At 53.5% G+C, this 136,894-nt stretch overlaps 9 protein-coding genes across 16 annotated transcripts; 7 read left to right on the top strand and 2 right to left on the bottom strand.

The window, feature by feature from the left end:
• The first annotated feature begins 2,793 nt into the window (after positions 1–2,793).
• LOC127054499 (RNA-binding protein 4-like) lies at positions 2,794–7,940 on the top strand. 3 transcript variants are annotated; one of them, XR_007775269.1, is made up of 3 exons: positions 2,794–3,058; positions 5,491–6,760; positions 7,842–7,916. XR_007775269.1 is itself a non-coding variant. In XM_050960722.1 (3 exons), exon 2 carries the CDS (start codon positions 5,549–5,551, stop codon positions 6,485–6,487), a length of 939 nt encoding a protein of 312 aa, XP_050816679.1. In that variant the 5' UTR covers positions 2,794–3,058; positions 5,491–5,548; the 3' UTR covers positions 6,488–6,506; positions 7,842–7,940. The 3 variants fall into 3 exon arrangements, 2 of the variants coding, with proteins under 2 accessions (XP_050816679.1, XP_050816678.1); XM_050960722.1 differs by having other exon boundaries at positions 5,491–6,506; positions 7,842–7,940; XM_050960721.1 differs by having other exon boundaries at positions 5,491–7,934.
• A 7,495-nt stretch (positions 7,941–15,435) lies between these two features.
• On the top strand, positions 15,436–20,219 carry ARL2 (ADP ribosylation factor like GTPase 2). The gene is made up of 5 exons (XM_050960723.1): positions 15,436–17,093; positions 17,708–17,818; positions 18,563–18,725; positions 19,241–19,321; positions 19,671–20,219. The coding sequence occupies exons 1-5, from the start codon at positions 16,924–16,926 to the stop codon at positions 19,803–19,805; spliced, it is 660 nt and encodes a 219-aa protein (XP_050816680.1). The 5' UTR covers positions 15,436–16,923; the 3' UTR covers positions 19,806–20,219.
• Positions 20,220–22,021: 1,802 nt separating this feature from the next.
• On the top strand, positions 22,022–37,059 carry SNX15 (sorting nexin 15). Of its 2 annotated transcripts, XM_050960872.1 has the most exons (8): positions 22,022–22,228; positions 29,654–29,689; positions 30,183–30,303; positions 30,739–30,854; positions 31,384–31,651; positions 33,834–33,977; positions 34,270–34,548; positions 36,677–37,059. In XM_050960872.1, the coding sequence occupies exons 1-8, from the start codon at positions 22,130–22,132 to the stop codon at positions 36,775–36,777; spliced, it is 1,164 nt and encodes a 387-aa protein (XP_050816829.1). In that variant the 5' UTR covers positions 22,022–22,129; the 3' UTR covers positions 36,778–37,059. The 2 variants fall into 2 exon arrangements, with proteins under 2 accessions (XP_050816829.1, XP_050816830.1); XM_050960873.1 differs by lacking the exon at positions 34,270–34,548.
• Positions 37,060–41,008: 3,949 nt separating this feature from the next.
• SAC3D1 (SAC3 domain containing 1) lies at positions 41,009–43,696 on the top strand. 2 transcript variants are annotated; one of them, XM_050960871.1, is made up of 3 exons: positions 41,009–41,138; positions 41,477–42,043; positions 43,207–43,696. In XM_050960871.1, exons 2-3 carry the CDS (start codon positions 41,488–41,490, stop codon positions 43,668–43,670), a joined length of 1,020 nt encoding a protein of 339 aa, XP_050816828.1. In that variant the 5' UTR covers positions 41,009–41,138; positions 41,477–41,487; the 3' UTR covers positions 43,671–43,696. The 2 variants fall into 2 exon arrangements, with proteins under 2 accessions (XP_050816828.1, XP_050816827.1); XM_050960870.1 differs by lacking the exon at positions 41,009–41,138 and having other exon boundaries at positions 41,155–42,043.
• A 5,320-nt stretch (positions 43,697–49,016) lies between these two features.
• Positions 49,017–54,639, top strand: LOC127053836 (prospero homeobox protein 1-like). The gene is made up of 5 exons (XM_050959154.1): positions 49,017–49,066; positions 50,702–51,734; positions 53,371–53,472; positions 53,877–54,071; positions 54,382–54,639. Exons 2-5 carry the CDS (start codon positions 50,715–50,717, stop codon positions 54,565–54,567), a joined length of 1,503 nt encoding a protein of 500 aa, XP_050815111.1. The 5' UTR covers positions 49,017–49,066; positions 50,702–50,714; the 3' UTR covers positions 54,568–54,639.
• Positions 54,640–60,888: 6,249 nt separating this feature from the next.
• Positions 60,889–73,079, bottom strand: NAALADL1 (N-acetylated alpha-linked acidic dipeptidase like 1). Its single transcript, XM_050960745.1, has 19 exons — positions 72,871–73,079; positions 72,293–72,479; positions 71,729–71,842; positions 70,370–70,492; positions 69,538–69,727; positions 68,769–68,862; positions 67,124–67,228; positions 66,262–66,347; positions 65,701–65,820; positions 65,432–65,517; positions 65,087–65,150; positions 64,513–64,580; positions 64,332–64,423; positions 63,775–63,865; positions 63,363–63,444; positions 63,093–63,269; positions 62,014–62,104; positions 61,490–61,582; positions 60,889–61,057 (listed from the first exon to the last, which is right to left on the bottom strand). The coding sequence occupies exons 1-19, from the start codon at positions 73,077–73,079 to the stop codon at positions 60,889–60,891; spliced, it is 2,241 nt and encodes a 746-aa protein (XP_050816702.1).
• Positions 73,080–95,732: 22,653 nt separating this feature from the next.
• On the bottom strand, positions 95,733–127,336 carry LOC127054456 (sororin-B-like). Of its 2 annotated transcripts, XM_050960661.1 has the most exons (8): positions 126,193–127,336; positions 125,654–125,753; positions 115,370–115,479; positions 103,538–103,600; positions 97,384–97,422; positions 96,911–96,949; positions 96,138–96,626; positions 95,733–95,953 (listed from the first exon to the last, which is right to left on the bottom strand). In XM_050960661.1, the coding sequence occupies exons 1-8, from the start codon at positions 126,424–126,426 to the stop codon at positions 95,873–95,875; spliced, it is 1,155 nt and encodes a 384-aa protein (XP_050816618.1). In that variant the 5' UTR covers positions 126,427–127,336; the 3' UTR covers positions 95,733–95,872. The 2 variants fall into 2 exon arrangements, with proteins under 2 accessions (XP_050816618.1, XP_050816617.1); XM_050960660.1 differs by lacking the exons at positions 125,654–125,753; positions 126,193–127,336 and adding an exon at positions 117,043–117,174.
• Positions 117,255–124,647, top strand: ZFPL1 (zinc finger protein like 1). 2 transcript variants are annotated; one of them, XM_050960659.1, is made up of 8 exons: positions 117,255–117,343; positions 117,730–117,840; positions 118,514–118,625; positions 119,073–119,266; positions 119,550–119,625; positions 121,072–121,257; positions 121,636–121,768; positions 122,000–124,647. In XM_050960659.1, the coding sequence occupies exons 2-8, from the start codon at positions 117,739–117,741 to the stop codon at positions 122,187–122,189; spliced, it is 993 nt and encodes a 330-aa protein (XP_050816616.1). In that variant the 5' UTR covers positions 117,255–117,343; positions 117,730–117,738; the 3' UTR covers positions 122,190–124,647. The 2 variants fall into 2 exon arrangements, with proteins under 2 accessions (XP_050816616.1, XP_050816614.1); XM_050960657.1 differs by having other exon boundaries at positions 121,633–121,768.
• Positions 127,337–127,402: 66 nt separating the features above from the next.
• Positions 127,403–136,206, top strand: VPS51 (VPS51 subunit of GARP complex). Of its 2 annotated transcripts, XM_050960652.1 has the most exons (10): positions 127,403–127,682; positions 128,454–128,583; positions 128,683–128,829; positions 129,481–129,700; positions 130,137–130,878; positions 133,278–133,493; positions 134,262–134,480; positions 134,566–134,687; positions 135,094–135,181; positions 135,689–136,206. In XM_050960652.1, the coding sequence occupies exons 1-10, from the start codon at positions 127,479–127,481 to the stop codon at positions 135,947–135,949; spliced, it is 2,349 nt and encodes a 782-aa protein (XP_050816609.1). In that variant the 5' UTR covers positions 127,403–127,478; the 3' UTR covers positions 135,950–136,206. The 2 variants fall into 2 exon arrangements, with proteins under 2 accessions (XP_050816609.1, XP_050816610.1); XM_050960653.1 differs by lacking the exon at positions 128,454–128,583 and having other exon boundaries at positions 127,587–127,682.
• Positions 136,207–136,894: the final 688 nt, after the last annotated feature.

Below are 136,894 nucleotides of genomic sequence, written 5' to 3'. Positions count from 1 at the left end.
TGACCCAGTATGGCTGTTCTTATATTCTTGTTTTACACTGAGGTTGTCAGCTCTCTGGAGCAGGAACTGTCTCTTAGGGCTTGGCTACACTGGAGAGTTGCAGCGCTGGTGGTGGGTTTACAGCACTGCAACTTAGTAACCATCCACACCTGCAAGGCACATCCAGCGCTGCAACTCCCTGGCTGCAGCGCTGGCTGTACACCTGGTCTGCTTGGGGTATAACGATTGCAGCATTGGTGATGCAGCACTGCTCGTCAAGTGTGGCCACCAAAAGCGCTGTTATTGGCCTCCAGAGTATTCGGAGGTATCCCAGAATGCCTGCTCAGCCACTCTGCTCATCAGTTCGAACTCTACTGCCCTGGCCTCAGGTGACCCGCCCTTTAAATGCCCCGGGGAATTTTAAAAATCCCCTTCTTGTTTGCTCAGCCAGGTGTGGAGTGCTTATCTAAAAAAGAAACACAGCACTTGTTTGCCCAAGCAGAGGCAGGCAGGGAATGTCTACAACTGCTAGTGTTTGCTTGAGGAGAGAAACAGGGGGAGGGAGTCCATCGGAGAAGCTACTTATCTGGTCTGAAGCCTTTTTGCATTTAAGAGTGATTGAGAGAGGGGTGGGAGAAATGGCCGGAATTTGCAAGGCAGGGAGCTGTCACAGTGTCTGCTCCAAAAATCCACTCTCGCTCTCTCTCTCTCTCTCCCCCACGCTTCCTGTCACACTCTACCCCACTCCTCTCTTTTGAAAAGCACGTTGCAGCCACTTGAACGCTGGGATAGCTGCCCATAATGCACCACTCCCAACAGCGCTGCAAATGCTGCAAATGTGGCCACACTGCAGTGCTGGTAGCTGTCAGTGTGGCCACACTCCAGCGCTTTCCCTACACAGCTGTATGAAGATAGCTGTAACTCCCAGCGCTGCACACCTGCAAGTGTAGCCAAGCCCTTAGTTCTGAGTTTTTACAGTGCCTAGCACAGGTCCTGGTCCATGATTGGACCTCCTTGGTGCTACAATACTACTACTAATAATAATAATTAATAATTAATAGGCAGAGATGCCTTAGCCTTGATTCAGCAGGACTGTGGTGTAACTGGGTGCACAGCTATATCATTAGCTTCTGGGAGTGGTGATGATGTGTGGATGATTTGCAGTGAAGGATTTGTGTGATAGGGACACCTGTCCTGCTGGGAACTGGGCTGAGGCCCAGCAACTGTAATATATTTAACACCCGTTGCCATGGATCGGTGACTCAGCTCAGGCTGCTGTTGAGTGGTGACATATTTCACACCACCCTGACTCTGTGTGGTGACATATTTCACACGGTGCACAGAGAAGTGGTGACATTCAAACTCCCGGTCTCGTTTTCCCCAGCTTTCCCCATATTTTGCACTGTCGCGCTATGAGCCAATGACTTATTTCATGTCATGTGGGCAACATGTGCTGATATATTTCATACTGTGGTGCCACAGATCAGTGACTTATTTACACACCCCTGATGCTGTGTAGTGACATATTTCATACTGTGGCACCATGGGCCAGTGATTTATTTTACACCATGTTGATGCTGCAAGACACATAGTCTGTGTTGCAGGTCTGTGGGCCAGTGACTTATTTCATCCCAGGTGGGCACCATGCCAACAGGATGTTATGACATATTTCGCTCCACATTATCACCAACAGCTCCTCCTCCACCCTAAAACTCCATTGTGTAGGGACAGGGAGGCGGACTAAAGTGTGTGTTCTTGAGAGACAGAGAGAGAGAGAAATAGTTCTCTGATCACATCACCCAGGTTACATAGCGCTACCCTGGTAGGGCTCAGGCACCAGTGGTCAAGGCGGAAAAGTGCCAGACTTCCGGTATGGAGCGGAAGTAGCTGGTGGGGCGTGTCCCACCGTCAGGAGGCAGCTTTCCTCGCTTTTCTCCTTGGCCCTTGAACTGAGGCTGCTAATACAAGTGGTGTGGTTTTGTGGCTGTCTGTCCAGTGGGAGTGGGGCCACTGACTGTCAGATGGAAAACAATTTGACAGTGACCACTGCCAGAGACAGGATACTGGACTAGATGGAGCTTGGATCTGGTCCAGTCTGGCAGTAACTGTATTCCTATATTCAGCCACTCCTGACCTGGGTCATATTTGAAAGCAGAGTGCTAAAGGTGGAATAATCTGAGACACATTTGTTTCTCTCCCTCTGCCTCTCCCCCTTGCTCCTAGAGACAGATTGGCGGTTGTAAACTAAAGGTAAAAGGCATCATTCCCCATTCCTGCTCTTCTGAGCCATCCTTGCTTCACCACTCTATTGTGTTTCTTACATTGGAAACTATCCCTGTTGTATGCAAGCATCTGCAACCAGACAGTGATATCTCCCTTGCTTCTAGCAATGCAGTCTGATCTGCCCTCTTCCTGGAGTAGAGAGAGGCTAAACCCCTCATCCTTGCTTGTTTGTGCTGTTTCTCGCTGGAAGAATTGCATCCTCAAGCACCTCCTGAGCCTAGTCTGCTACTGGCCAATGAGCAAGGAGATGTGCTGTGACCCCTCCAGCCACAGGGCATGTTATGCCTTGGTAACTTTTCCTAACACCTGAAGCCACCTGCCTTGCCAAACTCTTCAGCAACTGTGGCTAGGCTGGGACAGTGAGCTGGGCGGAGTAAGGAGGGTAGCCCCAGCAGCTGAGCCCGGTCTCCTTGGGGCAGGGGATCTGCCTGGCACAAAACGTGGCCCCAACCTCTGTCCTAGTCTTGGAGGGGGATGGACTCTTTCTTGCTGCTTCCTGATCATATGCGGCTTCAGCAGGAATGGAAGGAGACCACCATCAAATGATTGCGCGATGCTCCCGCCGTCACTGGAGCAGCGTTTTTCTCTCCTCCACCCCTTAGTTTTCTGCAAGAGCGATGGTTATCACGTGTCCCAAATATGGCGGCGCCCTAATCGCTTCTACCCCTGGTGGTGGACTTCCGGGGGTGGCCGGAAGTGAGCGCCGCCATCTTGTTTCTGTGGTTTTGGAGAACAGTTGGCTTCCACGGGGAGCTGTGCTGTTTTGTTCCTCCTGGCCCGTCCGCCCTCCTCCGCGGTGAGTCCCGGGCGGGAAGGAGCCAGAGGGCTCATGGTCCCGCCGCAGCTCGCGCGTGCCGGATGGGTGGGCTGGTTTGTGCTCAGTGCGCATGCGGGGACGGTATCATCGGGAAACACGGGGGGCGATACCGCTGAGGTGGGGCGGTACCATTGGGTGACGTTGGGGAGCACGGTGGAGTGAGGGGAGGCAGAGGCCCTTGGCCCTACGGAGACCCCGAGGGGCTTGGTCACAAGGCGAAGCGTTTCCTGCCTGCCCCTCAGGATCACCGTCCCCTGTTCCGAGCCACGCCCCCTTCCCTGCCCAGGGCACCAGGCTCCTCCCCGTAGCCCCGTTCCTGTCCCGCTGGAGGTGGCGCAGCGTGAGACCCTGCCTGCCCTGTCCGTTTCTCTAGCACCCGTCCCAGTGCCGAGCTTTCCCCAGTGGAGGAGGTGCAGATTGTGTGTCTGGGCTGCGTGCTGCCAAAGCTGAGCAGCTACGGTTTCACTACGGGTTTCACTCTAGTTCCTAACCCGCATAGGCCATCCACTTCCATACCCAAGTGTGAAAATAGCCGCAGGATTCCTAGTCCAGCTTTGTTCTGTCCACCCCCTGGAGAGCTTGGTATTAGGGCTATTGAGCAATTAAAAAAATTAATTGTGACTAATTGCACGATTAATCGTTCTGTTAAACAATAGAATACCATTTATTTTAAATATTTTGGATGTTTACTACATTTTAAAATACATTTCAATTATAACACAATGCAAGGTGTACGGTGCTCACTGTATATTTTTACAAATGTTTACACTGTAAAAAAACAAAAAATATATTTTTCAATTCACGTCATATAAGGACTGTGGTGTAATCTCTATCATGAAAGCTGAATTTATAAACATAGAATGATGTAAAAAACTACATTCTAAAACAAAACAGTGTAAAACTTTAGAGACCATAAGTCCAATCAGTCCCACTTCTTTTGTTCAGCCAATCACTCAGACAAACAAGGTTGGTTACAATTTGCAGGAGATAATGCTGCCTGCTTCTTATTTACAGTGTTACCTGAAAGTGAGAACAGGCATTCGTATGGCACTGTTGTAGCTGGCGTTGCAAGATATTTATGTGCCTGATGCGCTAAAGATTCATATGTCCCTTCATGTTTCAACCAACATTGCAGAGGACATGCTTCCATGCTGATGATTGGTTCTGCTTGATAACAGTCTGAAGCAGTGTGGACTGATGCATGTTCATTTCATCATCTGAGTCAGATGCCACCAGCAGAAGGTTGATTTTTGGTGGTTTGGGTTCTGTAGTTTCCGCATCAGAGTGTTCATAGACTATCAGAATGGGAAGGGACCTCAGGAGGTCATCTAATCCAACCCCCTGCTCAAAGCAGGACAAATCTCCAGACAGATGTTTGCCCCCGATTCCTAAATGCCCTCCCCCGGATTGAACTCACAAACTTGGGTTTAGCAAGCCAATGCTCAAACCACTAGTCTGTCCCTGTGCTCTTTAAGACTGCTAAAAGCATGCTCCACACCTCATCCCTCTCAGATTTTGGATGACACTTCAGATTCGTAAACCTTGGGTTGAGTGCTGTAGCTATTTTTCGAACTCTCACTTCCATACCTTCTTTGCATTTTGTCAAATCCAGTGTGCAAGTGTTCTTAAAATGAACATGTGCTGGGTCATCATCCAAGACTGCTATAACATAAAATATATGCAGAATGTAGGTAAAACAGAGCAGGAGATATACACTTTTCCTCCCAGGGAGTACAGTCACAAATTTAATTCATTATTTTTTTTTAAGAGCATGGAAGCATGTCCTCTGGAATGGTGGCCGAAGCATGGAAGGGGCATACCTGGCATGTAAATACCTTGCAATGCCGGCTACAAAAGTGCCATGCGAACGCCTGTTCTCACTTTCAGGTGACATTGTAAATAAGCAGGAAGCATTATCTCCCGTCAATGTAAACAAACTTGTTTTTATTGGCGATGGGCAGAATAAGAAGTCGGACTGAGTGGACTTGTAGGCTCTAAAGTTTTACTCTGTTTTGTTTTAGAGTGCAGTTATGTAACCAAAAGAATTTGCATTTGTAAGTTACGCTTTCACAATAAAGAGATTGCACTTCAGTACTTGTATGAGGTGAATTGAAAAATACTATTCCTTTTATCATTTTTACAGTGCATATATTTGTAACCAAAAATACTATAAAGTGAGCACTGTGCACTTTGTATTCTGTGTTGTAATTGAAATCAATATTGAAAATGTAAAAAAATCCAAAAATATTTAATACATTTAATTTGGTATTCTATTGGTATAAGTGCAATTAATCACAATTAATTTTTTGGCGTTAATTGCATGAGTTAACTGCGATTGACAGCCCTACTTGATATCACTATGATAGCTTGAACGTAAGCCAGAAGTAACTCTTCTCCCCTCTGTCTCTCAGTTGAGTTTGCGTGGGTGATTCCCGAGAGCATTGCAGGCTGGAAGTGCAACCTCCTGCCATGGTGAAGATCTTTGTGGGAGGGGTCTCCCCTTCTGTCACAGTGGATGAACTGAAGAAGCTCTTCGAGCAGTATGGACAGGTGAACGAGTGTGACATCCTGAAGAACTTCGCCTTTGTGCACATGGAGAAGGAGGACGAGGCCCACAAGGCCATCAGCGAGCTGCACAAGCAGGAGTTCTACGGGGCCAACCTGACGGTAGAGTACGCCACCTCCAAGATCCGTAACGCCACCAAGATCTATGTGGGCAATGTCTCCAGCAAGGCCACCACAGCCCAGATCAAGGAGCTCTTTGAGAAGTTTGGCAAGGTGGTGGAGTGTGACATTGTCAAGAACTATGCCTTTGTCCACATGGCCAAGGAGAGGGAAGCCATGGACGCTATCTTGAACCTCAACGACATGCCTCTGGAGGACCAGAAGATCTTTGTAACACTGTCCAAGAGCAACAACTCGCTCAAGACAACCAAGGGGACTTCTGTGCCACCTCCACCACCTGCACTGCCCAGTTACTACTTCCCTAGGGGACGCATCCCTCCACCACCATCTCCTTATACCTCATATGCAACCCGATCTTGGTATGACCGGGAATATTACGACCGCTTTGCTTATGAGCTCTATGACCGGGCGATGACTGCCAGGACAGCATACGAGAGGGCCTTGCCACATGCACCCTCTACCCCCACCGCCTACAGAGAGAGGAGCCCTGTGGGCAGGCGGACGACTGCTGCGGTGGCCCAGTATACTGATCCCTACGCTGCTGCGGCTGCCGCCCAGACATACAGCCAAGTGTACAACCAGACAGGTTATGCAGCAGTGGCGGCTGCAGCCGCAGCAGCAGCTACCTACTCCCAGTACAGCATGGGTGCCACCTACAGTGCAGGGGAGTACTATGAGAAATACAGCAATGGCTATGCCACTCAATATGCCCAGACGTACTAATCTCACTGTGCTCATAGTAGTAAGTGACCAGAGATCTTAGCTTCGGTGGGAGGCTGAGGCATGGAGTGGAGAGTAACTAGCCCTAGAACTCCTTACTGGCACAGTTTTTTATGGGGTAAGGGAGTGCCACTCCTCCCTAAAGTAGCTCTCTGATGCCATCCACAGTGGATGGAGGTTACCATGCCTCCTGAAATAGGCTCATATGAACTAGACAACCTTTTATGTATGTGTTAGCCTAGATTTCCTTTGAAGGTCAAGAAGCTCTGGCGAGAAGTGAGTTTGCCTCCCTCCCTCCCTCCCGTTAAGAAATTAACCTTTGTTTTCCTTCAGTCTTCTCATGCTCCCACTTTCCAAGCTTTGTTAGGATGCATCTTTTCTATACCTTCCTCCCTCATCCCCTTTCCCTCCTGGTTTCCTTTCCTCATGTTCTCTTTTGTTTTGGTTCAATCACTAAGAAAATAATTCCAGTTTGGAAGATGAGTCACCCACCACGACGAACTGGCCCCCTGCAAGCCTGCACTGAAAGCCACGGCAATTCTGCTCATAATTCAGAGCTGATCCTTTCTTGATTCCCCTCCCCTCTCATCAGTTTTAACTGTTGTAACTTGCAGTGCTCCTTTTTTCCCTCTTTTGCTGGCTAATTCCTTGGCGCGGTCTTCCCGTGTTGTGCATGCGGAGCGGAGTTTTGAAATGTGTCTCTCTAGATCCATAGCTAGGACCAGAGGGTATGGGGAGGGGTGCCTTGTTCTTTTTCTGTACCTCAGTATTACAAAAGGAAGTGGATTTTTTTGGTGCATCCAAAGTCCGTCCATGTCACGGCTTTTTTTTCCCTTTTCGTTTTTTACATTGATGATTAAACAGCTTGTACAGAACTTCCCGGCGTCTCGTTGTCAAATCAGCTGCTGCGTCGCTTTAACTGTGCCCAAACCTCTGTGTGGCTCTTCTTTCTCTGCCTCTCTCCTCTGTGCCTAGCGAACGGCAAAACTGACACCCCGATTTCGCTTGACTGTATCGCGCTGCCTGTTCCACCGCAGTTGCCTCGGTTAACGGAGCAACCCTCTTCCCTTCCCGTCTCCCTGTGCCCTCCCCACGGCGAGCGCCTTGTTAGCAACCCCACAGCTGCCCAGGTTTCCCTCCTGCCTTCTGGTTGCAGCATTCCTCTGCTCCAACTCAGCCAGGGCATCTGTAACTCTGACCTGTTGCAAGCCCCTTATCTGCTATTCCTGTTGTTGAGGCCAACTCCCCCCCCCCCCCCTTCCCCCTCATACTCGTTTGTTTAGACCTCACTTGTCAGGTATCTAACATTATAACCCTTTCTTCCCCCCCCCCATTGATTTTTTTTCTCCATACACAGCCCGGTGCTCGGAGGCGTAAGGGGGAAAGGGATCTCGGCTGCAAAGGTGCAGGCAGAGCTGATTCAAGACAGTGCAATGCCTTTAACCACCACCCCGCTGAAGGAAGCGTGAAGCCTCCACTACAAGCTTGAGTGAATATACCACTCCCTTTGTCCCCTGCCTGTGCTTCTTCCTCTTCTGGTGCTCTCAGGTTAGCTATTTGGCAGTCCAGAGGGCACCCTCTGGTGAGAGCGCAAGGCTAGCAGGACTTATGGGTTCTATTCCAGCAACTCCTTTCACCTCCCTGTGCCTTGGTTTCCCCACAGCAGAGATTGCGTTGAAATCTTTGGGTAAGCACTGTACGTGCAAAAAGATCTTGGCTTCTTGCTGGGGATGCTGCCTCCACCCATCTAAAGCGCTCCACCTTATCCCTCCTCCCCCCTTTGTGATGTCCTCTGGCTAGCTCATGTTCCTGCCCTTACTGGGTTTGAAGTTCTAGGGACAGACCCTCTCCTTAGCACATGTATGTCTCAGCCTGGGGATCGCTTTGGTCGTTCCAGATCCTCCTGCATGCATCCGCTTAGGGCTAGCACACCCAATCTCCATTTGCTTTTTAGTACCTGTCTTCAGTTGCCAGAGACAATGGCATAAGAATCCATTGTGCTGCTGAATAGTCAGCTTGAGCTGCTTTCTCTCCTAGGAGCAGACTCGAGGCAGAACGTGCTCAGCGGCTGGGGCCAGGAATTGCACCCCCCATTGGTACAGCATTGGGTAATGCCTTCTGTTGATGTGGGATACAGAACTAGGTGGACCACTGGTGTGTGAGAGAAGTGATAGAGAGACCCTTTCATTCCCCCAGCAGCACGTCTGGGAGGTGAAGGGGGAGCATCAGAAAAAAACAGCCGACAGGGTAACCGTCTCCCTCTGGCATCTGTCCATGGCAGATTGAGGTAAGGCAGAAAGACCTCCCCGCTGAGTGTTTGAGCCTGTGTTTGTTGGAGACGATGCCGCGAGCAGGGGAGTGGGGTGTTGGGGGGAATGGTGCAGTGGTTAGAGCAGGGAGAGTCTACCCCTATGAGCTCGTAGACAGATCACTTCCCCTGCCTGTTTCAGTTTCCCCATGTGTGACTGAGGGAGCCTTTCAGTGCCTGGAGAGCCTCTGATGTAAAAGGCTGTAGAAACACCGTTTCCACTCAGAGGTCAGACTCCTTCCATCCCCTGACCAAGGGGTTGCGGCATGATGTGCCCCAGGAACAGAATTTGGAAGAGCCTGGCAGCTCAGGGGAAGCCGCTCTGAGCGTCCAATCAGAATAGTCTGGATCTGGCTGTGGGGGAGCATTAGGGGACAAGCCTTAGTTCCATAAGCATCCAAAGAGGGGGCGTGGTATCTGCTTTCAGCACAGTTCATGGACAGACATTTGTCAGCCTGACTTCTGAGGCATCCTTTTGAGACTGTCGAGTCTGCTGACTCCACGGAGTCCTTGGAGCTGGCAGCCGTGTGCCATCCGAGCTCTGTGTTTAAATCTGTTCATTTTATACTGAAGGCCAGCTATTAACCCAAGCTCCTCCAGGCCAAGGGGAAACCAAAGGGCAGGATGCAAAGCCCCTAGATCCTTTTAGAAACTCAGGCAGGAGGGGCTAGTGAATCTAACTCGCCCATCTATTCTAGATTGACCCTATCCCAAAGAGACCTTACATCAAGGTAACCCCCAGACCAGGAACTCTTTTGGCCTCAGCTGACATGTCAGGGGAAGAGCAGGATTTCTGGAGGACCCACCAAGCATCCTGCTAGCAGAGGTGAAAGTGACTTGAAGGTTCCCCGAAGATCTCCCAGTCTCTCCTCTAACCACTGTGAGCCTTAAACACCCCTGGGGAATCCAGCCTGAGATGAAGCAGGAGGTAAGCGCTATTGTCCCTCCTTCCCTTTCACTTGCGCTCCAAGAGGAAGGAACCAGTGGTGTGCTTCTGTCACAGACAGCAGAAGATCTGGGTTCTGTTCCCTGGTTCTGGCACTGACCTCAGGGCAAGTCTGTGGATCTCATCTATAAAAGGGGCAAGGGTTGATTCATGTTTGGTTAAGATCTCCACTGGCTGGTGCTGAGTCAAGTAGTAGTAGAAATCCCTGCAACAGAGAGGTTGCGTTCTGGAAGCACATGCCTCCTGCCTTATTGGGCTAATCTAGTTTAGGTCTTTGTATGGTTCCCATAGTGACTTGATCACTGTCTGCAGCTGCGGTGGAGATTTGAGAATAGAGCAGTCTTTAATCTCACAGACAAAGGCAGAACAAGAGCCAATCAGTGGATGTTGAAGCGAGACAAATTCAGACTGGAAATAAGGCAAATTTTTAACCCCAAGAGGAATTAGCCAGTGGACATAGGGACATTGTGGATTCTCCATTGCTTGGAGTCTTTTAAGTCAAGACTGGCTGTCTTTCCTAAATCTGCACTGTAGCTCACACAAATTACAGGTGTGATGCAGGAAAAGGGATTCTCTGACGTATAGTATGCAGGAGTGAGCATAGATGATCAGAATGGGCCCTTCTGGTCTTAAAAGCAATTAATCATTTCCACAGTATGTGAGCACCTCGGTTTTGAATGGATTTATCTTCCCAACACCTCTGTGAGGCGGGGTGGCGCTGTTCTCCCCATTTTACAGATGGGGAAACTGAGGCACAAAGCAACTAAGTGACTTGACCAAGTTCACACAGGCAGACTGGCAGAGCAGGGACTCAAACCCAGGTCTCCTGACTCCCGGTCCAGCACTTGAGCCTTAAGATCATTCTTCATCTTCTAAGTTATGTAACATTAGGGTTGCCTGCCTGAAGAAATACAGGCCCTTGGCTGTGGTTAGGTGGCCCTACTAGTGCCATGAGCCCAGGCTGAGTATAGGGTGAATGCGCCCTAAGGTGAACATACAGATCTAGGGCAGCCAACAGTTCCCAGCTTCAGTTCTTTGGCGCTACTGCATCAAAATGTGTGCGCTCTCCTCTTCCTCATCAACCTGAACAGGAAGGGGCAGATTGAGGTAAACCCAGACCTTTGGCACAACAGCCCACCCACAACGTGATCCGTGTGTGGAGTGGCCTGGTTGCGACAAGGACTGAAAGGAAGCCTGGAGCTGGGGAGCCTTCAGCTGAAAGTCTCTTCTCTTCTTACTCTCTCCTAGAGCAGAGTGATTGGGCCTTGTCTCTGTCTCTCTCTCTCTCTCTCCCTCCCTCCCAGCCCAACTCCATCATCCCTTGTTCTGCGAAAGCAGCGAGCTCCGTCCCCACCACAGTGCTCTGGATGCTGTCGGAAGGCTCCCTGCTCGGTGAGATTCTCCACACCTCCTGGCTGCTGGGTAACGGGTGACGGGAGCAAACAGCCTAGGCCCTGCTCTGCCCTCTGGCTGGGGAGAGCTGCATGGAGCTAGGAGCTGGGAGAGGTCTTTCCCTGCAATCATGATTGGTGCTTGGAGTGGGATTGACCTTTCAAGGTGTTGAGAACTCATCCCCTGGTGGGTGGGATGCTGGCTTGAAGGGCTGGCTTGATTTGCATCACGGGCAGCTTTCTCCATATAGGGGTGTTTGGGACAGGAAGGAATTCTCTGGTGTAAAGACCAAGGTTGTCCTCATTTCCTCCTGGGTGATCCGACTCGTCCTGCAGTCTTTGGTTTGGGTGTGACTGGTGGGGGCAGCTTTACATCTTCGCTCTGTACCGAGGCAGTGCAGATTTGGCTGGGCCTCTTCTCTGCCTCAGAAAGATCTCTGAACCGCTGCTTCTGGTTGGGAGTCACCTTGCTTCCTTGTCTAGCCCGGGGCCTTGACCGACACCACACCTTCCACAGCTTCCCTCCTTGATCCCTGCCGTAGAGGGTCCCACCAACCACAGAGATGGGGCCAGCAGAGCTCGTGTGCGGGACGAGAGCCACCATGTCTCTACCACCGGGTACCTCCAACAATAGTCTCGACTCCCTGTTAATTGCAATTGGCTCCAGCAGAGAAGGATGGAGTGTGGGGACTGCAGGCTTCTCTGCATTGGATGAGCATGGCAAGCTGCTCCTGGTAGGTGTGTGTGTGGAGGCCAAGGGCAGGGGTAGAAGCCTAGGGCTCGGTGCTTTGTTGATTGGAGCAGTGGAATACATTACCTTTCTAGGGGTTCCTGAGCAGAAATAACTATAAAGCCTCTCTCAATCAGAAATCTGGGTTAAACTTGACCACAGGAGCTACATGAGATGGGTTGTGTTTGTTTTGTGGTTCCCCAGTGGACTAAACCACCCCTAAGCGGGCCAGATTGGCAGTGTCAGTTCAGGAGAAGCCCAGGAATGGACTAGTGGAGGTGGAGAGTGTTGCTGGAGAACATAATTGGAGGTCATTGGCTGCTGTGTGTGAGAGGAGTCTGGGTTGGGTACCAGGGGGCTGTGGTGGGTATTGAGGGGGATCAGCAGAGTTGGAAGAGGAAGCCAGGGGACTATGGGTCAGGATTGAGAGGGACTTTGACAGAACTGTGTAGCGGGGCAGTCGGGTTGGGATTAAGGAGCATTGGCAGAGCTGAGTGGGTGGGGGTTGTGTCTGAAGCAGAGCCCAGCCTGGGTTAGCATGAGGGCTGTGGGCCAGGATTGAGGGGCATCAGCAGAACTGTGTGTGTACCCAGAACTGGATTGCCTTCTAGTTCTGTGCAGCTGGTGCTAAGCTGCCGTGACATTTTGCATTGGAACTCCGTCAGCACTACGGGCAGCCCCCTCTGCAGAACCCTGGCATCTCTGAGAGCAGTTGGCTTCTGTTGTATCAGTGACTGTTGGCTACCTGGCTCCCGCCCTTATCCGAGGCCCAAACTGCGCTTGAGTGAAATGTGCCGCCCTAGCATAGGGCTCTGGGATTGGTAGGTGGCACCTAGTACAGCATCACAAGGGTAGGGGCTGTAGGGGCGAGGCTTGGGACTAATAAACATCCTTGTTTAAATAGCATTTGGGCTGGTGGCTGATTATTTCTTGTCTGCCTTGGTCTGTGGTTCCTGCGAGTCCCTGAAGAGGGCCTACTGGCTTTGCTAATGGGCTCCTCTTTGAGCAGTCACAGACCCTGAAATGTTCCTCCCAGCTGATCTCATGCTGCAGGACATGCCATCCCTCACCTTCCTCTCTTCTCCGTCCACAGAGCGGCTTTTAGAGTGGGACAATGGCCCAGTGGTGAGGGAGCTTGGGAGACCTGGATTTAATTCCCAGCTCTGCCACAGACTTCCTGTGTGACCTTGGGCAGACCATTCAGTCTCGGTTTTCACCATCTGTACAATGGGGATAATAGCTCAGCACTGCCTCATGATAGGGAGGGAGGAAAAGAGTTGAGGCTTCAAGGTGCCCAGATGATAGCAATCTCTGTCTCTTATCAGCAGATCTCAGAGCACTTTACAAAGGAGGTGAATGGGGGACTCTGAAGCACAGAGAGGAAATGTGACTTGCCCAAGGTCACCCAGCAGGTCAGTGGCAGAGCCCCACTCTCCTGAGTCCTAGTCCAGTGTATGATCCCCTAGGCCACACCGGCTCTCCTAATGGGGACCAGATAAGTACCTTAGATGGTCAGAAGTACAGAACAGCTGGTGTTACAGGGCCACCTACTCTGGAGCAAGGAGAAGGGGAATGCTATGTAATGGAAAAGGCTACTTCTATAGCTGGACTGAACCCGCCTTCCACTTCCTCCAGTAGCCTTTGCTTCCTTCCCCTGGAAACACGGAGCACCTCCCAGGCTATGGGCATGGTCATAGGATGGGGATCTTCCTCTAATTACCTTCCCTACTCCTCATTTTGTCTTCAGGAGACCTCCAGCTCCTTAGTAGAGCCCGACAGCAGGACATCTTCCCAGCACTGAGCTGAGATGTATGTACTGTTTAGGGGAGAAGACAGGATAGCCCTGGTGGAATAAAACCAGCCATAGGAAGGGGTGTTCTCACATCAAACCGCTACAACCAGGTTCTCACACCATGGCTGCTTTGCCCACCTCTAGTAATGGGACCATGTAGTGGGTGTAAATTACACCGCTAAAGCAGAGTAGAAAGGGGCCTTAGGCCCAAGTCCTCAAAGGTATTTCAGCTCCTAACATGCATTGAAAGTAAGGGAAAGAACCTAAATACCTGGGAGGATTGGGCCTTGGACAGGGCCTAGCCTGAAACTTGGCGTACACCTCAGACTCTCAGTACGGGGGAGATCTGATTTGGGGGTAGAGGAGTGGCATATCTGGGACCTGTTGCTTTGCAAAGAGCTGTAAATCTCCAGTGCTTGTTTGAGTGTGTCTGTGGCTAAGAACTTCCTTTGCTGAGCCTATGGTCCTTTCACGTTGCCCTTTAAACTAGAAGCCAGAGGCCTCTGCAGCAGGGGATGGGGGGGGCGTAAGCAGCTGATTTGTTTGGGATAGCTGAGGCACTGCTTTTGGGGCCTAGGGTGGCCGGGCTGCAGTGCCCCACAACCTACCAAAGGGCTCGGACAAGAGGTCTGCACCTGGGTGGCCACCCTAGAGACCCAGAAACAGGGACTAGACCCTACCCAGACCCAGGGGGACCCAGGATTGGGTCCACTTCCACAAACTACAGAAAACTGGGCTTGGTCTAATTAAAGCAGTACAACACCCCACCGCTCCAGCTGGACATTGTGATAGGGATATAAAGGTGCTGAGCTATTCCCCTACAGGAAGGGGAACAAGCTATAGCAGTCTAAGGGTATGTCTACACTACCCTCTGGATTGGCGGGTAGCGATCGATCTATCGGGGATCGATTTATCACGTGTAGTGTAGATGCGATAAATCGATCCCCGATCGCTCTCCAGTCAACTGCTGAACTCCAGCTCAGAGAGGCAGAAGAAAAGTCGACGGGGGAACTGCATCCGTCGATCGAGCGCCGTGAGGACGCAAAGTAAGTAATTTTAATTCGATCTAAGATACATTGAATTCAGCTACGCTATTCTCATAGCTGAAGTTGCGTATCTTAGATCGATCTCCCCCCTAGTGTAGACCAGGCCTAAGGCACCTTTCTACCACTATAACTGCCCACAGTAGGGCTTGTGTTGTATATCTGTCAGTTAACCTCCCCCTCCCTCAGCTGACAGTCCTATCGGAACCAACTCTGAAGCCAACAAAGAAAAGGTGCTTTGGCTTTTGAGGAGTGCAATCTGATCTCTTTACTCAGCTAGACAGTAACGAGAAATAGCTTCTCTCAAATGATTAATAGTGATTAATAAAGTCAGTGCCCTCCTAGGTACTATTTCCTAGAACAGGGGTAGGCAACCTATGGCACGTGTGCCGAAGGCAGCACGTGAGCTGATTTTCAGTGGCAGTAGCACTGCCTGGGTCCTGACCACTGGTCCAGGGGCTCTGCATTTTAATTTAATTTTAAATGAAGTTTCTTAAACATTTTGAAACCTTATTTACGTAATAATATATAATTTAACTATTGTTCTGTGTAGACTTATAGAAAGATCTTCTAAAAACATTAAAATGTATTACTGGCACGCGGAAGCTTAAATCAGAGTGAATAAATGAAGACTCGACACACCACTTCTGAAAGGTTGCTGACCCCTGCCCTAGAACATTGGTTACTCTGCTTGCTAGTAGCCTTGCTCCCCTTAGGAAAGTGAAAGTCTCGCTTTTTTTTTTTCTCAAACTTTCCATTGACTGGCATTCAGCCTTTCAGTCCTATATCAGTGCCAGCGGTGCTGAGAACCTCCGGCTCCTGTACTTCATACAAGTGGGGGGCTGCTCTGCACTTGTGAAAAACAGGTCACTTCCCCTCTCTGGCTACTCACTCCTGTGGAGTGTTGAAGGGCTGGGTCATCTCCAACTCCTGAAGGTTGGACCCCATGTAGGTACGAGGGAGGACATTTGCTCTTTTGCTGAGGTAGAGGGGACTTCACTCTTCAGAACTCGTACTCCACCATCACGTGCCAGTATGAAATTCTATCCCAGAATGGGAGAGGGTACCAATTTTCAAATTTTCACTGATCAAATAGCTGAATTAGTTTCTCCAGCCTGGCTCCTGAAGGGCTTCAGTGGATGAGGGAGTGAAGTGAAGAACCAGTGAAGTGAAGAACGGCTGCAAATTTCCCTGCTACTGGTCATTTGTGATGCTGCTGTTTCTCTATGCTTACCAGCTTGTCTAGCTGGTTGTGCTGCAGCACCTCCTTCCAGTACAGGGACGCAGAGGCGTTTGTACTCATTGCATAGCACCAGCTAGGTGCTCTGTAGCTGTTGCAGCACCCTCTCCTTTCAGACAGTGAGATGTGTAAACATAGTATATCATTCACCAGCTATGCAAGTGATGGGTGCTTTACAGAATAAGCACCCCCACAATGGTCCTTACCCCCAATCTAATGCACATAGAAGCTCTGAGTTGTTGAGAAAGGGTGATCTCCAGTGTCTTGGGAGGAGTTAATAGCAGTGAAAGCAGAGGCGCCATTGCCCTCTCTTAAGGGATCTGGTGCATGGGAATCCCTGGCCTTGATAAGGATGGCCTGTTTGCTCTTAGTGCTAACCCTAGCAACAGAAGAAGATTCAGAGACCTGTGATGACACAAACTGGGTTCAGACATGGCCAAGCCACCAGTGCAACTTCCCTTCTGCATTGGGATTCGTGCCACCAGCAGGGATGGCAGGAGCCTAGCTGGTGGGGTCAGGGCCAGTAGTAGCCAGCTTGGCTGTTGGAGTGCACTGCTGCTGGGCTAATCCCCCCACCCCATCTAGAGTGGGGCCAGTGACTCACTGTCCCCACTGTGGCTCATTTTCCCCTGGCATGTGTGAGCATCTTGCTTTCCCTTGGGCTTGGCTGGTCACCTGGCTTAGATGGGGTCCCAGCCAGCTATCCCATTTCGGGTTTGGCTAGCTTTCCCCATGTGACTTGTAAATGAACCTCTTTGAGGGGCTGTAATACCAGTCTCCATCCCCAGGTGACGCTGTGGGTTCCTTTTAAGGATTCTTCTAGCCGACGGCCCTCCCCCTCTGAATCCTTGGGGTGGGACCTGTAATTTCACACCCTTCGCCTAGGTGGCGATGTGGGAAAATTTAGCGCTGTGAGGGATCTCTCCTGGCGACGCGGCCCGTCCTCCTTGGTTTTCGGTAAGGGGCGGACCTTGGAGTGAGTGCACCCAATGGAAATCAACGCTGTGGTGATTGGCGGCGACGGGACCCAATGGGCGCTGGTCCGTGGAAAGCGGGTGGCGGGCGGGGCGGAAGAGGCGGCTGGACTGGTGGTGATGGGGCTGCTGACTATTCTGAAGAAGATGCGACAGAAGGAGCGGGAGCTGCGGCTCCTCATGCTGTATCCTTTTGCAGGGGGAGAGGATGGGCAGTACCAAGTATCGCGTGGTAAAGGGGGCTTCTATCATTTAGAGGTGGGAGCTGACGGCCGTACCAAGGAGCTGGGCGGGGAGATGTATCCTGTGTGTCTGGGGTTTGGGCTGTACCATCAGTTCTAGGGTGTATCCCGTGGGTCTGGGCTGTACCGGGGAGGTGTATCCCGTGGGTCTGGGTCTGAGCTGTACCAACAGTTCTGGGGGGAGGGGGTGTATCCTGTGGGTTTGGGCTGTGCCAAGGGCTTTGGGGGCAGGGATGTATCCTGTGGCTATGGGATCTGGGCTCTACCAAGTGGCCTGGAGGATGCTATATTTTGTGGGTATGCGGGTGAGGGGGACGAAATGTCCCGGGGTGGGGGCTGTGTCCAGTGAACAGAGGGGTAAATAGGGTTGTACCAAGCGCTGTGAGGGGCTGATGGAAGAGGAAGGGGCTGCGCTGGTCCCAAATGGGAGTTTCCTTTTTATGGGCTGATCCGTCATCCAGCTGTGACACTAACATCCCATTCCCCCCACCCACCCCCACACGCTCATGTGGCTTTCCATGTTCTGAGCTGCCATCTCCTTGACCTGCCTCCCACAGTGGCTTAGACAATGCTGGCAAAACCACCATTCTGAAGAAGTTCAATGGGGAGGATATCGACACCATCTCACCCACACTGGGCTTCAACATCAAAACCCTGGAGCACCGAGGGTGAGCGCCCAACGGAGTGTCTGATCTATCCACAGGCCCCAAAACCTGCCCTGTCCAGCCCAGCCCATCCATCCCCTGGAGAGATTTGTCCCTCCAAAGTCTGATCCCCATCCCCTCCAGGGCAGGATTATCCACCCCGCCCCACAGTACAAACCCTCTGCCTCTGTTCAGCCCTGGTTTCAAACCCCCTTAAGCCATAGGTGGTAGCACTGTGGAAAAGGATCTTGAGGTTTCAGTGGATCACAAATTGAGTATCATGGTCTAGGTTTGCTTGGTCCTGCCACAGTGCAGGGGCTGGACTTGATGACTTCTCAAGGTCTTTTCCAGCCCTACATTTCTGTGATTCTGTAGTGCGCCCTTGGAGATTCCCCTGCCTAATAGATCTCAATAACCTTGGTTCTTTACTGCAAGTTCTGTACAGATCCCTCACCCCATTCCCCTAACTGTTCCAGCTCCCCCTTGAGCTTAACCCCCTTCAGATCATGGGGGTGATTCTTCCGTCCTCAGAGGCTTAACCAAAGCAAGATGAGGCTTTATTGACAAATCCCCTGTCCCAATCTCAGCTCAGCCCCTTGCTCACTTTCTGTCACTCTTAAGGGATTTGGAGAAGGTTTGGTCTCCCCAGAGCCAGATGCAGAGGGAACGTCCCCTCCTTGCTCCAGGGTGCCTGTTTCCCATTGCATGCTGGGATCTTGCCTGACTGCCCCTTTACCTCCACACTCTGTGTCTTTTTCTACTGCTCAGGTTCAAGCTGAACATCTGGGATGTGGGCGGACAGACATCCCTGCGCTCCTACTGGCGCAACTACTTTGAGAGCACGGATGGTCTCATCTGGGTGGTGGACAGCGCTGACCAGCAGCGCCTGCAGGTCTGCAAGCAGGAGTTGCAGAGCCTCCTGGTGGAAGAGGTGGGAACTGCATCTATCTGGGGGGCAGAGAGGGTCTATATTGGGGGATGGGGGGAGCTGTACCAATTCTCTTTGAGGGTGGGGGGGGCTGTATCCTGCCGGGAAAAGAGTGATATGTATGGGATGGGTTGTATCAAATGTCTTGGGAAAGGCAGTGTATCTTTTGGGCATGGGGGAGTGGGCTGTACAAAGTGTCCTTCGGGAGGGCTGTATGCTCTGGGTAGGTGGGACAACTTCTGGCTGAACTAGGCTGGAGGTAGCTGGGATTTGGGTTGGGATCCCTGAGGGTCCTAGTTTGGTGTTGACCTGCTGGAGGCAGCAGTTGCCTCTGCTGCAGAGAGGACCCCAGTCCCCTTGCTGCCAGGTCCCTCAGGACTGAGAAACAGACCCCTGTCTGGGACAGAGGAGGAGGGAGTAGGCTGCTGACTGGGTAGGAGGGTGCTTGATGGGCTAACAGGCATGGGGGACCAAGACAACAGGGCCATGCAACTCACCCTGTGCTTCCTTCGCCACAGCGCCTGGCCGGAGCCACTCTGCTCATCTTCGCCAACAAACAGGACCTGCCGGGAGCATTGTCCTCCAATGCCATCCGGGAGGTGAGAGCCACTGGCCTGAAGCAAACCAGGGATATTGACTGAGGGGAGTGAGGTCTGTTGGGTAGAGTATGGGGGGGCAGGGACTGGGAGTCAGGTCTTCTGTTCCCAGCTCTGGAAGGGGAGTCAGGTAGAAGAGTTACACCAGATGAATGGCAGCCAGGACTTCTGACTCACTGTATGATCTTTCCCCTCTCTGTGCCTCAGTTTTACCAGGTTGTGAGTAAGGGACTAATCCTTCCCTCCCCAAAGCAGGGACAGGAGGGTGTGCTACTGCTGAGAGATGTGAGCTGAGGACAGGTTTGGTCTCAGCACACTCAGGTAAGTCAGCGTCGTCTTGTCTTCCCTTCAGGCCTTGGAACTAGACAGCATCAAAAGCCACCACTGGTGCATCCAGGCCTGCAGTGCCTTCACTGGGGAGAACCTGCTGACGGGGATCGACTGGCTCCTGGATGATATTTCCAGCCGGATCTTCACCACGGACTGACCATGCCCCAGACATGGCCCCCTCCTTTGTGGGGGGGCTGCAAGAGTAGGGGTGGGGCTGCATCCCAGCTTTGAACAGAGTTCCCAGGACCATGTGGCTGTTTCCATGGACCCTCCCATCATGCTTTCCTCCAACAGTCAATCACCGGGACAGCAACTCCCCTTGGATTCGGCCTAGATCCCAGCTGCCCCCTGGATTGACGCATGGCTTAGTGCCCCTGGCCTGGGTCTCGTGCATGCGTTTCAGGGTTTGAGCCTTTAATGCTGGCAATCAGTTTGGGGGAAGCTGGGGAGGCAGCGGGACCAGGCCATTTATAGTTGTGGGGGCTGAGACCCCATCACTGGAGCACAAGGCCTGTTGAACTGTGAGTGTGAGTGGGACTGGTAGAGATGAACTCTTCCCCCCTGCACCCCCCCCCAAAAAAACCGAAAAAACAAACCCACCTCTGTATCAAACATTCACTCACATTTTTCATCTCCTGCGCTAATAAAATCAGTGGCCTATGTCCTGGCTATGCCTGGATTCCTTGACCCTGCGTGGGTTGCCTTGCGGTTTTGACTTATTGTGCCAGCTTCCCCTGAGAGATGGACTTCCCCTAGGGGTGGCTCTAGATGCCCAGGTATGGCATCTGTTTCTCACATGGGCTTAGTGATGCCTGTATTTTTTTTTTCCTGCCTCAGCTGAGTTGCAGATGGGGAAGGGGCACTCAAGAGGCTGGGGCGGGGGGGGGGGGAGTTCTGCAAGAATCTCCCTCACCCTCCCACTCTATCCTGAGCCCACTGTGATTTTAAGCAGAGAGAGATTCACTTCCTGTTCTTAACTCTTACTATGAGCTATTAAACAGCCCCCTCTGTCCCAGTCAGTGGTGGCCGCATCTCAGAGCAAAGCAAGGGATCACTGAATAAACAGCCCCTGCTCCCCACCTCAGAGGGGGCTATATCTCAGCACTGGATAGAAACAGCTCTTGTGTCCCACCCCAGAGGCAACTGCATTTTAGTGATTGAGAAAGTTAATCTCTGTCAAATACATTAATAATTCACCTCTTTCCAGTGCATTTAATCTCATTTTGCTCTGCAAACTCTGCACGCACCCTCATTGTGCTGCAGCAACCTCTGGGATGGAGAAGGGATAGCAGAGCCATGAGAGGTGCTGTTTTGGCCAAGGTCCCTGAGGCAGTGGGAAGCCCTGGGCTGCTGCAGACATGCCCTCTGGTCAGCTGTATCCATACAGCGAGGGCAAGACCTCGACTTTAAGGATGTACCTCAAAGATGCCCCCCAATGTTGAACTGTGAGGGCTGGAGCAGCCTAGCTGGGGTTGGAATGGGACATGGGGATTGAGGTTCCAGAGAGCAAACCTTATTCCTAGCCCTTTGCTCTGCTTGTAAAGCCCATCAGCGTTAGAAGGGAGACACCATTTTTCTCCCTTCTCTCTATTTACCTCCCTTGTCACATAGCCTCCCCTGGCCCTACCCCGTTACCTTCCACCTTCTATCCTATAATATTAGACCCTTTATATTTTACTCTGTAATTCAGTGGCTCTCAACCTTTCCAGACAACTTTGCCCCTTTCAGGAGTCTTTGTCTTGTGTACCCCAAGTTTCACTTCACTTGACTACTTGCCTTCAAAATCAGACAAATGTACAAGTGTCCCAGAACAGTTACTGAGAAATTGCTCGCTCTCATTTGTACCATGTAATTTCAAAATAAATCAATTGGAACATAAATATTGTCGTTACATTTCAGTGTGTAGTATATAGAGCAGTATAAACAAGTCAGTGTTTGACAGTTTGGTTTGTGCTGACTTCGGGAGTGCTTTTTGTGTAGCCTGTTGTAAAACTAGGCAAATAACTAAATGAGTTGATGTACCTGCCTGAAGACCTTGGCATACTCCTAGGGCTATTCATACCCCTGGTTAAGAACCACTGCTGTAACCTGCTTTCTTTACCGCAGCTCAGTCCCAATTACCCCTTTGTCCCTGCCACTTTTCTCCGCTGTACTGTTTTCCCCATTCCAAGCTCAACTCCCCGGTTACCCTGCCTGTAACATGTGGGCACTTTCCAGAGGAGCCCTTGACTCTTCAGCTCGCCTGAAGCCTTGCACTTTACACACGCTCCCTGAGCTGGGGCGGGGAAAGGAGGTCCGGTCGCGTGTGCGCAGTGAATGTATGGGTGAGGCGGCACCTGCATTGCTTGCGCATGCGTAGTGACTGTTCGGCAAACCCACGCTCACAGGCGGCAGTCGCTGCTTCTGGGAGGCTGGCTGCTGATTGGGGGAGAGGGTGGGCTCAGGATTTAAAGGGGCCGCAGCCCCAGGGGGAGGAGGGTGATGGCCTGCACGGTGAAGGATGAGTACCAGCGGCATTACACTGTCACAGAGCCGAGGAGCCACCCCAAGGGCCACACCGAGTATAAAGTGACAGCCAAGGTGAGGGGCAGCTCCTGGGACCCTGCCTAGGGGCTGCGCGTGGCCCCTTTAAGGCGAAGGGCCCTTCCTGCTGGGCAGCAGGGGCTGCTGATACCCCCATGAGAGGGGGGCACCTCACTTGGTCTCCCTAAGGAGGGAGCATCATGCGGCGCAGGTGGGACGAGACTTATCCCTGGTACTTTTGCGGGGGCAGGAGACTGTGTGTAGTTGCTTTAAGAGGTGGGGAGCTGCGTGTGGGCCCCGTCGGGTCTCCGTTTTGGGGTGTCGTGGGTGTGGCCCCTTTAAGATGGAAGCTTCCTGCAGGGGGAGCCTTGTGTTCCTGGGGCCCGTGAGACCCGCACGTGGGACGTGGCTAGCACCTGCCACAGCTTTCCACGCCCCAGGCAGGGGTGGCAGGTTTGTATAATTTTTGGTGGTGCCTAGAACAGGACCAAGCACCCCGCCCCCCTTGTAAGCCAGTATATATATATTTTTTAAAAAATGTAAAACTGTGGGGGTGGGGATGGGGGGGTTTAGGGTGGGGGCTCAGGGCTAGGGCAGAGGGGTGGGATGTGGATGAGGGGTTTATGATGCAGGAGGGGGCTCAGGGGTGGGGCAGAAGGTTGGGGTGTGGGGGCGTGAGGACTCCGGCTGGGGTTGCAGGCTCTGGGGTGGGGCAGGGCTGGAGATGAGGAGTTTAGAGTACAGGCAGGCTGCCCCAGGGCTGGGGCCAGAGAGGAGGACTCCCCCCAGCCCTCTCCCCACCTACAGTAGCAAGCTCTGTGGGAGGGGCCTTCCCCTCCCCGCAGCACACTTGCCTCGCACCATTGTCACTGTGCATGCTCCTATGGCCCCTCTCAGGTCCAGGAAGCCCTCTCGCCTCCCCTGTGGTCGGTGCCAGGGGGGCTGCCATCATATGTGCACTTCCTCCCCTGCTGCTGCTGCCACTCACTGGGGGTGGGGCTGTGTCACGGAGCGTGGGGGAGTCCGGTCCTGCACCCCTCTTCCTGGGACCCACAGTGACTCTCAGCCAGCCAGTAAAACAGAAGGTTTATTGGACAACAGGAACACAGGTTACAGCAGAGCTTGCAGGCACAGTCAGGACCCCTCCACCGAGTCCTTCTGGGCTTTCAGGGTGCTTGGATCCTAGCTAGGATACCCTGAATTCCACCCACACAGCCCCAAGCCCAAACTCCAACTGCTTCCCTCCTGCCACTCCCTTCCTTTGTTCCCCTTCCCGGGCCAAGGTGTTTGACCTTTCCCCTCCCTTACCTAGCTCAGGTTACAGGCCCTGGCATCGTCCATCCCTTAAAGTCCTCCCCTGCTCTCCCACTCCCCACACAGACAGTCCCTACTGCATCACATCTCTCCCCCCTTCGAGACTGAACTGAGCGGGGTCACTCTGCCCAGTGACCTGGGGAAGTTCAGGGTCCCCTCTCCGGGACAACGCATCCGCTGTCAGGTTGGCACTTCCCTTCACATGGACCACGTCCATGTCATAGTCCTGGAGGAGCAGGCTCCACCTCAGGAGCTTGGCGTTGGCTCCTTTCATCTGGTGCAGCCAGGTCAGGGGAGAGTGGTCGGTGTACACGGTGAAGTGTCGCCCAAAGAGATATGGCTCTAGCTTCTTAAGGGCCCACACCATGGCCAGGCATTCCTTCTCGATGGCCGCGTAGCTTTGTTCCCGGGGTAGCAGCTTCTTACTCAGGTACACGATGGGGTGTCTCTCCCCCTTTTCATCCTCCTGCATTAACACTGCCCCCAGTCCCGTATCTGAGGCATCAGTGAACACCATAAAGGGTTTGTCAAAATTTGGGTTTGCTAGAACTGGGCCACTAACCAGAGCCTCCTTCAGCGCCTGGAAAGCCTCCTGGCACTGCTCAGTCCAGATCACCTTGTCTGGCTTCCCCTTTTTGCACAGCTCAGTGATGGGGCCGGCTATGGCACTAAAGTGGGGCACGAACCTTCGATAGTACCCCGCCATCCCAATAAAGGCCTGGACCTGCTTTTTGGTTTGGGGAGCAGGCCAGTCTCTGATCACCTCCATCTTGGCTGGTTCCGGCTTCAGGCAGCCGCTCCCCACCCGATGGCCCAGGTAAGATACTTCAGCCATCCCCACCTTGCACTTCTCAGCCTTTACTGTTAACCCAGCCTTTCGGAGTCGGTCCAGGACTTGTTTAACCTGGGACACGTGGTCCTCCCAGGTCTGGCTGAAGACGCAGATGTCGTCAATATACGCCATGGCAAAACTCTCCATCCCCCTCAGTAACTGATCCACCAGGCGCTGGAAGGTGGCCGGCGCTCCCTTGAGGCCGAAGGGCAGGGTCAAAAACTCATAGAGCCCCAGAGGGGTGATAAAGGCCGATTTCAGCCTGGCATCTGCGTCCAGCGGCACTTGCCAGTAGCCTTTGGTAAGATCCATAGTGGTGAGGTACCGAGCACCTCCCAGCTTGTCTAGGAGCTCATCAGGCCTGGGCATAGGGTAGGCATCAGATACGGTGATGGCATTGAGCTTTCGATAGTCCACACAGAACCGGATTGACCCATCCTTCTTGGGAACCAGCACTACTGGCGAGGCCCAAGGGCTGGAAGACGGCTGGATCACCCCCAAAGCCAGCATGTCCCTGACCTCTCTTTCAAGATCCTGGGCAGTTTTACCAGTGACCCGAAAAGGGGAGCATCTTATAGGGGGGTGTGACCCGGTCTCCACCCGGTGGACAGTCAAATTAGTGCGTCCAGGCTGGTTGGAAAACAGCTGTCGGTATAGATGCAGCACCCCTCTGATCTCAGCGTGCTGGCCCGGGGTCAGTTGCTCAGAGAGGGGAATCGCCTCCAGGGGGGAACCAGTTTTTGTCCCAGGGAATAGATCCACTAAGGGGTCATCTCCCTGCCCCTCCCAATGTCCACACACGGCCAACACCACATTCCCCCTGTCATAGTATGGTTTCATCATGTTCACATGGTACACCCGACGGTGATGTGCCCGGTTTGACAGCTCCACCACATAGTTTACCTCATTCAGTTGCTTGATAACCTTGAAGGGCCCTTCCCAGGCGGCCTGGAGTTTGTTTCTCCTCACGGGGATGAGAACCATCACCTGATCCCCTGTGGCGAAGGCACGGGCTCGTGCTGTGCGGTCATACCAGACCTTCTGCCTCCTCTGGGCTCGGGCCAGATTCTCCCTGGCCAGGCCCATGAGCTCGGCCAGTCTTTCCCGGAAGGTCAGGACATACTCCACCACTGACTCTCCCTCGGGAGCGGCCTTCCCCTCCCATTCGTCCCTCATCAGGTCTAGGGGCCCCCTCACCCGCCTTCCATACAACAGTTCGAAAGGTGAAAACCCGGTAGATTCCTGGGGTACCTCCCTGTACGCAAACAGCAGGTGAGGTAAGTACTTGTCCCAATCTTGCGGATGCTGGTTCATAAATGTTTTTAGCATCATCTTCAGCGTCCCGTTGAACCTTTCTACCAGCCCGTTGGACTGGGGGTGATACGCTGAGGCCCAGTTGTGCTGGACCCCACATTTCTGCCATAAGGACCGGAGCAGGGCCGACATGAAGTTGGACCCCTGGTCCGTTAAGACCTCCTTGGGGAACCCCACCCGGCTGAAAATTGTCAGCAGCGCATCTGCCACTGTGTCTGCTTCGATAGAGGACAAGGCCACCGCCTCGGGGTAGCGAGTGGCAAAATCCACCACCACCAGGATGTATTTCTTCCCTGACCGGGTCGTCTTACTGAGGGGTCCCACTATGTCCATGGCCACCTTCTGGAAAGGTTCTTCTATGATGGGTAAAGGCCTCAAAGCCGCTTTCCCCTTGTCCCGGGCCTTCCCCACCCTCTGGCAGGGGTCACAGGATTGGCAGTACTGTCGGACATGGGTAAAGACCCCAGGCCAGTAAAAGTTCTGTAGCAGCCTCTGCCTGGTGCGCCGGATTCCCTGGTGCCCTGCGAGAGGGATGTCATGGGCCAGGTACAACAGCTTGTGACGGAACTTCTGGGGAACCACCAGCTGCCTCCTGATCCCCCATGACTCTACTTCCCCTGGGGGAGCCCATTCTCGGTACAGGAACCCCTTCTCCCACAGGAACCTCTCCTTGCAACCTCTCCTCATGGTCTGTACCGCACTAAGGTCAGCCCGGTCCCTGTGCTTCCGCAAGGAGGGATCTTTCTGCAACTCGGCCTGGAACTCAGCAGCTGGGACAGGAATGGGGACCGGCTCTCTCTTGCTGGCTGGGTCTGAGGCCGCAGCCTCTCTGCACCGTGCCCCTGGGCGTTCCCCGCTCCCTGAGTTAGGGTCCTGCACCTCAGGTCGAGTACCTTCCCCGTTGTCGGGGAGCAGTGCCATTTGCCGACTCTGACTACGAGTCACGACCAGGGCACTCTGGGTGTTACTAGGCCAGTCCTCAAGGTCCCCTCCCATTAACACGTCAGTGGGCAAATATTGGTGTACCCCCACATCCTTGGGGCCCTCCTTGGCCCCCCATTTCAGGTGTACCCTTGCCACGGGTACCTTGAATGGGGTCCCGCCCACGCCCATCAGGGTCAGGTAGGTGTCGGGCACCATCCGATCTGAGGCCACCACCTCGGGCCGGGCCAGCGTCACCTCTGCGCCCGTGTCCCAGTACCCAGTGACCTTCCTCCCATCCACTTCCAGGGAAACAATGCACTCCTTCCGGAGGGGTAGCCCCGCGCCCACCCGGTAAACCAAAAACCCGGAACCGGGAGCATCCACAGGTGGTATGTTGCCAGCCCCCCTTTCCTGGGAATGTAGCCCCTCCTCCGATTGGGTTTTTACCCAGTCCACCCTCTGCGGGTTGGGTCTGCTTGGTCTGTCCCTGAGCTTGGGGCACTGGGCCCGTATGTGACCTCGTTGGCCACAGCGATAGCAGCCCATATCTCGTGGGTCCCCTTGAGTGGGTCGGAGGGACCTGCCGCTGGATGTTCCCCTTTTGGCGGGGTTCTCCATAGGCCCCCTTTGGGAGGTCCCATGATGACTCTCTCTCTGCGTTGAGGCAGGCCTGCTCCTTCGAGACTCCTCCCTGCCATCCCCTGCCCGACTGTCCACAAATTGGTCGGCCAGCTGGCCTGCGTGCTGCGGGTTCTCCGGCTTCTGGTCCATCAACCACAGCCTCAGGTCGGACGGGCACTGCTCGTACAGGTGCTCCAGTATGAATAGGTCAAGCAGGTCCTCTTTAGTTTGGGCCCCAGCTGTCCACTTGCGAGCATACCCCTGCGCCCGGTTGACCAGTTGTAGGTATGTGACCTCACGGGTTTTACGCTGGCTCCGGAACTTTTTCCGGTACATCTCAGGAGTCAGCCCAAACTCGCGGAGCAGGGCCTGTTTGAACAGTTCGTAGTCCCCTGCCTCCACCCCTTTCAGTCGGCTGTACACCTCCACGGCTGTGGAGTCCAGTAAGGGGGTGAGAACTGCGATCCTGTCTGCAGGGTCAACCCTGTGCAGCTCGCAGGCATTCTCAAAGGCCGTCAGGAAGGTATCTATGTCCTCCCCCTCCTTACGCCGGGGCAGCAAGTGCTTATCAAAGCTCTTTGTAGGCTTGGGTCCCCCCTCACTCACTGCAGCCGGAGCCTCACTGCTCCTCAGCCGGGCCAGGTCCAGCTCATGTTTACGCTGTTTCTCCTTCTCCTCCCACTCTCGCTGGCGCTGGTTCTCCTCATGTGTACGCTGGTTCTCCTCATGTTTACGCTGGTTCTCCTCATGTTTACGCTGGTTCTCCTCATGTTCACGCTGTTTCGCCTTCTCCTCCAGCTCTCGCCTCTTTAACTCGAGCTCTTCCCGTCTCAGCTCCCTTTCATATTCCAGCCGCATCCGCTCCACGGATGCCGAGCGTTGCCGGGAGGATCCCCTGCTGGCCGGGGGGGTCACGGTGCCCTCGGTATACACTGGGCTCCTCCCCGCCCTTCCTCTACGCCTAGGAAGGGGGGGTCTCGGGAAGCCCTCGTCTGCCGGCTGACCACTCCCAGCAGGGACAGTCACTGGTGCCTGCGCTGCATCTGCTCGGCTGCTTCCCTCAGAGACAGGGCTCCGTTCATTCATGCGGTCTCCCTGCTCCAGCTGGGCAATCAGCTGGTCCTTGGTGCGTCTCCCCGGGTGCAGCCCCCTCTGCTTACACAGCTCCAGCAGGTCACACTTGCGCCGCTTGGCATACATCTTCCTGCTGACCACTCACAGGCCGGGGTGCTCGCCGCTCCCCGGGTTTCCAGGGGGACCCCTAGTGCACCAGCCCTTCTTGAGGTCACCACCTCTCTGCCAGGGTCGAGCTGCAGACTCCTCCGCCCCTGGGACCGCTCGCTGCAATCCCCCGGGGGACCCTGTTACTGCAAAGTCCTTCTCACTGGGCACACACTCCCAGGGGTTAACCACCCCTTCGTTTTACTGCTCCCCGGTCACTTACTGCAGGAAGCGCCGTCCACGGGGTGCAGTATCTCCCGCCGCTGCCACCAGTTGTCACGGAGCGTGGGGGAGTCCGGTCCTGCACCCCTCTTCCTGGGACCCACAGTGACTCTCAGCCAGCCAGTAAAACAGAAGGTTTATTGGACAACAGGAACACAGGTTACAGCAGAGCTTGCAGGCACAGTCAGGACCCCTCCACCGAGTCCTTCTGGGCTTTCAGGGTGCTTGGATCCTAGCTAGGATACCCTGAATTCCACCCACACAGCCCCAAGCCCAAACTCCAACTGCTTCCCTCCTGCCACTCCCTTCCTTTGTTCCCCTTCCCGGGCCAAGGTGTTTGACCTTTCCCCTCCCTTACCTAGCTCAGGTTACAGGCCCTGGCATCGTCCATCCCTTAAAGTCCTCCCCTGCTCTCCCACTCCCCACACAGACAGTCCCTACTGCATCACAGGCTGCCCCTTGCCCAGTGTGGGGCAGGAGCAGTGACTGTGGGCAGGGGGGCCTGTGCTGGTGGAGGGGTCCTGCCGGAAAAGGGAAAGGTCAGCCTGCCCTGGCACTAGTGCATGGGGGCTCAAGGACTCTGCAGCCACAGTTGATGCCGGGAGCCAGCAGATTGGAGGCAGCGGAGAGCTGCAGGGGAGAGACCCAGCCCCAAACATTGGTGGAGCTGGGCCCCTGGGCCCTGAGTATTGCTGGAGCCTGGGCACCATGGGCCCATATAACTCACTGCCCCTGATCCCCAGGGGCTTCCCAGGTGGGAGACCCTGCTACAAGCCCTAGGCACTGCGAATGTCGCAGGTCAAAGACCTGTCCCACATTGACCATGTCCCAGGGATGTCCCAGGTTAAAGGTAACTCCCATGCCCTGGGGGTGTGTCCTGGGGGGTGACCCCTACCCTACCACACCACACCCCGCGGCTGTCACATTTCCCACATCCTAGACTGATGGCCCCTAGGCTGCTGGTCCCTTCATTAGCTCTGAATCTCTGCCTCCTGGCTCGGAAATTACTGACTCCTTGTCTCTTCCCTCCATAGTTTGTTTCGAAGATGAACCCGGAGGATGTCAAGGAGGTGACTCTTTTAAACCCATCTGCTCATGCAGGGGAGGGGTGCAAAGAGAGGGTGGGAAGGAATCCATATCCGTCTGTCTGTGTCCTCAAAGAGAGGGAGCAAAGAATTCTGGGGGGGTCTCCACTCCAGGGTAGCCTGCATGCACAGCTGCTCAGCAGTGATAGGCAAAGTCCCAAAATTTGAGGTCTGGTGGAGCTGAGTTTTGGGGATGGTTTTGTCTTGGGGCTTTGAGGCTTATGGCAAAGGTGGTGAGGCAAGGGCAGAGTGACCAAGGTCTGGGGGTGAAAATCAGGAGGGCTTTGGGGGAAATCCAGGAGTTTTGACATCAAAGTTCAGCTTGGAAGGAGCTGGGTCCATAGATTTGTATGTGGGGGTTTGAGTGGAAGGGTTGCAGTTTGGGTAATAAGGGAAGGGTCCCTGGGACTGTGGGAGCTGTGGGGTAATGCACATCTGGCTAGTTAACTGGGGTGCCTGGGGGGCTCGTGTCCTTCAGATCACGGTCTGGAAACGGTACAGTGACTTCAAGAAGCTGCATGGGGACCTGTCCTACATCCACCGCAACCTCTTCCGGCGCATGGAGGAGTTCCCCACCTTCCCCAAAGCCCAGGTCTTCGGTAAGGGGCTTCCCAGGGGGCAAGGGGCGCAGCAGCCCCTGGAGCCTGATTCATCTGGGTGCCCCCAGAGCAGGGGCAGTGGCAGAGAGAGCTCCCCCCATATAAACAGATGCACTCCGCTCCCCCAATTCCTCCACCTTTGCCCCCCCCACAGCTCACTCTCTCATGCCTAGCTCCCCTCATCCCCACAGCACAGCCCCCTACCCCACGTAGCTCCCTTATCCTCCCACACAGCTCCTTCCTGCCCACAGTGCTCCACAACAGGGGCACACAGTGGATCATACCATGTGAAGTGAATTGAGGTGGGATGCCCACCAGACAGAGGCAGGGGTGGGTGGGCTAGAATGTACCACAGGGTTAGAGGTGGAGTGGATAGTCTGTCTGGGGAGGGGGTTGTGCTGGAGGACATATCCTAATAGGAGCTCTGTCTTGCAGGCCGCTTTGAGCCCGAGGTGATCGAGGAGCGCAGGAAAGCGGCTGAGGCCATGCTGAGGTTCACAGTGCACATTCCTGCACTGAACAACAGCCCCCAGCTCAAGGAGTTCTTCAGGGTACGTGGGGTAGGGCTGGTCTGGGCTGAGGGATCCCGGGGTGGTCAAAGTCCATTGCTGATACATCAGGCTGCTCACACATGGCAGTACCAATGGCCCACCCAGTTGCTCTACACCTCCCTTGAAAAGCTTGGGCTGAGGAGATTCTCCTCATCCCAACGTACAGCAGAGACTCCTCTGAAAGATGATAGTCAGGACTGATTGGATCTAGTGCGTTAGAACAGCGGGAGCCGGGAATCAGGATTCCTGGGTTCTATTCCCAGCCCTGGGAGGAATGTGGGATCTGGTGGGTTATGGGGGGAGCTGGTATGTGGACACCTGGGTTCCCTTCCCAGTTCCGTCACTGACCTGCTATGTAGTTCTGGGCAGGTCACTTCCCCGCTTTGTGCCCATCTTCCCCGCTGCGCATGTCAAAATGTGTCTGCTGCCAGTGGAGAAGTATGAGGCTAATTCCCCATCCCTGCCCCCATGGCCACACTAGCACCCCAATCCCCAGCTCCTCCTTTACCATGCTGCTTCCTTCCTCCAGGGAGGGGAGGTAAAGAGGCCCCTGGAAGCCTGTGACCTACGCATCCTGCCACCCCCTCTGATCCCAGTACCACAGGAGGGCACAGATGCCGGGGACGATGCTCGGGGATCTGTGGCAGAGCTGGGACGGCAGAGCCTGGAGCCTGAGGGGGAGCCAGAGCCACACCCACATCAAAGGGAGCGGGCAGAACTGCAGAGCCCAGTGCCCCTGGGAGCTGTGGGAGTAGCGGGGGAGGAGCATAACAGGGGAGACAAAGGAGAGGAGACAGGTACAAGATTCCTGCTATTGATTTTGTGGGTTACAGCAGGGCGACCGGGAGTCAGGACTCCTGGGTTCTATCCCCAGCTCTGGGAGGGCAGTGGGATCATGTGGTTTAGAGCAGAGGGGCTCGGAGTCAGGACTCTTGGGTTCTATCCCCAGCTCTGGGAGTCTGACTGAGTGACAAGAGCTGGGTTTTCTGGGTTCAGTTCCAGACCCTGCCACAGATTCCCGGTGTGACCTTGGACAAATTGCTTCCCCTGTCTGTGCTGCTCTTCCTCAGTCTGCAAAATGGGGATAATTATACTGAGCAGCCTCTCAGCAGGGCTGCAAAGGGTTAATTAATTGCTCTGGGCAAAGCCCTTGGCTTCTCAGAGGAAAGGCACAAAAGAGGGGCAAAAATATTATTGTGCCGTTAAATGTCATGGTGTTGATCTATGACGTTCAGGAACCTTTTCCCCATTTAAACCTGACCCTGGCTACCCAAACAGACCAACCTTGTGCTTACGGCAGGGGGAGAAGGAAGGGAAACTTGCCAGCTGAGTTTCAGAGCAGAGATTTGAGCAACTCTTATTTATATTGTGGGAGTATGAAGGGACCCTATTATGGGGTGCACCTTAGCAGGAGTATTAAGGTTGTACCTGGAGGACCCCTCTGTATTAGAGCCCCACTATGATGTGCACATTATCACCAGTATTGTGGTGCACCTACAGCTGAACTCAGGGCTCATTGTGTTACATGGTCTCGGCCCAGAAGAGCTCATAACCTAAATAGACAAAGGGTGGGAAACAGAGGCACAGAGAGGTGAAGGAACTTGTCGAAGGTCACTCAGCAGGTCGGTGGCAGAGCTGGGAATAGAACCCAGGAGTCCTGAGGCCCAGCCTTGTGCCTTAGCTATTGGACCATGCTGCATCTTGGTATATGTGAAACTGACCAGCCTGGTGATCAGCTGTCTAAAGCGGCATTGCTAAGAGCCATTCCCTAGTAGGGAGGATTGGAGGCTGCGATTGGGAATTAGGTCCCCAACTCCCAGAGGATATTGACACTTAACACCTTCACAAATCCCAGCCTTGATCTCCATGAAGGACGTTGCCCTTGCCGAGGGTTTGGTTTCCAAAGGCAGTGACTATCCGTGGCTCTGATCGGGGGCAGCAGGTGCTTCAGAATCCCAGGCCTCCTCTTCTCTGCAGGCCAGGGAGCAGGATTAGGGGACAATGCACCATGAGCACATGACAGGGGATGATGCATCATGTGGTTTGTAGGTGGGGGAGTGAGGGAGGATTCTGCTGCTACAGCAGGCAAGTCCAGAGCAGGGAAACAAAGAGCTGTAGTCACAGCCCGGCACCAGGAAGGGACTGGACAAGAGGCAGCTCAAGGGCCTGAGCCTATAATGAAAGGCATCACTTTCAGTGTTCGCCAGTGAAGACTGTCCGATCCCAGGCTCTATCCTGCCTCAGGCAGAGGCTCTTCAGCTGGCCCAGCCTAGATGCACTTAGCAGCACTGTTCATATGATGGTGGTACCTAGAGGCGCTGTACACCATAGAGTACGGTACACACAGGCTCTGACCAAGATGGGGATCCCTCTGAGGTACACAGCAGTAGTAGAATAGCATCTAGAGCCCCCAGCTGTGATCTGGGCCCCATTACGGGTGTGCATTATTAGTAATATTATGGTAACATCTACAGGCTCCATCCAATACTGGGGCCTTATTGTAGTGTGTGCATTAGTAGTATGGTCACAGCCAGAGGCCCCAGCTCAGATCAGGGCCTCATTAGGGTGTGTATTATTAGTAGCATTACAGTAGCACCTAGAAACCAGCTGAGATTTGCACCCCGTTATAGCATGCACACTAGTAGTAATATCGTAGTGCCCACAGGCCCCATTATGGTGTGTGCTTTATTATTAAACATACAGTAGCATCTAGAGGCCCCAACCAAGCCTGTGGTCCCATTTTGGTGGATGCATTAGTAGCAGTATTACATTAGCGCCTACAAACCCAGCGAGAGACTGTCCCTGCCCCAAAGAGCTCACAGACAAGCAGTGACTCTCCCAGTTGTACAGATGGGGAAACTTAAGCCTTGAGCGCCAGATCCTCAGCTGATGGTGGGGCGGGTAGGCAGGCTGGCTCCTCAGAGTAGGGTTCAGTTCAGACACCCACACTTTCTCCTGTGCTTCGTGCCTGGCTCACAGGGGACCCCGCACTGTCTGCTAAATCCGAGGAGGATCTGGATCTGCTATTTGCCTCAGTAGAGGAGGAGAAGGAGAGCGGGTCACCTCTCCGCGGCCCCCTGTCTAACCAGGACCTGGCTCTCTTTGACCCTTTCATCAAGGAAGGTAGGTGGGGGTTAGATGGGTCTGGGTCACCTCTAGGGGATGCCAGCCCTGATCCAGTTCCAGGGTGGGGGCACTGGCTGGCTCAGGGGAGTGGGACATGGCAGCTTTCTCCTCAAGATGCTGGGCAGGCTCAGGCCACTTGGAGGGTGCAGGGGTGGGAATCTTGCCTGATGCTCCCCATAGTGGGAGAAGGGAATGGAGGAGAACGGAGGGTTTCAGTCTCATGAAGCTGGCGTGGGGTCCCCGCTCCCTTCTAACATGCCTCCCCCACCCACGCACTTTGTGCTTTCAGAGCAATGCTCAGCCAGCCCTTCCCAGGGGGCCATGTTGGCCGTGGGATCAGAACTCCTCCCCAGCCAGGACATTGAGCTGGCAGCTGATGCCCTGTGGGACCTGCAGATCTCTCAGCCTGCGGAGCAGGAGGCAATACAGGGACTGGACCCGGGAGGGTACCTGGCAGTGGCCACTGAGGAGATCACACTGGCCTTGAAGAGAGAAGCAGCCAAAGACTACGCAGGGGCCCTCTGTTGCTACCGCAGTGGGGTGGACATCCTGCTGAAGGGGGTGCAAGGTACTTGGAGGGGTGGGGGAAATCTCTTGGTCTGACCTCATTGATAAACCAGCACCCTCCATAGCATAGAGGGGAAAATGAGGCACAGAGAAGGTTAGGTGACGTCCCCCACAAGGCATGGCATGAAGTCTGCAGCACAGCCAGAGCAGAACGCAGAAGTCCTGGCCCCCAGCTTCAACCACTGGACTCCACTCATCTCCCAGAGCCTGGCATCGTACCCAGGAGTCCTGACTCCCAGCTCCCTCCCCTACTCTCCCAGAGATGTCTGTGTCATGGCAGCTATTAGCCCCCTGGCCATTAGTGTCAGCGGTGTTGTACCTCCATTTATTCCCCTCCTTCCCCCCCCCCCCCCCGCCCTCCCGAGAGCAGAGTCACAGGCCTTGATTCCATCAGGCTGCACTTGGCCCCCTCTCAGGGGGGCGGGTGGCTGTGTCCCCTAAATCACCCCAAGCAGGGACTTGGGGCAGCTCTCACAAGCTGCAGTGGAACAACCCTCCCCACGTTGCAGCCAACCCACTTGCTCGCAGGGATGTGAGAGGGGATCCAGGGACTGGCCTGGGCCAGTGCTTTTATTACCAGAGCATTGCACTCTTCATGGCATAGGTAGGCCAAACTGTATAGCCAGCAGCCCCTCCCCATTGCTGGCCAGCCCCTTGTTTGCCCCCACTGTATCCAGCCCCCTGCCCGAACAGAGCCTTTGACCCTTACCCCCCTCATGCCCAGCCAGCCCCTCCTCCCCCAGCACGATCCTCCATTAGCACTGAAGAAGTTGGGTAACACCAGGAGCTTGGCCTGTGTGAGCAATGAAGTGTATGGCCCTCTGGTGAGCTGCTGCCTGTGAAGTGTGTAGGCTGCAGCAAAGGGCACCAGGGAGCCTCAGTAGATCAATTTCTAGTGAGAATCAGGGTTTGCTCATTGTGCCCAGTTCCGCAGGGTGCCAGCACCTTGACCATTCCTAGCGATTCTGGAAGTGGTCAGTTTTCATAAGTTCTCACATTCCAGCCAGACAAAGAGAGGCCTCAGAGTTCAGCATGGCCCTCCCTTCTCCTGCCCTGTAACAGCTAATGAGGCTGCATCTGGTCGCCCCAGTCCTGGAGCAGGACCCCAGTGTGCTAGGTGCTGCACAAACATGGAACAGGCAATCCCTACCCCAAAGAGCTCCTCAGCTGCAGCTAGGTATTGCCAATGAGCCACCCACCCTCAGCCTGCTGTCAGGAGGGAGGAAGATCCAATATTAAGGTTACCCAGGGTGTGAGATTGATCCTATGTCCCTTGCCAGGGCTGCCACTTCCTCTTTGGCTTAAGCACAGATTTTGCTGTGGTTTTTTTGACTGTCTTTTCCCTTCCTTGATCCTTGGGGGCCTTTTGTTTCCCCAGGGGGTTGCAAATTAACTCAGGCTACCTACCAGCAGCGTGGATCCTCCCACATTTAGTCTGGGCTGTTGTGGCCAAACAGGCCAGCATAAAGAACAAACCCACAGCTGCTTTCTCTAGATGTCACTGAGTTTGGAGGTGTGGGTCTTGGTCCTGAAATCCCTGGTCCTCAGCCCAGACATGCACCAGTCTATTGGGACCAGCTGGCAGCATGCTGAGACAGTGTCTCCAGGCCCCCGTTCTCCAAGAGCAGGTCTTCCCTGCAGAGTTAACTCTGTGATTGCATGCGAAGTATTAGCCTTGCTGCAGTTGATGTGTCTGCCCTGCTCCTGGGAGGTGCTAAGATTTCAGGGGGGCATCCTGGGCATCCCATAGCCATTACCACAGCAAGCTGAGTGGCTGTGATCCTTTTCTAGTGAATGTGGGGAGAACCCATCTGTCCTTTACAGGCACCTGGATGGGGAGGAATTGGGGGAAGACACTGAAGAATTAGCTGCCCTCAAGCAGCACTAGCTTGCGGTCACCCTGCACTGTTGTGCTAGCAGCTGGAGAGATTCACTCACTTGAGTTTTAGCCTAAACCCCCTCCGGGGACGGCCAGCTTGAGTTCAGACACACACACACCCCCCCCCCCCGCCCATTAATTCTGCAGCTGAAGAAAAGGCTTAAGTGTCATACGTTTCTCTGCAGGGAGGAGTCAGCACATTGCTTACAGTCATGGGCACATCTTTTGCATTTCTCCTCTCCCTGCCCAGGAGACCCTGATCCCACCCGCCGGGAAGCAGTGAAGAAGAAGACAGCTGAGTATCTACAACGGGCCGAAGAGCTGGTCCAGTTGACTCATCTCCAGCCATGAGCCAGGATCTAAGTCCCCTCCCTGCCCCCAGGGCATGGGGCTGAGCTGAGATCTGAACCCCAAACTGCCTTTCCAAAGGGATCTAGGGCCAACACTTTCACATGCCAGTGTCTTAGCTAAAGCCCTTCCCTCATGTCCCCCCTGGGCTCAAAAGCAGGGCTACAGGCCCTGGCTAGAAACACACAACTCACACAGCCTCCGTGGTTTGCTTTAACACGGCTGTATGGTGAAGGGGGGAATCTCTGCACTACTAAAGATGTTTGTGTCTATAGCACCTCTCCAGACAGTGGGTGATTCTTCTTCTGCCCCTGGGCTTGTGTTTGAATAATCAGTCAGGACGCTCCAGCTCTTTGCAAAGGTGAATGAGCTCTGGCGCCCCTACAACCAAAGAGGGAGAGGTCAGCACCCCCGCTTTGCAGAAGCTGAGGCACAGAGAGCTATGACTTCCCCAAAGTCATATAGGAAACTGGTGGCAAAGCTGGAAATTGAATCCAGCAGTCCTGGCTTCCTCTTGTTCTAGTTCTCTAGACCTCATTCCCCTCCCAGAGCATAGAATAGAAGCCAGGTGTCCTGACTCCCAGTTCCCCTCTCTAGGCCTGTAGGCCCCCTTCCCCTCTCAGAGCTGGGTATAGACCACAGGAGTCCTGGGACTTGAACATGGGAATGTAATAGTCAAAGGGCTGGGCTTCTCCCACATGAGCTTAGCTGTCCTCCTTCAGACAGCAGCAGGTCTTTTATCCTCTGTGGTGCAGGCACTAGTGGGTGACAAGGCCAACACACTGGAGGGGTGGAGGAACCTATAGAAGGAAAAGGGAATGGAATACAGTTGAATTCCTATGGCCCTGCTTTCCTGCCACATGTGGGCATGACTCGCACCACCTGTCCACCCCCATTCACTCAGCCGCATGGGGTGAAAGCTGCTGACTCATTCTCACAGCAGCACTGGAGCCCCCAGGGGACTATTGGCAGAGACTAGCATGTGGCCAGGGCTCTGTCCTTAGCAGGGGGCCCTGCATCAATCCTGTGGGGCTGGGACCCTCTAATCTTTCCCCTGAAAGCAGGGTCCAGATTTAACCCTCAAGCTTTCTCCTAGAGGCACAATCAGTCAGGGCAGTGATTGCAAGAGACCCTACAATAACAACCCAGCATCTATAACCACATGGCTTGCAGGACATTCTGTAGCGGGCTTTTGCCAATAACAAACTGATGTGGACATGAGTCTGCTTGGGTAACAGGGACTAGTGGAGAGGGGCTTACGTTATGTAGCTTGTGTCGGCCAAGCGCATTGCACACACCAGGGGTTCTTTGCCCTCCATTCCCCCCACAGCTCCCTGTGTGCTCCCCTCAGGATGCCTTCCAAGGGTGCCAGGGCTGCAAGGCACCTCACTGCCACCTGCCCTTCGCCTGAGAGGGTCTTGTCTGCACCTGCTGTGAAGCAGCCCCCCGCCTCTGGCAACACAAGCCTGGCCTTCCAGTCGGCCCTCAGCACACATTAACCTCCAGCTCCTACACCTGTCGCCCTGGAGTGCCCAGCCACGACCAATTGGGCACACTCAGCTTTGCCATGCCTGCAAGAGCAGCACACAGCAACTTCCAAAAATCACCCACCTAACATCCAGCAGTTAGCCAGTCAGAGTGAAAACAAGCCACCTTTACTACTTCTCCTGGGACACACACAATGGCCCACCAGGGAGATAGGTGCCTCCCACATGGCTTTGAGTGCTCTGCCTTTAACTACAAGGCCTAGACAACACAATTTTCAGCATAGCCACAACTCCTCACATTTTCCATACATCCATCTCATAATTATTTTGGTGACCAGTGTGATGCAGGTTTCTAGTAGAGCCTTGCATGACCTTTTAGGCGAACTGAGGGGATCCTTGTGCCCTATGTATCACTGTACCCTCTGCCAGTTAGCATTGAGGGGTCTTTGGGTCACAGCCCACTATTTTGAGGACTCATGGTGACTCCTCCCCACCCCTCTCCCCATACCAAGTGCTCTGTGTGCCCCCCCTTTTCCTTTCCTCAAGGCCAGAATATGTGCATGCTCTCCATTCTCCTCTCCCCTATGCCAGGGATTCTATGTGCCTTCCATTTCCCACAAACCAGGGCCTTTATGTGCCCTCTTTGCTCCTCCTGCCATACCAGGCTTCACTATTTCCTCCTATGCCAGGAACTCTTTGTATCCCCACACACCAAGGTCATATAGATTTGCCACCTAACTAGCTCCACTCTCCTTACTCAGTTAATCTAGAACTAGCCTAGTGGTTCTCATCTATATATAAAGATCTCAGCCCCACCCTCCCAGGTAAATCCTGCCTATGGGTGGGACTTAATCTATAAATACACCATCCTCCATCTTGAATCCCTTTAGCTACCCATCAAACAGCTTTTGGTTCAGAGAAGCAGGTGAGCCTCACTCAGATATGGGGAATGTTGGGTGGGGCGATGTCTTGTTTTGGGAGAGAAAGAGAAGAGGGTGAATTATTTACCCCAGGGGGCATTTTTAATTTGTAATCTTAACTGTTGGGGGAATCCTTAGGGTTTTCTGTCTCTCACAGCCTTGCTTGGGTAATGCCCAGATTCTCTTGTGTTTTAGCTGGTCCAAACAATGGATGAGGGCTTATTACTGCTGCCACCAGCCAATGGCATTTCTCTTGTGGCCTGAGTTCAGTCCTCCTCCTGATGACTCTCAACTGTGACTACCATAGAGAAGGATTAGATGGAGCCTTTCCATGCGGTCTTGTGGTTAAGGCCCCAGGACTGGGACTCCAGAGACCTGGATTTGATTCCTGGTGCAGTCACAGACTTGGGGTCTGACCTTGGGCAAGTCACCCCATCTCTGTGCCTCAGTTTCAGAGTACTGTCAGGGTACATCCTTTAATGTTTCTGAAGCTTGTAACTACTCTGATGGGCTCCTCAGAGCCAGGGAGAGCTGACAGTTCTGGAGAGTTGCTGTCTTTTGGATTCTCTTAAAATGGAATAAAAAACTCAGGAGTCTTGTCTCCTCCTCCCACCCCTGCTCCCAGAGCTGGGACTAAAACCCAGGAGACCTGATTCTCTGGCCTCCTCCCAACCCGTTAGATCCCACTCTATTCCCAAACCTGGAAAAAGAACCCAGGAAGCCTGACTCCCAGCCCCTTTTAGACCACACAGCTCCCAAAGCTGGAAATAGAACCCAGGAGTCCTGACTGTTATTCTAACTACTAGTCCCCAGTCCCCTCCCAAAGCCAGGAGTAGAATCCAGGAGTCATGATTTTTGGTGTTAAATGTATTTTACCTGTACATTTCCCACCCCTCATGTGTCTGAGAAAGTTGGGCTGTGGAAGGTGTGGGTCAGTGGAGAGAAACCTCCCTGGTTCTTCAGTGTCCTGGTGTGTGGCTGGAACCTGGATTTATGGCTTTCTTGGGGGCTGAAATTGTGGGTGAATTCTGGTCAGAGTGAGGGAGCGTGAGTCTGATCGTATAATGTCTCCACACTGTTAGCCTGTGGGACTCATTACCACAGGGCCTCATTGAAACCAAGTTAGAGGGATTCATACCAGAATTGGATGTTGATCTGAATAACTAACATCCAGAGCAAAGATTAAAATGTCACCTAGGCTTTGGGAAAGAGCAGAAACCCTCATGCTTCAAGGCAAGAGCTCACTCCTGACTAATGGGGGTCAGGAGGAACCTGCCCTTGTGATCCACTTATGTCATTACCAAAGGGCTCCTTCACCTGCCTTTCGAGCAGCTGGGCCAGACTGCTTTGGGAGATAGGATACCAGGCTAAATGGGCCCCCTGGCATGGTACGTCCTAGGTTCCTCTTCTAGAGGGGATGTGGTCCCCTTGCCCTGATGGCTGGGGCAGGAGATCCAGGAGTTCCCTTCCCTGCTCACCACTGCAAAGCATTTTGCAAGCAGCAAGGAAACAAAGCACACAGCTGCCAGCTTGGGTGGGAACAACTGAGGCACAAAGATGGCAAAATAACTCCCTCCCAATGGCCTGAGGGGAGAGCTGGGAATAGAACCCAGGAGTCCTGGCTCACAGCTGCCCTGTTCTAAGTCACTAGACCCCTCCTAGAGCCAGGGATAGAACCCAGGTGTCGGGAGCGCGCGCCCGCTTCTAACGGACCAGCCAGCAGCATTCCCCGCCCCGGCCCTACACAGCTGGGATTGGATGGTGAGATCACATGATGATGACGGGCTGTTTGCCTGTGCAAGGAGGAAGCAGCCTCTGGCGCAGTGCATTGTGGGGGAATTGCGAAGGGGGGGGGGTCGAGGCTGTAGAGCATTGTGGGTCCCAGGGAAGGATCCCGGGTTGGGGCAGGAGCGACTGGGCTCTGTCCTCAGGGCTGGGAGGAGAGTGGGGTCTAGTGGTGAGAGCGGGGGGGGGGGCGTGTCAGCACTCCGGATTTTATCCCTAGCATTGGGCAGGTCGTGGGGGGAGGAGGCTATAATTTGGGGGGCTGCTGGATTGGTCCAGTTCTCCCACAGGGACAGCCCTGACTCCAGGTCTCCTCCTAGGACCCACCAGAGGCGTAGTTCAGATCACCCACCTACCAGGCCCCACAAGGAGGGGCCCTTCCCTCAGACCTGCCCCTCCTCAGAGTCCCCATGGGGAGGACCTGATTCTCCTCATCTTGCCCCACATGCTGTGGGAACCCCCTGCCCCCCCCCCACGCCCGGATCCTCACACTCTCTGTCTCTGCTGCAGGCGCCTGGCCAATGGGGGGTGCAGATGAGTTCCCAGTGGGCACATGCCCTGGGATGTGCCCACTGGGTGAACTGGTGCAGCGGGAGCGCCAGGGCCGCCTGCACCGGCTGGAGCTGCGGGAGGGGACGCGGCAGGGTGACCCTGCCCGCGTGGTGAAGGAGTATTCCCGTCCAGCTGCTGGCAAGGAGCTGCCCCAGCCCCAGGAGCTGCGCCCTGCCCCAGTGCTGCTGGCCACTGTGCGCTACCTGCTGGGCCAGGTGGCGCAGCAAGCTGACCTGCCCCCAGCTGAGGTCCATGCTTTCATCTCTGACCGGTTGCGTGCTGTGCGCCAGGATGCCACGCTGCAGCGGCTGCAGGGGGCTTCATGTGTGGCCCTGCTGGAGCGATCACTGGGCTACCTGCTCCATGCCGGCTACCAGCTGTGCCAGGAACCTCCTGCCCGCTTCGACCCCCACCTCCATCGCACCCAGCTCCAAGAGTGCTTCAGCTGGCTGCGGCGCTGCTACCGGGACAGTTGTCATCACAGGGAGCCGGCCTTCCAGGCTCTTTTCCTCCTCTACAATCTGGGTGAGCAGCACTAGGGGATGCTGTGCTGCAGGACCAGGAGGGAGTCAGTAGGGATTGTTGTGCTGCAGGAAGAATTTGGGGGAGGTCTTGGGAGGTGTGTGCTGGGCTGCAGGGAGTAGGAGAGGGTCAGAAGGGGGCGTTGTGCTGCATAGGGCAAGGTGAGTTGCTCAGTAGGGCACGCTGTGCTGCATGCATTGCTCAGTAGGAGGGGCTGTGCTGCAGAGGCCTGGTCTACACTACGCTGTTAAACCGATTTTAACAGCGTTAAATCGATTTAACGCTGCACTCGTCCACACTACACTGCTCTTTATATCGATTTAAAGGGCTCTTTAAATCGATTTCTGTACTCCTACAAAACGAGAGGAGTAACGCTAAAATCGATATTACTATATCGGATTAGGGTTAGTGTGGACGCAAATCGAAGTTATTGGCCTCCTTATTTTACAGTAGCTGCCCACAGTGCACCGCTCCAGAAATCGACGCTAGCGTCGGATCATGGACGCACACCACCGAATTAATGTGTCTAGTGTGGACGCGCACAATCGACTTTATAATATTTGTTTTATAAAATCGGGTTAAGCTAATTCGAATTTATCCTGTAGTGTAGATGTAGCCAGAGAGTGGGCCGTGTTGCTCAGCAGGGGGTACTGTGACCCAGGGAATAGCGTGGTGGCTCAGTAGAGGGCACTGTGCCACAGAGACCAGGGTCAGGGGCTCAGTAGGAGGCACTCTCCCCTGGCAGTCAGTGCTGACCCCAGTGCGGTGCTAGGAGGTACTGTGCTGCAGGAAGCAATGTGGGTAGATCAGTGGCTGACGCTGGGCTGCAGAGAGGGGGCAGGGGCTCAGTAGGGGGTGCTGTGCTGCAAGGAGAAGTAGAGGCTCAGAAGAGGGCATTGTGCTGCATGGGGTGGCACAGAGGGCTCAGTAGGGGTTGCTGGAGTTTAGAGAATGGTGCAGGGGCTGGGAGGGAACCAGATGACAGGGAGAGGGGAATGTAGTCAGGGAAGGGCACTGTGCTGCAGGGAGCAGGATGGGGGATCTCAGTAGGGGTCCTGTGCTGCAGGGAGTTGTGGGGAGTTCCGCAGGGGGGTGCTGTGCGCAAGGAGCAGTGGTGGGGGGCTCAGCAGGGGGCGCTGCTCTGATTTACCCCTTTTCCACCCTAGGCTTCCCAGAAGCCCTGCACCAGGTCCTGCAGCTCCCAGACCCTGTCCGGGCCTCCCCTGAACTCCGCACGGCGCTAGCTGTCAACTGGGCTTACCTGGAGCGCAACTGGGCACGATTTTTCCGCCTGGTGCAGGCCCTGCCCTACCTGCCGATTTGCGCCCTCCATCGGCACCTGGGCCCTGCCCGGCACCTGGCACTGCTCACCTTTAGCCACGGCTTCAGTGCCAGGAACTGTCGCTGCCCTCTGACCTGGCTTGCCCGGCTACTGGCAGTGGACAGCCCTGAGGAGATGGCAGAGCTGTGCCGCCATCATGGGCTCACGGTGCTGGATGGAGCCGTGGTCTTCCAGAAAACAGCTTTCAGGGACCCAGGCATGCTGGTCCACGGCCCCTCACAGCTGCTAGTGGACAGTAAACGAGGGGAGGCCCCCCTGCTGGAGGTCATCGAAGATGCCTGTAGCTAATGGTCTGGAGAGACTTGGGGGTGAGGATGGGAGCCAGGACTCCTGAGTTCCCATCCCTGCCTCTGGGAGAGGAGTGAGGTCTAGTTGGCTGGATTGGGAGTCAGGATTTATGGGTTTTATTGCTGGCTTTGAGGAGGGCTCCTGGTTCTGCTCCTTGCAATGAAAGAGGAATCAGGTTTAGAACAAGAGACTGGGAGCCAGGACTGCTGGGTTCTCTTAGTGACTCGGTCACTGATTCTCTGTGTGTCACCTCCGCCAAGCCACTCCCTTTGCCTGATTTCCCCCCTGCATAAAAGGGGGCTAAAGGAAGTAACTTACTTGTGCCTAATGCAACTGGATGGCTCTGGGCGATCGTGTGTGTTGATGGGCTCGGCTTCCTGCATTTGACCCCTTGTGCTGGATAATTTGCCTCCCCTCCCCCCCCCCTCCGCCCTGTGGTTTTGCGATTCAGGAAGCTGGCTCAGATCTTGGAGTTTGTGGGAGTTTGTTTGGGTCTGAGCTTTGGTGTGATGGTTTGGGGTCCCCGATCCACATGGCGGGGAGCTGTATGGAATGGCAGCCAGTGTCCCCTGCCCCAGGTGGGAGGTAAGGGGAGATGTAGGACACAGCCCAAAGCGCCCCTAGAATTTTGGGGTGTCTGGAGGTAATAGAAGTCAGTTTCACAATAAATGTTGACTTGTAAGAGGTGGTGGGTCTGTGCAGTGGTTGATTAGCCAATGGGCCCATGGGTCCCGGCCAATTGAGGAGTCCCACTCCCAGAAGACAAACACCGGGATGGGGCAGAGGGAGTCTCTGCGTCCCAACCCAGCTCTCTGGCAGCAGGGCAGGGCAGGAGAAGACCCAGCTTCCTGGCCCTGGCTGCAGCCCCTGGACTGGAGGAGTTCTCGCTCCCTCTGCGGCCTCAGGGCTGGGAGAGCCCTCACTTCCTGCTGTGGTCCCAGGGCCCTGGCAGGGATGGGGGTGGGGGGAAGAGACACAGGTTACAGGGGTTGGGCTACGGGGAAGAGGCACAAGGTTTGAGGCTGTGGGAGGGGCCACAGACAGAACAGGGGTGGGACCACAGGCGGAAGGTGTGGGGAGGGGGCAGCCTATTTGCTTTGGCCCAGGGCCCCACGAAACCTTAATCCACCTCTGTGTGGTGTGGGTCTGCCATGCTGGAGCATTGTGTTAATGTCATGGGGAGCTGAGTATGCAGTGTTGTGAGGTGGTGCATGAGGGGAAGTGAATGAATCATTGGGAATAAATGGGAGTTTGCATTTGTCTAGGGGGAGTGTGTGTGGTTGCATTGTGTGTATGTGGAGAGTCATATGGTGTTGCTGGGGGATGGGTTGTCTGTGAGGTTTCACAAGTGGGGGCTTTGTGAGGCAGGGGGTGTGTGTGTGTGTGTGTGAGAGAATTTGACTGTGGAATGGGGGTTGTGTGTGTGGTGTCTGAGGGTTGGGATACACACAGGTCCTTGCCAGAGGATCTCAGAGAGTAGAGTAGAGACTAATGGTTTAGAGTGAGGGGAGGGCTGGGGTGGGAGCCAGGACTCCTGGGTTCTATCCCCAGCTCTGGGAGCAGGGTGGGAATCTCAAGTCTTGGGAAGGTTTAAAGAGACCCAGGTTTTTGAGACTGAAGCCTGAGGCCTGCTTGTGTGGAGGTGTGGGGGGCAGTGTGCCCTGCCAGGATGCCCACCAGAAGCATGATTAGACGCCAGGAAAGAGAGCCACAGCCACGCGCCTAGGCTGTTGGTTGGGATAGAATGTTTTCCTTTGTGCTTTGTTCCTGTGGTTCAGTCATCAATACCTGGGTTTGACAAAGGCTCTTTGGGGTGGCTGTAACCCACTAGTCACAGGCTCCCAGAGGGAAGATCTGCCAATGCTTGAACCCAGCAGGCCCAGGATGGGCCCAGCTGTAGCCCGGCACCCAGGCCAAGAGTAGAAGAATCACAAGATTCTTCCCCAAGAGAGGCGAAGGCTGAAGGCTGGAGACCTGAGGAGGGTGTGCTCAGACAGAAAAGGGATTTCCCACTGTTTCCTGTTTCCCACTCCCCGCCTCCTGGAGCCCGCTGGTCTCCCTGGTCTGGGGCCAGATCAGAGCCGGTTCTCCTTGGAGAGGAAAGGCCCTTTGTGCCATTTGCCACCCCCATGAGCCAGCGAGTCCCCCTGCCCTGGGGCTGGATCAGAGCCACCGCCCCGTAATGGGGATGGGGAAGGCTTGTGTCCCATTCCCCACCCCCCTGAACCAGCCAGTCTATCTGCCGTAAGGCCACATCTGAGCTAGGGCCCCCTATAGGGGAAAGGCTCCATATCCTATCTCCAAGCCCCTCTGAGCTAGCCAGGCCTGCTGTTCTGGGACTGGATTGGAGCTGGTGCCTCTTAGAGGGGAAAGGCCCCATATTCCATTTCCTGCCTTGTGGCTGGATCCAAGCTGACGTCCCCTGAAGAGGAAAGGACCCATACCCCATTCCCAACCCCTCTGAGCTAGCCAGTCCCCCTCAGCTGGGGCTGGATGGAAGCCAGCGCCCCCTAGAGGTGAAAGGTGCTGTATCCTATTCCCAGGCCTCCTGAGCCAGCCAGTCTCCCACTCTGGGGCCAGACTGGAGCTAGCTAGCACCGTCTAGATAGGAAAAACCCCATGTCCCATTCCCAGGCACCCTTGTGTATCCCCAGGATGGGTGGGGGGTGTCTATAACTCAGAATCCGACAGCCTGAGAATCCGGGCTTTGTTTATTTCCCTCCAAGGTGCCTCTCCCTCCCTCCCCTTTATGATGTCCAATTAAATCTTAAAACAACTCAGGCAAACACGCAGCAGCCTCTCAAGAGGAACTGGAGGCCCATGTTCTCACGGGGCCCAGCTGGGACTGATAAGCTGGGACCTTCCAGCCCCTGGGAAACTCCTGCCTGTGATGTGTGTGACAGGGTAAGTGACAGATCCTCAGGTAATGGATGAGGGACTTGTCTCTCCCAGGAGATTTATGCATCTGCTTATCTGAAGCTTTATTAGTCTGGGGAATTTCGCCATCATCAGAGCAGGTGACTCTGTTCCGCAATGATCCAGATGGGTCACATCTGCCCCTTTAAGTGGTGCTCCAGGGGCTAGGCTGCTGGCCTGAAACTCAGGACAGCTGGGTTCAATTTCTGGCTCTGCTGCAATTCCATTGGTGGTAATCCACTCGGTGACTCAAGTTGCCTGTCTGACAAATGGGAAGAATAATCCTGCCTTTTGCCATGACTGAAAACTCTTCAGGGCAGGAGACTGTCTCTCACTCTGTGTCTGTGCAGTGCCTGTCCAGCTGGGAATTGTGCAGCACTCAGAATCACAGGGGCCTCAGTCTCAGTCATGGGTCTGCAGCACTCAGCATGACAGGGGTTCGGATCCCCATTGTGGGTCAGTGCCTGGCTCAATGGGTACCATGTGTTCACACGTGAAAGGACCTGGCAGGTCTCTGGTCCCATGGGCCATCTATGGCACTGGTCACAGAGAACCAGGAGGATCTGTATGCCAGTGTGCAAGGGAGCTTGCCACCCTGTGCACCTTCCAGAATTGCCCCAGGTAGGGAACAGATATAAGGCGGATGTGTGGGTTGGGGGGACTAGATGCTTAAAGACCTTATGGGCAGGAGAGTGGAGTTTAGTGATCACAGCTGGGCTGCTGGGAGTCAGGACTTCTATTCCCAGATCCATGGGAGGAGAGGGACTGGGAAGACCCGAGACTTCCCCTCCTTTCCCCCAGGGGAACAGCTCCCTCCACTGGGGCATGCAACTCTGTGCAAAGACCCTGTGGGTCCCTGGAACTCTGGCTGTGTCAAAGGGGCATGAAAACAGGCCCTGATAATGCCAGCAAGCAGAAAACAAGAGGCACAGGGTGGGGGCTGGAGATTAAGGGCTGAATGGAGGCAGTGAATGGGCCAGGCGGTGCGGGGGGGCACAAATCCTTTGGACGCATCGAGACGTGAATATAGGAGCAGACACAGCACTTGTGCCTAAGCCCTGGCCTGCCACCCACCGTATGGGGCTGGGTGGCTATTGTGGTGACCTCAGGCCCAGACTAATCCCACCCGCATTCCTGATGGGTTGGCTAAAGTCTTCTTCCAGGGTTAGCTTATTACACCAGCCCTGGGGAGCAGGTCTAGGGTGAGAGGGGAACAGACCCTTAAAGACCCAGGGAGCAGGGTGGAGCATTGAGGGTTGGGGATATGGAAGTCATAACTCCAGGGTTCTCTCCCCACCACAGGGGTGGGAGTGATGTCTTTAGTTGGAACAGCAGGGCTTGGGAGGCAGGAAGCCTGGTTCTGTCCCCATTCAGGGAGGGGAGTGGGGGCAGCTGGATAGTGGGCCCTATGTGAGGCAGTGTGGGTACGCCTCCGTGAGCACTGGGTGTGGTTGTGCATGAGGAGGGTGTCTGAATGCAAGTGGGTACATGTGTTTAGGGGAGGTGGTTGTCTGTTTGAACAACTGCCCCATAAATGTCAGTTTTAGGTTGCAATTCTCTCTGTCCCCTTCCCTCCCCTAGGGACTCCACAGATCCCAACCATCTAGGACCCCCCAGACCCTGTTGATTCCCTCTCCCTCACCCCACCTGGGTCTCATTGATCCTGACCCCTTACCCTACACATACAGACACACTGACTCTGTGGCCCCTTGGATTCTGGCACGTCCCTTCCTGCTCCGAGGCTGCCCCGGCTGCCAGCTGCCCCAGGGGAAGTACCGTTGTATTTATGGTGTGATTTACAGCACCCCAGAGTGGCAGCTGGGAGGCGAGGGTTGTAGCCACCTGACTTAGCCAAGGATCTGGAGATGGGGGCAGCTGGGAGTCAGGATTCTTGGGTTCTATCCGAGCTCTGGAAGTGCAGTGGGCTCTGGTGGGACAGGGTCAGAGGTGGGAGCTTGGAGTTAGGACTCTGGGTTCTCCCTCCAGCTCTGGGAAGGAAGTGGGGTGCAATGGGTTAGAGCAGGGGGGCTGGGAGTCAGGATACCTGGGTTCTATCCTCAGCTCTGGGAGGGGAGCAAGGTGTAATGGGTTAGAGTGGAGGGCTGAGTCAGGACTCCTGAGTTCTCTCCTCAGTTCTGGGAGGGGAGTGGGTTCCTGTGTTCACTTGTTTCCTAGCATTTCCTTCCCCCTTTCTGGTCTCCAGGACTTGGCTCTTCCTTTTGGCATCTGGGTCCAGCTTGTCCCTCCTCCCACTCTGGCCCAGGATTGACATGGGGATAACCCTCTGCCCAATCATGATTCAGCTCCTCCCATGCCACTGGCATTCCCCTCCCCCCACGTGGGGCTGTGTCCCCGTGGTGTGATGTCACCAGAGGAATGACCCAGGTCCTTCCAGGCTCTGTCAATCAGTGTGGCAGAGACTAGCTGGCATCAGGGATCGGGGCTCAGGGGCTCTCCCGAGGGTGGGCAGCTACCAAGCGGTGAGTCAGAATACCATCTGCCCCTGGCACCTGCCTTCAGGTGCCAGCATGAGCAAAAGGGGCAGAGTCAACTGGGGACTTCCAGGGCACCCCAGAGATGCTGGGGAGAGGTGGAACAGAGGGCATGGGGGTTCAGGAGCAGGGTGAGGGAGTTGAGGGGAGGCAGGGTCTGGGTGAGGAGAAGCTGGAATTGGAATATAAGGGTTGGCGAGCAGGGGAAGGCTGGGAGTTGGGGGCAGAGTCTGGGTCAGGTAATGCTCAGGGTTTGGGGCCAGGGAAGGTCTGGGGGGGGGTGCAGGGGATGAAGCAGGGTTGCAAAGGGCTGGGGGATTGGGGTGATTAGGGGAGCCAGAGGGGATGCAGCGCTGTGGGGTAGGAAGGTCTGGGTGGAGGTCTGTGGGGGGGTGCAGGAAGAGGCTTGGAGGCAGGGGGTTAGGGGAGAGCTCGGGTGGGAAATGCAAGGTAGCAGGGAAGGTCTGGGTGGAGGATGTAGGAAGGCTGAAAGGAAGCAGGGTCTGGGTGGGAGGATGCAGGGGTTGGCTTGGGGGAGACAGGTGGAGGATGCTGAGGGAGGCAGGGTCTGGTTTGGGGGATGCAGGGGGGTGTGGCAGAAGGGAGGCAGGAGAGTTGTCTGTTTACTATAAAGTTCAGAAGGGGGGGTTGCACTCTTGTGTCAGGGTAACAAAATGGGGAGCAGCCTCCTGGCCATGTAGGAGTCGGGGAGGGGGGTCTGAGGCAAGGGCTGCCTAGTCCAGGCCTAGGGAATCACTGGGGAACAGGGATCTCAACCGGAGGGGTTGGAGGGGTCAAGGTCGGGTTGTCATAGCCCAGGCATGGGGGGCAGAATGGCCTGCCACAGCCTAGGGCAGCGAGGGGATCTCAGCAGAGGCGAGGCTGGAGCGGGGCTGCTGGAAGGGGAACAGAGCTCTCTCAGGGAACTAGGAGATCTGCCATAGCTCAGGCCTGGGTGGATGTGGGGACAGAGATCTCAGCAGGGGATGTGGGAGTTGTGGAGATTTGGGGGCACTGTGTGTGGTGCAGAATAGGGAGCTGTTAGGTTTGCATCAGGCCTACACGTGTCTCCCAGTTGCCTTCTCAGGGAGCAGCCAGGGATCTGTTTGTTTTAGCCAGGGACCATGAGGGGGGAGAGTTTGCTTGGGGGGGGAAGGGAACCTTTGCCCCACTGGCACCTCTGCCTACAGCCCTTAAATGGCCCTGTACCCTCCCCCAACCTGACAGCCCAAAGTCCACCAGCTGGGATTTCTGCACAAGCCAGCTGTATTAACCCCTTCCCTGCTTCTGCCCCACGCTTAGGTTGGGGTTGAAACAGACCTCCACCACCACCACCACCAATGCAGAGCAGGGTCCACTGAGAAAAGCCAAAGAAGGAGCAGGTTGGGGGAGTCAGTAGGGGGTGCTCTCCCTTTGCCATCAGTGCTGATCCCAATGCCCTAGTGTGGTGCCAGGGGGCACTGTGCTGCAAGTAGTGGGGCAGGTTCTCAGTAGGGGGCGCTCTCCACTTGTATTCAATGTTGACCCTATTGCCCCAGAGCGGTACTGGGTGCGCCGTGCTGCAGGAAGGAGCACGGTGCACGACAGACTTCCCAACTCCCATGCGTCCGATCTTTTTTGCAGACTCCCAACAACGATGTCCTTCTCTGGCACCAATCTCAAGCTGGAGCGGCTAGAAGAGCAGCAGTTGGAGGGCCCCGCCTACCAGCTAAGCCAACCTAGGGGCTGCGGTGACATGGCGGGCCCTTACCCTGACAGTGATCTCATTTCCCAATGGCTGCGCAGGAGTGTGAAGGCCAAGCTGGCAGAGGCCTGTGACTCGGGCGAGTCTTCCCAGGGAGACAGGGAGGTCCCAGCGAAGAGGGGTCTTGATCCAGAAGGTGCCAAGGACTTTGCCTGGGCCAAGCGGGCCCGGGTAGAGAACATTGTGTGCAGCATCAGCAGCTCGTACCGTGATGGGAGCCTGGAAGAAGGGGGCACCGGGTACGGCCGTTCCCGCCGGGCCCAGGAGCGGAGCCAGCTCAAGCAGCAGCTGGAGAAGATGCGTGAGCAAGTGTTCCAGCTGCAGGAGAAACTGTGCCAGATCTACAGCGGGGTGGCTAGAGAGGAAGGAAGCAATGTGGGAGCAGCCTGGTCCCAGGAGCCAGGCAGAGTTGGAGCCAGCACCCAGCGTCCTGGGGGAGGGAGTAGGCACCCTGGCACCCTGGCTGAAGCCCTGAAGGAGGAGCTTGGGGCAGCCATGACCCAGGTGGTGGACACAGTCGTGCAGGTGTTTTCCCGCCAGCAACCCCCACTGGAGGAGCCACCCTGCAGTTACCCAAGTGACCAGACAGAGGCACTGCCCCTAGTGGTGAGGAAGAGCCTGCCCCATGCCTGCCCTGAGCTGGTGGCCGGCACCTTCCCCCAGCCCATGGCTGTGTCCCCATACCTGTCGGCCTTCAAGGACAGAGCAGCGGGAGAGGCCTACTGGGAGGGTGTGAGCCTGCGCACCAAGCTGTCCTCCCGCCACCTGCTGCAGCCGCACTGTGCCCTCTTCCAGCTGACAGGGCCGACTGACCACCAGCTCCCCAAGAGCCAGGCCACAGAGACGCACTATGGCCTGGAGCCAACCCTCTACAAGCCCTCAATATCCTTTAGTAGCCAGCCAGGAAACAGGGTAGAGTGGGGAGAGGGTCTGATCCCTGCCCCCCACTTCCCCCACACACATCCTGCCCCCAAGTAACCCACATACCTCACACACACACACATCCTGTTCCCCACTGACCCATACACACACCCTGCCCACAACTAACCCACACACATTCACCCCCTCATACGTGCCCTGCCCCCCATATTCTGCCCCAAACTAACCCACACACATTCACCCCATGCACATCCTGACCCACTCACACAGTCTGACCTCCACTCACTGCCCCTACACACTGCCCCAAACTAACCCACACACATTCACTCCCCATGCACACACTGACCCACACACTGTGCCCTCCAACCCACACATACACACTGCCCCCCCCAACCCCTGCTCCCAACTAACCCACACATATTCATCCCCCACACACAACCTATCCTCTACTGACCCCCCACCCCACACCCTGCCCCAAACCAACCAACGCACATTCACCATCTAGGCACGCACTGTTTCCCATAGACCCACACATGGGCATCCCCCTGCTGAAATCCCACATACTGGCCCCTGCCTCATATACACTTACTGACCTGAACATCCCCACACAGCCTCTTCCATCTCCCTCCCCCAGCCCATATGCTGCATACACCACCCCCCATACACACATTCCTGTCCCCCCACCTCCCGCACACCCTATACACTGACTGAGCCCTGCCATTAGCTCAGCCAGCCCCCCTCCCCTGGCCCTGCCCTGCTCCACTCCACATCTTGCTGCCACCTGTGAGGCGCTGGCAGGGCAGGTGTTAGAATCACCTGCTCCCCCAACACCACCCACCCACTGCTAGTCCCCTGAGGCCTGGGGTAGGTTTAATGGTTAACCAGGCTGAGCTGGACCCTAAGCTGATTGCACCAGCTCGGAAACAGCTTCCTCCTGAAACCCACTAGGCACCTGCTGGGAATAATCCTCAGGATTAGTGGGGGTGGGCTGGCAAAGACACTCCCGCTGCCCCCTCCCCGCTGCCTCCCACCCTACATGCTGCCCCCTCCCCTGCTGTCCCCTGCTCTACCCACTGCCCCCTCCCCCTGCTGTATATGCTGCCCGCTGCCCCATGGTCTACACACTGCCCTTCCCCCAACTGCCTCATGCCCTACACATTGCCTCCTCTCTCAACCTCTTCCCTCCCTACACGCTGCCCCCTGCCCAACACACGCCTCCTCCCCTGCTGTCCCCTGCCATTCATGCTGCCCCCTCTCCTGACTGCCTCCTGCCCTACATGCTGCACCCTCCCTCAACTATCCCCCACCCTACACACTGCCCGTCCCTGACTGCCTCCCCCATGCCGCCCCCTCCCCTGAAACCCCCCCATACACACTGCTCCACACATATTCAGCCCACACACACAACCTGCCCTCCACTGACCCCCCTCTCCCTTGACTGCCTGAGCCGAGCTGCCAGGGCAGGGATAAGAGATCGAGAGATGAAATTCGTGGGGTACAATAGGGAAGAGGGGCTGGGAGTCAGGACTCTCCTGGGTTCTATTCTCAGCTTGTGGGCAGCGGTCACTGCTTTCTTTGAGGGGGAGGTGTCTGCTCTCTGGAGGGCCTTTGACTGAGGTGCTCCCATTATAGCCTTCCCCTGGTTGCTCCTTAACCTCGTCATTCCCAGGAGGGCCTCACCCCTGTGCACTTGAAGAAGGCCAAGCTGATGTTCTTCTACACTCGCTATCCCAGCTCCGGGACGCTCAAGACCTATTTCTCCGATGTTAAGGTGGGTCCCTCAGAACCTCCCAAACTCTGGGACAGTTTGACCATGGACCCTCCCCATGGATTATGGCCCATGCAGGTCCTCTAGCAGCATCCATCTGTGGAGGGAGGGTCCCTTGCCCCTTCCCCGCCTCTGACCCTATTGCCAGAAACAGACACTTAGGTAGATCATGTGATGAAAGATGCAGGTGGATCACAACCCCTCCTTGCCAGGGAATGGGCAGAACAGGAATCAGCCTCCTCTTTTCCCAGAGTCATAGGGGACAGCACAGGGGGATTGGACCTCCCTTTTCCCAGAGAGTTGGAGGGCAGGGAAGGTGGGTTACTTCTCCGTTTTCAGTGAACTAGGGGACTGAGGCCCAGGGCTGTGTTGATGACAGTGTCTCTCTCCTCTTGCCGTCCCGCTAGTTCAATCGCTGCATCACATCCCAGCTCATCAAGTGGTTCAGCAACTTCCGGGAGTTCTTCTACATCCAGATGGAGAAGTTCTCACGCCAGGCATTGAGCGATGGGGTGCTCAGCGCTGAGACACTGACTGTCACCCGGGACTCGGAGCTGGCACGTGTCCTCAACCAGCACTACAACAAAGCCAATGACTACGAGGTGGGCAGCGGACCCGGCAGCAGGGAGGCAGGCAACGTGGGGTGCACAGACCGGGTGGAGATTTGGGAGGGGCCCCGTCAGTGAGGCAAGTGGATGGGAAGTGGAGCACAGGCCAAGGTGGGGATTGGGGAGGGATTCCAGCTGAGGTGAGGAGTGCAGGTCTGGAGTGATCTTGGCAGCATGGGAGCAATTGACAAGAGGAAACTGACCTTGGGGGAAGAATAAAAGAGCCCAAATAAAACCCCTCCTGCGCCAAGCTTCACCATTCCTGATGGGGTGATGCCCTTGTGTCTTTTTTCCCCCCACCCAGATCCCCAGCAAGTTCCTGGAGGTCTCCCAGATCACCCTGCGTGAGTTCTTTAGTGCCATCTCCCAGGGCTGTGATGCTGACCCCTCCTGGAAGAAATCCATCTACAAGGTTATCTGCAAACTGGAGTGCGACATCCCCGATGCCTTCAAATCCCCCCACGGCCTGCCGGACACTGTGCATGAGTGACTGGGGGAGGGGTGCTCCAGAGTTGAGGTCCTTGGCGGGGGGCAGGGGAGGAGGGCTCTGGTAATTTATTTCTGATGTGATCCACTATGTCGCTAAGTTGCTGGCTGAGGTAGGGGTGGCCTTGACACCACCCATGTTTCAAAATTATCCTCCCCACACATATCAGAGGTGGTTTAATTGGGAGAGTGTGGGGAGTGCAGGCCAGGGAGGGATCCCAGCAGTGGGGGAGGCAGGTGGCGTGGGGAGCACAGGAAAGGATGGGGGAGGGATCCCAGCAGTAGGGGAGGGAGGTGGCAGCATGGGAGGTGCAGCATGGTGGAGGCAAGCTTGTGGGAGCACAGGTGGGGGATGGGGATGGAGGAGGGATCCCAGCAATTTTGGGGGGAGGTGGTGTGGGGAGCACAGGCTGTGGGTGGGGCCAGAAGAGAGATCTCAGCAGTGTGCGGTGGGGCGTGGAGCCCAGGAGGGATCCCAGCAGTGAGGGAGGCAGGTGGCATCGGGAGCTCAGACCAGGTGCAGGTGAAAGTTTCTTCTTGGGGTGGGATCTGCAGCTAGGAATAGTACCCACATGGGGCCCATCCACAGCCTGAGCAGCGGGCAGGGCCGGCTTTAGGAAGTGCGAGGCCCAATTCGAACAGTTTCGACAGGGCCCCGGCAGGGAAGACAAAAAAAAAAAGAAACACGTTAAAAAAATGTGGGGCTTGTACTCACCGGGCGGTGTTCCAAATCTTCAGCAGCGCTTCGGTGGTGGGTCCTTCACTCGCTCCAAATCTTCAGCAGCACTGAAGGACCCGCTGCCAAAGTACTGCCGAAGACCCAGAACAAGCGAAGGACCCACCACAGAAGTGCTGCTGAAGACCCGGAGCGCCGCCAGGTGAGTAAAAATTAAAAAGGCGCCTCTAGCCAGGGAAGAGATTCTCACTGGGCGCAGGGCCCGATTTGGGGGAATTGGTGGAATTGGCCTAAAGCCGGCCATGGCAGCGGGTGGTTTGTGTTAGTGGCTGCCCTTGCCCACATCCAGGGATCTGAGGCCTGTGGAAGGAGGGAGAGGGGTGGGATGGGTGGGGAGAGGGGCTTGTGCTTCCCAGTGTATGTGTTGCTGAGACTTCACGCTCCCTCTGGACCCTGCCAATAAAGACACATTGAAAAGCTGCTGTGTCTGTCTCCTGGGGCTGGGCTGGGACTGGGGTTCAATTCCAGTGAGTGCATGTGCTGGATCGACCTCCCCGGAGGCCTGCATGTGAGCCCAAAACATCACCAATTCATACTCCCCTGGTGTGGGGTTCTGGCTCTAGAGGAATTTGAAGGCAGTATTGTGCAGTGGTTAGGGCACTACCTTGGGAGTCAGGACACCTGGCTCTGCCAGACTTCGTGTGACCTCAGGCATATCACGTAACCTTTCGATACCTTGGCTTCCCCATCAAATGGGGAAAATTATCCTACCCCTTGTCTGCTTAGGTTCTTTGGGGAAGGGACTGTCTCTTGCTGTGTGCTTGTGCAATGCTGGGTAAAATGGGACCCCCATCTCATTTGGGGTCTGTACAGCGCCTGGCATGATGGGATCCCCAGTCTCAGTTGTGAGTCTGTGCAGTGCCTGGCACGCTGGACCCCCAATCTCTGGGGGTCTCTAAACACTATTGTACACAAACAGTACCAGGCCTGAGACTGGAGTCAGGTCTCCAGTGATCTGATACTGCCTTTGAGGGAGGGGCAGTGGGATGATGATTTGCTGATGCCCCTGAGGATGAGACACTGCCAACTTGTGGGGGGTTAGGAAGTGTGGAGAAAAAGAGAGAGAGACAGAGTGACTGCGGTGGACAATTCCCTCACCCCATCTGGATCCCCATTAATTAAATGGCTGCCGTGCTCAGATGGCTGAACAGCTGGTGGTGCATTATAAAATCACAAATCTCCCCGCCTGGCCCAGCTGCAAATGGCCAGATTAATACCCCCGATTAACCATAGGGGGAGGGAGGGCTGTTGTTAGCGTGATGGCCTCAAAGCCCAAGGTGCTGCAAACCTCTCTTTCTCTGCTGGCAGCCCCACAAGCCTGAAGCCACCCCCATGCTCTGGAATCCTGTCCCCTAGCTCCTGCGGGGGAGGATTTCTCAGCAGAAGCTAAAGGTGACCTCGACCTGCTGGATTTTTCCAAAGCTTTCTGCTTAAGGACGCCGGATGGAACTAGGGGACATAAAGAGTTTTTGGGGAGGGGCTAGTTTGAATTAGATGGGGTGAAGGAGTGACCTGAGGGATGAGGTTTGTGCCCCAGAGGGTCTCAGGGCCCAGGAGTCTCCTGTTTTGATTCAGAGAGGGGGTGGAATTTGACAAGGACTCTTAAAATGCAATAACTGGTGGCCACCGCGCAGGGAGGGAGGGTGGAATGAGATATTGGGTTATCAGCTCTGGGTACCAATCTCTATCCAATCTCAGGTCAAAGGGAGCTAGGGGAATGGGCGATGGCTGCTCCTTATACAGGGATCCCTCAGGTAGCACCAAGATGCTGCCGCTATTTATACAGGGATCCTTAGCCTGGCACTGAGATGTAGCTGCTGCTGGGATAGGCACAGCAGCGTTAATACAGGGCTCCCTCCCTCATCAGTGCTGAGATGCAGCTGCCTCTGGGGCAGGGCATGGGAACTGTTTATACAGAGCACTCTCGCTCAATGCTGAGAGGCAGCCACCTCTGGGGAGAGGCGTGGGAGCCATTTACATGGGGATTTCTTGCCCGGTGCTGAGATTCAGCTGTTTCTGGGGCAGGGAAAGCACAGAAACGCTACCCAACAGCTGGGACAGCAGAAGTAGTGCACTCCTGTAACCAACTAGTATGGTCGGAGGTAAAATTGAATTGGCCATGTTGGAATTTGGCCAGATAGTGAGGGCTCTTGGGAAAAGTGCTAGGCAAGTTTAGTAAGCAGGAGGTGTCAGTGAGCCTCATTTTGAAATCTCATGTTAAGGTCAGCAGCACAGCACCCCTTAGCTGGGGAACTGGGGTCAGCACTGATTGTGATGGGAGAGTGCTCCCTACTGAGCCCCTGTCCCACTCCCTGAACAGCATTGACTCAGCCTGCCCCTGTTTAGCAGCGCTTAGCTAGGGAATTATACCCCCGCTCTTAGCCACTGGCCACGGGTGAGAGGGGGGATGGCAACCCATAGCTACTGTGCTGCAGTGACCAGGAGGAACTGAGGCCAGCAATCGGGGGTGGAGTAGAGAAGAGGCTGCCTACCCAAATCCAGGGGTGGCTGTAGATGGGTCTCATTTCAAAGTGGCTGGAACTAACTTTTCTTCCTTTGGCTTTCCCAGCCCTGATCCCTGCAGGAAAGAGTGGGAGACACCTAGGACCCGCAAGCTGGGAGCTGCCATCACTACGAGGCTGCTTCTACTCCACTGGGGCTGGTAGCTGCCACTGTAGTTTCGGGACAGAGACCACAGGGTACGTGAGAGCTGTCGGTTTGGGACAGAACCCTCGTTATGTGCGACTGCTCTTTCAGTCTGTGCCAGCATGTGGGGCTTGCTGGGCTGGAGGGTCTCCCCCTCCCCACTGGCGCTCCTGCCTGTAGCTGTGTCCGGCACCTTAAAGCCAAGGGCAAGAGGCTTCCTTGCAAATTGAGTCTTGTGAAAGTCATGCAGGCCAAGATGGCCGCTGTGCCTTGGTAGCTGGGCCTGACAAGTATGGCCTAAGATGGCCGCTGAGCCATGGTACAGGACCTGACCCGTGTGGCCCAAGATGGGCGCTGTGCCCTGGTAGCAGGGCCCAGTTCATGTGATCGAAGATGGCCACCGTGCCATAGTAGCCGTGATGGCCACTTGTCCAGGTTTTCCCAGGATTGTCCCTGCCCTGGGATGTCTGTCCAGGTGCTCAGTACACACTGCAAGCTGTCTGGTTTTATGGGCTCAGGATCATCCTGGTGTGGCAGGCTGACAATTTCCTGCAGTGTCCTGACTGAATGTTACTGAATTAAGTTCAAACATATTGAATTCGTTTTAACATCTTTGCACTCCATGTATTGAAAATGCGATGGTATCTGTGTTTCTGCGGAATTGCATGAATTTCCACGGGATGGGTCAATAGGAGAACAGCAGGAGGTGATTAAGGAAATTCACCCAGGGCAGCCTGTAACATCTCCAGAGGAGACACCCCTTGGAGAGCTGCGCATATTCGAGATCAAACTGGATTCTCCAGGGCCCAACAGACAAAGAAAGGGTTCTTGGATAAATAGCCTGGTTTTAACCTGACTCAAGGCCTTCTTCCTGATCAAGCAAACAGACAGGACCCTAGTGCACGGAGGGCCCCAATCCTTAGAGTAGGGTTGGAAGGACGGAGCCAACTGAGGGCTTGTTCTGAGCTAAAGCTGTGATGATCTTGTAACCACAAGGAGACTCCTTGGGTGGGGCAGGGATGGAAGAACGGTTCCTTCCAGAATCCATGTTCGGTTTGGGGTTCCTGGTAAGCAAATTAGCATGCGGGTGGATTCTTGTATTGTTTTGAATATGTTTTCTCTGTAGTGCTTTTTACCTTAAGAATAATGCAGGCCTACCTAGGAAGTGCTGGGGGATACCTCATAACTGCGCAATGATAGGTGTTAACTGTCTCTAAAGAGAAAGCAAGCAGGTTTGGCTTGGGCAAGGTGTCTTTGCTGCAGAGGTGCCATGTCAGCAGAGAACATGATGCAGGCAGGGACCTGTGCAGCTTGCAAATCTCCTGGTTAGAAGGGAGAGAGCTGTGGAACTCCAACAGGAGAGTAAAGAGCTGGGGAGTGGAAAGCTTGTGGGTGGGGACACTTGCTAGGCTATTGAGGGGAAATATAGGCGCAGTTGCCCTGGACTGTGACGTCTGGACATCCTGATTTTTGTATCTCAGAGGTAGCAGCCCCTAGTAGTGGGGCCCACACGGTTCAGCATGGCTGCCATGCCACAGTAGCAGGGCCTGTGTGTGCTGAGAGGTGGGGGTACATTGTTATTGCTGTTTTGGAGACAAGGAAAATGAGATGCCGAGAGGGAATGGGACTTAGATTTGAGGCAGTGGCTGAGATGGAGACAGAGCCCAGGAGCTCTGACTCCCAGTACCCACATTGGGCTAATTACAAGACCTCATGCCCTTCCCAGAGATGGAGATAGAACCCAGAAATCCCAACCCCCTCCCCTCCCCCTCCGTGTTGTGGTTGTGGGGCCTTTAATGGCCCCAATGCTGTGGTAGCAGGGCTCACTGGGCCCAGGATGATCACCCTGTGCCATGAACAGTGTTCCCAACTCACAGTATTGGTGAGAGTGACAGGATGGATTTCTGGAGCCCATCTGGTAATGATATGAGAAGTTCCAGCCTCCACATGGCTGGAAGCCAGCAAAGTCCTCCTCCAGGAGGGAGGGAGAAAAGATCCCAGCAGCTCAGCATGGCTCCACTCCCTCCTCACCCTGAGATTGATCCCCATCTGGCTTGGGAAGGGAGGGGTAAAGAGCCCCTGGAGTTGCCCCTCCCAGCCTGGAAGGGGGAGGGGGACCACGCTACAGCCCCAATGCCTGGGAGAGGGGTCTGAAGAACCCCAGGAGGAGCAGAGTTCAGGCTGGGGGTGCTGAACTGAGGAAGGGGCTGGGGGGGCAAGGGATAGGCAGATGTTGGGGTGAGAGCTCCGGCAGCAGGGGCCAAAATCACCATACCTGTTAAATTTGGTAGAGTGGGTGACACCACTTGTCCCCCCTCCCCCACTGGGGATGGGCTGAAGGAGTTTCAATACTGACAGACTGAAAACTGCAATCTAGTCTTTTAAAGCAACAAAAACCCCTTGGTGTATGGGCCAGTCCCATGGGATCAGAGTCGTGAGTTTTGATCTCGTGGGGTGGGCAATATTGTGGGTGTGAGTGAGGCCCAGGGCCGCACCATGGCTGCCCTACCCATGGTGGCAGCAGTGCCTGTGGGTCCAAGATAGCCACTGCACTGTGGTAGCAGAGCTCCTGCGGGCCATGATGGCCTCCCTACACCATTATGAGCTTCACCTTCCACTCTTCCCACCAACCACATGAACAAACAGAAGCACCCACTGCTGTCATCTGTTGCTTTAATAGTCCAGGCTGGGTTAGGGAGTGGGGTGCAGGTAATGAGTCAGGGGTCCCAAGGAGAGCAGGTGACCCCAGTTCACTGGGATTTGGGGATGTCATGCTCTTCCTCCCAATGCCCACACTAGCGGATGCCATCAGCTCAGCACAGGGCACGGAGGGGGCGTTTGGCATTGATGGGGTGCCAGGACTGCCCCCTGGGTAGGATAGTTGAGCTGTGTAGGCTGCTGGGTTTTGAGTGACAGGGTGGGACTGGGGTGGACCCCAAGATTTTAGGCCACGGCTTCCAAGGTGGAGGCAGCGCTCTCCACAGCCTGCACGACGATGGTGAGGTGCTTCCGGACTTGGTCCCAGTCCCCTGTCTCCAGGGCACTGGTGTAGGCGTCGGCCAGTCCTGGGAAGGTGGCCTGGTCAGAGGATTTGGACGCCCAGATCACATGGCTGAGGGGTTGGAAAGAGAATGGGAGGGGTCAGTATCATGTTAGCACTGTGATGCACACGGGGAAACTGAGGCATGGGGAGGTGGAGGGGCTTCCCCAGGGTTAAGCAGGGAGTCAACAGCAGAGCTGGGAATAGATCCCAGGTGTCCTGAATGTCAGCCCGCCCCCAGGCCTGAACCACTCGACACCACTCCCCTTCCAGAGCCGGGGATAAAACCCAGGAGTCAACTCCTAGCCCCCTGGCTGTAAGCCCTAATCCCCACTCCAGACCCCTCTTCTTTAACCACTAGACCCCGTGCCTCTCCTACACTTCATTCTCTTGCTGAGGCCCTTTCACCCAGCACATTTCAATCAGGATGCACCAGGGATTGGTGAGGATAGGCCCTTGGGAATGGAACCCAGGTGTCCTCCCCAGCCCCCCCGATGGCATTACCTGTAATAGTACTGGTTGGGGAAGGCCTGAGGGTTGAGGAAGGCCCTTTCCAGCAGCATAATTTGGTCATTCACCATCCGGATCTGGAGAGGACTGGGGTGGGTGGGAAGCAGAGACCAGAATACGATTAGGGACCCCCTTACATCAGATGCCCTGTGGGGGGCGCCATCATCTCATCCAGCCTTGCCTACTGCTCTCCAGGCCTGTGACCTTGTCCCAACCTTTCCCTCTCTAGAGGACTGAAGGAGATCCCCATCCAAGTACCATTGCCAGAGGGGTCTCCACTAAGGACAACAGACCCCTTCTTCTCTGGGTCCAAGGTTCACATGCTCTTTGTAGATAGGGGAGACTCCCCAACCCCCACAGGTGGCATGTTTGCACAAGCATGTGTATGTAAACATGCTAATACGTGTGACCACTCCCTGCAGGACCGTGCCTCCAGGCTGTGCACCCATGCTGTTGTATGGAGGCAGGCATGGACACCCACCAGTGCAATTGCACATGGAGTCAGGGACAGGTCTCACCTGGGAGACTCCTCCTCCTCCAGCTTCGTTATCCGCTGGTTGAAGTTAGCAGCCACTGATTTGAACCGACCAATCGCAGCCTTCAAAGGGTCTGAAAGGCAGGCAGGACCAAGTGTAAGGAAGCAGGTCTGCAGCCCCAACACCCTATGGTCCCCATCAGCACCTTCCCCACACTAATCTGGGCTCTCCAGAGAAGCCAGGCTATGGGCCCCCTAGGGCAGGGGTTAGCATTGACTGAGAGCGGAGAGCGCCTCTTGCTGAGCCCACCCATCTTGCAGCACAGCGAGAGAGAGATTGTTGGGGATAGCACCCAGGAGTCCCGCCCGCCCTGAGAGAGAGATTGTTGGGGATAGCACCCAGGAGTCCCACCCCGAGAGAGAGATTGTTGGGGATAGCACCCAGGAGTCCTGCCTATCCACACCGAGAGAGAGATTGTTGGGGATATATACCTGTCTCCTAGAGCTGGAAGGGACCTTGAAGGTCATCAAGTCCAGCCCCCTGCCTTCACTCGCAGGACCAAGTATTGATTTTTGCCCCAGATCCCTAAGTGGGCCCCCTCAAGGATTGAGCTCACAACCCTGGGTTTAGCAAGCCAATGCTCAAACCACTGAGCTATTCTTCCCCCCCCCCCCCAAGCACCTAGGAGTCCTGCCCGCACCAAGAGAGAGATTGTTGGGGATAGCACTCAGGATTCCGCCTGCCCACACTGAGAGAGAGATTGTTGGGGATAGCACCCGGGAGTCCCGCCCGCACTGAGAGAGAGATTGTTGGGGATAGCACCTAGAAGTCCTGCCCGTACCGAGAGAGAGATTGTTGGGGATAGCACCCGGGAGTCCCGCCCGCACTGAGAGAGAGATTGTTGGGGATAGCACCTAGAAGTCCTGCCTGTACCGAGAGAGAGATTGTTGGGGATAGCACCCAGGAGTCCTGCCTGTACCGAGAGAGAGATTGTTGGGGATAGCACCCAGGAGTCCCGCCCGCACTGAGAGAGAGATTGTTGGGGATAGCACCTAGGAGTCCCTCCCACCCGCACCGAGAGAGAGATTGTTGGGGATAGCACCTAGGAGTCCCGCCCGCACCGAGAGAGAGATTGTTGGCATTGAGGTTGGCCAGGAAGTCCCCCTGGGCAGCTGCGCTGTACAGCTCATCTAGCTTCTCTCCATAGTCGCTCACGTTGAGGGGGAGGACGAGGCTGTCGGCCAGCCGCAGCAGCACATTGCCGACTGTCCGGGCCACAGCCTGGTGGCTGGTGAACCCTGTGGGGATAAAGGGATTAGATGCATCCTAAACCTTCCCCGGCACTACCCAGGCCCCCATGCCTGCCCAGAGTGAATGCCACACCCCTTTACCTGGGTCAATGAACCTGTCAGCATAGTCGAAGGTATCGAAGGCCGTGTGGTAGGTGGGGTAGATCCGAGCAGATGTCTTGTTCTAAGGGAGGGAAGGGGTAAAGCAGCTGAAAACAAAAGGGGCACAGATCCCAAGGCCCCCTCTTTCCCCTAGTGCACTGAGATCCCCAGCAAACCCTCCCCTTGACTCACCTGCCCTGCTCCCTGGCCTCACACTGGGGTCAGCACTGTGAGGGAGAGCGCCCCCTACTGAGCAGAGGATAGCAGCAAGATAGCCCAGTGCTGCGTTCCCCCTGCCTCTTTTCCAGCGTCCAATAAATGCCTCGTGTGGGCAGGGATCTGGGATTGAGGCCGTGTCTGTCGGGAGGAGGTGGTTCAGGCAGGCTCATCCCAGAGCAGCAGGTGACCTTACCCTGTCATAGGTGTAGGCGATGTCCATGGAGGTGATGCCCAGGTAATGGATGAAGGAGGCATAGTCGCTCCCGGCACCCAGGGACCCTAAGCTGTGTGGGAGATGGAGAGGAGTGAGTGACTCAGGGCTGGGGAGGGGTGGGAAGGGGAAACATCCCTGGGTGGAGAGCAGAGTTTGCCATCTCCTGCTGTGCTGAGATCCTCTGGGGGCAGATCCCCATGCCCCCGTTCTTTGGTATGTTCTATGGCTGGGGTCATGGTTCAGAGTTGCTCAGGCTCCTGGTATTCTCCCTCTCTGCCACCCCAGATCAGACCAATGGGCCTGTTTTGCTCAGTGTCCGCTGCCGTGGATCAGAACAGAGGGCCCATCCAGCCCAGTATCGCCTCCACATCTGCTACTCCCCCAACAATGAAGCTTTCTCTTCAATCTGAGCCACAGAAGGAGGTGGGGAGGAGATGATCTTGGCCCCTTTCCTGTCCCTCCCTCTCCTCTATAATCCACCCTTGGAGTTGGGGGGGAGGGGCTGGATGGTGGATCCCACTGACTTGGGGACTCACTTGGGAATTACGCCATAGCTGGGGCTGATGCGGTTGAAGTGGTTTCTCCAGTTGTCATAGACGGACACGGAGGAGCTGGCCGGGTTTTGGACCTAGAAAAGGTGCACATGAGTCAGGCTCCCCTGCAGCAGGAGAGGGGATGGACACACACACCTTCCCCACCACAGGTCCACCCTGGTACCTGCTTGGCAGCTGCAAAGATGACGCTCTGGGCAGGTGGCGTCCCCTGGGCTCTCAGGGTGGCGTTGGCTGTGGAAAGCATGGGTGAGGCAATGTTAGGGGCTGTGCTGGATCATACAGGGCGACCCGCCGCTCCCCGGGGCTCTGGGGCACCAGCTGACCCACAGCACAGCCAGACCGGCATCCCCTGCACTCTCGGCCACCCGCTTACATTTGGGGGGAGAGTGCCCTCTTGTGAGCACCTTCGCACACTTGCACTAGTGGGTGCTCCTGGCTCTCATTTGCGCTTGTGTCAGTTGCACACATGCTCTGCTTTTCATGGCTGTTCAGTTGCACCCTCTGGCACGTGTCCTCTTGCACACCCTCTCGGACACGTATTCAGTTGCATGCTGGCTCTTGCCCTTGTACCCGTCTGATTGCACGTGCACTCTCGCACACGCGCTCCCTTTCCTCCCTTCCTCCCCACAAATACCCCGGCCCGCCTGAGCCCAGTGTCGCAGCCCTTCTACACAACGCAGAGAAGGGGATGGTGCAGCAAGAGCAGAGGAGGGAAGGCAGGACAGACGGATGCTCACCGAAGACGGAGATGTCCACGTTGATATAGGCCACACTCCGCTCCCGCAGTTTGCTGTAGAATTCCTGGGCAAAGGAGAGACCCAGCAGTTAGTGCAATGGGACCGGATGAGCTACATGGGTCTGATCTGGGCTGGCTGGGCCCATGGGTCTGGTGCAGAGAGGAGGGTTCCCAAGAGTGACAGTCCCATTGTAACTATCCTGATCAGCTACAGTACATTCAGGACATGCCTGGGTGCAAGTCTGCTTGGATTGAGCAGGGGGCAGCAGCCACGTCCACCCATCCTCCCATCTTATTCCCTCCAAAGGGGAGCTGCCGTCAATCCCCCTCTCTCTTGGGTTTTTACCTCCGTGTACTCAGTGGAGCCGATCAGACCAAACTCCTCAGCCCCCCAACTGCCAAAGATAATGGATCTTCTGGGGCGCCACTTCCCTGTGGAGAAACACACACCTTGGAGAGTCAGACATAGTGGTTAGAGCAGGGCAGTTCTGGGAGTCAGGACTCTTGGGTTCTGCCACTGATGGCTGACCAAGAGCAAGGCCACTCTGTGCCTCAGTTTCCCTAGCTTTGCACTGGGGATAGTTGCACCCTGTGCACCCCCCCAGACCCTCATACCTTCTTTCAGCATCTTGCCCAGCACGCGGGTGATCTCCAGCATGACAGCTGTCCCACTGCTCGGGTCGATGGCTCCATGCACCCAGCTGTCCCGGTGATTGCCGTACAGGACGTACCTGTCTGGGGGGGCAAGGAGAGAGACAGAGCCCTGCTGCTGATCGGGGTGTGGGAGGGAGTGCACGGGTGTGGGGAGGACTGCTCAGGATGGAGTGTGGTGGGGGGAGCTTGCTGGCTGTGAGCCCAGGTGGTAAAGGAGCAGTGTTGGAGTGGGGTGGGGAGCTCAGTAAGGTGGGGCTGAGGGTCACTGGGGAGCACTCTTGGGCATGGTGGGAAGAGGAGCCCACTGAGGGGTGCTCCAGGGCATGGAGGGAGGAGAGAATGAGAGGTTGGGGGAATGGGCGTGGAGAGAGGTGGATCCCAGTATGGTGAATGGGGCAGGGTGGAGGACACTCCTGGCTTGTGGGGTGGGAGAGAGGGGGCTGGGGAAATGGGATTTGGGCGGGTGGGAGTGGTGGTAGGTGTGGGGGTGCTTGGTGGTTGTTCGGGGTGAGGGACACTCACCAGGTTCCTCGCTGCCCCGGATGAAGCCCATCACGTTGGAAGAGTTCCTGATGACTCTCTGGTTGTGGACGTTTACCTGGACGTCGCTGTAGGGAGAGCGGGAGGAGCTGGGGTCAGCCCAGTGGGGGTTGGGATGTGTGTGTCAGGGTCAGTGCAGTTGCGGGTTGACATGATGGGGGCTAGAGAGGGGAACGGGGCTAGAGAGGGGAACAGGGCATGGGGGAATTGGGGCCAGCATGGGAAGAGCCTAGGGGATGTTGGGGGTCAGGGTCATTGCAGTGGGGGTCAGGGAGGGGAAACTGGTATCAATGCAGTTGGGTCCAGGGCAAGTTGGTGCAGTTGGCGGGGTCTGGAGAGGGGAGCTGGTGCAGGAGGAGTTGGAGTCAGTGCAAGGGGAGTGGAGAAGAGAGGATTTGAGGTCAGCTAGGGTCTTGATGTGGTGTCTTCAAACCTGTTCAGATTGTGATAACTTTAAATTCACAGGGATTTTTCTTGTCCTGCTTGCAGGCAGGGGGCTCAGCAGTGACGCGTGGATCTGGGCCTAGCAGCAGTCAGTCTGCAGAAATCCAGCCTGGCGTAAGGTGGGTGAGCTGTGCCTCTGGGCTTTAGGAGCAGCCTGCTTTGTCTCTCTCTGAGTTTGAGTTCTTGTTCTGACTCCTGAGACCTAAAGTAGTGGACTGTATGATTTGATCTAACTTCTCTGTATCTGCTGGGAACACACCACTAGGGAGTGCAGGGTCTGGGGGGCTGGATCAGCACAGGGAGTGTTGGGGAAGGAGGGGGAAGTCGAAATTCCCAGGTGACTTTTGGTGGGAGCTGTGGGGGTGGGATGCAATCCTGGACCAAGTGTATCCATCCATACCTGGTGTTGGGAAACAGTCCCCCTGTGCGGAATCCTGGCCCCACATGGTAGGAGCAGCCCAGAGAGCCCTGCCAGGACGCGGGTGCCACAGGGCCAGACAGGTTACTAGAAGACATAGAGCCAGAGATATATGGGGTTATTAGAGTCTCTGCCCTGCCCCAAACCTCTGCTGCCCCACAAAACCACCAAGCCTCCTCTGTCAGTCTCCTCAGCAGCTCTGCCCTGGCCACGAAGGCTGTATTCCCACTCCTGATGATAACATTCCTTTGTTTATTCGCAGCATCTTTCCCCCGGGACACTCCAAGTACTTTACACCCATGAACAGATCAAACACTGGGGACCCCCACACTCCCCAGGAGGTGCATGGTGGGAGTCTTTATTTTATAGATGGAGAAACCGAGGCACAAGGTGGAGAAGTGAGTGGTCCAAGGGGCATGCAGGGAGTCAGACCTGGGAAAAGAACCCAGGAATCCTGACTCCCAGCCCCCTCTCCCCCAAGGCACTGGGCCCTATGCCCTTCCCAGATCTGGGGACAGACCTAGGAATCCTTACTCCCAGCCTACCCTCCACCACAGTCTAACCGTGGCTCTCAGGTCTGCTGTTCTGACCACTAGACCCCCAATTCCCCCCCAGACCTGGAAAGAGAACCCAGAGTGCTGACTTCCAGCTCCTCCTGCTCTCCCCATTGAACCTCACCCCCTTCATGTATACATTACACTGTAAACCTAACTGTGTTGTGGTATGAAATATGTGCTATTAGGCTGTTCAATCCACTTCTCATGAAATCTACATGGCCCTCTATGGAGCGGCTATGGCATGTACAATACTGTGGATGTACAATGGTGTAGTCGGACTGTGAGAGAATGAGGCATTTCCCGTTGCCTTGGGGGTTATATATGATCTTATTGTGGTAGCACCCAGACGCCCCAGGTATTCAGAGATTTCTCCCCACTACTGAGATGCAGCCGTTTCTGGGGTATGGCGCGGGGGCCATTTATACCGGGATCTCTTGCCTGGGGCTGAGATGCAGCTGCCTCTGGGCTGGGGTCCTTGCCCCAAATTGCTGACGATCGAAGTAATTCAGTTCAGGTGAATTTCCTGACCTCAGTAGTGCATCAGTGCCAGAATCGGAAGGGGAGGGGCGGTGGTCTGGCTGCATTTAATTTTTTGCACTCTTTCCCTGCATTTAATAATGATTGTGTTTTTAACAAATCGACTTGGGGCCTGAGCTGTTGTCGCCACCTAGTGGCTAAAGCTGATGGTGCACATGTGTATCCCTCTTTCAAACGATTTCATGATTAGTAATATTCCCTAGCTCTTACCTAGTGCTTTTCAGTCAATGCCATTATCTCCAGTCTAGAGATGGGGAAACCGAGGCACAAAGAGGGTGAAAGTGTCTTGTCCAAGGTCACCTAGAAGGCTAGTGGCTGAGCCAGGAATAGAACCCAAGGGTCTTGAGTCCCAGTCCAGTGCACCAGCCAGCAGCCATTCTCACCAGCTGTGTCCTGCTACAGGACAATGCCAGGGCCAGGGAAGATGATTGTGAGTCTAATGGGTAGTAGGGCACTGAAATGCATTGTGAGGTGGGTTCAGCCCCTAGATTTCACAGCTCCTTTGCCCTAGCTCCACCTAATTAGTCACCCACCAGATTAGCGTCTGGGCATCTTCAAAACCAATTGGCTGGGTTGGGATCGGCGGAATCCCCTGGATCTCTGACTCCTTGATTCTGTAGGTGAATTCTATGAGGGAGAGGCAGGTGAATCAGAAGGAGGCTCATTTTCCCCCTTTTCCCAGTACCCTGTTTTGGATAGGGGGGTCATTTGCTGCAAAGATGGTGGGTAAGCCAGACTTGGATCTGATGGGGTGGGGGGACATACCCCAGATGGTGATTCAACATAAGGAGAACCAGAGGGCCTGGGGAGTCAGGACTCCTGGGTTCTACCCCAGCTCTGAGAGAGGAACGGAGTCTAGTGGTTAGAGCAGAGGGGGCTGGGAGTCAGGACTCCTAGGTTCTATTCCTGGCTCTGAAAGGGGAGTGGTGTCTCGTGGTTAGAACCACAGAACTCAGAGACAAGACTTTTGGGTTCTGTGCAGATGGTTGAGGAGGGAGAGGATTTCGGGTGAATGGGGTGGAGGAGGCCAGGTGGGGTCCTATAGTCCAGAGAATAGGGGGCACTTCAGGGCAGCAATTCCCCACATGGATTTGGTTAAACTGCAGAATTCCCCACTACAGGATATAGTGGGGGGCAGGGGATGGGGTGTCAGCTGGATGAATGAGAGCAGGGGTGGGGGGTGAATTCAAGGAGGCTGTTGGCCTCATCAGCAAGGGGTTGGGACAGGTGCCCCACCTCTTCATGGGAGGGAACAGCAAAAGGCATCATGGGTCAAAGCCCTGCCCTGCCCAGGCATGTTACCTTTGGCAGGATAGTAGGGGGTGAGCAGGTCCCCGAAGTACCTGCTGTAAGAGCCCCGCTCCACACCAGAGGGGGGCAGGTACCAGGAGTTGGGGTAGGTCTCCTCCTCGGATGCCCGCCCATCATTGATATCCGCAGGGTCTGTATACACCACCACACCAGCCACACCAAACTCTGCCCCGTTCACTGCCTAGAGAGTTAGGATCAATCAGATTATCCATTCCACCATCACCACCATTGCCAGGGAGAGCGGGAAGGGCAGCCAGAAAGTCCCCCACATACACTGTCCCAGACTGGAATACGTGTGAGGAGCTGTTCTCTTATTCCTGCCTCAGTTCCCCCTCTTCTAGCTGGACTTCCCCTGCCCCCACCCCCCAGGGGTGCAGCAATGGTATTCCAAGACTGTTTCATCCAGCCCCTGACCTTGAGGTGGGCCACTCTTCTGGTATCCCCCACCCCTGGATCTGGGCAGTGCCCCGTCTGGGGCTGACCTGGCTTTGGGGGGACAGGCCTTGGGCAGGAAGTGCATGGGCTAAGGGAACTGGGGGAGTGGAAACAGGGGTGATTGGACTTGGGGGGAAGAGGTCTTCAGTCAGATGTTGGGGGGAGGGATTGGAGGAATGGGGAGGGGATGATAGGATGGGGGCAGGGAGAGAAGTGATGGATGAGAAACGAGGGACAAAGGATGGGGGTGATTAGGATGGGGGGGCAGAGAGGGAGCAACTGGATGAGGGGGAAGGGATGGGGAAAGGAGCCCAGAGGCCCCTTCTCCAGTGCCACATGAGGAGGAAGCCCTGGTGTCCGTGGCCAGTAGGCCCTGAGTACCCCTCACCTTGTCGGCACGGCCGGCCCCCCCGTAGCGGGTGATGGCAATGGTGCCATTCAGGTTGATGCCCATGTTGACCAGCTCCAGGTAATCACTGCGCTTGCCCTGGTTGGCATAGACCAGCCTCCCCTGAGGGGAGAAGAGAGGGGTCAGCCCCAGGGCGCTGTGGGAGAGAGGATCAGAGGGGCTGCTGGGGGCAGGGGGGATAAAGTTGCCATGGGGACAGGGCCCACTTGGGTCCTTGATGTGAGAGCAGCTGTTTATCTCCATGGGTACATGGCTGTCAGCTTGGTGATGGGGGCCAAGGTGAGGCTGTTTGTCTCCAGGGATACGTGGCTGTTGGCACAGCAATGTGTTAGGGGTGTTTATCCCTCAGGATATGTGGCTGTTGGCATGATGAGGTGTGGGGGTAGCTGTTTATCTCTGGGGGTACGTGGCTGTTGGCAGGATGATGTGTGGTGCTCGCTGTTTGTCTCGGAATACGTGGCTGTCCCGTGGTGACATTTGGGATGACTGTCTCTTTGGACACATGGCTGTTGGCAAGGCAACCTGACTGGGTGGCTGTTTGTCTGGAGATATGTGTCTGTTGCCTGAATGACGTGTGGTACTTGCTGTTTATTTCTGGGATTGCGTGGCTGTCAACATGGCAATGTGTCTGCCTGGCTCCGTGGCCATGTGGTCATCAGCATGGGGAGCAGCTGTCTGTCTCGGGATACACGGCTGTTGCCACCACAGCCTGAGGGCAGCCATTCAGAATACCCCACCTGTTGGAGTGACATCTTGTGTGGTGCTCGCTGTTTGTCTCGGGATATGTGGCTGTCTTGTGGTGAAATTTGGGGTGACTATCTCCATGAACACGTGGCTGTTGGCAAGGCGACCTGTCTGGGTGGCTGTTTATATCTGGGGATAGAGGCTGTTTGGCAGGATGATGTGTGGTGCTCACTGTTTGTCTCTGGGGATACATGGCTGTCTTGTGGTAACATTTGGGGTGATTGTCTCTTTGGACACATGGCTGTTGACAGGGCGACCTATCTGGGTGGCTGTTTGTCTGGAGAGATGTGAAGTGACAACCTGTGTGGCTGGCTGGGGATAAGTGGCTGTTGGCTCGGTGACAGCTGTTTGTAGATACATGAGGACCTGGGCAGGGCGAGGGATTGTCTGTCTCCATAGATAATGCAGTGGTTGGCATGTCTCCCTAGGGACAGAGATCCCCAAGCAGCCTTGATGGGCTCATAAAAGAAGGGACATGGTCCTGATTGGGAGAGGAGATAAGATAAGTCGCTGACAGCCACTGGGTGCAGAGGGAGGGCCTGAGCTGAGATCTTGAGGTGATCGCGAGGGGTTATACCCAGCCCTGCTACATACCCTGGGGTTCCCAGGGGGGGCGTAGGCAGCATAGGGCTGAACCACATCTGCATGGGCCTGGTCTGCTGTCACGTTCTTCTCGCTGCGCCGAGTTGAGAAGATCTGGCTGCTGTTCTCCACTGGGGGCGGAGGCAGATCTTGTCAGCTGTGGGGTGCCTGCCGTGGGACATCCCGTTCTGACCTTTGCCCCCATCTGCCTCATCTCTCCCTGCTCCCCTCTGCCCTTGTCTGTTTCCAATCCTGTCCTTCCAGCTTCCTGTCCTCAGCTGCTTTAATTCCACTCCCCGGCCTGTCCCCTGCCCCATTCTCCCCCTTAGACCTGCCCCTGTCCATGCTGCCTGTCCCTTCTCTAGCCGCAGCTGTCTCAGGGCCTATCTAGCACCCCACAAGCTCTGTGCCCAGCTGCCCCAGTGTCCCCCTCACCCCTGCATCCATTTGCCCTGCCTCCCAGTTTCCCCTGCCCTCCTTCCACCACCCCTTCCAGCCCCCTGCCCAGCTCTCCCTCCAGTACCCTGATCCCACCACTACAGCCCTGTGCCCTGCACACACACCCCCAGCCCTCACTTGCCCACACACACCCACGGCCACGCTGTTGGGTCTCTGTGGGTCAGGGAAGGACAGGAAAGCGCCGTACACGTCCTCGCTGGCACTGTCCAGACCGATCTGTGGGTCCAGCCAGCGCCTCAGCAGCAGCTTCACAAGCTCCTCATCCCCCTTCGTTGTAGCCATGTGCGGCTGGGAGGCCAGGGCCCTGGTGAGGGGGTACAGGGGAGTGCCTGAGATCACAGCTCCCCCAGGACTGCAGGTTCTGGTGGGGGATAGAACCCAGGAGTCCTAGCTCCTCCTCCCACCCCCGCTGTAGCCACTAAACACCACACTTCTCCCAGAACTGGGGCTACAAGCTTGGGATACAGGGCCCCTCCCTCAATGGGGCACTGGTTCCTATCTGGCCACAGGTTGAGAGGAGGCTATCCTGTCCCCAGGTGGAGGGAGAGAGGGGAGAGATTGTAGGGGATGATCCCGTCCCCTTGTGAGGGAATAGGCTGTAAGGGATGATCCTGCCTTGCAGAGCCCAGGAATCCTGGATCTCCTGAATGTGGGTGAATTCAATGGGGCTTTTCCATCTCTCCTCCCCTCCTTACTTCAGATTCTCCCGGATCTTCCCACTGTCCACCTGATCCATGAAGCTCTGCAGCAGAGATTCATTCAGATCCCGGCCCACGGTCTGCACCCAGCTGGGCGCTCCCGGGCCATTCCCCCCTTTGGGGATGGCAAAGTGGCCCAACAGAATTCCAACCGTCAGCAGCAGGGCCCCCACGATCACGGCCCCTAGGATCTTCAGCCAGCTCATCCCACTGCCTGCCAAGGGCTCCAGCCTTTTCCTGGGGGTGAGGTGGGTGTGATGGGCCCTTTATAAAAGCAGATGGGGCCCCACACCTTCTGGATCAGCCAATGCCTCAGTGCCTCTGATCCTATCACTAGGGCTCATGGGGTTACTCATTAGCTCCCAGATCTGGCCTAGCTGCCTTATCTCCCTCCCCATGCAATACTCCCAATTCATGGCACTGAGGGATGCCCTTTGGACACCAGGAACAGGCCCATAAAGCCGATGTTCCATAAAGGGGAATCAGGAAACAGATGGAAGGGCGGTTGGTGGTTCCATTCCTCACCTCCATTAGGAAGGGCACGGGTGAGGTGAGAGCTTCTCAAGAGGAGACAGGGCTCCTGGGTTCTAGACTCAGCTCTGAGAAGGGTGTGGGGTCAGGTTGGGGGGGCAGGTGCTGGGTGTCAGGACTCTGGGTCCTACATGTGGCCCTGGGGAAGAAGTGGACCATGTTGGCTAGAGCAGGGAGTTGGGGCTGGACTCCTGAGTTCTATCCCTGGCTCTGGGAAGGGAGACATTGGATGGTTAGAGCAGGGAGACTGGCAGATAGATAGAGCTCCTCTTTCAGATGGACAAATGGAACCCAGGCATCCTGGCTCCCAGCCTCCTCCCCCAACCCACTAGACTCCACACCCCTCCCAGAGCTGGGGATAGAACCTGTATCTCAGCCATAGCTGAGGGAATCTCTCTATAAACAGCCCTATGTCCCACCCCAGAGACGGCTTCATCTCAGCACCGGGTGACTCTTCCGCATGTGCTGGCCCAGCTCCGCAGGCTGAAATCAAACACCCGTTGGCCTGAGGAGTTTATTCCTTTAACGTTGGTGTCTGAAATGCTAATTAAAAGGGCTCGGATCATGCTGGCGGCTCAGTCCAGGTGCCAGTGTACAGGAGGTTGGGGAAGTGGGGGCGGAGCAGATCACAGTTAGCAAGGTAAATGCAAATATATACAGGTGGCGCTGGTGGGGAGAGCAGCAGGGTGGGGTGGAGCCATAGGGGTCAGCCCAGGATTGGTGCTTCTGGCCCCATATGGAGCTGTGGGATCTCCCTCCTTTCTATTTGGGTTTGTCTATCTGTCTCCACCCCCTTCCCACACCATTTTTGGTTCTGTCTGTCCATCCTCCAACCCAATCCTCTGGATCTCTTTCTCTAGCTGTTTCCTCTCATTTCTCTGGCCTGTCTGTCTGTCTGTCCTCTCCCCACAGATCTCTCTGGGTCAACGTGTCCCCTCCAACCCCTCTCTCTGGTTCTGTCTGTCCCCCAGGCAGTCTGTAGCAAACCCAGACTACAGTTCCCTATGCTCAGTGGGGCACTCTGATCCCCTGGGCTCCTTGCTGTGGTGAGGGGTAGACAGTGAAGTGGTAAAGGGCAGCAGGGGGTAGACAGTTAAGTGGCTGTGGGGTAGGGGTCTCATCTACCTAAGGGCCCCCTTACAGCAGCGTGGAGTCCATCACCCCATCCCCACACTCCTGCTCTCTTTGCAAGACCTTCTCGCCCTTGGCCCGGGGAAGGGACACTCCTCCATGCTGGGGCTGGTACAGCAGGGGCTGCTCCTTGCCTGGGCTCTGGAAGTCCCAGTAGTAGCGGATCCGGCGCTGGTGCCCCTTGGCCTGGCCCATCTCGCTCCTGTCCCGATAGCCCCCTCCACTCGCCTTCGCTGGCTCCTTCTCCAGGTGTTGGTGCTGCCTTAGCAGGCTATCCAGGATCTTCTGAGCTGACTGGTAATCCAGAGACACCCCTGGCTCCTTCTCCCCTAGGCCCTGGCTCCAGGCCTCATCCCCATCGGAGCTGTCAGTGCTGCTGAGCTCTGGCACCGGCACTAGCTCCAGCCGCCCACCAAGCAGCAGGCCCTGCGGGGATGGAGGGCGCAGGGCATCAGTGGGCGGCAGGGTGGGCACCGAGGGAGCCACCAGCGCCTCCTGCCTCAGGTAGAGGAAGTGTGGCATGGGGAGGGCATGGACCTGGGCCCCTTCCTCCGCACTGCACTCACTTTCTGTTGAGTTGATGTGCTCCAGCAGCTCCCCAGGGCGCTGCTGCTTCCACGGCGTGAAGGCCGTGATTCTCCCGTGGCTTTCCAGCTGCCCCGGGGGTGGGAGGCTGTGGTAGTTGGGCACCGGAGTCCTGTCTCCATTGGGCATGGCTGTGTCTGACTCAGAGCTGCAGCCCGGCTTGTTGGCCTCTGTGGCCGAGTCAGACTGACTGGGGGTGGTGGTGTGGGCGTCGGAGGCACTGTCCATGAAGGCGGGAGGGGGCGCCACGTCAGAGATGTGCAGGGAGTAGAGGCTGTCGGCGGAATTGGCCTTCTCCATGTGATGATGCTTCCCTGCTGATTCTGACAGCAGCATCGAGATCTGCGAGGACAAGGGAGGGGATGTCACACAAGCCCAGTGTGGCCGGGACCAGCGGTGGTTTAAAGCCTGATATCTCCTTAACTGCAAGTGCTATATCTGAACGCTTGGTACCCTCAGCTTTTCAGTGGTGTCAGGCATTTGTTTCGAACTCTACGGTTGTTGAGCACTTGGATTTATCAATCCCATCAGTCTGATTACCTCTGGAACTCTGGTGTTAGTTTAGCAGCCTCAAAAACTGCTAAAGCTTGTAGCTGTCGCTGTTTAAGGTGCAGTATCTCCTCAAGTCTTCAAGCTAATAATGCAAGACTTGCCCTGATGGGAAGCTGGGATTTTCAGCTTTCCAGCAGCATAGGGCCTTTATGTGCAGCTGTGAGGGTTGTCAAGCTATTGGATCCCCCAGTCATATCATTCTGATTACCTTTGAGCTTATTTCCCTGAGGCCACAGACATTTGAAAGGGTCGCAAAGTGCTAGGGCTGAGCCAGATTGAGGCTCTGTATCTCTGACATCGTGGGGGTTAGACCTGGTCTCTCTGTGCTGTTAGAAAGCTGACTCCCAGCTTTGCAGGGATACATGGCACTAATTCCTCACCTTTTTGGCTCTAAAAATGCGAGGCTGCCACTGGATCCGGAATCTAGCAACATTTCCTTGGTACTGCATTTTTGACTCCACAGCTGGAAGCATTTCCCACTCCTTCCCAGCACCACTTCTGCCTGCCTCCCCCCCACCATAGCCCACATGCCACCCCCACTGCCAGGAACCCTCCCCGTGCTCCCCCAGTCTGTGCTCCCCAGGCCGCCCACCTCCCCCACCCCTGAGCTCACGTTGAGTCTCTCCAGCGTGCAGATGGTGTTCTGGGCACTAATAAGCCTCTCGAGCAGCTCAGTAATGCGCTGGTTCAGGGTTTGTTTCTCAGCTGCCATGTTCTGAGCCTGCGGGGGGAGGGAGACAGCAAAGGGCTCAGGACAGCAAGATGAGATGATCAGGGGAAGAATGGCCTAGTGCTTGAGGGAGGCTGGGAGTCGGGACTCCTGGTTCCCCAGCGCTGAGATGCAGCCACCTCTCGGGTGGGGTATGGGAGCTGTTTAACATCTGCACAATGAAATTGGACAGCATTTGAACATACGACATGTGGGATGATCCCATGTCTGATTGAAACTGCCAGGCAGGGAGCAATTTAGGGCCATGAAGTGGTTTGGGCTTTGGCGGGGATACCCGGGTTAATATCCAAACCTCTGTGCAAATTGTCAGGGCAGCTGATTACCCCAAGGAGGGGCGGGGGAGAGAGACTTGGCTTAATGTCTTATCAGAACTATGGGAGGGATTGTGGAGTGGAAAAATCGGACCCCATCATGTCCCTCGGGAGTGTAGCTACATGGTGCACTTAATGTATGGACAGCGCATCTGTTAGAGGCTCAGATACCACGGTAATGGGCCCAGAGTAAGAGCCTACATTGAATGAGGTAGTGGGTTGTTCCCTGTCTGAGCAGCTGGGTCTCCAGGGTGCATGGATCTGGCCATGGGGTTGCTCCTTTCAATGTGGGGTCTGTAAGCCCAAAAATGGGACTGCTCCCCACCAGCAATGAAACTGCCCTTACAATGAGGTGAAGTTTCTCCTCCAGCAGCTGGTTGGTGCATTGGGTGTTGGAATAGTCCTCCTGCAGCCTGGGGGAAACAGACAAGAGATTGAGACTGTCTTGAAAACCTCTCTACAGATGCAGGGATCTTTCACCTGGTGCTGAGATGGGATGTGGGGGCTGTTCATACAGGGACCCCTCATCCAGTGCTAAGATGCACCCGCCTCTGGGTGGGAGAGCAGGAGCTGTTTATATAATGATCTCTTGCCCAACACTGAGATGCAGCCCGCTTTGGGTGGCACTGTGCTGGGGTATGGGGTCAGTGCTGATTGTGAGGGGAAAGCACCCTATACTGAGTCCCCACTGTGGATTTTCCTTGGAGGTTCCCCATCCAAGTATTAGTGAGACATAATTCTGCTTAGCTTGCAAGATCGATCTCAGGACCCTGTTTTGCTGCGTGCCCCACAGAGAAGCATACAAACTAAGAACCCATGTGACTCAGTGTGTGATTGGTGGAGACAGTGGGATACATTCCCAATCTCTGCCTTCTCTCAGTATAGACATAATTATTGATAATGGGGGCTGATCTCTTACAGGCTCTAGTGTTGCTGGCAGTGCAGCCGAGGCCAAGGGAAGCCATGCCATGTGGGTTGGACGGTGCCCAGAAGGGCCTAGGAAAACAAGAAACTTGAACCTCAGGGAGAAGCGAGGGAGGGACTCAGACCTGTGCAATGGCAGGAGGTGCTACTGGTAACCCAGCTCCACCAATCAGAGCTTCTTGTACCTGCAGCAGGGAGTCCTGCGTGTTCGTTGTGCACGTGTGGGAGGGTCCTGTCTCCAAGGAGGTGTCATTTTGAGAATAGACTTGATGCCTCCAAGAGGGGTGGGGCTCTAACAGACTCAACTGCCAAGTGAGTGAACTGGAGAGCAGGATCTGCCCCAAGGGGAGAAGGGCTATACTAGACTCTGCCTCCTGGTGGGTGTGGCTATGAGAGCAGACTCAACCCACGAGGGGGTAGGGCTGTAATAGACTCCACCTCCTGGGGGAGCGGCTGTGAGGAGGCCCCACCCACCCAAAGGCCGGGCTTCGGGATCCCTTACCTGCTGAACTTCTCCTTCAGCAACTCCAGCTCTTCCCAGGTCTGCTGCAGATCCTGCTGCCCAGCAGGGCCAGGCTTGGCCCCTGCACCTGCTCCTTCTGCCTGCTCCACGCCACGGTCTCTGGGCAACCTGGGATCACAGAGAGCACTGGCAGGGGGGAATCTGAGCCCCAGAGGTCTTGTCATGCCAGAGCCCTGGACCTGGCTGAAATGCCTGGAGTTAGGACCAGGATCCATCTGGGCCAGAACTGCTGGCCTGCTCCCCTGTTGGATCTTTGAACTGCATGCCCCTCTCTGCCCACAGGCCAGGGGCCTAGCTGCCTACAGCCCTCCATTGGCACTCCCCCTGCAGAGCCACTCCAAGGGTTCAGGGGGCTTTTAGAGCACACCCCATCCCCATGTATTCAAGTGCAGTCCTCCTCGCACCTCCGGGGCACTAAGGCCCCTTCGTACACTGTGAGGTGGAGACTGCCCCCTGGGATTCCCCCCTGTAGCTGGGGGGGAGCTGGCATAAGGGCCCTGCACTGGTCCTGTTTTCAGCAGAGGGCTTGTGGCTCTGCGCTGTAGCGGTTCTCTGCCCCCCAGGGCCATGGGAGGCGGAGCAGGGATGTGGTAGGAGCACGCTGCGCTCTGGCTCTTCTCTGCCCCTCCCCCTGGGGCCATGGGAGGCGGATCAGGGAGGCGGTTGCAGCGTGCTGCGCCCTGGCTGGTGTCTGCCCCTCTCCCCCCCAGGGCCATGGGAGGCGGATCAGGGAGGCGGTTGCAGCGCACTGCGCTCTGGCTGTTCTCTGCTGTCCTAGGAGGCAGCTTTGGCCGGTGGCCAGAGCGCATTGTGCTCTAGCTGTAAGTCAGAGGTTGAGCAACCCTGAAACTGTCCTGACACCACGATATGGGTATAAAGGAGGCTTCAAGCTGCCTTCGTTCTTTCCAAGACAGGACAGGGACAGGGATGGGGGTATGTAGGAACTGGGCATAAAATCAGAAGTGTAAGGCTGGGAGGGACCTCGAGAGATATCTAGTCCAGTGCCCTGCACCGAGGCAGGGCCAAGTAAACCCAGAGCATCCCTGACAGATGTTTGTCAAACCCATTCTCAAAACCCTCCAATCGTGGCGATTCCTCCATCTCCCTAGGTAACCTGTTCCCATGTTAACTGTTCTCAAGGTTAGAATGTTTGTCCTAATGGCTAAAATAGATCTCCTTTGCTGCAAGTGAAGCTGGTTCCTTCGTGTGCTGCAGAACAACTGATCTCCGGCTTCACTGTACAAGCCATTAACATACTGAGGGCTCTTATCAGGTCCCCCCCTCAGCCATCTCTTCCCTAGACTGAACGTGCCCAACGGGTCAGGCTTTCTAAACCTCGGATCGTTTTTGTTGCTCTCCTCTGGACTCTCTCCAGTTTGTTCACCTCTTTCATACAATGCGGGGCCCAGCCTGGACACAACACCCAGCTAAGGCCTCGCCCGTGCTGAGCAGGGCAGGACAGTGACCTCCTGTCTCTTACACGCAGCTTAAATGGAACCTGCATCTTGACTGGAGGCTCCAAGGTATGTGGTCAATACTCACTTAGCTGGCTCCATACCAGCTGCCTGCGGCTGCAGCTCCTGGATAGACAGATGGAGACAGACTTCAGCAACAACCCAAGTCTTCGCAAAACCCCACCAATGCCCAGCACAAGATCTCAGAGTGGGTGAGTCTATGAAGCCCCCTTGAACACAGAGGGAAACTGAGGCACACATAGGGGAAGGGACATCTCCCCAAGGTCAAACAGAGAGTTGGGAATAGAACCCAGGCGTCCTGACTCCCAGCCCCCTGCTCTAACCCACTAGACTCCACTCCCCTGCCAGAGCTGGAGATAGACCCCCAGCTCCCTGGGAGGAGGTGTCAGGCTGCAGAGTGAATTTTGTCTGGCCCTTTGTCTGGACGACCTTGCGGTGCTGATGGTTCTGGGGGGCGGGAGTTGGGGCTGCAGTTGGCCCAGTTGGGTGATCGAAAGAGAGGGTTGGGAGGAGATGGGGGGCACAGGAGCTAGGTGTTTCTGGAGTAGGAGGGGGGTTGGGGCTGCAGGCACGGGTGGGTGCAGGGAATGGGGGGATGGGATGGGGTTTTGGGAGGACCTGGTTGGGGCTGTAGGATGGCCCTGGGGAGGTTGGGGGGAATCTGTTTGGAGCCACAGAGTATGGGTAATTCTGGTGGTGGGGGAGATAACCTGTTGGTGCTGCAGGGTCCAGATGACCTTAAGGAGATGGGGGGGGTGGAAATCTGTGGGGCTGTAGGGCCTGGGAAGAGTTGTAGGGGGGATGTGTTGGGGCTGCAGGGCCCGAGTGACCCAGGAGGGCGGATCTGTTGGGTCTGCAGGCCCTGGGAGGAGTCAGAGGCAGGATCTGTTGGGGTTGCAGGGCCTGGGAGGAGTTGAAGGGGGAATCTGTTGGGGCTGCAGGGCCCGAGCGACTCAGGAGGGGTCGGGAGGGGGGATCCATTGGAGTTGCAGGGCCTGCGAGGAGTCGGAGGGGGAATCTGTTGGGGCTGTAAGGCCTGGGTGACCCAGGAGGGGTTGGGAGGGGGGAATCTGTTGGGGCTGCAGAGCCTGGGAGGGCTCAGAGGGGGGATCTGTTGGGGCTGTAGGGCCCGGGTGACCCAGGAGGGGTTGGAAGGGGGGCATCTGTTGGGGCTGCAGGGCCTGAGTGATTAGAGGGAATGGGGGCAGGTCAGGAAGGGATTTGGGTGGGGCTGTACTGCTGGAAGGACTACTGCCACCTACCTTGCAGTGGGCCCCGCCTTGTTGTGTTGTCTCTTCTGTCTGCTCCTTGGGGGGGCTGGCCCGCTCCTTCTCCACCTTCCTGGGGGCAGGAGGCTGCTCGTGGCCCTCGGTCTCCTCCTCATGGCCCGGCCTGCCTTCCCCAGGCCTCCTCTGCTCCTCGCCACCTGGCCTGGTCTGCGGGGCTACGCCCAGCTCCAGTCTGCAGACATTGTCCATGTGCCTGGAGGATGCTGGGTTGGTGTGGTCCCCCTGGGGACCCCTCCTCCTGCCGTGGGGGCCCTTCCCCTGCTGGTGCTGGCACTCTTGGCTCTCAGCCAGGGACCCCTGGGAGCTGGCTTTGCTGCCGGAGCTCTTGGACTCAGAGCTGTCGGTGCCAGAGCCCTTGCCGGCACTGGCAGTCTCTGGTGGCTTCCAGCCCAGGGAGCTGAGGCTGGAGGGGCTCATGACCTGCCTGGTGATCTCGTTGAGGAACTCAGAGAACCTCAGCTTCTCCTCTACCAGTTTCATCTGGTCCATGCTGTGGTGCGTCTTGGTGACCCTCAGCTCTGGCAGCAGCTCCAGCTCCTCCTCGGCCCTGGGGGGTGGTGGGCCCTGGGGCTCTCTCTCGCCTGCCTGCACAGGAAAGGTCTCGATGGACTTGGCCTTGCGCAGCCCGTTGCTGTTGACAACAGACCCATTTTTGAGGATGCCTTTGCTGGGTGCTGGGACCCCTGCCCGTTTGTGCAGCCGTGGGGCCAAGATCTCTGTCTGCTCATTGAAGACCAAGCTCCTCTCCAAGCTGCTGGCTTTGTAGAGACGGCTCTCCCCGCCGGCCTGGGCAGGAGGTGGGGACTGGGCATCCCGGGGACCTCGCTGCCGGGACAGCCGGTCCACGCTCTGGCTGTGCCCCTTCTTCAGTCTTGGGAGGGAGACGGGCTCCTCAGCCTTGTTGCTGACAGTCCACTCCCCTCCCCGGCGCAACGCCCTGGCTTCTCTGGAGATGTCCACACATGACTGGGAATGTTGGGGCTGGGACATGGGTCTGCCCACCAAGAAGGCCTCCTTCTCCAGGCTGGCTTCAGAGGACCAGGAGACTGCGGTGGTGGAAGATGCAGCCGAGGAAGAGGAGGAGGAGAAGCGGTCAATCCGCCCCTCCATCCACTGCTGGCGGCACCGGCTCAGCTCCCACTCTGAGCCCTTCCCCTCCTTGGGGTGCTGAAGCGGGGTGAAGAACTTCTCCATCACCTGCAGCTTCCCAGCCTGCACCTGGCCACCATCAGCCTCATCCCAGTGCGCTGGGGAGAAGGGCCCTGCCTGCCCCTGGGCTTTCTTGTAGGATTTCCTGCGGATGGCTGAGGCGCTCATCCTCAGAGCGGGGCGCATCATCCAAGAGCTGCTCACTCACGGCACCGGCAATTCCTGCCTGGCTCTGACGCCAACCCCTCCCTGTGGTTATTTAACCAGACCAGCTGGTTTAGTAGAGCAGAAACAGCAAGTGTCAATACGATGGGTGCTGGGGCGTGTGATGGAGGCGAGGGAGAGAGGAAGGATGGGTTGCTGGCCATGTCCACCTACCCACACCTCCCCCCCGCGCCCGCAGATGGCCTCACATCAGCATAGCCACTCTGGGTGTGGGCAAGGACATGGGCTGGCATCTCAGATACGAGGTGCGTGGCCTTTAACTGGGAAAGCTGCTCTGAATTCCTGCTGCATTCAAATCCCAGTGGCTAGGGCACTGGGTTGCCAGTCAGGACACCTGAGTTTTATTCCCAGGTCTGCCACTGAGCGCCTGTGTGACCTCGGGCGGGTTCTTTACCCTTTCGGTGCCTCAGTTTCCACTCCCACCCCTTGTCTTTTGGGCAGGGAGTCTGTGCAGCACCTGGCACAAATAGAAGCCCTCATCTCAGTCGGGGATCTGTGCAGTGCCTGGCACAAGAGGGCCTTGACCTTGGCCATAATGTGCCATTGTGTCCCAAAATGTACCCTCTGACTCTGCCAAAATGGAACTGTTGTCTGGTGGGTTAGAGCAGTGTGGGGCTAGGAGCCCGGACTCCTGGGTTCTATCAGCAGCGCTGGGAGAGGAGTGGGGGAAGGGGGACTGGGATTCAAGGGTTGCATGGGGTGAGGTTCACTATCTCACAGGCATGATATATAAAGCACATTTGGCCGCTGTCTCTCAAACTAACCTCTCCCTTCTTGTAGCCAGTTCTTTGCTAGGTCCTAGGCACCTGCTGAGGCTCTTCCCTGCTCCAGTGTCCTGGGTCTGGTCGGTGCTGGTGTCATAAACAGATAGCTAAGGGTTAATGTCTCTTTCACCTGGAAAGGAGTAACCTGAAACACCTGACCAGAGGACCAATCAGGAAACAAGACTTTTTCAAATCTGGGTGGAGGGAAGTTTTGGGGTGTGAGTTCTTTGTTCTTTGTCTTGTGTCTGTGCCCTCTCGGCTCTGAGAGTGATCTTTCTGTCTCCTGGCTTTCTAATCTTCTGTTTCCAAGTTGTAAGTACAAAGATAGTAAGACAATAGGTTTATATTGTTTTCTTTTGTATTTACATGTGTGTAGTTGCTGGAGTGTTTTGAATTGTATTCTTTTTGGATAAGGCTGTTTATTCATTTTTTTTCCTTTAAGCAATTGACCCTGTATATTGTCAACTTGATATAGAGCCTATTTTTAATGTCTTTTTCATTCTTTTTAAGACTGTTGGAGTTTTTCTTTAGTGGGGACTCGAGGAAATTGAGTCTGCAGCTCACCAGGGAATTGGTGGGAGGAAGAAGTCAGGGGGAAAATCTCTTTGTTAGATTTACTAAGCCTGACTTTGCATACCCTCTGGGTGAGGGGGGGTGGGGGGAAGAGAGATTAGCTCTCTCGGTACTTGTGTTTCCAGGACTGGAAGCAGGGAATCTCCTAGGGTCGTCCAGGGAGGGGAGCCTGGGAGGAAGTAACCAGGAAACAAGGGGAGGGGGTTATTTCCCTTTGTTGTAGACTCAAGGCATCTGAGTCTGGGGGTCCCCCAGGGAAGGTTTTGGGGAGACCACAGTGAGCTAGGCACTGTATAAATCCCTGGCTGGTGGCAGCGTTATCAGGTCCAAGCTGGTAACTAAGCTTGGAGGTTTTCATGTTAACACCCATATTTTGGACGCTAAGGTCCAGATCTGGGAAAAAATGTTATGACAGCTGGGAAGAGCCCTCTGTCCCAGCTGCGTACAACTCTCCCTCGGGGACTTGGCTAGAGCTCGCTGCCAGCCTCTGGTAAGTGAATGTTGCTCTCGCATATAGACCCCATATGTTCCTGGGTTAACACAAGCACCACAGAACTGAGACTGACCCAAGATGGCTTACAAGGGCTTGTGTTTCTTGAGGCAGTGTGGTCTGACAGGTAAGACACTGGCCTGGAAGTCAGGCCAAGCTGGGTTCTGTTCCCAGCTTTGCCACTGACGTGCTGTGTGACCTTGGGCATGTCCCTTCCCCTCCCTGTGCCTCAGCTTTATCTCCTTCCTTTCATCATAGGAACGGCCATACTGGGTCAGACCAATGGTCTGTCCTGTCTGTGACAGTGGCCAGGTGCTTCAGAGGGAATGAACAGAACAGGGCCATTTTGTGTGATCTGTCCTTGTCATCCAGTCCCAGCTTCTGGTAGTCACAGGTTGAGGACGCCCGGAGCATGGAGTTGTGTCCCTGACCATCTTGGCGAATAGCCATTGAGTGACCCACCCTCCATGAGCTTATCTCATCCTTTTTTAAACCCTGTTATAGTTTTGGCCTTCACAACATCCCCTGGCAAGGAGTTCCACAGGCTGGCTGTGTCTTTGTTTTAAACCTGCTGCTTGTTAATTTCATCAAGTGACTCCTGCCTTGTCTTTATTTTAAACCTGCTGCTTGTTAATTTCATCAAGTGACTCCTAGCTCTGGTAACACTTCCCTATTCGCTTTCTCCGCCCCTTTCAGGATTGTATAGATCTCTGTCCTGATGCCTTAGTCATCTCTTTCTCAGCTGAACAGTCCCAGTCTTTTTAATCTCTCTTCGTATGGAAGCTGTTCCATGTCCCTAATGATTTTTGTTGCCCTTCTCTGCACTTTTTCCAATTCTAATATATCTTTTTTGAGATGGGGCAACAAGAACAGTATTGAAGGGGTGGGCCCGAATCATGGATTTCTGTAGTGGCATTGTGGTATTTACTGTCTTATTATCTATCCCATTCCTGATGGTTCCTAACATTCTGTTGGCTTTTTTGACCTCTGCAGCACATTGAGCAGATGTTTTCAGAGAACTCTCCACGAGGAATCCAAGATCTTTCTTGAGTGGTAACAGTTAATTAGACCCCTCATTTTGTATGTAAATTGGGGTTATGTTTTCCAATGTGCTTTACTTTGCACTTATCAACATTGAATTTCATCTGTCATTTTGTCACCCAGTCAACCAGGTTCCTGGAATCCCTTTATAGCTCTTCACAGTCAGCTTTGGACTTAACTATCATCAGTAATTGTGGATCATTTGCAAATGATGCCACCTAACTCTTCACCCCCTTTTCCAGATCATGTATGAATATGTTGAACTGCAGAAGTCCCAGTACAGATCCCAGGGGGACACCACTATTTACCTCTCTCCAATAAACTGACCATTTATTCCTACCCTTTGTTTCTGGTCTTTTTAATCAGTTACTGATCCATGCGAGGACCTTCCCTCTTATCCCATGACAGTTTAGTTTGTTTAAGAGCCTTTGGCGAGGGACTTGATCAAAGGTTTTCTGAAAGTCCAAGTGCACTATATTGGCTGAATAACCCTTGTCTACATGCTTGTTGACATCCTCAAAGAATTCTAATAGATTGGCGAGGCATGATTTCCCCTTACAAAAGCTGTGTTGACTCTTCCCCAACATTCTGTGTTTATCAATGTGTCTGAAAATTCTGTTCTTTACTATAGTTTTATCCAATTTGCCTGGTACTGGAGTTAGGCTCACTGGCCAGTAAATACCAGGATCATCCCTGGAGCCTTCTTTAAAAATTGGCATTATGTGAGCTACACTCCAGTGATCTGGTCGAGAGGCTGATTTCAGTGCTAGGTTACATACCACAGTTAGTGGTATAGTGCTGCAATTTTCACATTTGAGTTCCTTCAGAACTCTTGACAGATACCATCTAGTCCTGGTGACTTAATTGCTGTTTATCAGTTTGTTCCAAAGCCTCCTCTACTGACACCTCCATCTAGGAGAGTTCCTCAGATTTGTCACCTAAAAGAAAGGGCTTGGGTGTGGGGATGTCCCCCACATGGTTTGCAGTGAAGACTGATGCAACAAATTCACGTAGCTTCTCTGCAACAGCCTTGTCTTCCTTGAGTGCTCCTTCAGCACTGTGATCCTCCGGTGGCCCCACTCATTGTTTAGCAGGCTGGCTGCTTCTGCTGTACTTAAAGATTGTTTGCTGTTAGTTTTTGTGTCTTTAGCTAGTGTTTCAAACTCTCTCTTGACCTGCTGTTCTTATACTTTTACACTTCACCTGCCAGAGTTTTTTGTTTCTTTCTATTTTCCTCACCGGGATTTGACTTCCAATTTTTCAAGGATGCCTTTTTGTCTTTAACCGCCTCCTACTCTGCTATTTAGCCATAGTGGCATTTTCTTGGTTCTCTTACTCTTGTTTTGATCTGGGGTACAGGATTTCACAGCCACTGTCACCATCCTGCTCAGGTGGTCAGTGGTATATTCCTACTGCTGTACTCTTCTTGTTCAAGTGTGGAATTTCTATCCCTAGAGAAACTATGGTATGGTTTGATTCATTTAGGTTTTTCACTTTATTGACTCTGCTTTCTTTCTCATATAGTGCTTTGGTGTCTATTTAAACTGTGACCTCTTTGGGGCAGGGACTGTCTCTGGCTGTGTGTCTGTGCAGCGCCTGGCATGGTGGCAGGATATCTTGGTTACAGGGAGTATCTGTGTGGCACCCAGCACACTAGGGTGTTACCAGATTTGCCCATTACTTTGGGGGTACACTCATTTATCAGGGTTACTCTTCTGGGGGGTGGTTCTGTCATTCTATCAATGTACTGTTTGCGTCACTTATGTTCTCATACGGAGCTCTATTTCTGCATGTTCCCTCCCAATGGAGCTAGCCTGCAGGACCTAGGTTCCCCAGGGCCGGGTTCTTCCAGCCCCAGAATCAGACGAACACACACACACATTAACAGAGCACATCTGAGAGGATCGGGTTAATCAGCACTCCCGAGCTGACCCCTTCTGTGCCCCTGGACTCAGCAGGCTGGGTTGAGCAGCACTTCCAAGCTGCCACCCTCATATGCCCCAAGTTCAGCAGGTCCCTATCCCCACTTTCACGTTACAATTGTTCTGGTAGTAACCCACTTGATGAGCAAACCCCATAGGATTTTTGGGTGCTGCAGGGATCTTTAGCTTTGGTAGGAGACGCATTGCTGCAGAGAGAATGAGGAAGCGAAAAAACACCCACGAGGGGGAGGGGGAGAGAGAGAAGCAACCAGCTTAACCATGAAAGTTATTTATTGCCAGATAATAACCATAGGGAAGCCAAACAAACAAAACAGTTATATTATTATATCTAACTTAAATTTGATTATAAACATCAGATGTAGAGAACTATAACTGATCACACAAGCCAGGGCCAGAAGGCTACTGAGAGAGCGTGCTGGGTTCTCATCACTCCGTGAAGCTTGAATCGATCGGGGGTTCCAGGTGATGGTGGTTGCTCAGGGCCCGGAGTGCTGGAGACAAGCAGAGCCCCCAGGCCAACCAGTCAGGAGAAGATGAGATCCCAGTGGAACTGATGCAGATTTTGGATCCAGGCATCAGAGCACTTACTTGATGTGGGTAGCGGGTTTTGTAGAGAAAGAACAGTGGTTCAAGGGAGAACACTAGAGCTGTTGGTGGGTAAACCTTGGCTCAGGGGAGCATACCAAAGTTGTTTTGTTCAGGCTAGACAATAGGAACTGCTCATTCCTGGCCAGGGCAGTGTTCCTTGGAGGGAGCTCACAATGCTATTAGGCAGCTTCGCTAGTTTGGATCCCAGGAAAGGATTTATTACTAGAATTGGTTTGATAACTGCTGAGCTGGGTGTGTGCAGACCTGGGTTCATTAACATCAGGAGCAGAGATCCCCCATCATGCACTGCTTCCCTGCTTCACTGGTCCCAGAGTTCCGTGCGGTTCTTGCCTTGGAATCTCTGTTCTCCATTCTGTATGCTAAGGGGGATGCTTCCCTGTCCCATCGCCGATGCAAATGAGGCTCGGGGAGTTTCCTTAATCCTGTCACCCTTGTCCGGAGGGTTTAGGTGTGTCTCCCATGGCCTTTCCCTTGATTTTTGTAAGTCTTTCTTCTGATCGGCTTTAGTTCAAGTCTTTCATGAGTCAGACAGGCTGGGTACTGTGCCCTGATTCCCCAAGAACTGCGCCCTGAGTCAGACAGGCTGGGTACTGCGCCCTGCTTCCCCAAGAGCACAGAGCTGATAGCTAACAAGGGCCCCGATCTCAGCTGAGGACTCTAGTCAGCACTGGAACATGGATAAGAAATGATGATGATAATTTGTGCTGCTGTTAGTGAGCTCTTTAAACTCCCCGTATTTAAGGCTGCATTGCGATAAGCGCTCCAAAGGCAGGAGATGCCAGAGTTAATGTTGCTGGTGCATGTGGCAGGTTCATACTAGGGGGAGACACAGACACACATTGCTACTCATATTAGAGGTTTGCTCGGGGCTAATTTTAATGCCTGACGTGAGCCCAACTAGACAACCGGAGCCTGATCCTGAGGATGTTGGGTAGTTCTCGTACCCAGGCCGACGCGAAACCGACACTAGCTGGTCCCGCTGGGTTCGGGTCGCGTGTGAGGGTCTAGCCACCAGCCTGGACTCTGTTTGCTTTGTCATTTCCTCTGCAGAGCCAGCAGGGCTAATTAACCCCCAGACTTGATCCCCCCACTCTGGCCCAATGCCGCCACCCGGGCACGGTTGGTTCCCTCTTCCTCCCAGGTCGCTGCTCCCGACCCTGTGCCAGCGCCATCCCTCGCTCTTGGGGCTTGGCGTGCTGGGGGTCTCCTCATGCCCATGATCCGTCTCCGCCCACCCCCTGCTCAAACTCCCAGGCTTTCTGGTTCCCCATCGCGGTAGTGTCTGAGCACCTCACACATCTCTCAGATGTCTATCTGCCCAGTCCCACCAGTGCCATTATCCCCATGTTAGGGATGGGGAAACAGGAGCCCAAAGAGGCCATGACCTGCCCAGTGTCACCCAGGGAGTCTGTGACAGGGCAGGGAATTAACCCCGGGCCCAAGCAGAGGCCCTAGCCCCCGGGCCATCCTTCCCTCCTATGACCCCTCCTGCAGCAGGGACGCTGGGACACTATCTAACCACACGCCTTTAACTCTTAGGCAAACCCGGAGTCATCTCCCAGATGCCACAGGTGCTCGTGGAAAGTCCCGTGGATCATGTGATCAGGTAACGATGAGGGGCCTCATCCTCAGTTATGTCACCCACCCCATTTCACTGCTCTGGGGTGTAGACGGGCTCCTGAGGATTCCCCCCGTAAAGGGGGAGGGGCCTTCCCAGGGGTGTAGAACTGGTATAAGGGGAGTGCACTGTGCCCGCTACTTTGTCCCCCTGCAGGCCATGGGAAGACTGTTCCAGCTCATGCCAGGGAAGGCAAAGTTTAAGGCCCCATCTACACTCAAAAGTTGTCAACCCAAATCCACACACCCACCCCCAGTGGTGTAGTTAAGCCGACCTCACCTCCACAAAGACATGGACGTAGCTACTGCTTCTTTGGGAGGCAGATTAGCGGAGAGACCCTCCTGTCACCGCAGCAAATGTCTACACCAAAGTGCTACGGCTCAGCCGTTGTAGTGTGGCAAATGTGGGCAAACCCATAAAGCCACCTTCTCCCTGTCCCAACTGCAGGGACAGTGCAACTGAGAAATAGGCTTTAACAAGTGGGGAGGCAGTAACTGGGCCTCAGGACACCTGGGTTTTGTGCCCACCTCTGCCACTGACCTGCTGTGTGATGACTAGAGCAAGTCATTTCCTCTCGCTACCTCAGTTTCCCCTCCCACCCTGTGTCTGTTTAGGCTGTGAGCTCTTCAGGTCAGGGACTGTGGGTCTGCAGTGCCCAGCCCAACAGGGGCCCCAAGCTCAGTTCAGCTCCCAGGCGCTCTCAGAATACAAATAAATGTGTTCCCAGGGCAGAGTTATCATCTGAGGCAGTTCCCTAACTCCACAGCCTTCATGCAAGGGGCTGTCTGGAGTTGCCTAGGCTGGTTGGTCATTTCAAAGAAAAAGGTTTTCCCAGATCCTGGAATTATTTGGCTCAACAGCCGTGAACTAGCATGTGCAGTGTGACGGACGGGCACTGAGGCTGGCACTGCCCACTCCATGAGGTGGGGCAACCTCCTGCATTGGCGTAGGCTGCACACTGCGCAAGGGACTTCACCCACTGTGCCAAGATGCAGTCACATGTGAGCTGGGGCATAGGGACTGTTTGAACAATCACAGCGCAATGGTGCACAAGAGTCCAGCGCAGGAAGGCAGCTGGCGTGGTGGTGTGAAGCGAGGGGCTGTCGCTGCCTGTGCAAGGGTTAATACACTGACCACTCTGGCCTGCCCTAGGGCCCTAGTGTAAATAACCGTGTGTGTATCATGAGGGACAGAGTCAGGGTTTGGAGAGCAGCCCCAGCGTGGGGGTGGGACTGTGTCAGACCCACTGAGGTGAGTGACAGCCCCCTCCCTTCTTTCTCCTGTTAGCCAGAGCTCTCTCCAGGCCCACAGCACCTCCTGCATCGGTTACAGCCCTCCAGCTCAGCGATCTCTGCTCCTGGTTAGCGGGGGCTGTTTATAACAGGGATCCCTCGCTCTGGTAGCCACCTCTGGGGTGGGTTTATTGAAGCTGGGCAGGGGTGAGTTTACAGCCTCAAACAAAGCATCTTATGAGTCTGATCTGGGATGAGTGTTGGAATAAATAAGGACTCTGCACACACACCCCTGTGGTCCCCAGTCCCTTGCACTCACACTCCCCGTGACCCACATGGTCCTTTCTCCCACTGTAGATAAACTAGGTCCAAAGACTCGGCTGCCATTTCCACCAGGAAGGGACCAGCCTGGATTTCTCCCCAAAACTTGTTGGGCACAAGCTAGACATGTGTAAGCAGAGTCAGGATGAGCTTTACCCTGACATCTGGTGGTGAATTGTGGTGAGTTGTGGAAAAGAATTTCAGGGGCTGATCTTGTTTGCACAGGCACACCCACCCTGCCTAGCATGAACCCACAGCAGCCCAAATGGTCACTTTGGCTGCTGTGAGATCCCCAGTTTCTCTATTATTGGAGCAGGAAGAATAAAGTGTTGTTACCCTAATTATGTGAATCAAGGACAATGAAACTGTTTTATGACAGAGAGACTCGCCATCAACTAAGTAGCACTCGCTAGACAAGGGACATGGGTTCCAAAACCTAGTGAATTCAGAGAGGCTTGGGGTAGGTATTTGTATGTGATAGTAGAGGTCCCCTTTGAGGGCCTGAAATGCTGATTGCACCTCCTTCTCTCTCTATGGTGAAATATCAGAGCTAATTTTAATTCCACTAGGAGTCTAGTTACAGGCTCCTGAGTTGGATTCACATTGGGCCAATGGTGCACCAGCACCGAGGCTCCCGTACTACAAGCTGAAATCACTGAGTGCTGGGGGAGGGGCGGGGACTGAAGCTATGTTGCTGAGTGGCTGGCGGAATGGAGCAGTTTGTGGGATGACTGGAGTGGCTCATGAGATGGCTGATGGAGCAGCTCATGGTGAGGGCTGCAGCAGAACCCCATGGAAAGGCGGGGCAGTCAGCCTCGGATCACGTACGGTGCCCTTTAACACCGCTGTACCCCTCCACCCAACCCAGGCTGGGTGGTAAAACTCTGCAGATAAACTTTTGAACTCTGGGGCTGCACTGACCAGGGTCAAAGACTTTGGGGACTTTTGGAGTGCTAGACTTAAGACCCTGACAGGAAAAAGACACTGCCAAACTTCCTTTGAGGGGTGGGTCTTTTGCTCACGGTTTGTGTTATGAATCCTGTTTGTGGTGTTTCCCCAACATAATGCTGCATTGTTTCCCTCCTTGATTAAAAGGCTTTTGCTACATTCAGACGCCGAGCTTGCGAGAGGGGCGGTATTGCCTCTTAGAGGCGCCCGGAGGGGTGGTGGTGGTATGTAATTGTCCCAGGTCACTGGGTAGGGGGTCGAGCCGGTTTTGCATTATTGAAACGGAACCCCTGGATACTGAACCCAGCCCTTGTTGCTACCAACGCAGACGGGCAGAAGGGTTATGCATGGATTGCCTCCATTGCCAGAGCCAAAGTGCAGCATTCAGCCCCCCCGCGCAAATCGATATCATGTGATCCCGCTGCCCCCAGCAAAGATACAGCAAGGTTAAAGCTAGCCCCCATTGGCTTCCCGGGGCAGGGATTTAATCAGTTCTTAAACAAGCAGCTGGGGAATATGGCTGGGGGGGGGGAGGTGGCCAGTGACAGTGAGTTGGTGGCAGCAGCCTCTCCCCAAATCCCTCACCACTGATAGCGCCCCTCCCCATGTGATGCAAGGACTATCATGCCGTCCATTCCCTCTGCCCCCCCCCCCCGAAGTTTTTGTTGGGTGATGTAATCAAGCTGCTTTGCACATGGAGAGGTGGACCGTGGCTTCTGGCCCTGTGAGGCTATAGGGGCTGGGAAAGGGAACATCTCAGCTGGCTCTGTGGGAATGCTGGCGTTGCAACTCATGTGCCAGGGCCTCACTCTTATGCTGAAGCGTCAGTGATGCCTGCTTCACCCATGTCACGCTGATGTGGCATCCAGCCTCCCATCCTTTGCTTGGGGGGGGGGACGAGTGGGATCGACAGGCCTCATGCTGTTACCAATGGCAGGGATCCAACCACTCCCCCTTCCCCCCCCAAATCTTTCCATAGTGCCTGGGCCTCGTGCTGCCGGGGGCTTTCCATGGTGCAGTGTTCAGTGGCTTAGCTGCAGCCAGGAGCAGCACAGTGTGTGTATGTGCTTGGGGTGTGTGTGCAAAGCATTCCACTCACATGGGCTTTGTGCATATGTGTGGCTGTAATGAGCCCGTGGGGAGGGGGCTGGGCAGGAATGCTGCAGGGGCTGTGAGGCTCCTTGTGCTGCTGGAGAAAGCCCAAGCTGAGGGGGAATCAGCCAGGGTCCCTGCAGCCTCCCCCATGATCAGGTGGGGAACTGGACACTGAGATTTCAGGGGGTGGGACAAGCTGGTGGTGGCGCACACAGGCATGGGCCCATCTCTGCACCCCAGACGCTCTCTGTGCAAGGTCACCCTGTGTAACAGCAGCCTCTGTGCCAGGCAAGATGGGGAACTGCTCCCGATAGAGCAGCTCCAGCCCCTGAACTGCTGTTGCTCTGCTGCCAGCTGGTGGCTGCCCGTAAGCAGCCGAACCAAATGCTTCGGTGAGAGGAAGAAAACACTGGTATGATTGTCTTTGCGCATGTGCCTTAAAACAGAGTGTGATTAGTCTCCTGTTGGTCACAGGTGTAGCCAATGGGGAGGGAGGCACTGGGTACAAACCAGGAAGTGGCCTCCATGCGAGTGAGCAGTGCCTGGGTCTCCGATGCATCCGCCTCGCTCCTTACCCAGCCTCAGCCAGGGGGTGGGGCCGAGGCTGGCACTGCAGTTGATGTTGCTGATTCTTCTCCCAGGGCCCTGCCATGGAGGAGGTTAAAGGGTGCGTCAGCAGCTGCAGGGACCCTCCTGATGGGCAGCCTGGCCCTGGGCAAGGGTGTGCGAGGCAATGGCTTTTTCAGGGAGACAAGCTTGTTGGGTAGTGTAGTGTTGCCAATTCTCACAAAGGGATGAACTAAAAAAGCAGCATTGCCTTTCAAAATAAACTCAGTCCATTTTAGAGGGAAGGGAGTAGGGGTGTTTATACAAATGCCATAATTTTGGCACTATTAATTGCCTTAATGAGGTACAGTGGGCCCCTACCTCTACTGCAAGGAGCTCCGGGGTGGGGAGAGAAGCAGGACTTGCATCCCACCCCTGACATATGCAGGTTCCAATACACAGGTTATATTAATTATTGGCGATATGCAAGATGCACAGAGTGCCACATAATACAGTGACTCCCGCTGAGAGTTATGTTTTCCAATGTGCAGCGACCCCTTATCCCCTTCTATCCACCTGCAAGGAGGTCATTCCAATATTAATCTCTAGCTACCTTACTGAGTCAATGACTGTTCTCAAGTATTAATACATGAATAAATAAAACAAATAAAATACCAACTGAAATTTATTAAATATTTTTGGATGTTTTCCTAATTTTTCAATATTGATTTCAATTACAACACAAGTATAAAGTGCACAGTGCTCACTTTATATTATTTTTTATTACAAATATTTGCACTGTAAAAATGATAAAATAAATGTATGAGGTGAATTGAAAAATACTAAGTACTGAAGTGCAATCTCTTTATGGTGAAAGTGTAATTTACAACTGGAGATTTATTTTTCCTAGTGGCATAACAGCACTCAAAAACAAAACACTGTAAAACTGTACAGCCTACAAGTCCACTCAGTCCTACTTCTCGTTCAGCCAGTCGCTAAGACAAACAAGTTTGTTTACATTGACAGGAGATAATGCTGCCTGCTCCTTGTTTACAATGTCACCTGAAAGTGAGAACAGGCATTCACATGGCACTGTTGTAGTGGGCATTGCAAGGTATGCCAGATTTACCGACATACTGCATATATTTCATGTTATAGCAGTCTCTGATGATAACCCATCACGTTTGTTTTAAGAACACTTTCACAGCAGATTTGACAAAATCACTGTGAGATTTCTAAAAATAGCTACAGCACTCGACCCAAGGTTTAAGAATCTGAAGTGCCTTCCAAAATCTGAGAGGGACAAGGTGTGGAACATGCTTTTAGAAGTCTTAAAAGAGCAACACTCTGATGTGGAAACTACAGAACCCAAACCACCAAAAAAGAAAGTCAATCTTATGTTGGTGGCATCTGACTCAGATGATGAAAATGAATATGCCTCGGTCTGCACTACTTTGGATTGTTATCAAGCAGAACCCATCATCAGTATAGAAGCATGTTCTCTGGAACGGTGATTGAAACATGAAGGGACATATGAATCTTTAGCACACCTGGCACATAACTATCTTGCAACACTGGCTACAATAGGGCCATGCGAGCACCTGTTCTCACTTTCAGGTAACATTGTAAACAAGAAGCAGGCATCATTATCTCCTGCAAAATGTAACCAACCTTATGTCTGAGTGATTGGCTGACCAAGAAGTAGGAATGAGTGGACTTGGGGGCTCTAAAGTTTTACATTGTGTATGGGGTGAATTGAAAAACAATTTTTGTTTTGTTTTTTACATTGTACATATTTGTAATAAAATATGTAGAGAACACTGTACACTTGTATTCTGTGTTGTAATTGAAATTAATATATTTGAATATGTAGTAAACATCCAAAAATATTTAAAATTGTATTTTATTGTTAACAGTGCAATTAATTGCACTATTAATAGTGATTAATTGCTTGACACCCTAAAATTTATTAAAGATTTTAAAATGTTTTTTACATTTTTGTAACCAGCATCATCATCATCACCTTTGCTTAGCTGAAGGACTGAGTGGACTTGTAGGCTCTAAAGTTTTACATTGTTTTATTTCTGAAGGCAGTTATTTTTGTACATAATTCTACTTTTGTAATTTCAATACACTTTGTATTCTGTGTTGTAACTGAAACCAATATATTTGAAAATGTAGAAAACAGCCAGACATATTTAAATACAGGGTATTTAATAGAGCGATTACTTTTTTTAATTGCTTGACAGCCCAAGTAAGCAATATATACCTGAATCTATAGAGCAGACTTCTAAAGAGGGACACAGACAGAACTATTTTATTAATTTTTAGACTGAAAAAACAACACATCAGCTCTATGTACAAAAGAATAATGCAGATTACGGGGGAGAGGCTTCATTCCACAACAAGATCAAACTGCTCTGCTTCTTCAAACTGTGCATTCATTTGAGCAGCCCACTCATCCAATTCAGATTTCTAGAGCAGAGGAAGTAAAAAACAAACAACAAAACTTAATTATAACAAGCACAAGCTGATTGATACAGAGCAACTAATAGAATGCAGGGGTCCCTGCTCCAAAGATTTCCCCATCCCTCAGCTAGAGCACTTGAGTGATACTAGAATTCCCTTGAGGTCTCCCATCCAAGCAGGCAGTACTCACATCTATCTGGGGGATCCTCCTTTTCTTCCGTTTCTCTTTGGGGAAGGAGATGCCAGGAATATTTGTGTCCCATTCCTTAGTGGAGCCCAAGGCATCGGGCTCCACTGGAGTCTCCTGGGCAGGGGAAACCTTACCCACTGGAGACACATCTGCTAGTGCATCAGGCACTAGGAGCTTCTCAAAGCCAAAGAGTGAGCACTTCTTCTGCAGGCCATGGGCGAATGTGGGTGTGGACATGTTCAAGCTGGGTGAGGCATCCAGGCGGCTGTAGGATCGGCGCACTTTCTTAGTCATCAGCACATCCCTCTCATCCTGAGGAGGAGATTCACATGCAGTGATGCTAACTGTAGACAGGGCAGCCTTCTCCACCAGGCCTGAGGCATTGGCAGGGAGAGATGATGCTAAGACTGGGTTAGCATCAGTGCTTCCACAGCCTTTGGCCTCGCTGCTTTCCACTGGGAAGTTTTCCTTTCCTGCCTTCTGGGAGATCTGCAAGGAAAGGAAATGGAGTTTATCCCTTTTTCTCCCTCACCAATACAGCTAACCTATGGAACTCCCAGCCACCCCCCGACCCCCACTGGTGGGGCCAATCATCACTCCAGTCTCAGGGCTGGCTAAAGGAAGTAGCTCAGCCTATATTTACTTTAAGTTAAAGCAGGTCTGTCAAAGTTCAAGGTCTGCCAAGTGTGAGCTAGTGCCCTAAGTCACCAGGACCATCCTTCCCCCGATATCCAATATACTAGCAAAACCCAGAGGAGAACATAGAGACTTACCCTGGGGCTGCGCCGTGGAGTAAAAGCAGTACCAGTCACCTTGGAGGAACAAATGAATTCAATTAGTGTGTAGCCAAAAGGCTGTGGGAGGACAAGGAGAGGGAGGGGAGGGGCGCACAGCAAGACAAAACACTTGTACAACACTGCGGCTAGACATGCATATACAGAGCATGGACACTTATGGTGTGTTTAGAAATACCAGACGCAATGCTACTTGTTAGGACACACACAAAAATCAGATCATTTCCCAAACATCAGATGTCTCAGTTCAGAACTTGACACTCTGAACTCTCAGAAGTGGGTGTCTGGGATGAGATATGTGCTCAGCAACACATAGGGAATGTAGTTCGACAGGTGTCAGGTATATAATTATGCCACACCACCCCAGTGGGGCTTTTCATTTTACTCCACACCAGCTTAAGGAATCAAGGATTAATCATTGAAACAAATGTTTCAAGGTTACAATAACTTACACATGGGATTTGTTCTGCTTCAGTCAAAGCAACAGCAGGCTGGAAGGCAAAAGGGAAATTAATGCAACTTACATCAGCCAAACAAGGGAGGGATAGCTCAGTGGTTTGGCATTGGCCTGCTAAACCCAGGGTTGTGAGCTCAATCCTTGAGGGGGCCACTTAGGGAACTGAGGCAAAAATCTGTCTGGGGGCTGGTCCTGCTCTGAGCAGGGGGTTGGACTAGATGACCTCCTGAGGACCCTTCCAATTCTGATATTTATGATTCTAAGTCACATCAGCCACAAAAATGATTGAGGAGGAGGAGATGCCTTACAGTGGGATAGAAACTAAACTGACTGAGCTCTTTATCAAAAAGATTGAGGAGTTACTTACCTGGTATAGTAACTTGAATTCTTCGAGATATCTCCCCCTAGGGATGCTCCACATCAGGACACACGCAGATTCTTGACCAGAAGTTTGTGTCCATAGCTCCACACTTGCACCTCAGAGACCTTTATGCCCAGATTTGAGAGTATATAAGGAGGGGCGGACCTGAGGCCACTCAAGTTCCTTCTCAATCACAAAAGTCCCAAGAAAGAGACTGAGGCCAAGGAGAAGGAGAGCAGGTAGTGGCTCACTCACAGGGAGACATCTCAAAATGAGGCCTCAATGTGAGGAAGTGGATTCAGTATTGCTTGAAGGACAGCACCACCAAAGGGTGCATCAGTCCTGGAAGAGGGCACAAGAGTGTAATGCTGGTAAAATGTGTGTGGCAAAGACTTTGCAGATGTCTGAGATGGGTAAATTTCTGAGAATGGCTACAAAGGTAGATTGAGCCCTGGTGATACAAGCAGTAATTTTTGGAGCGTGGAATGAACCCCTGAAAACTCATAGCATGATAGAACACAACCTGCAAACCGCATGGACAATTTTTGGGTGGAGATCGGATGTCCCTTAATTTGTTCTGCAACAGAGATGAAGAGTCCAGGGGAAACCTGAAACGGGCCTAGTCCTGTTGAGGTAAAAGGCAAGGAGTAAAGTGAGGTCTCTTGGCAGAGTTAGTTCCTTGATAGGAGGGAAGATGTTGAATAGGCCTTTGATAAATCTTGTAGTGGTGGGGTGGGGCAAAGACTGAGAACCCTTCTCTGGGAAGGTGAGAAGCTGTGATGGCAGCTAGGTAAACTTTGATGGAGCTCAGCAATAAGTCTGTGGTTTTTAAATTCAGCAGGTAGTCGAGATTGTGAGCTAAAGAGCATTTTACAGGAAGTAGAGCCATCAAGTAGTCACACTGAGAGGAGGGCTGCAGAAAAGCGCTCACACCTATATGCAATGTGATAGGCACCAGGACCATAGTTTTATGGCTTTGATGCACAAGGACTGGGATCTTGCTCCTCCATGCTGATTGATGTAACACACTGCTGCGCTGTTGTCCTTGATGTATAGTAGGAAGTGATGGCAAGTGTAACTGGCTGTTCTGAGCTCCAGTATGTTGATACGGAGGATCGCCTCCTGAGTGGTCCATTTGCCCTGAACTGTGAGGTTTTGGGAGTCTGCACCCCAACATGTGACAGTCATCTGTGGTGATGATCTTCATTGGAGGATGCTGTACAAACAAACAGAGCGCCCATGCACACTTTTTGTAGGTCCTTCCACGAGTTCAGAGACTCAAGGCCCTTCTGAGGTACTGACACCCACTTGGATAGATTGTGTCTGTAGGGGGCGTCGATGGTTCTCAGCCATGCTTGAAGACACTGAAAATGGGAATCGTGAACATACAGGCTGCCGTATGGTCCAGAAGTTCAGGCAAATCCTCACAGTGGTTAGTGGACTGTGTTGGATTATTGAAACAAGGTTGGATACCGGGGTGAATCTGTCCCTGGATAAGTATGCTCTGGTGGAAGGAGTCCAGAGTCGCTCAGATTAAATCGATATGTTGTGTGGGTGTTAGGATAAACGTCTCCATGTTGAGGTGGAGACCCAGGAAGTGAACAGAGACACTCTTGCTGGTTACTCTCTGTGCTTTGACAAGTTAGCAGCCTTTCAGGAGCTAGTCATCTAGGCAGGAAAAGATGATGATGCCTATCTGGCAAAGATAGGCTGCTGTGGCTGACAGAACTTGATAAAGACCCTTGGACGTGGATGGGGATGGTGGAGAAGCTGAAGATTAGGACGCAATACTGGCAGTCGTCCCTGCCTACCACAAAACAGGAATTGTTTGTGTGAGGGATGAATGACACCATGAAAATAAGGTTGAGGGAAACAAACCAAACTAATCTCCTAGATTCAGAAAGGGAATTATTGTTGCTAGGGTCGTCATACTGAATTGTTGGGAGCTAATGAAGAAGTCCTGAGGTCTAGAACTGGTCTCCTCCACCCACCTACCCATTCCCGTTTTTCTTCAGGACGAGGAAGTACTGAGACTAGAATCCTTTCCCAATGAAGTCCAGTGGGACAGGTTAGATCACCCTCAGAACTAGGAGGGATTGTACCTCTTGTCTTTGTGGAGGGAGGTAAAGGGGTCCCTGAAGAGGGACAGAGAGTGGGAAGGAGCTCAACTGGATGGAACAGACTATGGAAATTACTTCTAGAATCCATCTGTCCAAGATGATGAGCTCCCAGAAAGGTAGGATATGGAGGGGAGCCTGGATGGTACTGGGGCCTGCACATGTGGTTCCTAACGGACACCGTGATACTCCATCTCAAGCCACAGACAGTTGAGAAGGAACTGGAGTGGAAGCAGGTCCATCTCCCCCATATACTCTTGTAATGGGCACGAGGGTGTCTGGGGTGCAGACCCACGGACACTGTTGACAAAAATCTCCAGTGAAGAGCGCACAGGCGTGTACGTATCCAGACACGGAGCACCTATAGGGACGCTTCTCAAAGAAGAACAAGAGGTGACTCAATTATGGCATATAAATACTTTCACCAGGAAAAAAGCCCAGGTACTAAAGGGTTCTTTAGCAGCCTAGAGGAGAAAGGCAGAATAAGAACCAATGGCTGGAAGTTAAAGCCAGACACAATCCAATTAGAAATGACCGCCCCTCCCCCCCCCCCCCCGCCTTTTATTTTTATTTTATTTTTTTAAATAGAAGGTGATTCACTGGAACAAACTCTGAAGGGAAGTGTTGGATTCTCCATCTCTTGATTTCTTTTCTGGAAGATGCTTTAGTCAAACAAGCTATTGGGCTCAATGCAGTAGTAACTGGGTGAAATTCTCTAGCCTGCATAACGATCTAGGTGATCTAATGGTCCCTCTGGCTTTAAGATCTATTAGGTGGGCTACACAGATTAGAAAACAGCTTTCAAAATCCACATCATCCCAGTTTCTCAAATTCCTGATTTTTCCTGTATTATAACAGTTGAGAATCTCTTTATGAGATGTTGCAGTCAGAATAGGAATATTTTAAGTCTAAACTGGTGCTCACGCAGTTGCTGCGCCATTAACTGCTCCAGACAAGTAGCAGTACAATATACACTAAGAAGTGTAGTGTTGGAAGGGATCTGCCATCTAGTCCATCCACCAGTGCTGAGGCTGGACCAAGTAAACCTAGTAAACATTCCTGACTGGTGCTTGGCTAACCTGTTTTTAAAAACCTCCAGTAACAGGGGTTCCACAACCTCCCTGGGAAACTTATTAACTATCCTTAGGGTTAGCAAGTTTTTCTTAGTATCTAACCTGAATCTCCTTTGCTGCACATTAAGCCGATTACTTCTTGTCCTGCTTTCAGTGAATGTGGAAAACAGTTGATCACTGGCCTCTTTATAACAGCCCTTAATATATTTGAATATTGCTATCAGTTCCCCTCAGTTCTTTTCGCAAGACTAAACGTGCCCAAGTTTTTCAATCTTTCCTCAGAGTATGTATTAATACCTGTGGAGGAGCGGGGGCAAACAGCTGTGCATATCTCTCTATCAGTGTTATAGACAGCAAACAATTTGAGTTTACCCTATACAAGCTTTATACAGGGTAAAACGGATTTATTTGGGTTTTAGACCTCATTGGGAGTTGGGCATCTGAGTGTTAAAGACAGGAACTCTTCTGTAAGTTGCTTTCAGTTAAGTCTGCAGCTTTGGGAATGTGGTCCAGACCTGGGTCTGGGTTTGCAACAGGCTAGCAGGTCTGGCTCAAACCAGGCTGGGTGCTGGAGTCCTAAGCTGCCAGGGCAAGAAAGCAGGAACAGTAGTAGTCTTGGCACATCAGCTGGCAGCCCCAAGGGCGTTTCTGTGATCCAACCCATCACAGTGTCATGCACAAATTTTATAAGCATACTCTCCACTTCATTATCTGAGTCATTAATAAAGTATTGAATAGTACCTGACCCAGGACAGATCTTTGCAGGACCCTATTAGATAGGCCCTCCCAGTTTGACAGTGAACCATTCATAACTACTCTTTGAGAACAAAAACTGGACACAATCTTTCAACCAGTTTTGCACCCAACTTATCATAATTTCATATTTCCTTAATTTGCTTATGAGAATGTCACATGAGACTGTATCAAAAGTCTTACTAAAGTCTAAACATATCATCTGTTGCTTTGCCCCATCCAGTAGGCCCATTATCTTTCCAAAGGAGGAAATTAGGTTGGTTTGGCATGATTTGTTCTGGAGTCCTGCATTCTGTTACCTACCTACAATAAATATCTGCTGAGATGCACTAGTTCCTAAAGAGTGTACAAGTCTCTACCAGGAGACTCTCTCAGTTGGACTTGCTAGGCACAGCTCACAATGTAGAGCAGAAGTGCTGGAGCACAGACACTCAGTCTAGGAGGCAGTGAGGCTGCATGGCCTACCCTGAAGAAAGGAGTGGGACTCCTTAGGGATCTGCCACACTAAAGGGGGGCTTTCCAAGAGACTGTTTAAAAGCTGGGGTGTAGCTGTGGATCCATGACAGAACCGACCTACCAGTTCTCTGAGTTTGCTGAAGTCTGATTTTTAAAGTCCATCCATTAAATGAATAAAGATGGAATTCATTCCAAGTCAGATACAAACATCTCGGCTTCATAATGGGTCACGGGGGGCTGTCTCTAGTGGTCAGAGCAGTGGACTGGAAATCAGGCTTTCTGGGTTCTCTGTCCAGTTCTGGAAGGCAGCGTGTCTAACGAGTACAGAAAAAGGCCGGGGAGCAGGACTCCTAGGTCCTATTCACAGCCTTGCATAATCCTGCCCAAGTCATTTAAGCACTCTTTGCCTCACCTGTAACATAGGATACAGAAAACCTGCCGCAGCGCCAGAACTAATAGTCGGTGTCCTGCCACCCAGCCCACTCTTCTCTAAATGCTAGAGAGCACTCCGTTCCAGAGCTGGAAACAGAAACAAAATTATCTTTGCCTTTCCTTTCTCAATGGGCTGTGTTGGAATTATTAATATTGATATGGGAAACCACCAAACACTAAATTTAACCATAAATTCCTTTATTAAATCCCAAGGCCAAATGATATTTATACAGTTGATCTAAACATGCCTAAAAAGTCTAACTAGTAAGCAACTTACTGCATCCAAACAGTAACAGAACATTTATGAACTTTTGATCGAGATACTTATAAATGGGCTTAACCCAGGGGATGCTTAGACCCATATTGGTCAGTTCCAACGTGGTTAGGCAGGGTATTAGCAATGAACCTGCTAAAAGTTTATTTTTTATACCCTTTATCAAACAAGCGATGTCATTGCCCATTACTGACTTCAGCTAAAGATCAACTTGATCTTATTCCAAGTCTTAATTCAGATAAGAAAGAAAAGACCTTGCAGAGAAAAGAGGCTGTAAATCTTATCTTCTCTCCCCACCTCCTCTCTTGCTTACTAGCAGAACAGTGGGAAGGTTTGGGCTTGTTTCTTTTAAGACAGTTTTCCTTTGTCTTATTACTGCAGCTCTTTATTTTCTTAGTTACTTTTAAAACCATACAACATTCCCACACTACAAGTAATACTAATTATTTTTATGGTCTTCTTTTACTTGCTGATTGGGGCCTCCTTTACCACACACGCACCCCCCACACACACACACGCGTAACCAAACTTATGCTAACTAATTCTTTATTCTTGTACTTATCCTACAGGCTAGAAAGCGATGCTTGGTCTGTGGCTGGTTTGGGGTTTGGGAGTATAATCAAAACAGATTTCAGTTCACGTGCTGCACAAACAACAGCGACAGGAAGGTTTGACTCACAGACCTGCTGTTTTCGGGGCATGATCTTTTTCACCATGATCGATCGCTTCACCGCCGGAGCTGGAAGCTGCATAAAGAGGATAAAATAGACAAGACTTATTGTTTCTTGCACTGTAGCAGAGCCTGGGACCCCATTGTGCTACGTGGTGTACACAGAACTAGAAAAATGGCCCCTGCTTCACGTAGCTTCCAATCCAAGCATAAGATAAAAGAAACAGATGTTCCTAAGGGAAGAAAGGTCAGACTGGAACACAATCGTCTTTGACGACCCACAGCTGTAGGCCACTGAGCCCATTTTATTTTACTTAACAGTAATGCAAGGAACCTACAGGCCTGGCTCCTGTAAGACATTAGCTTACCCAGTTACCATAATAAGGCTTTGAGGCCCATGAACTGTGTGTTATAGATAAATGGCTCAACAGTGACCCTGAGGTTTGGGGAACTGGGAATACTGTGCTTAAAGCAGACAGTTTGTACAACGTAATACCAGGTAACCACAGGAACACTGAACTGATACTAGATTTGGATATTTTAGCATAAAATGTTGGCAAATGCTTAACTGCAAACTGGCCTTGGCAATGAATTGATGTATATGACAATTAGTTGAAACCATTACTATACAAATCTATAGGTTAAGGACACCCCAACATAATGAGGGTGAGGACGTTAGATATGGACAAGGGAGGCTGGGCATTTGTGTGAATATTCATGACAGCCCCCATGCTCTGTAACAGGCCAGACCATCATGTAACAGGGGATCTGGACCATCGGACTTCTTTGGCATGCCAGAGACAGAGCAGGACCATTGTCTCTTACTGCCAATTTCCCAAGGAAGAGTGTGAGTGTATATGCAAGGAATGGTACAAAAGATAAAGTAGAGATGGTCCTTCTACCTCTCCTGAGGGTCCAGGTGGCAGAAGCTCTTAAAGCAGCTTTCCTGGGAATCAGCTTGTGACTCAGGGACCCCGTGATGCCAACTGGCAGAGGGCATGGGGCACGGGGCACAGGGGTATAGGCATTTTACAGGGATTTCCTGGGTCAGATGGCTGCATAGTAGTTCACACCAAAGGGTGGCATATGAGGTAGCCCACTGGCCATCATAATCATTACAAAATGTATGAACAGATACTGATGAAGTTACGTATCTACACTGAAAATTATACTATGAAGGTTTTGGAGTTAAGGCAGATCGCCAGAAGATGACATACCTTGGAAATGTTCCCTTCAGGTAGGAGATAAACACCTATCTCCCCGTCTAGCCATTTGTATGCTCTTTGCCTACTGAGCCAAGTACACACTGAAAGATTGTGAAATCTACAAGAGATGAAATCTTTCTAGAGTGTAACAGAGGGCAGGGAGATGTCCCGTTTACAAGTAAAGACAAAGGATTGTTCGGGGATATCTTAGGGTGAAAAGGAACACTGAATCTTTCATCTAGCACAAGGATTCTCAACCTTTTTCTTTCTGAGCCCCGCCAACATGCTAAAAAATAATTCCACAGCCCACTTGTGCCACAACTACTGTTTTTCTGCATATCCAGTAGATTAAAAGCCAGGGTTGGCATTAGGGGGTAGCAAGCAGGCCAATAGCTCAGGGCCCCCCACCACAAGGGCCCTGTGAAGTTAAGTTGTTCTGGCTTCGGCTTCAAGCCCCCAGCAGGGCTCGGGCTTCAGCTTTTTGTCCTGGGCACCAGCAAGTCTAACGCCAGCCCTGCTCTCTGGTTTATTTTGGCAGACCCCCTGAAACCTGGCTGAGAACCACTGATGGAGCAGGCAGACTGACAGCATGCTGCCTCATGAAAGGAGGGTCACAGCCAGCCTGGCTGAAAAGCTCTGCAAGGGTTTTGGGTGAGCAGGACTCTACCAGACATGACAGTATCTTGTTAATTAAATCTGGGTCTGGAATGTGTGTCATGATTTTATTTTATATGTCACCATTTGTTTCCAATACTTGTACTTGCTACTATGGTTTGTTAAATATATTTATACTTGATTTCGCTATAAGCATATCTCAGTGCTGTGTATTAAGCAGAGCGGTGAGCCTCAGATGGAACTGGTAAGCTGGGCTGTACTGCTTCTTTGAAAGCAGCAAATCTGTGAATATCGGGAGTGTCCAGGGGAACAGGAGCTGGTGACTCCAGGGAGGCCACACAGAGGGCTTGAGTGTGCCAACTGCGAGCTTGTAGAGTAACAGCAGGGCCGGGAAGAGCTTGTGTTGCCCATGGCTGTGAAGTTGGGGAGTCTTGGAAACAGGTAAAGAAAAAGGTTATGGTTTGTTGTTTTCCATTGATTTATTTGGGGTAAGGGAAATAGAACATAAAGGACAGGATGAGTAAGCCAGAGACATGCCAAACATACCAAATCACAGTTGGAAAAACTGTGCACAGATCATAGCCTGGAGGCTACAGGGAAAATAGTAGAGGGGATAAAAATCTCTAGTCATGCAATATGATAAGCATCATGGAGAACTAATTCATCCATCGAAATTACCTGAAGTTGAGTGGGAGGTGCAGGCTTAGGAAACCAGCCTGGCACAGGTCCCAGAGGGGCAGCCCTCCAGTTAGAACTGGCCAAGAGGGAGATCATAAACCAGAAGCAGCAGAGAAAGCCAAAAAGCAGAGGAGCGAAAGCAGGTCACAGAAGTTAAAGGAAAGGAGAAGGAAAGGCACAAACTTAAAAAGCTGGAATTACCCAAACAGAACTCTCAGCCCGCAAGTCATCCTCCTTGGGCTCACCCAGCTGGGAGAAACTGCCTGAGTTACAGGGGAAAACTGTTGACCCACTGAAGAATATGACCACCTTTGAAAGGATAGGCAGGGTGCACAAAATCCCTGCTGAACAGACTCTGCCATCTTACCTCCCAAAGTGACTGGCAAAGCCCTATAAACTTTTAATCCAGTCAGTCATTCTCAACCTGCAGCGAGTGGGCTGCTTGCGGCCCAATGAGCACCCAGCTGCAGCCCATGTGACATCCTGAGGCCATACAGAGCACAATAGTGTAGGTGTGGCCCACATAACACACTGAAAGCTGCATATGTGGCTCACGGTGGTAAATAGGTTGAGAACTGGTTTAATTATGTGAATGTAAATAAGCTATGTTGTATGATTGGGTTAAGGAGTCGGCATTAGGAAGGTTTCAAGTTACCCCATAGATCTAACAACTGGATGGCAGGATATATGGTGAAATGGAGAAAATAGATAAAAAGTAAAAGGGGAGAAACAATCACCGGTTGGTAGATCTATTTGCTCAGGCGCAGTTCTTTGGTGTCTGCTCCAATGAGGTGAGGGTAGAGGTGTAAGAAATTTCCCCAGCAACCATGGAAGAGGCAGCCAGTGCTGCTGACTTATACCTGTAAGCGAGACCATTCCTAGAGCACAAGTCCCAAAAGGAAGGCCAAAAGCCTGGGGTAAAAGGGAGCCCCTGGTTTGCTCCTAGGGAAAAGGAAGAAGGGGAGGGGAATAAGCACACACAAGTCCAGTACAGGCCCCCTCCTAGTAACCCTGATGATCAGATCCCAGCCTGAGGGAACAGTCCAAAGTATTTTCTCTTATGTGGGTCCCTAGAACACATGCACAAACAATGGGGAGTCTAAATACAATGCCTGATCTAGCTAAGTTAATGCAGCTACCCTCAGTTCAGAGCCTTCAGTGATGCCAAAGGGGGTTCTAGTTAAATGTTGTGCAGTCTGACCTCCTGGAGGTAGATAAAGAGTCTATTAGGGAGGCCAAGGTATAATGTGCCAGGGAGGAGAGAGAATCTCACACCTCTTCTACTCAGGAGGTATGTCATTAAGGAGGTGGATATGCTCCCGGTAAAGAGTTAACACTCCTGGTCTTGGGGCAGTTTAGAACCAGCGTGTCTTTAGCTCCCACTGAATTAGAGTGGGAAGGCTTAAGGGTTATTTTGAACGTAGGCATTTTTAAGAATTTACTGGCTGATGTATTGGTGGTAAATGACAGAATATCACTGGCCAAGGCTATTAGTATTGTGTCCCAAAGGTCCCAGAGGTAAATGCTGTGGGGGGCGGGGAGGGGTGTGCGTGTGAGAGGCCAGCAGAACACAGCAATGTGTCTAAAGGGGAGAGAAATGAGGAGTCGTCGTCCTCTTAGCTGAGACAGCTCTCAGTACACCAAGAGCGAAATGGAGTTTGCTGCAGAACCAACAGCAGACATCTCCTGGGGGAGCATAAGGGAGGCCACTCTCAGTCGTGATCCAGATAGAGAGCACAGCAGGAGGCCTTCAGAAGAGGGAAGGATTTAAAGGGAAGCTCGGTTGGAGAAAACAGAAGTCCCAAGGGGGCCCTACAAATAATCAGTCCCCAAAGCATTGTGTGGAGTTAAAGCTCTTAGCCCAAAACTGCCCTTTCACTGGTCACTTAGGAATGGAGAAGACATACGAAAGGCTTAAGAAAAATTTCTATTGGCCCCATATTCATAATGAAGTAGAGGAATACTGCAAGCCTTGTGACAATGTCTCTGCCAGGCTCCTTTGCATCCTTTACTGGCAATTGAAGCAGCATTTTTCAGGCTTGCTATGACCATCATAAGGCAAACTCAGAGGGGGAAAATGTATATTATTGGTGGTGGATTTTGTCATCAGGTATCCAGAAACAGTTGCTCTGTCAAATGTGGAAGCTGAAACTGTTGCTAAGGCACAGTTCTCCGTATTCAGCAGGGGGGCTTTCCAAAAGAGGTCTCATCAAATAGTGGATCAGATTCCATATCCCAGCTATTTGGGAGATTTATGAAAAATGTGTGGGAAAAAAACCCACCCAGAAACAAATGGATTTATTGACAGGTTCAACTGGATCCTAAAATCCATGCTAGGAATGTAAGTAAACAGGGATGTAGTGTTACTCTGTCTGCATATCAGGAGGTGCACCCAGAGTCCATGGAGCTTGCCCATTTGACCTCCTGTATAGAATGGTCAGAGGTCCCCTGGATCTCATTAGAGACTCCTGGAAGGGTGGCACTGAAGCAGAGGGGAGACCGGTGACAGAATATGTGCAGGGGTTCGGGGTGGATTTAAAATCCATGATGGGGATAGCGCAGCAAAGCCTCATTTTTAAAAGCCAGGTTGCTCAGAAAGAATGATCTGATCACAATACCTGGGATCAATCATTTCATGTGGGGGATTTAACACTGGTGCTAGACCCTGTAAATAAAGTACAAAATGCAAAACTCATGAGAGGGGCCTTTTGAGGTAGTAGAAAGGGTTTAATGATGTTACCTACAATGTCCAAAGGCCCAACAGAAAGGTAGCAGCACAAACAGCATATAAACAGGTTAAAAGTATCACGATCACACAAACTTGGGAATTGTGCTGAAGAAATTCAGAGATACAGGTCTCACAATTACAGCATCAAAGTGTAAGGCTGGGCAGTCAAAGTCCCTTATCTAGGTCACTGGATTGGAGGGGGCCAGATCCCCTAAAAGTGGAATCCATTGTTAACTGGCCTGTGCCCTGAACCAAAAAGCAAGTTCAGTCTTTTACAGGCTTAGCAAATTACCACCTCAGGTTTGTGGAGTGTTTCAGAGACCTTGCGTATGCAATTATAGACCTCTGCAAGAAGACCCAGCCTCACATGGTGGTTTGGATTTCTGCCTGTCTGGAGGATTTTAATAATAGTGAAAAGAGTTTTGTCAGAGAAGCTAGTCTAAAGTTTAACAAGATGTTTGAACTCTGCACAGAAGCATCCAATACAGGTCTGGGGACTATATTGATGCAAGTGAGCAAAGGCAATAAGAAGCATCCTACTGCTTTAAGTAAAAAACTGACCCCCACACAGGACCTTTCACTGTCCTAGAAAGAGAAAGTTGTGCAATTGTGTGGGTGATCAAGGAGTTAAGGCCATACCTACTTAACAGAAAATTCAGGAAGCTAATAGGCCACTCTCCATTGGTATGGCTTCACAGAACAAAAAAGATACCAACTCCTGACTTCTATGCTGGAATACAGCACTTCAAAATTACGATATGGAAATTGTACATATTCAGGGCAAGGAAAGCATAGTTTTGGATGCACTGTGTAGGCAAGAGGGTTCTGCACAGAGAGATGTGGATTAGCTGGTGGCTGACCCTACTTCACCAATGTGTGTGGGGGCGGGTGGGGTGATGATTGACTCAAGGACTCATGGTGCCCACTGGCAGAGATTACAGGGAGGTTCATAAGGTTTTACAGTGATCCCCTGAGTCAGATATCTGCATAATAGTTCACTGAAGGATGGCATGAGAGGTCTCTGCTGACAGCCAGTACTCCACTTTCGTTCTGATTAGTGTGAAATGTATGTATGAATAATATTTAAGGAGTTATGTATCTATACTACAAATTATGCTTTTTAGGTCTTGGAGTTAAGGCAGATCACCAGGAGGTGGCACACCTTAGAAATGCTCCTATGTATTGTATGCCTCAGGGTATGCCTGTTTGCAAACTGAGCCAAGTGCAAATTGAAAAACCATGAAATCTACAACAGAGGAAAACTAAAGAATAAAACAAACAGCAGGGGATGTCTTGTTTATGACTAAAGACAAAGGATTGTTCTGGGATATCTTAGCCCTGGTCTACACTACGAGTTTAGGTCGAATTTAGCAGCATTATATCGATTTAACCCTGCACCTGTTCACATGATGAAGCCGTTTTTTCCGACTTAAAGGGCTCTTAAAATCGATGTATGTATTCCTCCCCCTACGAGGGGATTAGCGCTGAAATCAACCTTGCCAGATCAAATTTGGGGTACTGTAGGGTAGAGTGGTCGCAATTTGACAGTATTGGCCTCCGGGAGCAATCCCAGAGTGCTCCATTGTGACCGCTCTGGACAGCACTCTCAAGTCAGATGCACTGGCCAGGTAGACAGGAAAAGGCCCGTGAACTTTTGAATCTCATTTCCTGTTTGGCCAGTGCGGCAATCTGCAGGTGAGTGCAGATCTCATCAGCACAGGTGACCATGCAGTCCCAGAATTGCAAAAGAGCCCCAGCATGGACTGAACGGGAGGTACAGGATCTGATCTCTGTATGGGGAGAGGAATCCGTGCTATCAGAACTCTGTTCCAAAAGACAAAATGCCCAAACATTTGAAAAAATCTCCAAGGGCATGAAGGACACAGGTTATAACAGGGACCCACAGCAGTGCTGCGTGAAACTTAAGGAGCTGAGGCAAGCCTACCAAAAACCAGAGAGGCAAACGGCCGCTCCAGGTCAGAGCCCCAGACATGCCGCTTCTATGATGAGCTGCATGCCATTCTAGGAGGTACCCCTACAACTACCCCACCCCGTGCTTTGACTCCATCAGTGGAGTAGCATGCAACAGGGATGTGGGTTTTGGGGACGAGGAAGATGGGGAGGAGGAGGTTGAAGATAGCTCACAGCAAGCAAGCAGAGAAACTGTTTTCCCCGACAGCCAGGAACTGTTGCTCACCCTGGACCTGGAGTCAGTACCCCCTGAACGCACCCAAGGCTGCCTCCCGGACCCACCAGGCAGAAAAGGGACCTCTAGTGAGTGTACCTTTGTAAATATTATACATGGTTTAAAAGCAAGCGTGTTTAATGATTAATTTGCCCTGGCATTCACGGCCAGTACAGCTACTGGAAAAGTCTGCTAACGTGTCTTGGGATGGAGCAGAAATCCTCCAGGGACATGTCCATAAAGCTCTCCTGGATGTACTCCCAAAGCCTTTGCAGCCTTATTCCGTCCTCCATGGTAGGACATTTTACCACGCCAGGCCAGTAGCACATAGTCTGGAATCATTGCATAACACAGCGTATGGTCCCGGTGTTTGCTGGCATTCAAACAACATCCGTTCTTTATCTCTCTGTGTTATCCTCAGGAAAGTGATATCATTCATGATCACCTGGTTGAAATAGGGTAATTTTATAAGGGGAAATTCAGAGATGGCTGTTCCTGCTGGGCTGTTTGCCTGTGGCTGAACAGAAATGTTCCCTGCTGTTAGCCACCCAGGCCTACTTCTCTAAAATCAACCCGTTTGAAAAATCTGGAAGGAAGAGGACTGGTTCCTGGCACAGCCACGTTAAAGGCATTCTCACAATTGCTGTTCCAGTGGACCCTCTTTGGATTACCACCTTTTATTAGGTCCGTCAGAGGGGACGCAACAATGCCGACACAAGGGACATATTGCCTGCAATACCCAACTAGTCCAAGGAAGTCTCTTACCTGGTTTCTTTGTTCAAAGAAGTGGGTAGGCCAACACTGCCTGCAGTTTGCTACCTAGTGGCCTACATTGGCCTCATCCCACATTATTACCTAGGTAAGTAACAGTTTGATTTGCCAATCTGCATTTGGCCTGATTGACTGAGACCTGCTTCAGCCAAGGACTGAAGAATGGCTTGTACTTGTTGCAGGCAGGCCCAGTTATTGCTATACATAACAATGTTGTGCAAATATGCAGCATCGTACTGCTGATCAGGCCTGAGCATCTTGTCCATTAAATGCTGAAACATTATTACCGCTTTGTCTAAACCAAAGGGCATTGTCTAGAAGTGGAAGAGCCCAAAGGGAGTCAGTCAAGAAGGCTGCTTTTTCTTGAAGTTTGAGAGAGAAAGGGGATTTGCCAATACCCTTTTTTAAAGATCTGTGGTACTGATATAGCTGATGGACCCTAAATGTTCCAGTAGCTCCTGGACTGTCTCCCACATTTTCTGGAGTGTGGGGTCTCTATTCTGCTGTCTTGGGACCATCTTGATGAGATGGTGTATCAGCTGGGCTAGCCGGGTGCAGAGGAGAATACACAGGGAAAGGCCGCAGCCATAGTAAAACCTGAGCATTTTGTTCAGATAGTTCAGCATCTCTCTGCACATGTGCTGGCTCTGGGTGAATGGATGACTGAAGTCCCAATTCAGCTTCTGGTGGGTAAGGAGTAGTCAATATCCCTTCCCTGGTTTTCCAAGGCTTTGTCAGGTTCAAATTGTAGACCCTGGTTTCTTTCCACCTCCCAAGCAGATGGACCTCACAGTCTACAGGGCCAAGTTGATGGCCCACTTCAAAAGACTCTTGTCATCTGGCTAGTCACTTGGATTCCGTGCTGGGGAGTAGTAACTACACTATCACTGGGTTGGAAGATCTATAGGCATGCACTCATTCTTGTGCTTGCTGGGCCCCCAACAGGTTTTAGTGAGTAAAAGCCATTGGAGGAGCTTCCTGAACTGGAGAACATCCTGGGCCACATTGGATGCTCTCAGTTCCTGCTCCTCCCAGCTCTCATACAGGAGATCCATTATCCCTTGAGGTTGTTATTAAATAACAGTTTGAAGGGACAGAACCCGGTGGAAGCTTGCAGCATCTCCCTTACGGTGGGCGAAAGGGGAGGAAGTAGCTGGTCCTCAATGCTTGGGATCAAAGGATAAAAATCTTTCAGCGCTGCCTTCAGGGTTTTGTTGAATCTCTCAACTAATCCGTCCATTTGTGGATGACAGATGATCTTTAGCCAGGTGAGGAGAACCAGAGGACCTCCTTGAAGGGAGTTAATGCAGGAGCTAGTCTTGCCATTCCAGGACCAGGTGCTGGGACAGCATTGACAGTCTCTGGTTTTCCTAGCTCTTAGATCTGTGGTTCCCAAATTTTTATATTGGTGACCCTGTCACAAGCAAGCCACTATTACAAATGCTAGAGATAAAATGGGGCTGGGGGTTGAGGCTGACACCTCGCGACCCCCTTAGGGGTCATGACCCCCAGTTTGAGAACCCTAGTTCTAGACTGACATCCTAATGCATTTCATTAGAGCAGAATATGAAAGCAACAGGGACCTGCAGCTTGCAGTGGCTATTTTTTGCCTTTGATTGGACCAATTCTGCCTTCTGGATACTCACGTGACAAACCTTCTGCCAGATTATGCCCCCAAAATTCACGAGCAGTTTGTGCAAGGAAATCACGCTGTGGCTCAGTCTAAAAATACATTCAGCGAAATCTGGACAGACGTGGCACTTGAACAAACACTAAACAGTGATAGTAAAAGGGATTATTGGTGAATTTCACGTTGAAACCAGAAACCTTGGTCAGATAATTCATCACTGCTCGGGAGTGCTCAGTTGTCACAACTGTCATGAAGGTAAAGTTCTTTGGACACAAACCACATCTGAGATTTCTCTCAGCACTTGTTAACAACTCCATGCTCCAGATATTTCCATGCATGACCACTATCTCCATTCCACTAAAACAAAATGTACAGGGAGGCATGTAGGAACCACATAGCAACTGTGTGGCCTAGTGGCAAGAACAATGCCACAGCCCCCCAGATCCCATCACAATCACAGCTCTTCCAATTTATTCCTCCACAGTTCAATACACCTGCTCACAAGACAGTTAATGAAGATAGAGTGCATGCAGATAGTTCCTAACGGCTATTGCCAGTGCCACTGAAATAGTTTTACCAAGGGGCATGATGGATTTTCCATTACTTGAAGTCTTTAACTCAAGACTAGCTGTCTTTTTAAAAGACACGGTGGAGCTCAAACAGAAGTAATGGGTTTGATGCAACAATGAGTGAGGCTCTCTAGCCTCTGGTATGCAGGTGAGCCTAGCTGATCAGAATGGGCCCTGCTGGGTGATGGGCTTAAAATGTTTGCCCCTGCCTATCCACAGCCCAAGTACAATAAGGGCAGTGCCTACCCTCTCCAACTCTTCTCTAGCGAATAAGAGTTCAGCACCTGCAGCCCGTTCAATTCTCTGACAAGGCTGCCAACCAGTAAGTCAGTTAAGCAATATAGGTATTTGTGGTGTTGGACTAAGAAACCCAATTCACTCACACAGGCCACTGAGTGGCTTGTAGATGGGAGAAGCTTCTAGTTAGTCCTGACTATTAAACATGGTTTCTAAAGTGCCAACAATTAAACCCACATCCAGGTGCATTATTTATGAAGCTGCAAAGAGCTTACGCTCTAGACCGGGATGGCCAATCTGTGGCTCCGGAGCCACATGCGGCTCTTCAGAAGTTAGTATGTGGCTCCTTGGATAGGCACCGACTCTGGGGCTGGAGCTACAGGCGCCAACTTTCCAATGTGCCGGAGGGTGCTCACTGCTCAACCCCTGGCTCTGCCCTCACTCCACCCCTTCCCGCCCTCTCCCCTAAGCCTGCCATGGCCTCGCTCCTCCCCCTCTGAGCCTCCTGCATTCCATGCAACAGCTGATCAGGAGCTGATCAGGCGATGGGGGGAGGGAGGGGCAGGCACTGATTGGTGGGGCTGCTGGTGAGCAAGAGGTCCTGGGAGCAGGGAGCTGATGGGGGCGCTGCTGACGTATTACTGTGGCTATTTGGCAATGTACATTGGTAAATTCTGGCTCCTTCTGAGGCTCAGGTTGGCCATCCCTGCTCTAGACAGCCTTCATACCGGCAAGCACTGCACTTTTTGTGCATCTGCCCAATCCACTCACTTTTTACTTTTTACTTTTTTTTTTTTTTTTTTTTTTTTTTAAAGATGCTGCAACTAAATCCCTTTTCCTCGGATGGATGAGGATATGGCTTGTCCTTTGCACATACTGCAAGTTTGCAGCTCTTTGCCTTGCAATAATAAGCAGATTCACCACTGTACAAACAAACCACTTGAGTAAGACATCTGTCCTGCAGAGCTTACAATCCAAACAAGCAAGGAACAGACCAGACTGGAAAGTGCCTTGGATGAGCAAATAATATCAGAGCACCAAAGGACTTCTCAGTCTAAAGGCATCCCCTACACAGGGCACAATTCAGGATGACCTTTAAGGTTGACAGCCTGTTGAGTTCTCCAGGATGGAAAATCGAGCTTTTTGAGACTGGTATAACCTATTCCAAACTCTCCCACACATGGATTTGGGAACATTTAGTACTAACAGGGATACATTATTACTCACTGGGCTCCCCACCATCTTCTTCTCCACCAAAGGTTTCCTCTGAGAACCACGCCTGGTAGGAGACCCTGTGATCCTCTCGGACCTGCGCCTCGGAGGAGGGGAGACAGCATCTGAAAGTGAGTGAGAGAAAAATTTTGAAGGTTGGTTGTTCCCACTTCATGGGGAAGCCCCTTCATCCAACCTACCAATGTGGGGACATTTAACTGCTTCTCAGTACTTTCCTACCTCCTGGTGTTTGCCTTCTTATAGGCATAAGAGGTTAGGAAGCTGTGAAATACCCTCCAGTCCTGCATCCTACCCCAAGGAGTTCTCTAACCTGAGGAGACATTCCCATGCACCTTGCTCCTCCAGTGGAACCCTCTCCCCAGATCCTGATTCTTCAGGGACCCCCCCCCCCCCTCCCAGCTCTCAGGAAACATGCTCTCAAATCCTGGGAGCAACATTTCCTCCTCAGATTCTGCTCCCCAAGCCCGTCAGCACTCCCATGGAGAGGAATCCCATGCACTGCTACAGGCCGGGGACCCGACTGGCTAAGCAGCAGTTCTGCAGAAAAAGACTTGGGGATTAAATTGGATGTGTCAGCAGTGTGTCCTTGTTGCCAAGAAGGCTTATGGCATATTAGGCTGCATGAGTAGGAGCACTGTCAGCAGATTGAGGGAAGTGATTATTCCCTTCTATTTGGCACTGGTGAAGCCACATCTGGAGTATTGCATCCACTTTTGGGCCCCCCATTACAGAAAGGATGCAGAGAAATTGGAGAGAGTCCAACAAAGGGCAACAAAAATGATCAGGGGTCTGGGGCACATGAATTACAAGGAGGCTGAGGGAACCGGACTTGTTTAGTCTGCAGAAGAGAAGAGTGAGGGAGGATTTGATAGCAGCCTTCAAATATCTGAAGGGGGGTTCCAAAGAGGATGGAGCTTGCCTGTTTTCAATGGTGGCAGATGACAGAACAAGGAACAATGGTCCCAAGTTGCAGTGGGGGAGTCCTAGGTTGAATATTGGGAAACAAGTATCAGAGGGGTAGCCGTGTTAGTCTGGATCTGTAGAAGTGCATCTGAAGAAGTGGGTATTCACCCACGAAAGCTCATGCTCCAAAACGTCTGTTAGTCTATAAGGTGCCACAGGAGTCTTTGCTGCTTTTATTGGGAAACACTAATTCACTAGGAGGGTGGTGAAGCACTGGAATGGGTTACCTAGGGAGGTAGTGGAATCTCCATCCTTAGAGGTTTTTAACACCTGGCTTGACAAAGCCCTGGCTGGGATGATTTAGTTGGGGATTGGTCCCGCTTTGAACAGGGGGTTGGACTAGAAGACCTCCTGAGGTCTCTTCCAACCCTAATCTACGATTCTTCCTTGTATCCTGCTCGTCCTGAAATCCCCCTAAGAAAAATTAGTGCCCCGAGCCCACCTAAGGGAAATATCCAATACCAGTGCCCCCAAGAGACCCCAACCCCAGAGTACCCCTCAGCATACCCACTGCCCCTCCAGTGCGCTCAGTGTCCCGCAGAGACCCCGCCCCCCACGTGCCCAGTGTCCAGCAGAGACCCCGCCCCCCACGTGCCCAGTGTCCCGCAGAGACCCCGCCCCGCTGGGGACCCGCCCACAACAGACTCCCCACCCCGGGTGACCCCCGCACCAGCACCCCACGGACAACCCCGGGCCGCACTCACCCCCTCGGACTCTGCTCCCCGCTGGGGCCGCGCCCGCAGACCGGGGCCGCCTCTGGCCCCCGCCCGCCATCCTTGGGCCTGTCCGCTCCGCTCCGCGCGGGATGGAACCCGCCACCAAGCCCCGTTCGAATCACCCGCCGCTTCAAAGGAAGTGACGCAACGGCGACTTCTCGCGAGGCTTCGAACCAGAACTGTCCCTGAGAGCGCCGGGTTGCGGGGACTTGCTCAGGCCGAACGTCATCAAACTGCGTCCTACCCGGAAGAGACGTGGCAACAGCGGACTCAGCCTCAATAGGAGTCTGTGAGTGGCAGGGGGACCCTATGGAGGGGAAAGCAGGACTGGCAGCTGGACTCCTGGGTTCCCTCCCTGGCACTAGGGAAGGGAGTGGAGTCCAGTGGTTAGAGCCCCGGGGGCTGGGAGCCAGGACTCCTGGGTTCTGTTCCTGGCATTGGGGAGGGGACTCGTGTCTAGTGGTTGAGGGGGACGGGACGGGACGGGACAGGACTAGGAGTCAGGACTCCTGGGTTCCTCCCTGGAGCCAAAAGGGAAGTGGGGTCTCGTGGGTTAGAGCAGAGGGGGATTGGGAGCCAGGACTCCTGGGTTCTGTCCCAGCGCTGGGGTGGGGAGTGGGGTTGATCTGGGTTTTGCTTTTGCTCAGTACACTTTCTCTCCTGCTGTGTTATCAGTGAAGCACCATGGGGCTGTGTAAATGCCCCAAAAGGAAAGTTACCAACCTTTTCTGTTTTGAGCACCGGGTGAATGTCTGTGAAAGCTGCCTCGTCGCAAACCATTCCAAGGTAACTGGACTCCAGCCTCAGTCTGGCTGCTGAGCAATGGCATCTCAGGGGAATGGGAGTCTCTGGGCCATCAGTTCTAATCCGGCCCCAGGGAGGGGGGATGGCAGGCTCAGGAGGGTGGGGAATGGGATATGGGGCTTTATCCTTTTGGACATTGGTTCATATTTGATCCAGGGTTGTAAGCAACTGAAAGTCTTCTTTGCTCAACAACCCGCTCCCCTGCCCCCAACCTCAGTTTTTGGTTATCAGTCTTCCCCTATCCTGTGTCATGATTCCTGGAACGGTGCATCCTGTTAATATCCAGCAATGGACACTTTCCTCATATTTCCTCTGATCCTTACACAATTCTGTCCAGGGGCCTGCTGGCATGGACCTCATTGGATGTTTCTATATACAAATCCTAGGGATGTGATGAATTCTCTATCTATTGCAATCTTTAAGTCATAAGTGGACATCTTTCTAGAGGAGATACTCCAGCTCAGACACAGGTTATGGGCTTGATGCAGGAATCACTGGAGATTCTGTAATTTGTACTAGGCAGTAGTTCAGACTTGACTATTGTACTGGTCCCCTTAGGCCTTAAAATGTAAAGTCTCTTGTGCTGCCCCTCCAGTTGCAACCCTACCTCCCCCATGCCATGGGCTTTCTCTCACTAACTTCCTGTATTTTCCAGTGCATTGTTCAGTCCTATCTCCAGTGGCTTCAGGACAGTGATTACAACCCCAACTGTCGTCTTTGCAACACCCTCCTGTCCACCAAAGATACTGCCCGTCTTGTGTGTTATGGTGAGGTACTTTTAGCCATGGCTTTGGGGGCATTTCAAGAGCTTTGCTTGGTTTTCTTTTCATTAGCAAGTGACAGACCTGGCCACCAAAGCTTGATTTTTTTTAAAAAGCAATTTAAAACTTGGGTCAGAAAAGTGATTGCCAAAATGGCACCCTGTTTATTCTGTCCTTGTAGCTTGTTCATCAGACCAGCTATATCTAGACACAGACTCCCCCACCCCTTTGCCCCACATAAGAACCAGCTGGCCTCTGAGAGTGGGAATAAAGCCCCTACAATTATGAGAACTGCGTGGATGAATACAATGTCTATGGCAGAATGGTTTCCAGCAGCCTTGCTGTGCCTGGGGACTAATGGAAGGGGAGATGTTTGTGAAGTAGATCTGATTAGGGAAGTAAACTGATTTAGACCCTTCACTTAAAGACATTCCATGCTCTTCACCTTTGCAGATCTGTTTCACTGGTCATGTCTCAATGAGATGGCACACCAGCTCCCAAAGAACACGGCCCCAGCTGGCTACCAGTGTCCCAGCTGCAAGGGTCCGATCTTCCCCCCAGCCAACCTGGTCAGTCCGGTGGCCTCAGTGCTGCGAGAGAAACTGTCGACCGTGAACTGGGCTCGGGCCGGGCTTGGGCTGCCACTGGTAAGAGATTCCCCATGAGACTCTCGTCTTGTTGTGGGTCTCCTCTCGGGGGGTTTTCAAGATGGGAGCCAGGAGGACGGCCAAGCTGAACAGATACTGTTGTTAATGCACCAGCCGGAGATGGGAAACAGACTATGGGGCCTTTCACCTCTTGTGGGATGGGGCAGAGGGAACTCTAGCTTCCGGCTTGAGCAGCAACCACTATCTGGCATTGGCTGAGTTGATGGGGCAGAGTTTGCTTTGGTGTCTAAGGTCTGACATAGTTCTTTTCTGTTCTCCTCAGATTGATGAGGCTGATACCATACAAGAGACAGAGTCACCTGATACCACAGATTACACTGACTGGTCTAGCTTCTCTGGTGAGTGCTGCTTTCTGTGGATATAGGAATGGCTCCACTGATGCCTGCAAAGGGCCCATCTAGTCCCGTATCCACCTCCCCCACCCTCACCCACTGGATCAGATCTAGGGGCCCACCCAGCGATGAGCTGCCAAAATCTTAACAACCGGTTCCCTACCGGTTCCCGGGCAGCACTTCGGCGGTGGATCCTTCACTCGCTCCGGGTCTTTGGCGGCACATCGAGTGAGCGAGTGAAGGACCCGCTGCCGAAGACTCAGAGCTCCATCCTGTGAGTACAAGCCCCACGTGAATTTTCACTTTTTTTTTTTCTAGTCATCCCTGCTGGGGCCCTGTCAAAACTGTTCGAATCAGGCCCTGCACTTCCTAAAGGCGACCCTGCACATTGGGGTTGCAAAATTGTATTGGGGGCCAAGTAGGGAAGGCTGTGCCTCCCAAAACAGCCCGTCCCCCCATCCAGTCCCCACCCATGTCCTGCCCCCGACTGCCCCCCTCAGAACCTGCAACCCATCGACCTTCCCCTGCTCCTTGTCCCCTGACCTCCCCCTCCCAAGACCCCCCCCCCACCCTAACTGCCCCTCCCAGGACCCTACCCAACTCACCCCTCTCCCTGTCCCCTGACTGCCCCGACCCCCCATCCACCACCACCCCAACAGACCCCCGGAACTCCCACGCCTACCCAACCCTCCTCCCCGTTCCCTGACTACCACCCCAGAACCTCCGCCCTCTCCAACCGCTCCCTGCCCCTTATCCAACCCCTCCTCCCAGCCCCAACACCATGCTGCTCAGGGCAGCGTGTATGGATGGTGCGTGGCCCACTGGAGCTTGCAGCCCCACCCTCTTACCATGCCACTCAAAGTGGCAGGAACTGCAGAGCTGCCCAGGAGTGGCACACTGAGGCTCTGCAAGAGGGGGGAAGGCGGAGGAGGGACTGGGGAGCCTCCCCAGCTGGGAGCTCAGGCAGGCCGGATGTGGCCCGCGGGCCGGTGTAATGACAGAAAAACGTCCCTCTCCCAATTGTCCACCCCTTTAACAACTGGTTCTAAACCGGCTTCTAAATTTAACAACCGGTTTGTGCAAACCGGCTCCAGCTCACCACTGGGCCCACTTAGGCTGCTATTCCCTCCTTCCACATTGGCTGAGAACAATGGGCATGTCTAGCCCAGAGTCCCCACCTTCCTGCTACCTGGGATGAGACCAAGGGGTCCAGTTTCATCTGCTGTCTCTTCTAAGGTGATGGGAGGGGAAGACTGGCTGGCTTTCAGGGATCAAGGAATGGGATATGAGACCTTTCAGTTCTAGGGCATCAGTTCTAGTTAGGCCCCTAACACAGAGATTCATGGAGCAAGTGGGTCACTGTTTGCTGTCCCAGCTTTGTAGATGGAAGCCGGGTGTCTTAGGCTGCCCCATTCCACACAGGATTCACTTTGTTCCCTCCTTTCTTGGCAGCAACTGCAGGCCCTAACTCAGAGGAGACCATCCAGCAGAGTGCCCTGTCAACCTATTCCTACAGCGCTCCGCCCGGTCTCTCTTCCCCACAGCAGCAGCAGGGTGTGAACAATGGGGGTGTGAAGGAGGAGCATTCAGTCATCGACATGGGGAATGCTAGCAATGAAACCATCACCATCAATGCAGGTGAGCAGCGTAGTTGTCCTCCCCTCTGGTGATGGGGGGATTATGAGTCAGTGGGACACAGCCCCTAAGAAGTGAGGAACCAGTGGCTACCTTCTGAGTGGGGTAGCAGTTGTGTGTGTCATGTCCTTTAGGCTGTTTCCATTCACTCCTCTGTGGATCAGGAGTCCACTTAGAGGTCAAGATAACCCAAGGTCAAAGGATTCTGGGTCGACCACAGCCAACAGGGCTGGGGAAGAACTGGTGTACGGATTGCCTAGCTGTGGTGGAAGTGGGGACAGTATGGCTAGGGGGTGCCTGTACCCCCCCCCCCCAACCTTCTCCTTTCCTGGTGCCAATAGCTCTCTGCTAAGCTCCTACACTCCCCCATCTCCCCAGCAGCCTCTACACCACGGAAGGTCTACGACACCCGGGAGGGTGGGGGCGGCAGCAGGGCATCCGGCACCCAAATCGACTGTGATGAGGACAAGTACCGCCGGCGGTCAACACTCAGTTGGTTCGCGCAGCTTCTGAAGTAAGTGATTAGGGGTGGGAGGAAACCAGTACACATCCGTGATAGGGCCGCAATCTCGGTTGGAACCTGTAGGTATTACCGTAATACTGCTAATGGGCCCCCGATCTTATCTGCGGTCTCTGGGTGCTACCATAATACTGCTAATGATGCACATGCCCAGATGTGCCCCTGATCTTGCTTTGGGCCTCTGGGCACTGCTACTGTCATGCTAATAACAAGTCTCCCTGGCAGGAGTCGCTCTGGGTCCAAGAAGCGGCAGCCAAGATCTCTGATGCAGCGGTTTGTCATCATCCTCCTGATTGGCGGCATCGGCTTCCTAACCCTGATCATCGTCATGTCAAAGCTGGGCCGGGCCTCGGCCGACAATGACCCCAACCTGGACCCCATGTTCAACCCCCACATCCGGGTGGGCCAGGAATGAACCGAGCTGGTGGCTCCTCCCTGGGCACTAAGAATGGCCTGCCAAGGCAGGGATGCTGGGGACTGGCAGCTGCAAGTGGGGCTCTGGGGGGAGTACAAGGGGAAGCCCCCAGCCAGGACACTGCTGGGTCAGCTCAGCTAAGAGTCAAAACATGAAACTGATGGGGAGGGGGGGTTGTGAAGTGACTTTGGCCTCTTTTAAAAATGAGACTCAAATAAATCTCTAGGTGGGGTGGGCAGAGCAGGATTTGGAGGAAAGGGGAGACTTGTACAGCTATGGATTGGGGCCCCCGAGATGGGCTGGAATGAGCCCTCTGGTCGCTAAGTGCTCCAGCTGAGAATCAGTCACTATAGCTGTTCAGCTTTGGAATGGGCCAGGCAAGAGGAAAGCGTCTGGTGATCAGGGAGGGCTTGTGCTTCTAGTGTGAGTGTGTCCAAGGACTCGGGCAAGTGAGAGGCAGCACAGGAATGGAAGCCTGGACTCCTGGGTTCCGTTGCCAGCCCACAAGGATTTATTGGTCAGAGCAGGGAGATGGGGAGCCAGGATTCCTGAGTTCTGTTCCCACTGCTGCTGACCCTGTTCAATCTCAGGTGAGTCACTTCCCTGCCCCATGCCTCAGTTTCTCCATTCTGTAACTAGCAGTGCTGCTGGTGGTGTGTGTGCAGGGAAATTGGGCATTTCCATTCCTGCCTGCAGAAGAGCTGGGTGGTAGCAGCACTGAAGGGCAAATGTCCCGCACTGTCTTGAAAGCGTGAACTTCTTGGCATTACAGCCCTGCCCCCCTGAAACTGGCATCTGGCTCCTTAAACCTTGGGCTTCAATGCCCTTCCCCTAGGAGCCTCTCAACTGTCCATCCCTTGGAGCCTGCTAACCCAGCCTGTCTCAGTGGGTGAGAACACAGTTGTCTGAATGCAGGCGTTTGAAAGTGTTCAAGGCTCTTTTGTTCCCCTTTCCGATTCTCAAATCCTGGGCAGCCTCTGCTTCCTCAGAGGCGCCTTGTCAAACCCATCCCATATTTGATGGACCCATTCCTGTAGCCTCAGAGCACTGCAAAGCTCTCTGATTCTGCACCCATGTGCTGCATTAAGCCACCTTGTGCTTTATTCACCCCGTCCCCAAAACCCCTTTGCCCCGAGGAGGGAGGTGTAATTATTTTCCTGGTCTCAACTAGATGGGAGACAGCGGATCTGTTTGACACAGCCAGCTGCTGGGACTTTGCGGTGAGGACTGTTCCAACAGAAACCTCCTTTCCTGCCAGGGGATGGGGCAGGATTGCATCCCCACTCACAGACCCCACATAAAACTGCCCTTCTGCTTTGCTGGGAATAGGAGTGGTACAGAATCTTCCATCATACCCCTGCTCCCACACATCCTTTGGGGATTCAAATGGAGTGGGCACTGGATCCCAACTCTCTCCCTGCCACACACACACACATTTTAGTTTTGCAAATGCGGCTCAAACCAAATGACAGTAACCAGCCCCTTGTTGCATCCTCATTTGCCCTCCCCTCCTACTGAGCTGGGGAGGTATAACTTACTTTCATCTATTCTAATTTTTCACATCAGTAACTACCTAGGCCTTAACTTTGCCAGAATTCGATGGGCAAATACTGAGATCCCCCCCTCTATGTCCAGCGCTATTTGCAGGGATGAGATGTCGTTAACCCCCGCCCCCAACATCATCTCTGTTGAGGGGACCCTTCGCTTCCCATCTCAGAATACCAGGGGAAAGGGAAGGAGTTGGCTGGGCCTCATGGGTTTGATTGTTTTACTAACGAGAATGGGGTGGGGTTGGTGGCCCCCAGCATCCCACGGGGGCGGGGGGGTGTAATTCCAAAGTTGGTCCTTCCCATCTCTGTACAGAGCTGTCACTATCGGTGCTTTGGGCTGTCCCCTACTGGAAAGGGGCGCGTGTATGTGTGTGAAGTATTGACCTGTTCTGGAATTTAGGGAGGGGATGGAACATGGTGGTCAGCACTGGAGTTTAAAGATTGTGGGGTCGGAAGGGAAGAGATTTCCTGGCTTGTGGATTTTCAGAGCTCTGGTGGGGATGGGGTTTCATGCTTTGAGTACAGTTGCTTTCCATCTATTTATTGAAATGGTTGATAGAACAGTTCTTCCTGCAGGCTGTGAAATGCATGGGGCGGACGCAGTGACCAAAGAGAGCACACACCACGCCCGCCCTTCCCCTCCCCCGCCCAAAAACAGACCATTGCCTCTAACCATGCTGCTTTCCTGCGTCCAGCTCTTTGACTGGGCCTTAGTCCAGATCTGCTGTTTTGCAACCTCCCAAGCTCCCACCCTTTTCTGCTAATGGCTCTGCTAGCCCTGGGGTAGGGGAGGTGGCATGGGACTTAGGCTGGAAGGCAGCAGAGGAAAAATATCACCTTCCTCACAAGCCACTGCCAGTGGAAAGGAGATCTGTGAACATAAGTCCTATGACTTCCACCAGTGGGTGGGGGCAGGGGAGGTGGCATGGGACTTAGGCTGGAAGGCAGCAGAGGAAAAATATCACCTTCCTCACAAGCCACTGCCAGTGGAAAGGAGATCTGTGAACATAAGTCCTATGACTTCCACCAGTGGGTGGGGGCTGTTTGTGGTGGGGGATGAAGAGGCTGGAATCTGAACCTCTTCCCCCTCCCTTGTATTGGTTCCAGCATGAGCCAGAGGGTTGGATCGGGCCTATGCCCGTTAGCATGACCATGTGGTCAGGGTGTTGGGGTAGGGGTTGTGGCCACGTGAGTTGTTGAATGCCCATTGGGTGTGTAGGGGGAAAGATCCTGGCTGTAATGACTGCCTTGCTCCCACCTCCCAGGAAGGTGACATGACTAATGAATGACACCATCTCTAACACTACAGCAATATCCTGTATTGTTATTAAACTTGATTTTGGCTACAGCCTGAGCAGTGTGTTACTGCCCCCTTCCCTCCCCGCTTCCCAAGTCCAACAGATTTGGGGATGAATGCTGCGTGTGCATCTCCCTCCAGGGCTGCTTTGGACAAGGCCAGGCGGGCACTCAGTACAACTCCTCCCTGTATTCAATAGTCAGGTAGTCCAGACAGAAGCGGCCCACGAAAAGGGCGAAGTTCATCGCTGGAAGGGATAGAGCCAGAGCCTTGGTCAAGGGGATGGGAATGGAGTTCTCCCCAGAATAACTGAGTGATCACACATTCACCCTCAGACACAGGGGTCCTCCGGCTGTGCCCCTGTGTGGCTCTGAGTCATGCTCAGAAACCTTCTGAGCTGGGGAGCCTAAATCCCAGCTGCCATACCCCATGTAAACTGGCTTTGGAAGGTATTCCCACTGGAGCACACTTCTAAGATAAAGTTGAGGATAGAACCCAATAATCCTGACTCCTGCTCCTCCCCCCAACCACTTAAACTGGTTAGACTCAGCTGAGATTCCCCTGTTGCCCTTGCTGTGAATACACATCAGTTCAGGCATCTGGCTGGAGTTACTTACCCAGCGAGGTCAGGGCAAACCCCCTGAGAACCTTGTCATTGGTCTCCAAGGTGTAAAATGTTCCAAGCAAGGCCCAGTAAAAGCTTATCACATGGGATACCTGCAGAGACCAATGCAAATGGTCAGGGAGATGGTCAGGACCCTTCCCTGATCTGTCACTCCCCAGTGCTAACCTGCTAGACCCCACTCCCCTCCTAAATGTCTTACTACTCCTGCCCAGAGATGAGAATAGAACCCAGGAGTCCTAATACTGCCCTCCTCACACCCCTCATACTATAGCCATCCCTCAGTATTCAAATGTATAAGGGGTATAGAAATGGCCAACCTGGATTGAACCTAAGGTCTGATAGTGGCCAGAGCCCATAGATCCCTGTCAAGTAGGGATGAGTTATCTCCACTTCAGAGATGAGGTGACTTGCCTGAGGTCACAGAGTCTGTGGAAGAGATGGGCGTAGAAAGCAGGGGTCCAAAGTACCTGGCTAGTGCCTTAATCTCTAGGCCAAGCTGCAAGACACAAGGAGCAAGAGGACTCCCCTTACCAGTAGTACTGTGGTGCCATGAAAGCTCATGAGATCGAACTTCTGGGTCACAGTGAAGTGGTAGAGGTCTCCTCCGAAGATACCCATGTGAACCAGCAGCAGCAGGAGGGAGGCACTGGTGAAGATTACTTTGCTGGGGAAAGTGATGGTGACAAAGGGGTCCTTCCAGCTCATACCTCCCCATCCCATGCTAGGTGTAAGGACTAGCTGCTTGGAAACTTTGATGCTGACCATGGTGCTGGGAGGGGGTAATTAGCTCCAGGAGGCAGGCTGGAGGCTGTTTGCAGTGATGGCGTGATGTCACTGCAGGCTAGAAGTGGTTCAGAATCCTTGGATCAGGGTGCTGAGGTCATAAAAAACTCAGAGTTCTAGAAGGGTTTGCAGAACATCCATAGGGGCTAGGAGAAGGGATTGCAGAACGCTGAGTGGAGGGACACTGGGAGAGCGGAAAAGAGGATACAGGATGGGGAATCATAAACTCTTACCCCCAACTTGAGATATTACAATAAACACATTAGATTGTCCCCATGCATGATAGATTATAGATGGATAAATGAGCATGTATGGGAATATTAGATGGCAATGGGATGGATGGATGGACAGATTAGATGGTATGTGAGGGCATGGATTCGTAGATGGGTTGGATACATAAGATGGATATGGAAAGGGATGGATGGATGGATAGATTAGATGATGAGTGTGCATGGGGACAGAGTTGTGGATGGATGCACAGATTAACTAGACTAACAGATTGTAACTGAAATTCTATGGTAACAGCATGATGTCATAAACCAGTTTGAAGGTGTCATGTGGTAAAATAAGGACCAGGATATGTCATAAAATCACGCCTGTTTGCTGACGTCATAAAATGGTCTGGGAAATGGTGTGTAGATGGCTGATTAATTCCTATGTGCGTAGAATTGGATGATATCATATGCTAACATGATGACATCACCGCACGATGGGGCCCTGCCACAGGCTTAGGGAGCCACGCAGCGCCTGTGCCCCCCCAGCCAAAGGCTTATTGTGGAGATAGAGGCTGTTGTCTGCCAAACGGCGCGTCGCTCCGGGGGATCTTTCCCTAAACCAAGAGAACAATTCCGATTCCGGCAGTGACCTCACCGCCATTGGGGAGCCAACCTTCTCAGCCGAACTTCACTGATCCCGGAAATGACCTCATCGTTGGCGGGGAGAGAATGGTCCCAACAGAACGTCACTGGTCCCGGAAGTGACCTCAGTGTCTTTTTTCCCGTCCAAACAAAGCGGTGGGGCTGTGCCGCGGGAGGATGTCGGGTCCCCTGCCGGGGCCGGCCGAGCCCGGCTCGGAGCCGCCGGGCGGGAAGCGGCGGCCGCACGGGATGCTGAAGCTCTACTACGGGCTGCCGGACCCGGCGGGGGAGGCTCGGGGCGGCCTGGCCCCAGGAGGGGATCCGGGGGGACCTACTGACATCAATGGGGCGCACTTCGACCCGGAAGTATTCCTCACTAAGGTGCTCCCTGGCGCTGGATGTGCTCAGACCCGGGGGGACCCTCAACACCCGTGTGTCCCTGTGTACCAAGGCCCTGCCCCCAATATTCCTCTGTGAGCCCCTCCCCCCCACACACACACACACACCGACCCCTCTGCCGGACTCCCTCCCCGCGCCTGGATCGCCGAGCCCTGCCCGAGGAGCCTCCCCTCCCATACCGACTCTCTAGGGTTCTCCCCTCAAGTCCCTAGTTTACCCCTACCAGACACCCAGACTCCTGCGGGGTAGCTCCCCCGGCGGGACCACACACACACTCTCTCTCTTCCCTCCCTGGAAGCCTGTCACAGCAGTGACTGCACCTGGGGATTCTCCCCAAAAGGGCTCGACTTTATAGTCCGTTTCTCAGGGAAACCAGCCTGTCAAACCCATTTCAATATCGCAACTCCTGCCGGTGACTATGGCCTGCCTCCTTTCTGCTCCCTCCCATGTACCTCCATCCCCCAATATCGGGTGGGCTGCGGGTCGTGATTGAGGGATACCAGCAGAATAGGGGAGTTCAGGCCTGAGATTGATGGGGCGGCAGGTCAGGCTTGAGGTGCACCAGCAGAGCTGGGGAGGGCACCTAGTCTAGGCCTGAAATTGTAGGGGGCTGCAGGTCAGTACTGAGGGGAATTGGCAGAACTGTAGGCCTACGCCCAAAGTTGGGATAATAGGGAAACAGGTGGGGATTGAAGGGCACTGGAAGAGCTGGCATCCCTGGCCATGCCCCTCACTCACTGTTACTCTCCCTAGCTGAGGAAGGAGTGCTCACTAACCCAGCTTATGGACTGTGAGACTGACATGGTAAAGCAGATCCGCGCCCTGGACAGCGACATGCAGACCTTGGTCTATGAGAACTACAACAAGTTCATCTCAGCCACAGGTACCATGCAGGGCTGCGCAGACCCCAGTCATCCAGATGTGTCCTTAGCACTGGGGCTGAATCTTTAGGCCTGGGTGATTTCTTTCTTCTACTCCCCAGACACAATCCGCAAGATGAAGAATGACTTCAAGAAGATGGAGGACGAGATGGATTGCCTGGCTGCCAACATGGCTGTCATCACGGAGTTCAGCGCCCGCATCAGCAGCACCCTGCAGGACCAGCATGAGCAGATCACCAAGCTTTCGGGTACTGGCCACATGCTGCCCTCTGAGCCAGCTGAAAAGATCCAAGGGTCAGATCTGGGGCGGTAGGGATACAGCGCTGAATTAGGTTCATTGGTTTGATCAAGGGCAGTAGGGATGGCGTGGGGAGGCATGTCAGGCTAGGTAAGCTCATCGGTTGTGTCCAACACAGTAAATGCTGTGTGAGGTTCAAGTGCAGAGAGGATTCTGGGAGAGGGTGGCAGGTGTGCTGTCCTCTGCCTTGGCTGGGCCGAGACACCAAGTCCCTTTTCACGAGACAGGGACTCAGGAGTGGGTCTAGGGCTTCCAAGGATAGAAATGAGGTGTGGAGGGAAGCCTGGGAGGGAGAGCCCTGTAGCTGCACTGTTCATTCCCCTGCTTGGCCAGTGCTGCGGCTGCTCTGCTTCACAGCTTGGGAGGGCAGTATTACCCTGGTTGCCCTGATCTAGGGCCAAGATGGCAGCTGATGGAGGGGGAAGAGTCGCCCAGTGAACCACCCAGTGACCAGAAGAATCAGGATAGAACAGGGGTGGTGGGAGGTTCCATGAAGAGCTCCAGGCCGTATCCTGCCTGAGCAGCTGGAGAAGGGCATAGGGAGGAGGTGTGTGCTAGGGGATGCTGGCACTGCCTCTAACAGGGTTTCTCTGGATCCCAGGGGTCCACATGCTTCTGCGCAAGCTGCAGTTCCTCTTTGAGCTGCCTGCCCGCCTCACTAAGTGTGTGGAGCTGGAGGCCTATGGACAGGCAGTGCGCTACTACAGCAAAGCCCGCTCTATTCTGCACCAGTACCAGCACATGCCCTCCTTCCAGGGCATCCAGGACGACTGTCAGAAGATCATGGCCAACCTGGCGCAGAAGCTGCGGGAGAAATTCAGGTACACGCCCTTGGATCTGATCCAGTGTTGGGGGAGTGGACAAAGAGCAAGGTGGGACAGCTGCATTGGTCTGACCCAGAGTGGGAGGGATACCAGGGTAGATGGGTGCAAAGGTCTGATCCAAAGGATGATAGGTTGACTATTACCTTAATCAGCCAACTGCCCCCATTCATTTCAATTGGTTTGTTAACTCTGAAACTTAATGTCAACACAAATAGTGACGGCATGGTGGAAATCAGCAATATTGAGGTCTATCATTAGGTTTCAGAATTATCACCCCACTTAAGACAAATGGACTGGATTCCAGGTCCAGAAGCTGGATGCTGTTGTTAATTCCCATAGCCATCCCTTAAACCCTGCTGCAGGTGCATTGAGAGTGGGGGATCCGTGTCTCAGCTCCCCTGCCATTTCCAGTGTCCTCTCTTTTCCTTGGTAGGGACGGGGGCTCAGGGGCAAAGGACCTGGCTGAGTGTGTGGAGCTGCTGCTACAGCTGGATGAACCAGCAGAGGAGCTGTGTGACGAATTCCTTTCCCATGCCCGCTGCCGGTTGAAGGCTGAGCTGGAGGCCCTAGAAGCAGAGCTGGGGCAGCCAGGTGGTGCCCCTATCACTGACATCCTGGAGTTCATCGACCGTGGCTGCAACATCTTTGTCAGCAACATGTGCCTGGTGATCGCCTCCTACCAGGAGCTCTTTGTCAGCCGAGAAGGAATGCAGGGCATCACCCGCATGGCACAGGACAAGCTGGTGGCCTTTGTCAACTCCCTCATGGAGACATACTTCTCCCTGGTGGAGCGGCGCATCCAGTTGGAGAAAGGGGTCGGGGACAACTCACTGCTGGTGCGGGCCCTGGACCGCTTCCACCGGCGCCTACAAGCCCTGGCCAAGCTGCTGCCAGCCTCCAACGTGGCAGCAGAGGGCACGGAGATTGTGGTGCGGGCTGCCAAGGAGCGCATCCACCAGTACCTGCTGGCCCTGCAGAGCTTCTACCAGGACTGTCTGACAGACGTGCGCCAGTCGCTAGCTGCCCCGCGCCTGGCAGGCAAGGAGAGCCCCAACCTGGCCGAGCTGCTGGGCACCATCTCAGCCTCTGTCCTTAACCAGATCAAGTCTGTGCTCACCTACGTCCACCTCTTCACGGCAAAGGACATCACTTTCTCCAACAAGCCCTACTTCAAGGTGACACCGCTTGGGGGGAGGAAGGGACTGTGAGCCATGGGAGTTAGAGGTTGAGAGTCAGGTATATTCAGTTTCTCCTCCAACAGTTCTGATGCCCCTCAGCAATCCCTAGCTCTTCTCGCCCTTTTCATCAGGACATCTTCAAAGCGCTATATAAGGGCGGTCGCTATCATTAGCGCCATTTGTAGAGACGAGGAGACCCAAAAGGATGGTCCAGTGGTTCAGGCACTAGCTTAGGACTTGGGAGACAGGTTCAGTTTCCTGCTCTACCACAGGCTTCCTCTGTAACCTTGGGCAAGTCACTTAGCCGCTCTGTGCCTTGGTTTCCCCATCTATATAAGGGGGATAATAGCACTGGGGGCAGGGGTGAAGCCCCAGGGGCTGTGGTGGGAGCCGGAAACCGGGCCCGCAGTCAGGTGTGGTGGGGGCTGGCAACCGGTCTCTGGCCCAGCCCCACCTCACCCCCAGGTTGGGATCAGGGCCAGGCACAGGCCTGAGAATGTGGCTGGGGACAGGACCAGAGCTGCAGGCAAGGAGGGGCTGGGTGGTGCTCCGTTCCCAACCGTGCAACTGGCCTGGTCCCTGCTGCCCCCTGCCCCTGAAGGTTCCTCCATGGTCCCCTGGGGCAACATGCCTCCCAGTTTGGGGACCTCTAGAATAATGTGTTCATGCAGCTACAGGTCTGTCGCATCTTAGGCGGGGGTTCCATTCTGCGGTTATCGCATAAAGCGAAAACCACGTATAGTCAAAACCCCAAGCCCTTTAAATCCCGCCCGCAGCTCTGGTGGTGGAGCCGGGGGCGGGGAGGGGGGGCATTTAAGGGCTCCACTGGGCTCCCCGCTGTGGATTTAAAGGGCTCCGCCAGGCTTCCTGCCGCGGTGGGGAGCCCGGAGGAGCCCTTTAAATCCCGCCCGCAGCTTTGGCAGCCAGGCTAGGGCTGGCATTTAAAGGGCCCGAAGCTCCATGGTGGCTGGAGCCTCAGGCCTTTTAGTTCGCCCCAGGGGTTACCGGCCACCTCTGCAGCTGGGAGCCCCCTGGGTAATTTAAAGGCCCTGGGACTCCCAGCCACAGCTGGTGCCCCAGGACCTTTAAATCTTGAGGCCACGCCCCCTCCTGGACTCCAGGCCTTTCAGCCTAAAGCTGAAATCGCACATGTTAAATACACGTAAGTTGTGAGAGACCTGTACTGTTCTGTATCAGTCTGCAGGGGTTTCCTGACTGCTGCTGAGCCTTCCTGACTTCATAACTGGCTTCAGAGCTGCAGCCTTTATGAATGTCCCATCCCCCACAAGGACTCTGTGCAATTGAGACTACACCATAGATGTGCCTTTTTATGTTGATACACAATTCAGCTGGATGTTTTATCTCCTGAACTAAGGAGCCATGTGAGACTTCCACAGATTCTAAAACCAGAAGGACTATTATGATCACCCAGTGCTCTCCCACACACGCAGGCTGTAGAATTTCCTCCAGATGCTGGATTAAAGCATGAAAGAGATCTAGTTTTGCTTTAAAGGCTCCGGGCGGTGGCCAGCTCACGCTCCCCTGGTGAGCTGTTCCAGGGTTTATTCACCCTCCCTGCTAGGAAATTGCTTTATTTCAAAGTTACATTTGTCTAACTTCAGCTTCCAGCCATTGGATCTTGCTATGCCTTCTTCTGGTGGACTGAAAAGCCCTGTCTATCGGATAGATTTTCAAACTGGCTCCTGTGCAGAGAAGAGTTCCTAGGCTGATGAGAAGGGAGAGCTGATCTTAGGAGAGGACACTGAAAGACCTGGGCTTGTTTACGCTGGTCAGACGAAGGCCAGGAGGGGATCTGACTGCTTTCTATCCATACAGCAGAGGGGCAAACCCCAGGGAGGGAGAAGAGCTATTGAAGCTAAAGGACAGTGTTGGTACAAGAACCAATGGGGATAAAGTGTCCAGGAATCAGCCGAGGCTGGAACTCAGAAGGTTTCTACCCATCAGAGGAGGAAGTTTCTGGAACAGCCTCCCAGCAGGTGGAGTGGGGGGCAAACAGCCCAGCTAGTTTTACAAGGGAGTTTGTGGCCGAGATGACATGGCCTGGTTACTTGTGATAGCAGGGGTTGGACTCAATAACCTAGGAGGTCCCTTGGAGTCCTATGTCCCTGTAACTTTTTCCTGTATCTTTCTCCCTAATCCCAACCCACAGCTCCCAGGACTCCTCCCACTATGACATGTCTGCTGGTGCCCTTCGATCTGCACCCACATCCCCACCAGGTCTGTCGTCCGGGTGTATTCCATGGGCAGTCTTCATCTGGGGGAGCAGACATGGAGTGGGGAGATGGTGTCAGGGTAGCTGCCTGGCTCTAGGAGGAGCCATTCTACCGGGCAGCAAGAAGAAGTGCTGAACCCCCCACCCCGTTTTCATCCCCCAGGGTGAGTTCTGCAGCCAAGGTGTCCGCGAGGGCCTGATCGTTGGCTTCATCAAGTCCATCTGCCAGACGGCACGGCAGTTCTGTGAGACCACAGGGGACAAGGGTGGCTCCACTCCCCCTGCCCTGCTGCTCCTGCTTTCCCGCCTCTGCCTGGACTACGAGACCTCCACCATCAGCTACATCCTCACCCTGACCGACGAGCAGTTCCTAGTGCAGGTGGGCAGGCATCAACCCCTGGGACCCAGGAGTGAGGAGAAAACACACCCAGCCCCCGGGATCCTGGTGTGGGATCCAGGCCCTCAATATGCAGGGAGGGGAGTCTCTGTCTGTCTAGGTCTGGGGATTCTCCACCTGAGACCCCATGTTCAATTCAAAGCCCTTCAATACCCAAAGCCTCCTTTCCCATCAAGGAGTAGTAGGATGGACCTAGACGGGTGGGAGAGGCATTCTCCATCTGAGGGGTTTGAGCCCCGAAGAGAAGCGTGTTAGGAGGTGGCCCCAGGGAGTGTGACTAAACCAGATTTCCAGGGGATGTTCCCTGGGAATTGTTTGCCCAGGGGAAGGGCTGGGATATATGTAGTCAAGCTGGATGGCAGTGGGAGATCTAGTGAGTGAGCATGCACCCCCCTGAGCTCCGCTGCATGTCACAAGGTTTCCTATCAGGTCCCAGTTGATCTGACCACCCCACTCCTTCAGTGGGTGTGAGATTCCGTCCCCACCTGCAGGCAGTGGGGACATGGGGAGCATCAGGGATGGGAGCAGTTTGGGGGGAAGCAATGTATGGATGGCACTGGGCAGGGTAGGATTGGGGTAGCCCATGCCGTCTTGAGTGCCCCTACCCCACATGGAGCTGGTGGTGCTGGGTGGCACATGTGGGGAAGGGTGGGGGCAGCCTGTCCCTCCTGAGTGCCCCTATGTGGAGCTAGTGGGTGTTGGGGAAAATGCCCTGTCCAGCACTACTGACCCACTTTTCTCCCTCCCTAGGACCACTACCCCATCACCCCGGTTACCAGCCTGTGTGCAGAGGCCCGCGAGGCAGCCCAGAGGCTGCTCAACCACTACGTGAAGGTGCAGGGGCTGATCATCTCGCAGATGCTGCGCAAGAGTGTGGAGACACGCGACTGGGTCAACACCATTGAGCCACGCAATGTGCGGGCTGTCATGAAGAGGGTGGTGGAGGACACCACCTCCATCGACGTGCAGGTCAGTGGGGAAAAGGAGGATCCAGGACTTCCTGTACCCCCAGGGACCCTGCACTCACCCAGGCTTCTTGCTTGCCCCCTTGCAGGTGGGGCTCCTGTACGAGGAGGGCGTCCGCAAGGCCCAGAGCAGTGACTCCAGCAAGAGGACCTTCTCTGTGTACAGCAGCTCCCGGCAGCAGAGCCGCTACGCACCCAGCTACACGCCCAGGTGAGGGGCTGCAACGGGGTGTGGAGTGGGTCAGGACTGAGGGGCACTGGCGGGGGGAGTACAGGGCTGGGAAAGCAGGGGGCTGCAGGTCAGGACTGAGGAGCACCGGCAGGGCTGGGATAGCAGGGGTCTGCAAGTCAGAACTGAGAGGCACTGGCAGAGCTGCAGTGAGGTGTCTACCCTCCTAGCTAAGTGTTGGGGTGAGTGGCTTGCACGAAGGCAGGTGGGCCTGCTCCTACCTGCGCCCCAGAGGAGAGGGCTTTGACCCAGTGTTTCACTCCCAGACGCAGCCTCAGGTGAGGAGGGCTGCCCAGATGCAATCCCTTGCTATGCAATGGGGTTCCTGACTGCTGGTGAGTGGGTAACCCTTTGTCTCTGCCTCTTCCCCCCGCCCCTCTCTGTGCAGTGCCCCCCTGGACACTAACCTCCTGAGTAACATTCAGAAGCTCTTCTCTGAGCGCATTGACATCTTCAGCCCCGTGGAATTCAACAAGGTGAGCAGAGCTTCCGCCCTGGGGGTGGGGGAGAGCCCCCCACAGATCAGAGCCCCCTAAACTAAGCCTGTCCTCTAGCCGCCACCCCCTTCCCCTCCTCCCCCCCCCCCCCCCCCACTGCCCAGTGCATCAGAGCAGGGACACAGCTCCCAACACTCACTCCATCAGATCACTTCTGGCCTTAGGCTCTATTAATCTTCAATGGACACCCCGCACCCCCGTGCATTAAAGAAGGAACAGAGCTCCCCACACACCTCCCCCGTCCTCTGGGGACCCTTCCCTCCAGAGCTGTCACACATCCACTCCATGTTCGCTCACACTTCCCTGTTCCCTAGCTGCCACTGACCCCCTTGCCCCTCCGGCTGGGGGTGCAGCCCAGACCTGGCCTCATTTCTCCACAAGAGACTTCTGCCACATAGGGAGTCCTGGGGGTGATTCTTCCCCTCTGTGTCCTCCAAGCCCATAGGGGACAGTGCTTGAATGACCTCCCCACCTCCACCCCCCCAGGTCTCCGTCCTGACCGGCATCATCAAGATCAGCCTCAAGACCTTCCTGGAGTGCGTGCGGCTGCGGACCTTTGGGCGCTACGGCCTGCAGCAGATCCAGGTGGACTGCTACTATCTACAGCTCTACCTGTGGCGCTTTGTCTGCGATGAGAACCTGGTGCACTTCTTGCTAGATGAGATTGTGGGCAGCACAGCCCACCGCTGCCTGGACCCTGTGCCCATGGAGCAGAGTGTCATCGAGGTCATCTGTGAGAGGGGCTGATATGCAGGGAGTCAGCCCAGCCCCAAGGCAGACCCTGGCTTGCTCCTGTGCGGGGAGTGGACACCCTCAGACTCATCCGTTCCACCAGATCTTTCCCACACCAGATGGTTGTGATGGGTGCCTGAGAGGATGGTGGAGAATGGCCTGTGAACATACTGGGGTTGGGGGGAATGCCCTGTGAACATTGTCACTGCTGCTAGCCTGGATCTTATTGGGCAGGGAGGGGAATGTGCTGAATAAAACATACCATGATCTGATCATGTCTCTGCTGCTCATTGCAAGCTCTGGGGTTGGCTCCCCTCTATTGGCCTCAATCTCCGAGACCCCTGTCATGTACAGCTTCCCTGGTGCCTTGGTACTTGCAGGGGCTGAACTTCCCCTCCCATCTAGCACTAGCCTCCTCCTCTGTCCTTCCTGGATGTGGGCGCAAGAGCTTTTGCCTTTGCAAGCTGCCATGTGCAACAGCCTCTCTCTCTATTTCTCCATATCACCCCTTCTCCCATTCCTTCTCTCCTTTCTGTTGTTTCACTTCGAATCATAGCAACATAGGACTGGAAGGGACCCCAGGAGGTCACCTGGTCCATCCCCCTGCACTGAGGCAGGATCAAGTTTACCTTGACTATCCCTGCTAGGTGTCTGTCTAACATTCTTAAAAACCTCCAATAAGGGGATTCTGCCTGCTTCCTGTGTAACCTGTTCTAACCCCAACAATAGGTAAGGACTAGAAAGTTTTTTCTAATATCTAACTTGAATCTCCCTTGCTGCAATCTAATCCATTTACTTCTCTTCCTACTCTATGTGGACATGGAGAACAACTAATCTTTATTACAACCATTTGCATGGAAGTGTGCCCAAAACAACACAGGGGTCCAGTTGAGGCCTCACCGCAAGTAGAGCGAGTACAGTTACATCCTGTGTCTTACATACAACGCTCCTGTTACTGCA

The sequence above is a fragment of the Gopherus flavomarginatus genome, chromosome 6, assembly GCF_025201925.1.
Source record: "Gopherus flavomarginatus isolate rGopFla2 chromosome 6, rGopFla2.mat.asm, whole genome shotgun sequence".
Classification (NCBI taxonomy): domain Eukaryota; kingdom Metazoa; phylum Chordata; order Testudines; family Testudinidae; genus Gopherus; species Gopherus flavomarginatus.
The sequence above is the reverse complement of the archived record's forward strand: the minus strand, read 5'-3'. Positions and strand labels throughout refer to the sequence as shown.

Coding starts and splice junctions, on each gene's coding strand:
- LOC127054499 (XM_050960722.1), top strand. CDS start 5,549: ATGGTGAAGATCTTTGTGGGAGGGGTCTCCCCTTCTGTCACAGTGGAT.
- ARL2 (XM_050960723.1), top strand. CDS start 16,924: ATGGAAATCAACGCTGTGGTGATTGGCGGCGACGGGACCCAATGGGCG. Junction 17,094..17,707: donor GAGCTGCGGCTCCTCATGCT/GTATCCTTTTGC, acceptor TGCCTCCCACAG/TGGCTTAGACAATGCTGGCA. Junction 17,819..18,562: donor AAAACCCTGGAGCACCGAGG/GTGAGCGCCCAA, acceptor TCTACTGCTCAG/GTTCAAGCTGAACATCTGGG.
- SNX15 (XM_050960872.1), top strand. CDS start 22,130: ATGGCCTGCACGGTGAAGGATGAGTACCAGCGGCATTACACTGTCACA. Junction 30,855..31,383: donor AGCTCAAGGAGTTCTTCAGG/GTACGTGGGGTA, acceptor TCCTTCCTCCAG/GGAGGGGAGGTAAAGAGGCC. Junction 33,978..34,269: donor TGACCCTTTCATCAAGGAAG/GTAGGTGGGGGT, acceptor TTGTGCTTTCAG/AGCAATGCTCAGCCAGCCCT.
- SAC3D1 (XM_050960871.1), top strand. CDS start 41,488: ATGGGGGGTGCAGATGAGTTCCCAGTGGGCACATGCCCTGGGATGTGC. Junction 42,044..43,206: donor TTTCCTCCTCTACAATCTGG/GTGAGCAGCACT, acceptor TTTCCACCCTAG/GCTTCCCAGAAGCCCTGCAC.
- LOC127053836 (XM_050959154.1), top strand. CDS start 50,715: ATGTCCTTCTCTGGCACCAATCTCAAGCTGGAGCGGCTAGAAGAGCAG. Junction 51,735..53,370: donor GTAGCCAGCCAGGAAACAGG/GTAGAGTGGGGA, acceptor CGTCATTCCCAG/GAGGGCCTCACCCCTGTGCA. Junction 54,072..54,381: donor ACAAAGCCAATGACTACGAG/GTGGGCAGCGGA, acceptor CCCCCCACCCAG/ATCCCCAGCAAGTTCCTGGA.
- NAALADL1 (XM_050960745.1), bottom strand. CDS start 73,079: ATGAGCTGGCTGAAGATCCTAGGGGCCGTGATCGTGGGGGCCCTGCTG. Junction 64,581..65,086: donor CGTGGACATCTCCGTCTTCG/GTGAGCATCCGT, acceptor TGCTTTCCACAG/CCAACGCCACCCTGAGAGCC. Junction 63,866..64,331: donor AGCTATGGCGTAATTCCCAA/GTGAGTCCCCAA, acceptor TCTCCCACACAG/CTTAGGGTCCCTGGGTGCCG.
- ZFPL1 (XM_050960657.1), top strand. CDS start 117,739: ATGGGGCTGTGTAAATGCCCCAAAAGGAAAGTTACCAACCTTTTCTGT. Junction 119,267..119,549: donor CCGGGCTTGGGCTGCCACTG/GTAAGAGATTCC, acceptor TGTTCTCCTCAG/ATTGATGAGGCTGATACCAT. Junction 121,258..121,632: donor AACCATCACCATCAATGCAG/GTGAGCAGCGTA, acceptor CCATCTCCCCAG/CAGCCTCTACACCACGGAAG.
- LOC127054456 (XM_050960661.1), bottom strand. CDS start 126,426: ATGGTCAGCATCAAAGTTTCCAAGCAGCTAGTCCTTACACCTAGCATG. Junction 125,754..126,192: donor ATGGCACCACAGTACTACTG/GTAAGGGGAGTC, acceptor TGGTCTCTGCAG/GTATCCCATGTGATAAGCTT. Junction 96,627..96,910: donor CTCCACGGCGCAGCCCCAGG/GTAAGTCTCTAT, acceptor CTTTCCTTGCAG/ATCTCCCAGAAGGCAGGAAA.
- VPS51 (XM_050960652.1), top strand. CDS start 127,479: ATGTCGGGTCCCCTGCCGGGGCCGGCCGAGCCCGGCTCGGAGCCGCCG. Junction 127,683..128,453: donor CGGAAGTATTCCTCACTAAG/GTGCTCCCTGGC, acceptor TACTCTCCCTAG/CTGAGGAAGGAGTGCTCACT. Junction 130,879..133,277: donor CCAACAAGCCCTACTTCAAG/GTGACACCGCTT, acceptor TTCATCCCCCAG/GGTGAGTTCTGCAGCCAAGG.